This window comes from Durio zibethinus, chromosome 10 (assembly GCF_047325235.1).
Source record: "Durio zibethinus cultivar Kanyao isolate XHJ-2024 chromosome 10, ASM4732523v1, whole genome shotgun sequence".
In the NCBI taxonomy this organism is placed as follows: Eukaryota; Viridiplantae; Streptophyta; class Magnoliopsida; order Malvales; family Malvaceae; genus Durio; species Durio zibethinus.
In genome coordinates this window covers 22,428,649-22,572,827 of record NC_143171.1, presented here as the reverse complement: position 1 = coordinate 22,572,827, position 144,179 = coordinate 22,428,649, and the positions used below count along the sequence as shown (strand labels likewise).

Here is a 144,179-nt window from a genome sequence, read left to right as displayed (position 1 = left end):
GAGAAAGCTCATTTCACAATATATGGTCATTCTTAATTCAGAGTCCACTTTTTTCTATTATCATGCTGGCTTGAAAGAATTCTTTTCAAGACCAACTTTTTTTTTGAAAGCAATGAGGTCAAACCTTTTTATCATGAGCCATTACCATTCTTTTCTAATATAGTTGACCATGGCATAATGCTATCAATCTATTGTCTTTAATGAAATCTAAATACTTAAAGCATTCTTGAATCTATTCAATTTCTTCTAGTACAACTTCTTTTAAAACCCTCAAGGATAAGATTTTCACTTTCATTGGTAGTACCGCTTCCATCCCATAAACTAAAAAAAATTAGGTTGCCCCAGCAGAGGTATGCACTGATGTCCGATAAGCATGTAGCACAAATGGCAACTTCTCATGCCAATCTTTATAGGTTTCGATTATCTTTTTAAGAATTCTTTTTATATTCTTATTTGCTACCTCAATTACCCCATTCATTTTTAGATGGTAAGGTGCTGAATTATGATGCTTGATTTTATACTAAGCATATATTTTCTACATCATCTTATTATTCAGGTTCTTGGCATTATTTGAAATGATTCTTTTTGGAAGTCCATTTTTATAAATGATCTTTGTCTTTATGAACTTGCAGACTGTAAATCATGTCATACTTCCAAATGAAGTCACTTCTATCCATTTTGTGAAATAATCTATCATCATGAAAATGAACCTATGCCCATTAGAAGCCTTTAGGGTAATAGGACCTATGACATCCATGCCACACATAGAGAATGGTCAGGGTGGTGCCAAAACATATAAAGCAGACTATGGAGCATGGATCTTATCAGCATACATCTGGCATTTGTGACATTTTTGAGCATAGTCAATACAGTCACTCTTCATTATCAACTAATAGTACTCTACTTTCATGATCTGTCTTGCTATCATATGTCTATTTGTATGTGCTCCAAATATTTCATCATGCACCTTCTAAATAATTTTCTTTACCTCGACCTTATTTATGCATCTTAACAATACTTGATCATGGCTTCTTTTATACAAAACATTTATATCCATGAAAAAGCTCATAGCTAGTCTTCTGATGACCCTTTTATCATTTTCAGTTGCTTGGATGGGGTATTGTTGATTCTTAATATACTGTAAGATATCATAATACTAGAGTTTCTCATATTCTTCCTTTTTTACATTAGAATAATGAGTTGGCATATCTCTGACATCTAGCTTGATGAGTTAAATGTCAGTGTTATCACTAATTCAAATCATTGCTGCCAAAGTAGCCAAAGCATCAACAATCAAATTTTTCTTCCAAAGTAAATGATTAAACTAAATATCTTCAAACTACTTGATCAACTTTAAGTTATACTTGTGATATAGAATAAGTTTCAAATCTCTCATCTTCCATTCTTTTTTCAATTGATATATAACTAGAGCTGAGTCTCCAAACACTTTCATGCTCTAACTTTTCTATCTATAACAGCTTGTAAACCCATAAAACATGTCTCATGTTCAGCGATGCTATTTGTACAATTAAAATTCAACCTCGCTATTATAGGATAGTATTGTTCTTATGAAAATATTAAAATTACCCTAATTTCATGTCCCAAGGCATTAGCAACTCCATCAAAATACATTTTCCAACACTTTTCATCATGCTCTTCCTTCTCTAGTTGGGAAATAACCATTAAATTTTCATCCAAAAATTCCAATCTTATTGGCTCATAATCTTTAGCCGCATGTTCTATGAAAAACTTAGCTATAGCACTCCCTTTTATTGCCTTTTGGCTTACATATATGATATCATATTCTAAAAGTATTACTTGCCACAAGCAATTCTTCTTGACAAAGAGGGCTTTTCAAAGATGTATTTGATTGGATCTAGTTTTACTATAAGCCAAGTGGTATGATAGAGCATATATTGTCTGAGTCTTTTGGCAATCCAAGGTAATACACAACACATCTTCTCTAAAGAAGAATACTTTGACTTATATTCTATGAACTTTTTACTTAAATAGTAAATAGCTTTCTCTTTTTAGCTAGACTCATCTTGCTACCCCAACATGCATCCCATTGAATTCTTGCATATTGTTAGGTATAAGATCAATGGTATTCCTAGAACAAACGGTATCAGTGTTGAAGGATTTGACAAGTATTGCTTAATTTTATCAAAAATTGTTTGGCATTCTTTATTCCATTCTCCAGGGTTATTCTTATGGAGAAGCTTAAAAATAGGATCATACTTGTAGGTAAGCTGAGAAATGAATTGAAAAATGTAGTTCACTCTACCCAAAAGACCTCAGACTTCTCTTAGTGTGCTTAGGGGTGATAAATTCTAAATGGCTTAATTTTCTCTAGATCAACTTTAATCCCTCTTTCACTAACCACAAAGTCTAACAACTTTCCTAACTTTACCCTAAACGTACATTTTGTTGGGTTCAGCTTAAGTTGAAAATTTCTTAACCTCTCAAATAACTTTCTAAGGTTGGTGACATGATCTTTGCCTTCTTGAGATTTTGCTAACATATCGTCCACATACACTTTAATCTTTTTGTGTATCATGTCATGAAAAACCATCACCATGGCTTTTTGGTATGTTGCCCTAGCATTCTTTAAACCAAAGGGCATGACTTTATAGCAAAATTTCCCTCACATGGTCACGAAAGTAGTCTTTTCTATATCATCTTTAGCCATTTTTATTTGGTTATACTTGACCATGAAGGAGAACATCAAATGATTGGCCATGTTGTCCATCATTGTGTCAATATGAGGTAAAAAAAAGGTTATCCTTTAAGCTAGCCCTATTTAAATCACAATAATCTATGCATATTTGTACCTTCTCATCTTTCTTAGAAACTAGTACTATGTTGGCTATTCATTCTAGATACTTGGTGACTTGTAGAAAACCTACATCAAACTATTTTCTTGAAGCAAATCTTTCAACTTTTGCTTGTCAGTTGATGAAAGTGAGGTACTTATTTTGACTTTTTTTCTTATTCTCCTTATCTCTTAAGTTCACCATTTTAGTTAACTCTAGATAAGGCTAAACTGGCTTATTTTTTTGCTCAATTAATCTCATTGGGTCTTGAGACAATACATATTCCTCATAATCATCTTCACCATCAAGTTCATCAGTGTTAATTAAATTTTTAAAATTAACCCTTTAATCGTTATCATGATTATCTTATTCATTTAAAGTCCTGAAATTGAATGAAATGGATATGTTGGTGAAATGTGTTGGGAGAATGAAAAAATGAAAACAACAGAAGAAATGAATGAAAATACATCTTTTTTAATCTTTATTAAAATAATAAGGGATAAATGGCCTAAACAAGAAAGATCACCCTAATGCTTTTGGCATAAGCTATTAGGATGTACAATTACATTGAATTGGTTTCAAGGGTATAAGGCATTTTGATGATGCTGTAATTGTTCAACTCATAACTTGACGAACAAAGGTGGACCCACATTTCTTGTTCACACCCCTTTTTCATCTTTAATCACATGGATAGACAATTCAATGAATGTCTATTCCATACTTTGTTTTGAATCTTCTTCTATAGTTGGGTACATGAAACCTCTAGGCTAGAAAGTCTCATATAAGTGTGGGATGATTATTAGTCTTGCTGTCTTATTTGTTCGTCCTTTTTTGATATTTCATTCTCTTGCCTTATAGCTTGGTCATAGACTCTCGTTGTTGTTTATTATTGTTAAGGGCTCTTTTATCTTTTATAAATTTCTACCCAGCCTTACTCTAAGATACCAGCCCTTATTGATAGCCTGACTCACCACTATCTTTGAAAATTGTTGGCTTTTGAGTCCTTCACCCATAAAATTAACTAGGTCAAAAGACCAATAAGAGTATTCCACCATTTTTTTAGCAGCTTTCACATATAGGGCATTCAATGGTTGGGTTACTAGCATATCTTTCTCCCTAAATACCACCACCAATCAAGTTTTTACATTGAACTTGATCTTTTGGTGTAGGGTAGAGGGGACAACACCTACCATGTGAATCCATGGCCTTCTTAATAGACAACTATAAGATGGGAAGATATCCGTCACTTAAAATTTTACATTGAAAGTGCATGACCTAATTTATGAGGGCATATCTATATCTCTTAAACTTCTCACCTAGTTCCATCAAAAGCTTGAATTACCATTTAGCTATCCTTCATATATGAGCAATGGACAGGCAGCCTTGCCAAAGTAGACATAGGCATGACATTAATAACAAAACCATTGTCGATGAAGACCTTGGCTATAATGTTCCTCTTATACTTGACAGTGATATGTAGAGCCTTGGTGTTTTCTCTTTTTTTTGGAGGAATCTTATCATTATTAAATGTTATTTAATTTGACATGACTAGATTTTTAGCTAAGTGGTACACATACTCAATAGACACATTATGTGCCACAAATACTTGGTTTAGCACCTTCTGCATGACATTTTGGTGTGGTTTCACATTTAGTAGTAGTGATAATAATGAGATTTATGCTGACATTTTGTGCAACTATTCAACCATAAAGTATTTGCTATGTTTTACCAATTTTAAGAATTCATAAGCGTCTTTTTTTTACACTGACTTTTGACATTCTTTTTTAGATACCACTTCGCTTATTTTGTTCTTTTCCTACCTTAGCTTTTTCTCTTTTAGCCTTCTCTAGCATTTCTGGAATGTAGCATCTTCCACTTCGAGTGATGCCCCTTACACCAATTATATTGGTAGCTTCTAATTTAAAAGCATTCTCCTCTTACCCTTGGATTACTATATCGTAGCCGTATTTCTAAGGCATAGCTTTATCATCTTTATATGGGAATGGAGCCAAAACCTTAAAAGTTATTGGCCCGAGAATGAGCTTGTCTTTAATCGACTTTGACTTATTTCCAAAATGTATTGTTATTGGTTTTAAAAATAGTTTTCATGTCCTGTTGGTCATGGATACTTTAGCACTCTTTAAAACCTCATTTTTTCATGGAGTTCAATCTAGTATAAATCCATGAGCTTTTGTACCTCCTAATGAAACTGCTCACACGTCTCAATAGAATGGCCAAATGCCCTACTATGATATTTGCAATTACTATATGATTATATTTCTTATGATAACTGCATAGACTTACTGGCTATATCAGGTTAGCTTTCCATAAGGTATCGACTAGCTAACTGAGAGGTGTCTTGATTTTTGCCATCTTATTTTTCAGATGATGCTTTCGCTTTTCACTTGAAGTATTCACATTATGATTAGACAAAGGATTGCCACTAACATTAGGTGAGGTTACCCCTCATGTATCAAAGTTGATTATGCCATACTTGATCAATCATTGCACTTTATGCTTCAAGGTAGTGCAATTCTCAATGGAATAATTGACAATTCCATAGTGATAGTCACAATGAGCTGTAAAATCATACCACATGGGATAAGGTGGCTTGAGTGGCTCTAATTGGCTAAGAGCAATCAGGTGTTTGTTATAGAGCTCTCAATATAACTTCATATATGTTAAGGGATTATGTCAAAAACAAGTTTTTCATGAGTAATTCATTGCTCTCATGAGCAACTTATCGAGCTAGCAAGACGGGTCTGAAGTCTTGGGGGAGGTAGAGCAATAGGACTATATGTGGCAATTTGAGGTTTGAAAAAAGTTTGATAGGTTAGAAGGTAGGATGGCTATGGGATTGGTTGGCACTGATAAGGGGAAGCATTATTCATAGTATGATAATATGAAAAGTAACCTTATGATGGGTAGGGTTGGTAACCCCTGAACTATTGTCTATCAAAGTTCACAGCTTTAACTTCATTCTTGTTTTTCTTTGGGGCTCTCTTGGGAGGCTTCCCCTATTTCTGACTTACCATTCTTAATGGGATTCTCAATGATTTTGCTCAAGATTACCATATCGATAAAATTTTTTGTTATATTTCCTATCATTTTTTCATGATAAAGAGATTTCAAAATGTTGACAAACAACATTGTGGTTTCTTTTTTAGTTAGAGGAGATTGCATTTGAGAAGCTATATCCCTCCACCTCTGCGTGTATTCCTTGAATGATTCATTTACCTTTTTCTCCATATTCTACAAAGATAAATGATTAGAGGTTAAATTTATGATATGTTGGTATTGACTGATAAAGTCACAGGCATGTCACTCTAACAACGAATGCGAGTTCTATCCAGCTAGACATACCATCTAGTAGTAAAGCCAGTAAGGCTATCTTAAAATGTGTGCATTAGTAGCTTTTCATTATGGGCATGGGCTATCATATTCAGATAGTACATGGTAATATGGGTCTTTGGGCACTTCATACCATCATATTTCTCAAACTTTGATACTTTGAACTTAGGAAGAATAATAACATCTAGGACTAGATAGAGCCCAATAACGTCTACAAAATCATAAAAACAATTCCCTCCATTGCTCGTAACCTTTCTTCTAGTATACTAATCTTCTTGTCAGCTATCGAGTCTTCAAAAGATTCAACCACTTTTGCTTTCTCTTTTTCTTTTTTCATTAGATCATTTAGATCAAGGACTTGGATTGGTTCCACTACCTTTTCAATAAAGATAGAATTTATATAGCTTTGGTACTACCTTAGGTTCGAAGCTGATGGCATTCTGAGATATATAGGATACGTGAATTGCTGTGACAATATATCCTATGTGGACTGGGCTTGATGTGAACCAAACCTAAAAGGGTATAGAGGGTTTGCCACCTCTTGTGATGGATGGTCCTGTTGGCTAGTATTATCTTATATTTTTTTTCCCTTGTTTAACTTGTTTAGGGCATCCAAAATCTTACTCAACTCACTTTCAAGCTTTTCTTGAGCTTTTTCTATCTTTTCAAGACATTAGAGTTTTCTTGCTCTATTTGTCTAACTCAAGCTCTTATGTTGTATCGATGAATGGGGTTCCTACTAGGTGAAGCTATCTTTGAGCCTTGAGTACCATAATTATATGATTATTGGAAATTATAAGCCCTATGTTTGATATGTAAATGCATGAATGGAATGCACTAATGTTTGCCACATCACCATTATTGATAAAAAAATCTTAAAAAATAAAATATCAAAATTACATCCTAATAAAGCCAAAGCAATATTTTAAAGTCCTAAACATCATCGGTTATTCCAAAACATTACCTTACTACCTTTTTATAAATTTTTTAGCCTGCTGGTAATGATTTTGTGCCTTCTTTAGGAAGTTAAGCAATTGCCATCCATGAGCTCCCACTAATTGCACCAAAGCCTTCCGATCTTCCACTTCTTCTTCCATTTCTGATGCTTTGTCTAAACAATGCATAGCTAATTGAACAGATGCCTTAAATGTTTTTTTTTTGTGCACATGTCTTTCCATAGCTCACTTTGTTTAGCATGTCTCTTGCATTCAGTAGACAAGGCTTCTATTTGTGTTGTATGATGGTCCACTATCTCTTATAGCATCTGGCTATGTTTGTGTGCCCTAGTAGTGGCCTTTTGTCCTTCTTCCACCCTTACTTTTAATAGTTCATGTTTTTTAAAAGTCAGGCAAGCTCAAGTGTGATTGACAAATGTGTCATGTTTAGATCATTAAATAAGGCCTTCCACTGATCTTTTCGCTCCATGAGGCTTTAGATTTTCTATTTTTAGAGCCTTAAACTCTCCTCCATTTCTAACTTCAATTGCTTATTTTCTTGTTCCAACTTATCTTTCTTAGTTTGGAGTTTTCTTTAGTCATTTCTACTTTGAGTCAGGGATTTTGAGGAATTGGCTTTAGGGAATGGCCAATCAATTATTCTTAAGGAAGCATAATATCCTTACCCTTCATTATATGCCACATAATATATTATGGGCTGACATCATAAGTAAGCCTCCCTTAGTTAAACCTAATGGTTTGCTTCCATGCCTTTTTAATTTTTTCAATCATTCGATACGCCCCTTTTTCAGTGAAAGAAAATTCCCACTAGTTAAGTCCATAGGTTTCTAGAATAAGTTGCTTACATCCAAATTATCTTCTCACCAAAGTTGGGGCATAAGTAATAGCACCCCATAGGTCCAATAAGAATACCCAAGGTTGATTTTCACAACTATATAACACTGTGTCATGACGCATCTAAGGTGCTATCCAAATTATCCCTTTACTATCAAAGGCCTAAAAGTATGAAACTTATTCTTTTTTTGACCTTACTTTAGGCCATGTGCTACAATAAAGCTCTTTGATTTGAACACTAAAACACAGGTATGGTTTATGAAACTGGCTTTCTTCACACTCAATATGACTCTTATCCATACATAAAGTAGTTGTAAGCACCCATTAAATTGACCTTTACCATTTCTATGATAAAAATTCAAAGAACGAATAGTTTCTGCTAAAATGATTAGTGCTGCATTAACTTTGTATGCTAACTTATCAACAAAGTCTATCACTATAACATCAACATATCTAATGAACTTTAGAAGGATTACCAATCCATATAGAGCTATAGCCATTACCACTAACCCCTAATCATCATCTAAATGCCCTTAAATGAAGTTCGCAGAAAACTCCATGGGATAATTTTACATTCACCTTTCGTCTTGACACATGCATCAACTTGAGGCAAGCTAAGTCCAAGCATTTGCACTAGCTTTTTACGATAACCCATTTTATTTAACCAATAAATCTTGTTTGGGTTTGGCAAATCAAAACGGAGTAAGACCATGTACTCTTTAATTGTGAGCACCATATCTACTTCATTGAAAATGAAACACCTATAAAACTGAAGGATGGTTTTAATCAGATTATTGTCCCCATCTACTTGGAGTGGTGAAGCTATATCTTCAGATTTGTTCTCAAATGCTTTCTGCCTTGTTCTACTCATAATCCTCAAACATTGCTTAAGTCAACTAGGTCATTTTGTTAGAGATCCAGATGAACTTTCTCAAGCAATGATGAGATAAAACCCTCAAGCAAGCAATTTTTTTATTTTCTTTAACCTTCCTCTGACTTGATTTTCAATTGATGAACAGATTCATAATGAACTGATGTAGACTTTGATTACATTTGGCTTTCATGGATGTAAGTGTGAGATCTGGTTTATTAATGACTAATATGTGGCAAATATTTCCTATATGAGAATGATGCAAATGACAATGTTAAACATGACCATGAAAATGATTCATAGAATGCAAATGCACAAAGTCAAACAAACAAAATGATCAGATAATCAATATATCACATAAATTATTCTTTCTTGTGTCCCAATTTTAGGGTATATCTATCACTAGGTGAGAATGGTTCTTTCTTAAGATTGGCCTCTTAAATGTAAACTATATGCAGGGTTAGGTAACTTTGACCACTAAAGGCTCCTAAATTGTTCCTTACATCATGGTCCATCACAAACTAGTAAGGCATTCCAATCCTTACCTATTATAGGCTACCAACGAAAAAGATTTAATTTGAGCGGGAGTATTTCGCTAGTTATTGCGAAGATTATCATCTCATGAGAGTGTAAGTACTTTACTCCCTTCTAAGAGGGACAAAGTCTAGGTATAGAGCTCATGTAATGTAAATGCATATGATAGTGTGTGTGAAAGAATATATAATTTTCAACCCCATAAATAAAATACAAGACAAGAAAGAAAAATGTTAGTAAACAAACAAATAACATAATCATAACATTTTAAAACCATTAGACCTAAGGATAGGATAAATTCAAAATTGTTATGGGCTAACTCTCTATAGTGGTCCCCAACAAAGTAGCCAAACTGTGATAACATATAGATCTAAAAATCTATAGCTAGACTTAACCTAAAGAGTCACCACTAATCTTTTTTAACTAAGTGTGATTGGCCACCTAATGAATCTACCCTTTTAAGGAACTCCTAAGCTTAACTAAGGGTCCCGAAAAGAATAAGTTTAGGTTTACTAACTAGAAGAAGGTTCAGGAGTTCAATTATATATGAAGAAGGTTATAGAACCCCTACATGCCCAACCAAAAGATGATACCATTTTATTTTAAATTTATCCTAAGGTCTTGATTCTAATGATCTTAAATTTTTATGTTCAAATATTGAAAATAATTCTTAAGATTCGCCATCAATCTGATAGAATTCTTAAAAATATTTTCTTACCTCAAGAGCATTCAAAAATCTCATTTGTTTTCTTAAAAAGGAGCCGTCATCAGAAAGATTTAATTATTTTTATATTTTAGTTTGTTTATATTATTTTTTATTGAAATATATCTACTTCATCCACCATTTAGGCAAAAATTAGAAATATGTTCTCACCTAGAAATTTCTTAGATAATCAACCATTTGTAATTACTAAGAATTTCATCATTGGAATTTATTTTTCTTTTTTTATCTCTAACTTCTTTTCTAAATTTTTACCAGTTGGGTTAATTTAGAATTTTTTAAATTCCTAAATTTCTATCATTTGAGACAATTTAGAAATTTTTCTTTTTTTTTGTTTTTTACTTTAGAAAAAAATACAATTACTTTTATTGAAATTTCATCTAAACTATTCCACAATGTGGGATAAATTTAAAAAAATTTCTCACTTAGAGATTTCTTAGAGAATTTACTGTTTGAAATTTCTGAGAATCTCATCCTTGGATATTTAATATTTTAATTTCAAATTTTTTACTTTTTTAATTTTTTATTTATTTATTTTAATTTTTTGTCATTGAAAATAAATATTAATCATTGTTATTAAACTTTATCTAAATTATTCCACCATTTGGATCAAATTTAGAGAAAATTTCTCACCTAGGAATTTCTTAAAAATTTACCATTTGAAATTTCTCAAAATTCCATCAATGAATAATTAATATTTAATTCCAAAAAAATTATTTTGTTTTATATTTTTTATATTTTTCTAATTTCTTCTAAAATTTAATCATACAAAAATACATTAAAAAAATAAATAAACAAATCAAATCAAATAAACAAAAATAAAATAAAATACCAAAAAAGTGGATTGGCTCGGCGACTGGAACTCGGCTTAGTTGTAGGCAGGAAAAACAGTTGAAACAGCGCATCTCGTAGTTCAATTTCACTCGAGCCAAGGACAATGACACGGGTCACAAACAAGTCAACGCTACGGGTCGGGTCACTCAAATGCAAAATGCACGGATCCTAGCTAAATAAAACGATCAAAATGACATCATTTTGAGATGATATAAAGGCTAATTTTTTACTTTTTCTTCAGATTTCTCCTTTCTTTTTCTCTTTCCTCTTCTTTTTTCTCTCATTCTCTCTTTAGAAATCAAAAAATTCTTTTGAATTAGCTTGCCAAAAACTAAAAAGATCTATTAGAATTGGAAAATTTCATAGAAAAAAATGAATCTTGTCGAAAAACTTGTCGAAAACTTGAAATTTTCCATGAAATTTCTAGAAAAAAATTTTACAAAAAATTACCCTAAATATTTTCACACTTCCTGATTGTTTTTGCGTGCTTTTTTCCTCTGATCTCCTTGTATTCCCCTAATCTCTAATATGTATGTATGTATTTATAAGGGATAATCGGGAGAATTTTTAACCAACCATGACTCAACCTTGAACAAGATCATAGCACATAGAATTTATCTTTAACAAATCCAATCCATCTACAATTCTCCAAACACCAATCCACAGTAGAAGATTTTTTATTTTTTTATTTTTATTTTTTAACTCTTTTTTTTACTATTGTCTTTTTACCTTAGCACATAATTTAATAACAAAAGATAAATCAAATAAAAAATTGAAAAATTAAAGATAAACAACAATAAATAAATAAGTAATGAATAATAAAAAAGATAAAGCCCTAAATAACTAAATAAAATATAAAATATAAATAAATAAGTAATTAGGCTTAACAATTTGACTCTATTGAGCCAAGTCCAATAGATTCGGGCCTAGACCAATTAGGGTATCTATAAAAGCAAAAGCCAAGATATCTGGCCCATATTTTAAGAGTAGAAAAAGAGCTTATAGATTCACATGTTCAAGAAAAAAGAGGGCATAAAGGTATTCCATGGGAATTTTTTTGAGATTTTATTGTCAAACATCCTAATGATGACCAAAGAATGAATGTGTTTGAGTTAGCAATATATGGAATGGTGATCTTCCCCAAAGTCTTGGGCCATATTGAGATCAAAGTGGTAGTTTGTTTGAGTAGATTGAAAGAGGATGCAATCCTTCACCAGTAATTTTGGCAAAAATTATCAAATCATTGAATTATTATAGACAGAATGATAGAGCATGCTTTCTAGTTTGCATACCATTATTGTATCTGTTCATAAAGAGCCATTTCAAATACAAAAAGAGTGCTTTTTCCAAATTCTATCTTCGTAATTGAAATTCAATAAAGAGTTTTATGAAAGCAAATAGCCAGAAATGAAGTCCAATAAAGAATGGGTATTTGTTGCAAAAGCTCATGACTTGTCAAGTGAAATGGTTAGTCCCATAGATGGATCAAAAATCCATGTTGTATTAATGTGGAGATGAAACAAGGGTTCTTCATAATCAAAATTTAGTCAAAGAGTTTTGTGAAAGCAAATGGCCAGAAATTAAGTCCAAGAAAGAATGTGAGTATTTATTGTAGAAGCTCACGACTTGTTAGGTGAAATGGTTAGTCCCATGGATGAATCAAGAACCCATGCTGTATCAATGTGGAGATGAAACAAGGGTTCTATTTTTAGGCTTATGGGGGTCAACAAGCTATGCATTGTTAATGGTGAAAAAATAATATAAAGCTAAACAATTCATTCCCATGACACACAAGCTTAACCAATTTGACTGCTTATATGAGGAACTTAAAACATTTTAGGAGATTGATAGCATAATCAAGGCATGAAAGAAGCCTAAAAAAGTGAGTTCTAGGTCATTTACTAATAAAGTCACTCATGGAGATCTAGTGTGAAGAGCCAAGAGAAATAAAGAGGTCATTGTTTACTTTCAAACCAGGAGATGGATGAGATACCCTTAGAATTAGAATTTACAATAAAAGAATTTGATACTATGAAAAACAAGATAAAGTAATAGATTCAAAAGCTATAAGAAAAGAGAAACTAATTAAAAGATAAAGCAGATAAGATATAAGCTAGAGTCCATAAGATCTCTTAGGAACATGATACAATAGTTAATGATTTGGCTGAACTTCATTGACAATACAAGAAGTTGGAAGCTAAAAGAAAGGCCCAAAAGGTTGTTAGGAATGTGACAATGCCTTTTAGGAGTTGATGGAGTTACGTTAAGAACATAAGAGGCTATATGTCCAAGTGAAGGCCAAAAAAATAAATATTATTGATTTGACTTATGAGAATGAAAAGTTAAAGAGAGAATATTCCTAGATAAAGGATGAATGTGTTGAAAGCCAAAAGGAGAATGAAATGCTTAGAGGGTATATTCAGACATTGAAGCAAAAATTGAATAAATAAGGGGATCACATCATGGCATTCACAAAAAACCATAGGAAGCTATCCTACCAAGCATGGTTTGGCAAAAGAGAAAATATGGAAAGATAAAAGTACATAGAGCACCTTATGACTCAGATAAGCAAAATAATGATCAAGGTAAAAGAAATTATTGAAAAGGCTGAGGCATTGAAAATAATGGTCACACAAACAGAAGAATATGAATAGTATTTTTTAAACTTCATTAAAAAGGTCGAAGGTCAATATGAGTAGATTAAACATTTTTACAAGTAGAGAATAATGGACTCAGTGTAAAATAGACTTTTGTGGAATAAATGAAAGTTCACTTTTGTTGAAAATCTTTAAAAGGCAAATATATGCATTCATTCATTCATAATTAATTTTTAATCATGTTAGTTTATAATAAGACCACTAATTTAAGATTATGGTACACAAGGTTCAAGGATAGCTCAATATCAATATAACACCCAAGCCCACATTAAAAGAATGGAACAAGACAATGCAAACCATGTTGAGAAATTGGAAAAGGCTTAAGAGGAAATCAAGGGAAAGCTAAGCAAAATCCTTGAAGCATTAGGCAAGTTGAATAAAAGAAAGGTAGTAAAAGAAGATATTTCATATGATGTTATTGATCTTCTATATCTTCTGGGTTATAGCCCATATCAGGCCTAATCTACTCAAACTTCCTATCACAACAGCTCACATTGCTTGCACCCAGCTAAAGGAATATCCAAAGCTACATTAACCCTACCTTCACTGAAAAGGCAATTGAACCAATCCATGTTTTTAATTTGGATGACCAAAAAAAGTTGAAATTGAAAATGGTTGAGGCTTTGGAGGTCTCAAAAGTTGATCACAAGATAAACATACTTAAAGAGAGATTAAGAGCTATAAAAGGCATTGATTTTTACGATTTCATGAATGTCGCTAAGCTTTATCTAATTTCAGATGTGGTTATACCACCAAAATTTAAGGTATCAAAGTTTAAAAAAATAATGGTACAAAATGTCCTATCATGCATGTGATAATATACTATCGTAAGATGGTAGCTCACGCTAGTAATAAGAAATTGCTCATGCATGTATTTTAAGATAGTTTGACTGGTTCAGTTGTAAGGTGGCACATTTAATTAGACAAAACCCATACCCAATCATGGAAGGAGTTAGCTCACTGTTTTATTAACCAGTACCCCTATATCATAGATCTGGCTTTTAATCATTTTTCTTTATAGAGTATGAAAAAAAAGGCAATGGAATCTTTTAAAAGAAATGCTTAGAGATGGTGAAACATAGTTGAAAAGTGAAACTTAAGCTGTAAGTGTCGAAGGGTAACAATTCAAGAACTATACTCCTTATCCATAACCCATATACCCTAAATCTTACCCCACCATAAAAAATGCTTTAGCTTTCCTATATCAACTAGTTCCACAACCCTCTTATCCACCCACCAATCAACCAACATTCAGACTACCTACCAACACATATAACCCTAATGCCTCTCCTATTGTAAAACATTTTATGCATCTAGCTAACCTAATAAGTGGTCCACAGGAACCATTAAATAATTGAGAAAAACCCACCTTTGATCCCATTCTCATGACATATACAGACTTATACTAAAAAATCTACAAAAATCATTTAGTCACTCATGTCCCTATAAAACCACTTAAGCTCTCTTATCCCAAATGGTATGATTTTACTGCTCATTGCGATTATCATTTCAAAATCATTGGTAATTCTAGTAAAAATTGCATCGTTTTGAAATATAAAGTGTAATCAAAGAGGGGTTGATTAATTTTGATACTAGTGGAAGACAACACCAAATGTTAGTGGCAATCCATTACCTAATTATGCAATGAATGCTTTGAATGAAGATAAAGAGTCTTGTAGAAAAGAGATAGTAGAGAAAATTAAAACCTCATTCAATTAATTGTTTGATGCCTTTTATGAGTTTAGTATGGTACAACCAATAGACCTATGCACCTAACATGGGAACTGTATTTCGAACTAAAGGTGTATGTACCATAATGAGGCTCTAAGCCATTTTATTAAAACTTATAAGCAATTTCATAAAGAGGTATAAAAATTAATAGATTTTTATCAAATTGAGTTCTATGAGAAAATGAAAACTTCAAAGAAATTTGAGGTGTCTATGATTGATAAGTAATCAAAATGGATGCTAAAATTGGTAACCATTTACTACGATGAGAAACCAAAGTCAATCATAGATAAGCTCATCCTAAAGCTAGTAATTCTTAAAGTCTCAAGCCTATTCCCTTATAAGGATGAGAATGTTGTGCCATGAAAATATGGCTGTGAAGTGATAGTTCAAAGGTAGGAAGAGACCTTGCCTAAGCTAGACACTGCCAATATAGGTGGTATAGATGGCATAACTAGAGTGGAAGATACAATGCTTCAAAGATGCTAAAAAGGGTAAGAAAAGAGAAAGCAACAATGATGGAATACAAGTTGAGCCAAACTAATTCCAAAAAAAGATAGTCTAAAGCCTATATTTAAGAAATAAGCCTACAAGTTCTTGAAATTGATAAAGCATAGTAAGTATTATGTGGTTGAGCAATTAAACAAGATGTTAGCTAGTATCTTATTGTTATTGCTACTATTAAACTTGTAAACCACATCACAATGCCTTGTTAAAAGTGTTAAATTAGGCTTATGTGGCATATAATGTGTCATAGAGTATGTAAACCATTTGGCAAAAAATCAGGTGGTCCCACATTATATAGTTTTTAGTGATGATGAGATATCACTTGAAGGAAAATGAAGTACAAAAGCTATGTATATTACTATTAAATGTAATAATAGCTAAGATCCTTATTGATAATGGTCTAGCTATTAATGTTATGCCTATGTCCACCTTAGCTAGGCTGTCCATTAATATGTGCTACATAAAAAGCAACCATATGATCATTTGAGCCTTTAATGGGATTAAGCTTGAGGTATTGAAAGACATTGAGATACTTTTGCAAATTGGTTCGTGTACTTTCGATATAAAGTTTCAAGTAATAGATATCTCATCATCTTATAGGTAATTATTGGGCATGCCATGGACTCACATGATGAGTGTTGTTCCTTTCACCTTACACCAAAAAGTCAAGTTCAAAATGGAGGGTTAACTTATCATTGTGGCTGGAGAAAAAAATTTATTGGTGACTCAACCTATTAATGCTCATTATGTAGAAACTGTAAAGGAATCATTAAAGTATTCTTATCGATCCTTCAAGCTTATCGATATTATGGGTAAGGGATCTAAATTATACCAACCAGATTTCGCTAAAATTGTGGTCAATCAAATTATCAATAAAGGTTGGTATCCCAAAGTTAGTCTAGGTAAACATTTATAAGGAATAAAAAAGCCACCAATGATAATAAATAATAGTGAAAGATTATGCCTAGGGTATGAAGTTGAGGAATAGAAAATGAAAATGACATGAGATAATAGACAAAGAAGAAAGATGATAAGAAATATGCCAATGGTCATTCCATACTTGTATGAAACCTTTAGGCTAAAGGGTATATATGTCCAAGATCAAAAGAAGCTAATGAAAAGAAACTAAGCATGGAAGAAGCTTTTTCCAAACTGTCAATCTAGAATAAATAAAGAGAATGAAAGTGGCCAAAAGAAAGAAACATTGGTCCATCCATGTCCACCAGGCTTTGAGCTAAATAACTAGAATGTCATCAAGATACCTACTATCCTTGATACCCATCTAATGTAATTATAACTCCTAGTTGTTTATGCCAAAAAATATTGGGATAATCTTTCATGTATGGGCTACTTATCATTTATTATTTCAATAAAAGAGTATGAGTATGCATTTTCATTCATTTTTTTTATTACTTTTAATTTCCATTTTCCTTTTAGTCAAAGCATTTTGCCAACATTTCATATTTTATTTAATTTCAAATCCTTAAATGAATGTGAAGATAATCATGATAACAATTTAGGATTTAATTTTGAAAACTCAATTAATGTTGATGAACTTGACACTGAAGATGACTCTGAAAAATACGTTTTGCCTTCAAATCTAATAAGATTGATTGAATAGCAGAATAAATCTATTAAGTCTCATTAAGAAGTCCCTAAGATGATAAATTTAGGGGATGATGAGAACAAAAGTTAAGGTTGGCACATCACTTCCATTGGCTGATAGACAAAAGTTAGAAAATCTACTTTGAAAATTTGTAGATGTGTTTACTTGGTCCTAGTAGAATATGCTTGAGCTTAGCATTAAAATAGTAGAGCATAGGTTACCCATGAATTGAAATGTAGGCTTGTCCAACAAAAGTTAAGACGAATGAAACTTGAAATGTTGTTAAAGATTAAAGAAGAAATAAAAAAGAAATTTGATGTTGACTTTCTATAATAGCCAAATATCTAGAATGGATAGCTAACATAGTACTTAATCCTAAAAAAGATGAAAAGGTATGAATGTGCTGCGACTTGAATAGAGATAGCTCAAAGGATAATTTTTTTTACCTCACATCAATACATTGGTGGATGATACAACCAAATTCTTTGTATTTTCTTTTATGAATGGATTCTTAGGATATAATTAGATAAAGATGGCCTAAGATGACATGAAGAAAACTATCTTTATAGCCATGTAGGGCACTTTTTATTACAAGGTTATGCCATTTAGACAAAAAACTTTTAAGGCAACTTATTAAAGGGCTATGGTGACACTCTTTCATGACATGATATACAAAGAGATTAAGATGTATGTGGATGATATGTCACAAAGTCTCGTAAAAGAAAAAACCATGTAACTAACCTCAAAAAGTTGTTTGAAAGGTTAAAGAAGTTTTAACTCAAGTTAAATCCATCCAAATGTACATTTAGGGCTAATTAAAAAAGTTGCTAGGCTTTGTGGTTAGTGACAAAGAAATTGAATAGATCTAGACAAGATACATACCATCTAGAATCTATCTCCTCTAAGCATGTCGAAACAAGTTCTAGGTTTTTTGGGCAAATTGAATTACATCTCTTAGTTTATTTCCTAACTTACCTCCAAATGTGATCCCATCTTTAAGCTCATTTAAAAGAACAATCCTGATGAGTCAAACAAAAAATGTTAAGAGGCTTTTGATAAGATTAAACTCGATACAGTCTATTTCAAGGAGACCATTATTTCTATATTTAACCATACATGAAAAATTAATGAGATGTGTGCTAGGACAATAAAATGAGTCTGGAAGGAAGAAAGAGCTATTTATTACTTGAGCAAAAAAATTACAAAATATAAGTCAAAGTATTCGACATTGGAGAAAATGTTTTGTGCTTTGACTTGGACATTTAAAAAACTCAGGCAGTGTATGCTTTATCATACCACTTGACTTATAACAAAATTAGATCCAATCAAATACATCTTTGAGAAACCTTTACTATCTAAAAGAATTACGAGATGGTAAGTAATACTTTCAGAGTATGAAATTGTATATGTAAGCCAAAAAGTAATTAAAAGAAGTGTCATAGCTGAATTTCTTGCAAATCATGCTGCTGAAAGCTATAAGCCAATGGGACTTGACATTTCAAATCAAGATTTAATGGCCATCTTTAAATTAGAAGAAGAGAATGATAGTGAGAAGTCATGAAAAATGTACTTCGATGACACTGTTAATGCATTAGGGAATGAAATTTAAGCAATTTTGATATCTCTCGAAAGACATTAATATCCCATTATGGCAAGGTTGAATTTCAATTACACTAATAATATGACAAAATATAAGGCCTGTGTCATGGGTTTACAAATTGCTTTAAATAAAAAAAAAATTAGGGTATTAAAAGTGTTTTGAGATTCAGCTTTGGTCATTTATCAATTAAAAGGATAATGGGAGACAAGAGATTTGAAACTTATCCTACATCACAAGTATATCGTAGAGTTATGCAAACAATTTGAGGAAGGCCAATTTAAACATTTACCTAGTGAACAAAATTATATTGCTAATGCCCTAGCTACTTTAGCAGCAATGATTCGAGTTGATAACAATACTGAGATTCAGCTCACTAAGTTAGATGTCAAGCATATGTCTGTGCCTATATATTGCACCAATATGAAAAAAGAAAAAGATGAAAAACTCTAGTATTATGATATCTTACAATACTTAAAGAATTAGTAATGTCCAGATTAAGTAACAAATAATGATAAGAGAGTCTTGAGAAGATTGGCTATAAGTTTTTTCCTAGATGGTGATGTCCTCTATAAAAAAATTAAGATCAAGTATTATTATGATGTGTAAATACAGCAAAAGCAAATAAGATTGTTAAAGATATGAATGATGGGATATGTAGGGCACATGCCAATGGATATATGATGGCAAGATAGATTATGAGAACTGGGTACTACTCATTAACAATGAAGAGTGATTATGTTGATTATACTCAAAAGTGCCATAAGTGTCAAATTTATACTGATAAGATCGATGCTCAACCTAATGTTTTGCATATTTTGGTATCACCTTAGCCATTTTCTATGTGGGGCATAGATGTTATTTTCTTATTACTCTTAAGGCATCAAATGGAAGTATATTCATTTCGTGATAATTGATTACTTCACTAAATGGGTTGAAGCAGCTTCATATGCAAATGTGACATGATTAATGGTTTGTAAGTTCATAAAGAGAGAAATAATCTATAGATATAGACTTCTATCATCTCAAATAATGCCAAAAACTTAAACAACAAGATAATGAAGGAGATATATGCCTAATTTAAGATCAAGCGTGATAACTCTGCATCATACCACCCAAAAATGAATGGAATAGTAAAAACTACAAGTAAGAATATCAAAAGGATTCTTTAAAAAATGATTGAAACTTATACAAATTGGCATGAGAAATTACATTTTGCTTTACATGCTTATTGAACATTAGTAAACAACTCTATAGAGCCAACCCCATTTTCCTTGGTTTATGAGATGGAAACTATATCACTAGTACAAGCAGAAATCATGTCTTTGAGAGTTTTAAGAGAAATGGAATTGGAAAAAACGGAATGGATTCAAGAGCACTATAAGTAACTAAACTTCATTAAAGAGAAGAGGCTGGTAGCACTGTGTCATGACAAGAAAGTCTGACCTCATCAATTTTAAAAAAGAGAGTTGATGTTGAAAAGAATTCTCTCAAATCAGTATGATAACAGAGGAAAGTGGCCCTAAGCTAGGAAAGGCCATATGTTGTAAAAAGGGCATTTTCAAGTGGAGCATTAATTTTAATGGAAATGAATAAAGATGATCTTCCTAATCCTCTAAATTATGATGCTATGAAGAAGTAATTTGCTTTAAAAAAACAACAACAATGAAAAGAAGATTCAAATTGAAAACCCGAATGAACGATCTAAACCAAAATGGGGTTTATCCAAGTAAAAAGCCTATAAAGGTGACTTGGATAAAGAGAGTACAAATTCATTTGATAGATTCACCAACATGAAATTTGGCATATTCTAAAGAGCTTTAAAGTTCTAAAGGCATTGTACGATTGAGTTTTTAAGAAGAATTCGAGATATGTTGTCATGATTATCTGATTGTTTATTTTGGGGCATTGTTATCCCAAATAGCCATCTTTGTATACCTTTACCTTATTCCAAATGGCCTTCATTTGTAATCTGACTTCTTTTCCAAATAAAAAATACTCATTCCATTCTATTATATCTCATTTTCAATCCTTGCCTTTCCTTCTCTGTGCCTTGCAATGAATAGAAAAAATATATGATTTGCATCTTGAAATTGGGATAATAATTGATAAATGAATAATGTCATGAAAGATTGTACATTACTTTGAGAAAGTTGAAAGGGACAAAGGTAAAAGATGAAAACTTCAAGGCTTGGTAGGGATATCAATTTCAAAAGAATATTTCTTTAAAAAAGAAAATGGGCACTCATTTTGAATAAAGTTAATTTTGTTCTTATTACAAAAAACTTGAAGAGTTTAAGGATTTAAAAGAAAAAGTGTTAAGAACCTTATTACCGCATTGATTTAGTACCATCTACCTTACATGTTGTGTGTTTACATTGGCATAATTTGGTAAATGTTTAAATTCCTGTATTTGCATCTTGGTTAGGGCATGCATTTACACCCTACAACAAATATTTGAATAATCTGCATTATTGTTTAAGACTTGCATTTGCATCATTTAGTGAGAATATGGATTTGTTATATTTGCATCATTTAGAAGGCATTCGCATTATCATCTATCACATACATAATTTTGACTCTGGTGAAAAATTTTGAACTTGTGATTCCTTGGATGAGGAAAGCATGTTCCGAATTTTAAAGTTGTGAAGCCTCTATTTTAAAGGAGCTTCTTTTCAAAAACGTTCAAGGATGAGCTATAAGACCTTTGAGCATGATCTTTAAAACTTACGGTTGTTATTTTCAAGATTAATTGATCTTGTATTTTGATTTAGGCTTAAACCTAGTTTTTTTTTTACCTCGACTCAATCAAAATCATTTAATTTTCTAATTGGAGGTTCAATCTCAGTCACTTATTTTCAACTCGGCTCAATCCAGGTCATTTATTTTTTTAACTTGTAATTCCATTTATTTTTTTAACTTGCGGTTCAATCCCAATCACTCATTTTCGACCTTGGCTCAATCTAAGTCATTTATTTTTCTAATTTACGGTTCAATCCAGGTAATTCATTTTAAACCTTGGTTCAATCCAAGTTATTTAGTTTTTTGACTTACGATTCACCTCGATCACTTTCATTTTTTTATCTTGGCTCAATTTGAACACCTTTATTTTTTACTTTGGCTCAAGCCAGTCATTTTTACATCCGACTTCGGCTAAGACCAAGTCATGTCATTTTCTGGCTCTAGCTAATACCAATTCTTTCCATTTTTTGACTTCAGTTAAGACCAAGTCATTTCATTTTATGACCTTGGCTAAAACCTTGGGTAAGACCAAGTCATTTCATTTTTTGACTTTTGACCATATCCAAGTCATTTAACTTTGAACTTCAGCCGATCCAAGTAATTTTTTAAAACATGGACATAATGGCTATCTATGTATTTGCATCATGTTTATTTCACAAGAATGTGCAAAGAGTAGCAACCGTAAACACCTTATTTCATACGAGGCTTGTAATTGAATTTTTGGTTTCTAGACTATTAGACTTTCAGGGAGTTATTAGGAACAATTGGGTTTTGAATTGGTGTTTGGCCTTAAACCCAGTGGATAATTCCCGTTGCTTTTCTTTTCCATTTGTATTTTGGCTTGGGCCTAATGGATGGTTCATTTGGGTTTAATAGCTTTTCTTTGTTTTTATATTTTATTGCTTTAATAAATTAAATAAAAAAGAAAATAAAGGAAAGAAAATAAAAAAGTTTTTTAGGAGTACAATCCAAAAATCAGAGATGCTTAAAATTGGAAATTGAATAAGATGATTATTGACCACAATAAAAAAAGAAATTAAAGCACAGGAATTAAAGCACCAAGAATCAAGTTAATCAATTCAAGAATCTACCACATCATTATCTATATGGCTGTAACTTGTCACATTGCATTTGTATTTCATTTTACTTTTTTTCTTTTTTTTTTCTTTTTCTTGATTCCTTTTCTGTCTTTTTTATTAACTATTTATGCCGTCTTAAACCTAACATGATGAGATGAATTCTTTTAGGTTGTGGTTGAATTTTTAATTAAGTTTTTATTTTTAATTGAGATTTTATCCACATGCTTGAAAGCTACTTTTAGATATTATTAAGAAATTTTATATGTTTATTCTTAACAAAAAATAATAAATTTTACATTTTATAATTTTCTTTAAAATGTTGTTAAGATCTCGATTGGTGGTTAGTTGGCCAAGCCTTTTACACAAAATGATTTTTTTGGGGGCAAGAGTGGACAAAACATGAGACCTATTCTGAGTCTAATTTTAATCAATTTGTTTACTTCAAATTGACTTTGGATAGCAAAGATCGAGAGGACATCTTCCTATCAAAGCTGGAATCGCTCCAACTCATTCTAGAATAGATCCTAGTGCATTAATTAAAATGGCAATAATGAATGATATACATATTGATTCTGAACTTCGATGCAACATGGATAAAGGAATCATTCAATTGCATGAGGTTGCATTGTGTATGGATGACCATGAAATTAACTTCCTCAATTGCCTTTAATGCAGATACTTTTTGCAATACTATGTTAGGGCTTGTCCTTCCTAACATATATGTGCTCCGTATATTAAAAAAAAACTATGCTCTTTATAAAACCTATGTTCCTCAATAAAATGTATAGTTCAAAGTGTGAAGGTGATGCCAACTTAATGTCAATTTGAATGTGGTAATTATATGATGTCTTTGTATGTAGTTATGCAAGTAACTTGGTATTTTGCAGGTAAAAAACTTTTTAGTTTCTTCACATAAAGGCAGCCTTTTATTTGCTCTTTAGTTTTTTGGTGTAATAAATTATTAAATAGAATTTCAGGTTTGGAGATATGTTGGTGGCAATTATCTTTTGGCCTTAATTTCTTGCTTCCATTTTTCCATGTTTCTTTTTAATCTTCATAGAGATCATCAAATTGAAAATTGTTTTATTTTTCCCCTTATCCCTAGTTTGTTTGGTGACATGAACTTTTGGTTTACTAATGAATATATGAATATAGGATATTGATGGAGTTTACTTGATATTGCATAAAGATGGTAATGTCTATCCTTTTTAGATGGATTTTATGGCTCTTATAGAGGTCAATGCTTTCGGTTTTGTTGAGTTTATATAGATTGCAATTTTCGTGGTAAAACTTGAATTTCGTAGGTAGCTTTGCAACATTTATTAATTTTGATTTAGAGAATCAATATATTTCAGACATGCTTTTCACTTGGTAGCATTTTGTATCTTTTGTAAGACTATCATGGTAATATAATTACCGAGGTTATCTTAACACTTTTTTTTTTTTTGCTTAGCTAATAGTATTATTCATAAAACTGAGGGTACAAAGCAGAAAGCTTCCTCCTAACAAGAAGATAGAGCTTTCAGTCATTAGATCACCCAATCATTAATTCTCAATTCCAAACCATCGAATAACAATCATAACCAAGCATGGAACAAAACAGGGGAGTTCACTTCATTTTTTGCCAAGGAATCAGCAAAAAAATTAGCTTCCTTGTATACATGCACAAAATCCACCTAACCAATAATTTCTCTAGATCGATCAATCTTAGCGAATACATTCCACTAAGTCCAAGGGCAAGACTCCTTGTCTAGCACAGAGTTTATAGCCACCTTTGAGTCCGATTCTATTATTAATGTCTGTTGCTTGCACCATGGAGATGAGGAGGAGACCTCCAAAGCTATTTTGGTGGCCATTATTTCAGAAAAATAGAATCGTATTCTCTAATAGGACCATAAAACATCGCTCTTATATTCCTTGTCGAATCTCTCAGCACCCCACCGGGCTAGATTTGCCCCTTGCACATCCATCCACATTGAATTTTAGGACGTTAACGCTTGGGCATTACCATTATATTCCATATCTTATGTTGGCATTTCTTAAGCCTTGCGGATGCTCTCCAGGATTGGACCATCACTCTGTTTCATTAACCCTGGCTCCTCCTTCAACAGCTTTAATCCAAAATAATGACCTGACTTTGATTAGAAAAAGAATCTCCTCTCCATCCCATCTTTTATCCTGAAAACTGCCTCATTTCTTGACAACCAAACTGGCAAAATAGTAGCTCCACGCATAGATAACCACCTCTTTTTTATCAAACCACCAAAATTAACGCCCACACATTGACTTCGCAGATCTTCAACTTCACTAGGTATTACCTAGGTCAAACCTCACTAATTGAAGACATAGCACCAAATAGTCCAAGAGTAGTAGCAAGACACTAAAATATGGGCACAATCTTTTTCAAACGTTCCACACCAATGGCATAGACATTGACCATCCTCAAAGATAACACCTCTAGTTCTAAGAAAACACTTAGAGAGAATTGAGTTTAGTAGAGCAAGCCAAAGAAAATTTTGTACTTTTGGAGGAACTTTAAACTTTCAGGTAGCAGTGAACCAAACCTGCTAATGCGAGGAGAATTGTAGACTATCCAACAGTGGCCACAAACTGTTTAACTGAGAACTTCCCACTTCCGTCAAATTCCCACACCTGCTTATCACTCGTATTAGGTCTTAATGTTACTTCTTTTACCATCTCCAGCATATTCTTCAAGAGGTCTTCTTCCCATTCAAACAAAGGTCTCCTAAAATAGGACTTCCCATTCCCCTGTGACTGTGTCAGTAACATCTGCTATTTTACGCTCTTTAACCGCAGCTAACATTTGCTATCCCTTGTGATCTTAACACTCATGATTTGAAATCACTTTATTTAATTAACAATAATTAATTCTTAAGAATTAAAGATTACAATGTTTAATATTACTAAAAATAAATATTATTTTATTTAGAATTACAAAAATAATCATAATTACTATAATAGTTATACAAATTAATAATTTTAAGGTTGTTTAAAGATAATAATTTGTAAAATATTAGCAATATTTATTTATTTGTTTATTTTATAATAAAATATTATTAAATTATTAAATTAATAAATATATTCATTGATAGATAAATTGATTTTTATAGTATAAAATATGTAAAAATATACTTGAAATAGAAAATAAAACCAATTTATTAAATTCATAATAAAAGAAAAACAAAAGAATTATATGATATAAAATATTAAAATAAGTAAAAAAATACATAAATTATTTTGAACTTGTTACAATAAATATTAGTTTGAAAATATAAAAATTTATAATATATGTAGACACCAAATTTTGTCCAAATTAATTGGCTAAGCGATTTCCATTTCACTCAAATCCACCCGACTTAGGACAGTTCGAACATTACAATTAATTGTTGTCTTGATTAATCTATTGGGTTTATTAGGCCTTTGAAGAGGCCAAACAATAGTTAAATATGATTCTAAATGATTCGGGTTTGAAATCCTAGTGTTCAAAATATTTAAGCTTGAAAAGCCAATGAAACCTTTAACCTAAAAATATCTTTTCATTTTCTCAATTTCATTTTTATTTTTTTTATTTTTATTTCTTTTTTATTCCATTTTATTTTAATTTCTTTTTTTTTTAAAAAAGACAAAACAATTGTCAAAAAATCAAAACAATAGGTAGAAAATTTAAATAGGAAAAAAACTTTGATAAATGAATTCAAGCTATTCAGCCATTGAATTCATCTTGAATTCATGCTGTCGATTGCCTATACCCTATCATGCCAAATTTTGCAGCAGATTTAAAGGGTAAAAATCTTTTCCAAATCCCATGAAATCTAGGATTTCATCCCATATTGACTTTTAAATTGAGCTTGAAAAATCAATATCACAAAAATCGGACAACAATTTATTTACCAAGAAAACTGCCAAAAATTGGTTTTCCTACATCCGCTACCTAAACCACCACCCCCCTCCACTGTTGTCTCCACCTCAACCTTCAGCAAGTCTTAGGCTACACACATTTCCAAACCCCAAACAGCCCATTTGAAACACCTTTATTAGCATATCAAAATTTTAAAAAAAAAAATCCTAGTAGCCATTAACAAAAAGAAAACAAAAACCAAAATTTAAGCCACATCCTCAAAGGGAGACATGAAAAAAAATGGCAAAAACTTTCAACCTCAATCTAGGCCGTTTAAGGACATTTTTTGTAAACGAATGCCAAATCAGTGGTCAAGGAGTTGAAAAGAATTTGGGTGAATATTTGAAAATTTTCCCACTGGCATTCCTAGTTTGAAACCCTTAAGGAAGAATCCATTAAAAATGGCATGAGATCCAAATACACAAAGAAGGTATAGCCTCTTAGAAAAAAAAGATTTAAGCTGTTGAAGGTGGAGATAAATCTTAAAATGCAAAAGAATTCTATTTGGTTCCAGATGAGGTCATTCCACCTAACTTCAATGTTATGATATTTCAAAAATATTATGGAACTAAATGCCCTAAAACTCATTTAGTTCGATATTGTCACAAAATGGTTGGGTATACCCATGATGAAAATTTGCTCATTCATATCTTTCAAGAAAGTTTGACTAAGGCAACAACCAATTGGAATTATAGGTTGGAAAGCAATTAGATTTGCACTTAAAAGGATTTATCTTAGACAGTCTTAAAGCAATACCAACATATGCTAGAGATGGTAATAGACTAATTGACTCATCAAAGCATGAAAAAGAGCCTCAATGAAAGCTACAAAAAATATGTTACCAGATAGAAAAAGATGGCATTGCAAGTATGACCACCTTTTACTAATAGGGAACTAAATTCCCTATTTGTGGATACCTTTCTTTCTCTTTATTATGTTAGGTTGATCAGCTATACTTCTTCAGAGTTTACAGATTTACTATTTGTCATAGGTAAAATTGAGGATGGAATAAAAAGGGTAAGAATTATAGATGCTAGTAATGAAAGGATAGGAGATATTTCTAGTGAACATGCCCAAGAAACAATCGTTGAAGGGTGAACCGAGGGAAACCTTGAAGTAATACAATTGGACCTTGTTCATTTTCATTGGTCACCACATGCTAATAATTTGTCCCAACTTTTTTACAATTTGACTCCTCATGCTAAAAACTTTTCTCAACCATTTTATCTTTAAGCTTCAATGTCATTTTCTCAAACTCCCTCGCCATGGAAGTTCACAAAACAAAAGATCAACCTAGGCTATCCATAAAGCCGTAAAAGAAACAGGGTTAAAACAAACCACTCACTTTCAATGTCATATGCAGAGCTTTTCCATCTACTTGTCAATAGTCATATAATTTTCGCTATCCTTGCAAAGCCTAGAAAGCCTCTTTACCCAAAAGGGTATGATCCTAATGCTAAATGTAAATACCATAATGGAGTCAAAAGACATTCATAGAAAATTGCATTGCTATCAAGGATATAGTTCAGTTTTTTATCAATACAAATCCTATGAAATTTAAAAAGCTAGTTGGTGACTATAAAAATTGAAGGCAACGGAATGGAATTAAAGATTCTAAGAATAAATGCTAAGTAGGGGCTTTTTTTAAGTTTGTATATCATTTTGGAAGCACTATTGAGGATGTGAATTTTGAATTGGCTTAAATATTTGCTTTGAATGAATGGACATAGTACTTCATATTGTCTTATAACTTTGTGAATATTATCATTTGAGGTTTTAATTTTTTAAGTTTTAGACTCTTTAAGATTTTTCCCAAAAAAGAAATAGTAAAAAAAAAATTATTGGATTTGAATAAAGCACCACATATTAATTTCCAAAACCATACCAAAAAAAATGAAAATGCCTTAAAAAAGAGAAATAAAAAAGAAAATTTATTTTTGTAATAAAATGATAAGAGTCTTGAAGAAATTAGTAATTACTATAAAAAATGAACTCATCCATTACCCCCACCTTTTTCGAATACTCGTCGTTAGCTCAAATACTTGAAATAAACCAGGAGGGGGTGAATTAGTTATAATAAAATTTTCAAAATCAATACTTAATAATCACAAATTCTGCAAAACAATTTATCCAAGCAAATAAACACAATAAATGAAAGTAAACAAGAGATAGAGATAGAGAATAAGACACCAAGATTTATAGAGGTTCAATCCTTTCTTTAAGCACATACGTCCTCTTCCTTAGCCTCTCTTGCCAAGGAGTTTAATCCACTATATGTTGAAAGATACAACCTAGCTTCTCAAAGCTTTACACAATCAACACCACAAACTCTTAAGGGTTATCCTCCCCATTAAGCTCACAAACTCACAATACAAAGTTTCTAAAGTATTTTGCAAACTTTAAGAACCTCTCTAAGGTTGAGTGTTTGTTAACTTGAAATACACAAAAGTATTGACAAGGAAATTTAGAGAAAAACTTATATAAGTAGGATTTTCTGCACTTTTCTCTCTTTGAATAGCTTTGAATACTTGAACAAGATGGTTGGTGAATAGAAATAAGTTCTTTTAGCTCTTTTTTTTCTTGTTTTGTAGTGGAAGGCTTCATTTATAGGTAAGAAGAAGTTGAGAGTCGTTGCCTTGCATTTAATGCTTCAAACCTGTAAAATTTCAAACAAAAAAATAGTCGTTAGGGCTTTTTTGGGCATCAGGGAATCGATCCCCTCCTTTAGGGGATCAATTGGGTTAGTTAAGAGAAAGCCCAAATTTGTGCTTAAGAAGCCTTACCCGATCAATCAGGTAATGCACCTGATCGATCCATTCCTTAGGTGATCCATCCCTTATGTGGAGGGATCGATCCTTTTTGCTCATTTTCAAACCGAAAAAGCATTCTGTTTCAAAACAAATCAATCTCTTTAATAGAGGGATAGATCCCTTATGTAGGGGAATCGATACCTTTTCTGAAATTTTAGGCGAGGAGAACATTCTATGTAAAAAAGTAATCGATCCATTTAAAAGAGAGATCAATCAGGTAAGCTTGAAACCATAACCAACCGATCCCTACAGGGAAGAGATCGATTGATTCTTGCCAAAACTTTACAAATTGCTTTTGGAAAAAATATGGATCGATCCCTTTGCTAAGGGATCGATCACTTTCCTTAGGGGATTGATCCCTACTATCAAAGCATGCCTTAATCCGAGAAATTTGTCTTGTTTTAGTTTTAAAATGAATTTTGACAAGATAGAAGGCTAGAAAAATGTTCAATTTAAGATTAGAAGAGATTGATTCAAGTTAAGTGAATTTTTGTTTTATCAAATCAAAACTTTTAATCAATTCAAGGCCAACAATCTTCCCCTTTTTGATATGACAAAACCAAGTGAAAATTTTTCTTAAAAACATTTTTCCATTTGAAAAAAATAAGCTCCCCTTAAATTTATGAAAAACAAGCTCGCCCTGAATTTAAGCATAAATTTTAAAGCAACTAAGAGCAAAACCAATGTAAATATCATCAAATAGAATTTTGTTCATACAATCAAAATCATCAATACCATCAAAATCATCAATACCATTAAGATCATCAAAGCAATTTTTCATGCCATTATCTCTCCCCTTTTTTATCATAGCAAAAAGGTTGAAGTGAAGCAAAGTGAGATAATAATCAATTCAAGGCCATACCAACTCAATTGCAAGCAATATACCAATCATCAAACAAGACATCAATTTCAAAAGCCACAATGTCAAAAGCCATATCATAAGGAGGATGAAAGATAAATTTCATTAATATAAACATCAAGTATCAAAGTTTACAAACCATAATGTAAAGTGTTTTTAAAGATAGATTTATAACATAAAGAGATGTGAAAAAATATGAGAAATGGCACTAGAAAATATCATTGAAGAGGAGGTGGAGAATGAGGGAAGTGCTACCCCATGTACTATTGTGCAGCCTGCATTTGTTCAATGTCAGCTCTCACTTGACGAACTTAGGAAACTAACTCATTTTGAGTTTCTTCCATATTTTCCAATCGAGTGTTCATAGTCCTAACCACCAAATGCAGACTATTCATTTGAATCATAAGCATTTCTAAGGCTCTTTGAGTGTCAAATGGTAGGGTAAAGGTTCTCCTTGAGGTTCAAGAATATCTAAAGTTTCATACCCTTCCCCCTCTTCTTGTGCAGCCCTAATATCAGTTTTTCTAACCCATAATTCAGTTACATTTTGAACATATCCCATACTATGCAAAGTAGGAGCACCAAGAACATTAAATGGATCATTGAACACCATCTCCTTATCTCATCTAGTATTTATATCCAATTTCCTTAAAATATTACTAATGGCAAACCCATAGACCAAAGTGTAGTCTCTATTTTATACTACCCTCATCATATCATTGAAAATGAAATGCACTAAATTGAGTTTTTGTTGATGCTTGTTCTTATACATCCATCAGTAATCTTACTTCCTAATGGTTGAATATTGAGTGCCAAACGGTGCCAATATATGAGTGATAATAAGATGTAACAACCTATCATGCATTGACAATCTAGAAGCTTAAATAGGAGTAACTTGTAAATTGTTATTTCTATAAATATCTTGGGCTAGTTCCACCATGTCACACCTAGTATTAGTTTATCCCTCATCATCTAGCATGAATGCTTCAGCTAATAATTGCTTGGTAACCATAATTTCTTTTCCCATCATATATATTCTAAATCTATCAAGATAGTATCTACATGACCTTTCAATTTTAATACAACTAGCATTGCTATAAAATACCTTCACTAAATTCTCAAATAAAGCCCATTCATGCATAAGTAATTTATCCATCCAAAACTCTCAAAAGCATGTAAGTAAAGGAATTCTATAGATTGTAGGAATTCAAGTGAAACTACCCTTCCGTGCTTAATTTCTCTATGTGCAAAATATGTCTCATATCTTTCCTTTGCATCTGGATTGGCAAAATTTTGATTGAAAGAAGGCATCATTTATGAGCTAAAAGCCTCCCTTGAGGGATTCTTTATTTTTTCAGCACTTACTTTAGTCTTAGGAGCCATGAGAATGATGAGATAATAGAGATAGGTAGGTTTATGTGAAATTGATAAGAGAATTGATGATTATAGGTGATAAGGAGTAAAATATGTGTGAAAGAGGCAAGAAGGATGAATGAATGTGATAGTTTCAAAAGGGGATCAATTTTCTAAAATGAAAAGAGGAAGTGGAGATTTTTGAGTGATTTGATGAATTTTAAGAAAGATTTTTACAAGAAATCAAGTTGAAATAAAGGAATTTGTAAAAGATTTTGTTAAAAAGGATCAATTTTTGAGTGGAAATGGAGTGGGAATGCTTAGGGTTTGAAGAGAATAAGTTTGGGGAAGAAGAAGAATAGGTGAAAAGGCTAAAATGATTGGTCAAAAGAGAAGGGACCCCATTTTATCAAGCCAAAATGGTGTGCACCATGTCCATTATGCTTGACCTGATTGGTCAATTTTAAAGAGGGATCGATTGGTTATGTTTTTGCATTGGACTGATCGATCAGTTATAATGGAGTACCGATCAGTTCTTCATGTTTTCAACTAAGTTTAGCTACTAGATGGAGAGCCGATCGATCCGGTCTAAAAGGGATCGATCGGTTCCTCTATGTTTTCCTTTTAATTTGGCTAAAGGGAGAATAACCAATCGATCCAATCCAAAAGGGATCAATTGGTTTTTGTTGTAGCATTTTTCTTTTAAAAATTTAACAACCATGTAACATGATCATTGAAAGATGCATCATACAATCATTCACAAGCTTAAAAAAAATATAAGGATACATTTGATTACTTAAGATTGCAACATTCATCATAACATCAAGAAATTCATTTCAATGAGCATTCATCATACCAAGTTCACCTCTATTTGCATAAAAACTATCCTTGTCAAGAGATTTTGTGAAGATATCAGCTAATTGATGCAAGGTATCAACATATTCAAGCACAATATCACCTTTTTGAACATGATCTCTAATAAAATGATGCCTAATTTCAATATGCTTGGTTCTAGAATGTTGAATTGGATTTTTGGTGAGATTGATAGCACTAGTATTGTCATATTTAATGGGAATATAATCCATCATAATTCCAAAATCCTATAATTGTTGCTTAATCCACAAAACTTGAGCACAACAACTACTGGCCGTTACATATTTGGCTTCGGTTGTGGATTAAACAACACTATTTTGTTTCTTGAAAAATCATGATATGAGCATATTTTCAAACAATTGACAAGTATCGAAAATGCTATTTCTATCAATTTTGCACCCACCAAAATCTGCATTTGAATAGGCATGTAAAGCTAAATATGAACTTTTTGGATACCATAATCTTAAATTAGAGGTGTCCTTAAGGTATTTAAAAAATTTTTTGACAGCAGATAAATGTGATTCTCTAAGTAAAGATTGAAATCTAGCACATAAACATACACTAAACATTATATCCAATCTACTTGTAGTAAGATATAGCAATGAACCAATCATAGACCTATATAATTTAGAGTCAACATATTTACCTCCTTCATCTTTATCAAGTTTTGTTAAAGTGCTCATAGGTGTTGTGCAAGGCTTTGATTCTTCTAATGCAAACCTTATAAGAAAATCCTTGATATATTTGGCTTGATTGATGAAGGTGCCATCTTTTGTTTGCTTTACTTGTAATCCCAAAAAGAATGTGAGTTCTCCCATCATGTTTATTTCAAATGCATTTTGCATAATCTTAGCAAATTCTTGACAAAGAACTTCATTAGTAGCACGAAATATGATATCATCAACATAAACTTGCACTATGAGAATGTCCTTTCCTTTTCTTTTAATAAAAAGTATAGTATCAACCTTTCCTCTGTTAAAACCAATTTCAATTAAAAATTTTGACAATCTTTCATACCAAGCTTTAAGAGCTTGTTTTAAACCATATAAAGCTTTTATCAATTTATAAACATAATTTGAAAATTTTGGATTTTCAAAATCGGGAGGTTGGTCTACATACACTTTTTCATTTATAAAACCATTTAGAAATGCACTATTGACATTCATTGGAAAAAGCTTGAAAATTTTAAAACATGCAAATGCAAGCAACATTCCAATGGCTTCTAACCTTGCAATCAGGGCATAGGTTTCATTATAATCAATTCCTTCCTCTTGACTATACCCTTGAGCTGCCAATCTAGCTTTGTTTCTAACAACATTCTCATGCTTATCCATTTTATTCCTAAAAACCTATTTGGTGCCTATAGTGGGATGATCACTAGGCCTAGGTACAAGATTCCATACTTGGCTTCTTTCAAATTGGTTTAATTCTTTTTGCATGGCTAATATCCAATGATCATCTCCTAAGGCTTTATCTATATTCTTGGGTTCAATATAAGATAGAAAAGCAACATAATTACACATATTATAGAAAATCTAGTTCTTACCCCTTGAGTTGGATCACCAATAATTTTACTATCTTTGACATATCTCATTTCTTTATGGTGATTTGGCTCTTTCTTTATATGTTGTGGCTCCTCTAGAAACTCATCATCTTCTTTTTTATTGTTCTCCTCAATGTCAAGTGATGCATCATTGACATTTTCTTGAAGTATACCTATATCATTATCATCATGACGCACATTTCTCAGAGGTAGATTAGACTCATCAAAAATAACATGTATAGACTCTTCAACAATTAATGTTCTTTTATTAAAGACTCTATAGGCTTTTGAATTCAAAGAATATCCTAGGAAATTTCCTTTATCACTTTTTGCATCAAATTTTCCAAGATCATCTTTTCCATTGTTCCAAACAAAACATTTGCAACCAAAAGGATGAAAATAACTTATGTTAGGCCTTTTTCCTTTAAAAAGTGCATAAGGAGTTTTCTTTAAAATTGGCATAATCATAGCTCTATTTATAATATAACAAGACAAATTTATGGCTTCCACCTAAAAAATCTAGGTAAATTATTTTCACAAAGCATGGTTCTAGCCATTTCTTCTAAAGTTCTATTTCTTGTTTCTACTACCCCATTTTGTTGAGGAGTTCTAGGAGCAAAAAAATTATGGCTAATACCATTTTCACTACAAAACACATTAAAGCCAAGATTTTTAAATTCTTTTCCATGATCACTTCTAACCTCGAAATTGAATAACCTTTTTCATTTTGTATTTGCTTGCTAAAAATGATGAATTTTTCCAAAGCTTCATTCTTTGAATGCAAAAAGAGAACCCATGTGAATCTAGTAAAACCATCAATAATAACAAACCCATATTATTTTTCACCAAGACTTATTGTTCTATTAGGACCAAAAAGATCAATATGAAATAGTTAAAGAGGTCTAGTAATTGAAATGAAATTCTTAGGTTTGAAAGAGATTTTTTTATGTTTTTCTTGAGCACATACATCATAAACCTTGTCATTTTCATATTTCAATTTTGGCAAACCAACAACCAAATCATTTTGAGAAAGTTTTGAAATTACATGCATACTTGCATGTCTAAGTCTTCTCTTTCATTTTCTTTTTGAGCCATAAAACAAACAATTTTAGAGGAAAGATCATCTAGATGCACTACATAAATATTTTCTTAACAATGTCCAACAAAAATAAGTTTGTTAGTTTTGATATCAATCATTTGACAGCACATAGATTCAAACACAACTCTAAGTCTTTTATCACATAATTGACTAATACTAAGTAAGTTATGCTTGAGTCCTTTTACAAGTAAAACATTTTCAATAGTAGTAGAAGAATTGTTACCAATGGAGCCAATCCCTTCAATTTGGCCTTTAGAATTGTCACCAAATGTAACATCTATTCCATTCTTAGCTTTTAAGTCCTTAAAAATAGTTTTATCTCTGATCATGCGTTTTGAACATCCACTATCAAGGTACCATAGATTGTTCTTGCTTGAATTGGCTTTGTAGCAATGCTCATCCACCTACAAAAACACAATTAAATCTTTGTTTTAGGTACCCAAACTTTCTTGGGTCCTTGAGTGTTAGTACTAACAATTTTTGTGCCTTTTGGAATCTACTTTTATTTTAGTAATCTCATCTTAAGATGTGCTAACTCCTTTTGGAATCCACTTTATTTTAGTAATCTCATCTTAAAATGTGCTAACTCCTTTTAGAATCCACACTCTCTTAATGAGCTTACCTCTATAAGTGACTTTTTTTAAGGAACAATATTATATAGAATGACCCAATTTATGACAATATGCACATATGCTAGATGAATCATTTGGCTTAATAAGAAAATTCTTTAAATGAGTCTCTTTGTTGCCACCATTATAGCCTAATTCATCTTTATCAAAGAATGCTCTTTATGTTTCTAGCATGTCATTGAGCTTTTGATGTCCCATATAAAATCTAAAAAATGAATTATGCAAATTTTTATTTTTCTTAGTCAAATCATTGACATTCAACTTTAAGAGCTCAATTTCCTTTTCTAAATCATCATTTGCTTTAGTTAAGAGATCATTTTCTAGTTTTAACTTAGAGATCATTTTCTTATATTTCATGTTCTTATTCTCAAATTCTATGGCTAATTCATCATAGTCATCTTGTAGTTCATCAAATATGTATGAATTTAAATCATATAGACTATAAGTCACCTTAGGCTCATCAAGTGCCATGAGACATAGATTGGCTACTTCCTCCTCATTTGATTCATCTTCGGAGAAGTCACTACACTCTATGTTGCTACCATTGTTTTCTTCTTTGGCTTTGTCATGTTTTACCTTTTTCACAAAAGACAATCAAATTTAAAATGACCTAGTTTATTGTATTTATAGCAAATAATTTGATCTCTTTCTCTTCTACTTGATTCGTCTTTAGTCACTTCCCTTTGTGGTCTTCTTCTACTTGAGAACTTGTTCATCTTTATGAACTTCTTGAATCCTTTTGCAAACATAGCCATCTTTTTATCTTTATCATCCTCTTATTGTCCAAGATTTTCTTCATCTTTTTGAAAGGTAGATTTGAGAGCAATGCCACCTTTTTTGATTAGTTTTTATCCCTTTTTGAGCTTTATCTCATATGTAAGGAGAAAACCCATTAGTTCATCCAAAAATAGTGTGTGAAGATCTTTAGACTCTTCAATGGCTGTCACTTTAGCTTCCAAGCTCTTTAGTAGACTATTAAGAATTTTCTTCACCATTTCCATATTTGAGTAAGTCTTCCCAAGAGCCTTTACACCATTAATGATATAGATGAATCGGTTTGACATCTCACTAATGGTTTTATCTGGTTTCAACTTGAATACTTATAATCATGAGTGAGCATGCCAATTTTTATCCCTTTCACTTGATTTGTACCTCCATGAGTGACAGCTAACTTATCTTAAATTTTTTTTACGTTTTCACACAAAGAAATTTTATTGTACTCATTAGACCCCAATGCACAAAAAGTGTAAGCATGGCTTTGGCATTGAGCTGGGCCATCTTCATATCATTGACATCTCATTCACTCTCTTACTTGATCACCCCCTACCATCTACCATTTTTATTAGAATTTGAGGACCATTTACAATAACCCTCCAAACTTCATAGTCTTTAGCTTGAATGAACAACCTCATCCTAGTCTTCCAATATAAGTAGTTGTCACCAACAAAGAGAGGAGGTTTTACAATTGAATGGCCTTCACTTTCAAGAGATGTAGCAACTGTTTCTTTTGCCATGAAACACACTTCTTGTTGCTTACTATATTTGTTATAGCTTGAGGATGGTTGTTCCACATTGATCATCATATTTCTTTAAGCCATTTTCAAGATCACTCTTGGGTTGTTAAACCTACAGAAAAAAATACTAGCTCTGATACCAATTGTTAGCTTAAAGACTTGAAATAAACCAAAAGGGGGGTGAATTGGTTATAATAACCTTTTTAAAACTAATACTTAATAATCATAAATTCAGCAAAATAATTTATCCAAGCAAATAAACACAATAAATGAGAGTAAACAAGAGATAGAGATAGAGATTTGGATACTAAGATTTATGAGGTTTGGTCTTTTTTTTAGGTACATACATCATCTCCTTTAGCCTATCTTGCCAAAAAGTTCAATCCACTATGTGTTGAAAGATACAACCTAGCTTCTCAAAGCTTTACACAATTAACACCACAAACTCTTAAGCATTATCCTCCCCTTTAATCTCACAAACTCATAATACAAAGTTTTTGAAGTATTTTGCAAACTTTAAGAACCTCTCTAAGGTTGGATGTTTGCTAACTTGAAGTACACAAAAGTATTGACAAGGAAATTTAGAGAAAAACTTATATAAGTAGGATTTTCTGCACTTTTCTCTCTTTGAACAGCTTTGAATACTTGAACAAGATGGTTGGTTAATAGCAATAACTTTTCTTAGCTCTTTTTTTTCTTGTTCTACAGTCGAAGGCTTTATTTATAGGTAGGAAAAAGTTAAAAGCCATTGCTTTACATTTAATGCTTTAAACCAATAAAATTTTAGACAAAAAAAATAGTTGTCGGGGCTTTCTAGGCATCAGGGGATCGATCCCCTCCTTTAAGGGATCAATTAGGTTAATTAAGAGAAAGCGCAAATTCATCCTTAAGAAGCTTTACCCAATCGATCAAGTAATGCACCTGATCGATCCATTCTTTAGGTGATCGATCCCCTACATGGGGGGATCGATCCTTTTTTCTCATTTTCAAACGAGAAAAGTATTCTATTTCAAAACAGATCGATCACTTTAATGGAGGGATCGATCCCATGCCTAGGTGATCGATCTCCTATGTAGTGGATTGATTTTTTTTTCTGAAATTTTAGGTGAGAAAAGCATTCTATGTAAAAAAGTGATCAATCCCTTCAAATGAGGGATCGATCGGGTAAGCTTGAAACCATAACCAATCGATCCCTATAGGGAGGGGATCAATTGATTCTTGCCAAAACTTAACAAATTTTGCTACTGGAAAAAAAATGGATCAATCCCTTTGCTAGGGGATCGATTTGGTAAGGGAAAAGATTGATCCATTCCCTTAAGGGATCGATCCCTTCTATCAAAACATGCCTTAATCTAAGAAATTTGTCTTGTTTTAGTTTCAAAATGAATTTTGGCAAGATAGAAGGTTGGAAAAATGTTCAATTTAAGATTAGAGAAGATTGATTCAAGTTAGGTAAATTTTTGTTTTGTCAAATCAAAACTTTTAATCAATTTAAAGCCAACACTCTCATATCTCAAACCACTCAAATAATTCACTCACTAGCCATAACCCTTTAAAGGGCATGGAATTGAATTTGTGAACTATCTTCACATGATCATAATGTGATATAAAAGGGTGATAATCTTTTTCCAAGTAATGAATAATGAAATAGTTAATTTTAAAAAAAAGAATAGATTTTTAGAAGATCAAGCAAACATGACAAATTTTTTAAAGAATCCAAATATTGGTAATTTGATGTGTCAAGACTATACTATAGTCCCAATTTTTCCAAGACCAAAACCACTCAAATATTATCAAATGGCCTCAATCACACAAAGGCCCAATTCTCACCCTACTTTATTCCATGTCTTAGGGTTGATCGACCAAAAAAGCAAAATCACTCATAATATAACTTGATTTATGCCACAACCCTTTCTTTTGAAGAATGATATGAATAATTTGATACCTTAAACAAGTTCATCAATGATGGCATATTAAAATAGGCGCATTTTTCATTCAACACATCTTGGTAAAGTCGATCAATGTATGAGTTATAAAAAAAAACAAAAAAAGAGAAAAAAAAAGATTTAACATCATACACTTGAGGAATTTGAATAAATCCAAACAAAAACTTGGAAAATCAAAATGGGTCCAAAAGTTTTTAAAAGAAACAAAAAGCCCAAAATGAGAAAATGAAATAAAGAGTCAAGAAAAACACCATTTAAAAGAAAAAAATTTAATAAGCCTTTCTTTTAACCTATTTTCTTAAAAAAAATCACTCTTCAATATATATGATTGTGTTTGAGATGACAAGTGTGTAGACACCCTAATTGGTCAAGGCTTAAGCCTATTGGGCTTGGTTTAATAAGGTCGAGCCTAAACTCATCGGGCCTGGCTCAATGGGGTCCAAGCAGTTAGGCCCAACTGTTTTTTTTTTTTTTTGCTTTATTTTTTTATTTTATTTTTATTCTTATTTTTATTTTGATTTTTTATTTATTTTATTTTTAGTTGATAATAGGATAATAGCTAAATAAATAAATAAATAAATAACAAAAAATACAAATTTTACTGTGTATGGGGTACTGGCAGAATTGCAATTGGTTTTAATTTCCTTAGGTTTAAGGATAATGCGAATATCCAATTAAAGGTGGAACTTAGAGTTAATTAGAAACTCTTTTAATTAAGCCTAAAAATAACCACTTATCAAAAGCATGAAGACAAACAGAGAACACAGAAATAAAAACACAGAAAAGACAATAACACAATTAGTGACAGAGCAAAAGATAAATAGTCAGAAGATTCTGGAAATCTTTTGGGTTAAAAAAAAATTTTCTAGAAATTTTTTGAAAAGTTTCTAGTTTTCGATGAATTTTTTGGTGCCTGCTAAATTTTTTTATGAGCTTTCTGGCATCAATTGAATTTTTCGATAGGTTTCCTAGAATCCAGTTGAAGATTCTAGCATCGATTGAATTTTTTGGTAAACTTTCGGTAAACTAACCTAGATTTTGATGAGATTTTCAGAATCCGATAAAAGATTCAATTGGAGTTCATCCGGGTTAGAGAGAAAGAAAGAGAGAAAAAAAAAGGAACAGAGAAAAGGGGAAAATGAAATCTAAGGAAAAAAGGCTGGGTGTTACCATTTATATCGACCCCAAAATGACATCATTTTGGACCTTAATAAACCCCCAGGATCAGCGCATTTTGCAAGTCGGTGATTCGACCCGAGCGCTGACCAATTTTTCAACCCACGTCCTAGCTCTGAGTTTCAGTCGAGTCGAGCCACTTCGCAAGCCAGTCTAGCCACTGTTCCTCCTTGAAGCTAAGTCGCCTCCTGTTTTGGGTTTTTTTTCCTTTTTTTCTATTTATTTATTTTTTAAGTATTTTTGCATGATTAAATTTTAGAAAAAATAAAAATAGAAAAGGTAAAAAAATAAAATAAATTTTGGGAATAAATATTAATTATCCAACGATGGAATCTATAGAAATTTCAAATGGTAAATTTTATAAAATTCCTAAGTGAGAAATTTTATCTAAATTTGTCCCAAATAGTGGAATAATTTAGATAAAATTTTAATAACAATAATTAATATTTATTTTCAAAATAAAAAAATAAAAAAATAAAATTTTTTGATAAAAATTTTGAAATTAAATACAAGTTACCCAAAGATGAGATTCTTAGAAATTTTAAATGGTAAATTTCTAAGAAATTTCTAGGTGAGAAATTTTCTCTAAATTTGTCACAAATTGTGGAATAATTTAGATGGAATTTCAATAAAAGTATTTGTATTATTTTCCAAATGTGGTTGAAAATATTTGATAATTATCCAAGGATGAGATTCTTTGAAATTTCAAATGGCAAATTCCTAAGAAATCTCTAAGTGAAAATTTTTCTTTAAATTTGTTCCAAATGGTGGAAGAATTTAAATGAAATTTCAATAAAAAAAATTGTCATTATTTTCATTCAACAAAAAAAGAGAAATAAATAAAGAATTTATAGATAAGCCCAAATGGTGGAGATTTTAGAAAAATATTTTTGATTTGGCCCAAATTGTGAAATAATTAGATATATTTTCTATAAAAAAAACCAAAAATAAAAAAATAAAAAATAATTAAAAGTTTTTCCAATGACGAAGCCTCTTCAAGAAAACAAATGAGATTTTTGAATACTCTTGAGGTGAGGAAATTTTTTTTAAGAGTTCTACTAGATTGATGGAGAATCTTAAAAGTTATTTCCAATATTTATCCTAAAATTTGAAACCATTAGAATCAAAACCTTATGATAAATTTAAAATAATATGATACCATCCTATGAATGGGCATGTGAGGGTGCTATGACATTTCTCATATGTAACCAAACTCTCAAACCCTATTTTGGTTTGTAGACCTAAACCTATTCTTTTAGGGACCCTTAGCCAAGCTTAGAAATTCCTTAAAAGGATAGATTCCTTAGGTGGCCAATCATACCTAGATAAAAAAGATTGGTAATGACTCCTTACTTTGTGTCTCGCTGTAGATTTTTGGATCTATATGTTATGACAGTTTGGTGACTCCCCTGAAGATGCTGTAGAGAGTCAGGCCATAACATTTTGAATTTATCCTATCCTTTGATCTAATGGTTGTAAAGTCTAAAGCTTGTGTTATTTGATTACTAATTTTTTTTTTTTACTTTTATTTGATTTATTAAGGTTGACAATTTTATGTTCCTTCACACACACTATCACTTGCATTTGCACTACATGAGCTCTATACCTAAGCTACATCCCTCTTAGGAGGGAGAAAGTACCTACGCTTTTATGATATGATAATTTTCACAATGGCCAATGAAATACCCCCACTTAAATTGAATTTTTTTCATTGGTAACCTATGATGGGTAAGGATTGGACTACCTTACTAGTTTGTGATGGACGATGATGTAAGAAACAATTTAGGAACTGTTAGTGGTCAAAATCACCTAACCCTATATATAGTTCACCCTTAAGAGGCCAACCCTAAGATAAAGCCATTCTTACCCAGTTGATAGATGTAACCCGAAGGTAAGACACAAGAAGGAACAGTTTGTGATCTAACCATTTTGATTGTTTGACTTTGTGCATTTGTATTATCATATCATGCATCATTTTCATTATCATAAGTAACATTGTGTATCTGCATCATTTTCATATTAGATTTCATCCACGAAAATGTACATTTTATTCATGCATTAACGTATCATGCATAAAGCATGCATTTCTAATAATACATAATTATAACACTCAAGGTTCAAGAATAGCTTCACCAACAAAGAATCCCACACAACCAACTCACCAATACAATACAAGGGCTCAAGCCCTACAGATGGAACAAGAAAATTCCAACCATCTCGAGAAGATAGAGAAAGCTCAAGAAAAGCTTGAAAGCGAGCTGAGTAAAATCTCAGATGCCTTGAACAAGTTAAATAAAGGGAAAGAAATAGAAAGGAATACCAGCCAATAGGACCATCCATCACAAGAGGTGGATAACCTTTTGTACCTTTCTTATTTTAGGTTGCATCAAGCCTAATCCACTCAGGATGCACCACCCCAGCAGTTTACATACCCTATAGGGTATATATACCCTAGAATGCCATTAGCTTTAAATCTACCATAGTACCAGAGTTATGTAAATTCTATCTTTATTGAGACGGTGATAGAACCAATACCAATCCCTAATTTGGATGATCCTAAAGAGAAAGGGAAATTAAGGCCTAAGGAGAATGAGACTTTAAAAGCTTCAAAAGTTGAATAGAAGATGAACTTGTTAAAAGAAAGTTTGAGAACAGTAGAGGGAATTGGTTTTTATGGTTCAATGGATGCTACTGGACTCTGTCTGGTCCCCGATGTTGTTATTCCTCATAAGTTTAAAGTTCCAGAGTTTGAAAAGTATGATGGTATAAAATGTCCAAAGACTCATATTACTATGTACTATTGAAAGATGGCTGTCTATGTCGATAATGAAAAACTCTTAATGCATAAGTTCCAAGACAGCCTTACTGGCTCAGTTGCTAGGTGGTATGTCCAGCTGGACAGGACCTATATTCATTCTTAGAGTGATATAACCTATGACTTCATTAATCAATACCGGCATATCATAGATTTAGCTCCTAATCATTTTTCTTTACAGAATATTAAAAAGAAAGTAATTGAATCATTCAAGGAATACGCCCAGAAGTGAAAGGATGTAGCTTCTCAAGTACAACCCATTTTAACTGAAAAAAACTAAAACGTTGTTTATCAACACTTTGAAATCTCCCTATTATGAAAAAATGATAGGGAATCCCACAAAGAATTTCACCGACATGATGATCTCAGGGGAAATCATTAAGAATGCCATTAAAAATGACAAGTTGAAAGGAAGGAAAACCAAGAAGGAGCTAGAAAAGAAAGAAACTGAAGCTCAAGTTGTGAGCTTTGATAAATAATTCAGGGGATATCAACCTTATCCACTACAAGTTTATTCCACATACTATCCTATTGTGAATAATACTTCACCATACCCATATTAGCCAGCTCCATTGCCATCTTATCCATCAACATACCAACCCATTTTTAGTCTCCAAGCTCTCATATATAGCCTTGACATTCAACCTCATACAAAACTTCAGATTCATCCTACTAACCTAACAAGTGGTTTACAAGAGCAACAAACTACCTGTGAAAAACCTGTATTTGATCCAATCCCTATGAATTATATAAAATTATATCGAGAGCTCTACAATAACCACTTGATTACCTCCAGTCGTTTGGAACTGCTCAAGCTACCCTATCCCAAATGGTATGATCCTACAGCTTACTGTGACTACCACTATGGAATTATTGATCATTTCATAGAGAATTGCACTGTCCTAAAGCATAAAGTGTAATAATTGATCAAGGACGAAATGATAAACTTTGATCAAGGAGGGGCAACAACATCTAATGTTAGTGGCAATCCATTGCCCAATCACAATGTCAATACTTCAAGTGAAGATCAAGAATAAGTGTGATTTGAAAAGGCTTGGTTACTTTTGATAAATCATGAGGGTAAGATGTCAATAAAGATCTTTCACCTGATTACACAGGGGTATAATTTTGGAAAATGATGTTAAGGCTGATTGGAAATTCTTTGTTATTTTAGGATTTCTTTTAGAGTAATGTTAGGATTTTTTTTATGCAATAGGATTTTATTTGTTATAATTTTAAGAAAAACAAAGGATAATGCATTTCATTACATTTTGTCTTTCATTCAACCATTATTCTATGCTTTGTTACCTTTTATAGGTTTCCATTATCATTCTCAAATTTCAGATGATGAATATTAGACAATGATAATAATAATTGGGTTTAATTTTGAAAACTCATTCACATTTATCTGAGGAGACTATTTGAGCAAAAAAAAGTCAACTATTAACAGAGGTGGAATAGATATATCTTAAAGATATGCAATTTTTTATAAAGATCCATGAGCTTGTTTTTGTTCGATAGATGATCTTCAAAGAAATCATTCACATTTGAGATGAAAAATGGCCATCTTTCTTTTACCATTCAAAAAATCATTCATTGCTACCCCTTTGAACCTATTATGATTTCTTTTTCTAAAGAACCACGATCAATTATCACCTTCCATACTGAGGTGTAATTTTTGAAAAAAAAAAGAAGCAAAAGATCGTAATGGGTCTCAAATAGAAAAAAAAAAAAAGAAAAGCAAAACAAAGAAAGAGAGAAAAGAAAAATCAATGCCACACATGATTTAGGGAAAGTAATGAGAATCTTTTTGTGAGGAATAAGGTGAATGAAAAAGGAAAAAGTAGTGAAATGATGTGGAATGGGGTAAAATGCCAAGTTGTATCAAGTGATAGGAAATGATCATTTAGTTTTAAACCATTTAAACACATGTTTTAAGCCTATTTTATCCATTTTTTCATGACCCCTCACCATGGCCTACATTACAACCTTTAAAAGTCCATTTGGATCAAATTTGAGTGTTTAAATTAAATGATCATATGCTGGGCTAAAGCATACTCGTGATGGAATAATGGAAACAAGCTACGTTGATCTAGGGATTGATGTGTGAGAGATACCGCTAATGAATGAAAAACAAAAGAAAAACAAAAGAAAAAAAGGAAAAAGAGATGAAAAAGAGAAAAAAAGGACAAATAAAAAATAAAAAATGAAAAATGAAAGAAAAAAAAAATGAAGACTCAAATTGAAAATCTGAAAGGGTGATTTAGGTAGAAAAATCTCTAAGTTGAGAGTTAGGTGAATAGTTCACATGGATAGAAGGTCAAAGACATTTGAAGATCTCTCAAAGCTGGGGTAAAGTTCAATTAGCTCAAAATGACTTCAATAGTCAATGTAATGAGTTTTTGAAAAAAAATCCTGATTAATATTCAAAATTGTTTGAATATTCATTGTTTGGATATACCATTCATTCTAATTTTCTTTCCCCATTTATTTTATACCAAACATGTTCCTATTGATTACCTTTCTTCTAATTCACATTGTGCTCTCTTATTCTCACATCCCTAAAATGAATCAAGGAAATGTATGATTGTATTGTATTTGTCATGATTTGAAATGATAATGAATGAATGGTAAAATGTATAAAAGATTCTTGCATTCTTTTGAAAAAAAATCCAGGATGATAGAGGGTAAAAAAAATAAAGCACTGACACATGTATGGGGATGGATTGGTTGACATAATCTATGAGCTATGATTAAATGATATGGGGTAATGAAAAAATTTATTTTGGAATGGCTAGTGCTGAGAAGCCTTTGAATAGTGATCAAGTAATGAACATAATGTAGATCAAAAGATATAATTTATTCTGAAATAGCTAGTTCTAAGAAGCCTGTGAATTATGGTGAAAATAGTATAGATCAATGGATAAAATTTGTTCTGAATTTGCTAGTGCTAAAAAGCCTATAAATTGCGGTCAAGTATCAATTGACGGAACTTGTTCTAAATGGTCAGTGCTGAGAAGTTGGAAAAGAAAAAGGTGAGATGGTAGGGGTCTTGAGAACCAAGTTACCATGATTAATTAGAATTTCATGACATTAACATCCGTATTACATGTATTGCATTTGCAATGTTGTTTAAAGAATATTTAAAACTTTGGTTTGGCTATGCACTTGCATTATGCCGTAAACATTTGGATCATGGTTGAAAATATGGCATCTATGAAAATCTAGGGTGTTGCATTTACACTATTAAGAAAGCATTTACATCATTGATCATAACATTCATTACATACAAAATTTTGCTTTTGATAAAAGTTTGAAAGTCATTTGGAAAGGAAATTTTGGATACTTTTGTGAAGCCTCAAATGAGAATCTTTAAATTTCAAATAAGAATCTTTAAGTTTTCAAATAATAATCTTTAAGTTTCTTTGAGTTTTTCAAATGAGAATCTTTAAGAAGAAGAACTCAAATAAAAACCTTTGAGATTTTAGATGTGAAATTCTAAAATTTATCGAATGTGAATCTTTGAATTCAAATGAGAAGCTTTGAACTTTTGGATGTGAATCTCCAAAATTCGAATGAAAAAAGCTTAAACTTTTTTTATATGAATCCTGAATTTATTGAATGTGAGCCTTTGAATTCAAATGAGAAGCTTCAAACTTTTGGATGTGAATTTCCAAAATTTGAATGAGAATCTTTAGATGTTGGATGTGAGCCTTGCGATTTGCATGTGAATCCTTGGATTAAAACTTTGGATAAGAATCTCACAAATACGAATCTTAAAATCTTGCAAATTTGAATCCTTGCATATCTAAAATTTTACGAATCAAATTCTTGTGAAACTAAAATTTTGATAATCAAATTTCAGTGAATTCTTGTAAAGCTAAAAGGTTCTTGCAAATCTGAACCTTTGAATTTCAAACTTAATTTGTGAATCTTTGAGTTTCCATTAGACCTAATCTAACTCCTCTGGATACGATTGTCAATGAGCGTTTTATTTTTCAAAGTCGTTGTGCCTTTGTTTAGAGAAGCCTTTATTTTTCAAAGTCATTGTGCCTCTATTTAAAGGAGTCTTTTATTTTTCAACATTGTGCCCTTGTTTAGAGGAGCTTTTTATTTTTCAAAGTCATTATGCCTTTGTTTAGAGGAGCCGTATTTATTTTTCAAAAGTTGTGAGCATCTTTTTAGGGAAGTTTTGTATCATTTAGCCAATTTGAGTGTCTAATTTTAAAAACCAAAACAAAAAAAAGAAAAAAGACAAAAAAAAAGAAAAAAAGTGAAAAAAAAGAGAAGTGCCAAAGTGAGTCTTAATTGGGTATCTATGTTTTGCACAATTCCTGTTTCACAGAAAATGTGCAAAGATGGGTAGCTGTAAACACCCTAATTGGTCCAAGCCCAAGCCCATTGGACCTGGTTCAACAAGGTCTAGGCCTAAGCCCATCGAGCCTGGCTCAATGGTGTCCAAGCAGTTAGGCCCAACTATTTTTTTTATGGACTTTATTTTTTTTTTTTTATTCTTATTTTTATTTTGATTTTTTATTTATTTTATTTTTAGTTGATAATAAGATAATAGCTAAATAAATAAATAAATAATACAAATTCTACGGTGTATGGGGTGCTAGTAGAATTACAATTGGTTTTAATTTCCTTCGGTTCAAAGATAATGCAAAAATCCAGTTAAAGGTGAAACTTAGAATTGATCAGAAAATCTTTCGATTAAGCCTATAAATACCCACTGATCAAAAGCTTGAGGACACACAGAGAACACAGGAACAAAACATAAAAAGGCAGTAACACAATCAGTGACAAAGCAACAGAGAAATAGTTAGAAATTCTATAAATTTTTTAAGTTTAAAAAAAGATTTTTTGAAAATTTTTCGAAAAATTTCCAGTTTTTGTATGAAATTTTCAATGCTAGCTAAATTTTTTAACAAGTTTTCTGGAGTCGATTGATTTTTTCAACAAGTTTATCAAATTTTGGTTGAAGATTCTAGCACCGATTGAATTTTTTCGTAAACTTCCAATTAACCAACCCAGATTTTGATGAGATTTCCAGAATTCGATGAAGGATTCAATTGGAGTTTCATTCGGGTTAGAGAGAGAGAGAGAAAAGAAAAGGGAAGAGAGAAAGGGGGAAAGTGAAATCTGAGAAAAAAGGCTAAGTGCTGCCTTTTATATCGACCCCAAGACAACATCATTTTGGAGCTTAATAGACCTCCAAGATCTACGCGTTTTGTAAGTGGGTGATCCGACCTAAATGCTGACCCATTTTTCGACCCGCATCCCAGCTCTGAGTTTTAGCTAAGCCACTTCGTAAGCCGTTCTAGCTGCTATTCCTCCTTGAAGCTGAGTCCCATTGTAGCCATTGAAGCCCAGCAGCCTCTTATTTTAGGTTTTTTTTCCTTGTTTCTATTTATTTATTTATTTTTAAAGTATTTTTGTATGATTAAATTTTAGAAAACATAAAAATAAAAAAAGGTAAAAAAATAAAATAAATTTTGGGAATAAATATTAATTATCCAATGATGGAATTTATCGAAATTTCAAATGGTAAATTTTTATAAAATTTCTAAGTGAGAAATTTTATCTAAATTTGTCCCAAATAGTCAAATAATTTAGATAAAGTTTTAATAACAATAATTAATATTTATTTTCAAAACAAAACAAAATAAAAAAATATTGATAAAAATTTTGAAATTAAATACAAATTACCCAAGGATGAGATTCTTAGAAATTTTAAATGGTAAATTTCTAAGAAATTTTTAGGTGAGAAATTTTCTCTAAATTTGTCCCAAATTGTGGAATAATTTAGATGAAATTTCAATAAAAGTATTTATATTCTTTTTCAAATTTGGTTGAAAATATTTTATAATTATCCAAGGATAAGATTCTTAAAAATTTCAAATGGCAAATTCCTAAGAAATCTCTATATGAGAAATTTTCTTTAAATTTGTCCCAAATGGTGGAAGAATTTAAATGAAATTTTAATAAAAATAATTGTCATATTATTTTCATTCCAAAAAAAAAGAGAAATAAATAAAGAATTTCTAAATAGTCCCAAATGGTGAAAATTTTAAAAATTCAAAAAGAGAAAATATTTTTAATTTGGCCTAAATTATGGAATAATTAGATATATTTTCAATAAAAAACCAAAAAATAAAAAATAATTAAAACTTTTTCGATGACAGAGCCTATTCAAGAAAACAAATGGGATTCTTGAATACTCTTGAGGTGAGAAAATATTTTTAAGAGTTCTACCAGATTGATGGAGAATCTTAGAAGTTATTTTCAATATTTATCATAAAATTTGAAACCATTAGAATAAAGACCTTAGAATAAATTTAAAATAATATGGTACCATCTTGTGGATGGGCATGTGGGGGTGCTATAACCTTCTCCACATGTAACCGAAATCCTGAACCATATTCTGGTTTGTAAACCCAAACCATTATTTTAGGGACCCTTAGTCAAGCTTAGGAATTTCTCAAAAGGACAAATTCCTTAGATGGCCAATCACACCTAGATAAAAAAGATTGGTGGCAACTCCTTACTTTGTGTCTAGCTATAGATTTTTGGATCTATATGTTATAACAAAGCGTTTATCTTTCATTATTCTTTCACTAATATGAAAATTATTCACTTGTATCCCATTAAGCCTAATGAATTCTTTCTAAATGAACTTTGCCCAAGGATTACCCTTGACATTAGGGGCAAAAGAATGGCACTTTCAAGAATCATGTATGGTGAAGTCATATTTCAAGTATAAAGAAAAAATCCTATAAGTCGAAAGGTAAATATCCAATAAAAAAAGTTTTCCAAAAGTTTTGAACTCACACAATCAAAAAGGGATAAGTGAAAAAAAAAAAAAAAAAGCAAGCAAAACATAAAAAAAAGCCAAAAAAAGAAGAAAGAGAAAAATAGATGAATAATGCGATGGAATGGCAATATTTGAGAAAAGAAATGACAAATGTCCCCTAAAGAAACCTTGCACAGGAAATTATCGTTGGTTTAATTAAACACATACTTTGGGCCTATCTATAATTTTCTTTTAGAACCTTGAACCTTGGTGTATTTACAAGCTGTAAAAAATCTATTTTGATCAAGCATTAATATTTAAATTGAAGAGCATGTTCTTTGATAAGGCATCATAATTGACGAAGCTTTTGCCTTTTCCTCTTTGTGAAAATTATCTTTTTTTAGTCATCAATCTAGTTTGGATGAATTTTGAATTCTTAAGTGCATAATGAAATAATCAAGAAAAAGTAATAAAATGAAGAAAATTTGTGGCTTTAAGGTAAAAACCCCAAAAAAGGGTCAACCTAGAACAAATTTAAAAACTTTGAAAATAATCTTGATGACTAAAGAAGTAAGAAAAGCTACTATGCAAAAAATCTAACCTTTAAAAGATTCAGGAATATCAAGACCCTAAAAGTTAGAAATCCATTAAAAGGATTGATATTGAAATTTTGAACCTTTTTCCCATTCCTAAATGACTTTTCAAAGTTTTGAAACCATCACAACTGACCTTGGCATTTATCAAAATGACATATTTTAAGGCTAAAAAAAATGTCAAACATGTTTGGTTTTCAACGGATTCACACTTATAGAAAAATTTATGTTTCATTTGTGATTCTTAGGTGGAAAAATATACATATCTTTTGTTCTCATCAAGTAGTGAAGCCTTCTTAAATGAACTAAAACCTTACCATTCAATCCATTTGTAAAGAAAATTATTTTTTTTTTTTGTTTCTAATAAGGAATGCCAACTTTTAAAAAAAACTCCCAAAATTGCATTTGTTTAGATATTTCATTATTTTTTATCAAGAATTTTAATTATGTGGGACAATTTTGTTAATCATTTAAAAACTTTTGAATGATCAATCATGAATTTTATGAAAAATAACAAAACCATATTTGGTGTAAAAATAAATTATCGAATTGTGAAAACCCTTTAAATTGCTTTAGATTCAAAAATATATAATTAAAAAATTAATAAAAAAAAGAAAGAGAATTTTTTATGAGAAACATGGTTTTTGGTCTTTTTGGGTTTGCAAGCAACTCTGAAATGCATGTCACATACTATATGTTGAAAATGGAAATAAAAAGGAAAGCATGTTGAAAATGAAAATTAAATCAAGAGAGCCTATTTGAAAAGTAAATAAAGCAAAAATTGATAAAGAAACAAGATGGAAATAGGTGAAGGAATAAAAGAAGGGAAGTTGAAATCCTATTGAAAGAAGTCAAAGATTTAACTTGATAGGCAACAAGGAATAAGCAAAATTGACAAAAAAAAAATTTTTAAAAGATATTTTTAGCGTTTGCGTCTCTTGAAGCATATCTACATCACCATTTTAAATATTAGTGTTTGCATCCACAGTAGAACATATGCATCGTGAAAGTTTTTGCATTTGCATGGGCATCACCATTTTTTAAATGAAATTTTGTAGTTTTAGGGAGTATTTGCATTATTGAAAAAACAATTTGTAAATTTGCATTTATACCTTTGGGGCATCTATATCAAGTATGAAAATTGGCATTTACATTGGTAAAAGGCATTAGCATAATGAAAAGGAAATTTGCTATTAAAAAACATATTTTGTAGTTACATTTTTGTTTGGTACATTTATGTCATGAAAAAAGAAATTCGCATTTCTATCATTATAGGGTCATTTACATGGCAAAAACATTGGTATCTATATTATGAAAGTCACTTGCATTTACATTGAGTATTTACATCATGAAAAAGTTTTGCCATGACATTGATTTTTGCATTGGCATAAAGATATTTGCATTCGCATTATTTCTTAAGAATAGACATTTATGTTATAATTGCATCTATCAACTTTGTAAATATAAAAAAAAATAAAGAGAAAACACAAACACTTTAAGTTATAGAAAAGTAAATAATAAAGTTTTTGAGAAACAAGTTTGAAAAAGAAGAAAGAAATAGAGATAAAGGAGTCTATAATGAAAAAAAAAAAGAGGAAAATAAGAAAAAGAGAAAACAAATTGACGAGAGGCTAAAATGACAAAAAAGTTTGAAAAGTCAAAAAAGAATCTGTAAAAAAGAGAGGGGTTGTTAAAGAAATAAATGACAAAGATTAGATTTGATAACAAATTAAGCTTTTAAAAAGAATAAATGTCAAGAAATTTTGAACGAAATGAGATTTAAACTCATTTTAGTTAGCACTAAGGGTGTAAATAATACATTAGTACTCGCAAGCTACTTGGGTTCGATTTGAATAAAATTTGAATTTGGTTTCAATTATTATCGAGTCGAGCTAGAGCTCGAGTAGCTCGATTTATTGATCGAGTCGACTTCGAGTATTCTTATATCCGACTCGAGTAGCTCACGAGCCTAATCGAACTTTTATATTTAAATATATTTTTATTATTTTAATTAATAAAATATCTCAAATTCGAGTACTAGCTCGAGTATAAATAATCAAACAATTGTTGAGTATACAAATCGAGCTTATTTTTATATATTAATCGAGCTTAATCAAGTGAGCTCAAGTAGCTCGATTTCGATCACGAATCAAACTCAAGCTAAGAAAATAAAACTCAATCGAATTCGAGCTGAGCATCAAGCCGCGAGTTGAGAGTCGAGCTTGAGCTCGAGCTTTCACTATATCGGCTCGACTCGGTTCAATTACACCCCTAGTTAGCACTAATGAGATTTAAGTCCAATTTAATTGGCACCAATAAGATTTAAGTCTAATTTAGCTAGCACTAATAAGATTTAAGCCAATTTAGCTTATACCTATAAGTTTAAGTCCAATTTAACTGGCATCGATAAGGTTTAAGCCCAGTATAGTTGCTACTAATGAGATTTCAGCCCAATTTAGTTGGCACTAATGAGATTCAAGTTCAGTTTAGCTAGCAATGATGAGATTCAAACCTGATTTAGTTGGCACCGATAAGAATTAAATCCAATTTAGTGGGCACCAACAAGATTTAAGCGAGTTTAGTAGCACCAATAAGATTTAAGCCCAATCTAGCTGGCATAAAGTTTTAAGCACAATTATGTTGCCATAAAATGAGGCAAAATATGAGATTTTTAAGCTCTCAATGCCTTTTATTAAAAGAGCTATTTTCATATGATAATTTTAAAATTGTCAAGCCTCTATTTAAAAGAGTTTTGCAAATTTTTAAAGTTATCAACCTTTATTTAAAGGTGTTTTTTCAAATGAGAATTTTAGAATTATTAAGCCTCTATTTTGAGGAGTATTTTCAAAAATTGTCAAGTATTTATTTAAAGGAGCTTTTGAAATAAGAACTTTAAAGCTGTGGAGCCTCAATGAAAGGACCTTTCATTTTAATTTATTTTCAGAAGTTGTGTAATCTTTCAAAAGTAGTGATAAGTTTCTAATTTATTTATTAAAAAAAAAAAGAGGAATGGTGATGAATCCAATTGGACAAAATTATTGTATTTAGTTTTTGTTTTATTCCTAGTTCTTAGCAATATATAAAGAAGGGCAACTATAGAAACCAAATTTTATTCGAATTAATTGGCTAAGTGATTTCCATTTCACTCGAATTTACCTGGCTTAGGATAGTTAGAACATTACAATTAATTTTTGTCCTAATAAATCTATTGGGTCTATTAGGCCATCAAATGGGCCAAACTATAGTTAAATATGATTCTAAATGATTTGGGCTTGAAATCTTATTATCCAAGAGATTTAGGCTTAAGGGCCCAATGAAACTTTTGAGCCCAAAAATATTTTCTTATTTTCAATTTTTATTTTTTATTTTACTTTTGTCTCTTTTTTATTTCATTTGATTTTAATTTTATCTTAAAAATAAAGACAAAAAATTGTCAAAAAGTAAAAAATAAATAAATAAAGGTAGAAAACATGAATAAGCAAAAAACTTTCAATAGCCAAATTCAAGCTATTCGGTTGTTTAATTCAAGCCGTCTTTGCCCATATCCTGCCATGCCAAATTTTGCAATATATTTGAAGGGTATAAGATCTTCTCCAAATCCCAAAAAATTTGGATTTCATCCCAAATTGGCTTTTTAAATTGAGCCTAAAACTTAATATCACAAAATCCAAATAGCAATTTATAAACCAAGAACTCTGCCAAAAATTGATTTTCCTACACCCATTGCCTAAACCGCCATTCACCTCCAAATGTCTCCACCTCAACCCACAACAAGCCCTAGGCCACACACATCACCAAAGCCTAAAATAGCCCATTCGAAACACCCTCACTAGCATATAAAAACCACTAAAAAAAAGTGATTATTTTTTTATGGATTTTTATTAATGAAATTTTTTTGTTACTAATTATCAACAAATTACCAACGAAATACTGATGAAATTTTTAAAATACTTTTACCAATGGAATATCGAAGGATCACCAATGAATTTTACCAATGGAATAAAATCTGTAATCCATGGCTAAAAGTTTGGCACGAACTATCCAATTTTACCGATAAATTTACTGACAGAAAAATCCACCGCTAATAATTACCTATGGATTTACCAATGAAAATATCCATCACTAAAAAAAATGTTTTTGACATTATTGATGATTTTTTGGATGAAAAAATTCATCACTTAAAAAAATTCAAAAAAAGGTTCTTTTTTTTTACACATTACCAATTGAAATTTCGTCTGTAAAAGTCAACATTTGTTTATTACAAATGAAATTTTCTATCAATAAAACTGTGATTAAAATTAAAATTTTCAAAACCCTCTACCTTCAGCCCCTTTACCCTCAAATTCTCAAATCCTTAATTATCCCCTTCCTCTTCCCTTTCCCCTCCCATATCCCCCTCTCCCCCTCTTTTTCCCTACTACCACCTTGCCACTAACAATGCCACCTTGTCCCATAGCTAGCTCCGGTGAGTTTTTTTTTTAATGAGTTTGTTTTATGTTTGTTTTTGGTTGATTTAGGGATTAATTTTTGTTAAATATTTGTTGAAATTTGTTTAGGTTTTGGTTACCAATGTGTTGAGTTTTTGTTAGTTAATTATTTGATGAAATTTATTTGGATTTTGGTTTTATGTTTGATGAAATTTTTGTTGGTTTTATGATTGTTGAAATTTGTTTAGATTTTGGTTATATATTTGTTAAAAAAAAATTTAGATATATTTTTATTGGATTTTTTATTGAATATTAATGTTATGTATTATTAATTTTTGTTTAGATTTATTTTTAGTATTGTTTTTAAGGGTTTTTTTATTTGTTAAGTTTTTTATTTTTTAATTGTGAAAGTTTAGTTAATATTTGTTGGGTTTTGTTACATATTTATTTACTTTTAAATATGTAAGATTTAGGCTAATTTGGGTTTGATGTGTATTAATATTTATATATATTTGTATGTATGTTTTATATTTAATATTTTCTAGATTTTAATAATAATTATAGAAATTACAATTATTTATATTGGTTTGAAGTCATAATTTATATATTACTAATAGCTATCTCATTTTGAAGTGCTTTATATATTATTATGATTTATATTTGTTTTAAAATAGTTTATATATTTGAAAGTTTAGTGAAATTTATATATTACTAATTATTGAAATATTGTGGTTTGATGTACTGATCAAACCTAATATAAATATATTATATATTTATTAACTTTTAGATGTGTAAGATTTAGAGTTGGTTAATTTGAATTTGATATGTATTAATATTTATATATATTTGTATGGATGTTTTATATTTAAGATTTTCTAGATTTTAATACTAATTATAGAAATAAACATTATTTATCTTTATTTGAGGTTATAATTTATATATTACTAATAGCCAATGATCATTTTGAAGTAAGCTATATATTATTAAGATTTATATTTGTTTTGAAATAGTTTATATATTTAATAATTTAGTGAAATTTATTATTACTAATTATTGAAATATTGTGGTTTGATTGTATTGAGCAAACTTAATATAAATAAACTAAATTGTTCTATTTTATTCTTCTTTTCCATAACCTATCCGTGAATGTATGTTATAAAAGTGGGTTTAGGTGGATGTATAATATGTAATGAATATGATTTTTTATTCATTTTCATCATCCTAACTTCCTTTATTTTTTTCATTTCAACTACTTTGAAAGTAGAACAAGTTTCGTATATATATAAGTGTCTCGATCAGATAAATTATTCGCAAAACTAATGAAATTGTACTAAGAAAGCCAAGATCAAAGGTAAAATCCTATCATTAAAATCAATAATATTATTTCGTGACTGTGTTGTCTTGTAGTATGTTTGTTGAATTTTTGCAAGCTCATTTGTGCCATTGATGGATTATTTGTTAAAGTAGACCAATAATTACCTTATATTATCATTTAGATAATTTTGTTTAGTATAGCAATAATAGCTTATATGGTCAATCAATAAAAAGGTTCAACAATACAAAGGTTTAACACTTTATATGACTTTAATTTCTCATATTTCAATTCAACTAGGGTTCAATAATAGACAAAGATCACTCTTGGTTGTACTCTCGTTTAGAGGTTAATGGATACATGACTCAAAAATTTTGTGATGGTGCGGAAGAATTTATCAAATATATTTATTCTTAACCAAACTTTATTAGTAATGGGAAGATTTGGTGTCCTTGTGCCTAATGTGAGAATAAAAGGCTTTTAAAAATGGATGTTGTGCATAAAACACCTTTATTATAAGGTTTACAATAGGTTATATGAATTGGGTCTCACATGGGGAGTTAGAAGTAGGACAAGCTTCTACAATAAATAGAGATACTTTTGAACCGAAAGAGGAAATGAGAATAAAAAACTCCTATAGTAGAATAATTATAGATGCTATATACCCTAATTTTGGGGTGGACATGGTAAGAGAACTTGGTATGGATGCCAATGAGGCAAGAGAACCATAAAAAAAAAAGCCAAGTGTAGATGGGGCAAGCTTCTATTCTTTGTTGAATAATGCAGATGTACCGTTGCGATCAAGTTGAACGAAACACACAATCCTCTCTACTAGGTCCCAACTTTTAAATTGTAAATCAGAGTTGAACATTAATGAGTCATGTTTTGATTGTCTACTGAGCATGGTGAAAGATATGTTGCCAGAGGTTTATAAATTACTAAAAAACTTCTACAAAATGAAAAAAAAATGATGACAAAATTGGACTTGGTTATAAGAAATTTCATGTTTGTTAAAATAATTGTATGTTGTTTTCTAAGAAAACAGCAAAATTGACATATTTTTCAGTTTGTGATCATCCTCGCTGTATAAGGAATAAGTCTAGTGGTGAGACAAAATAAAAAATTTTTATAAAGTCTAGTGGTGGCACGATACCAAAACTTCAAAGACTTTATATGTCAACTAAAACTGTTGAATATATGACATGGTATGCCTATAACCAAAGCCATGATGGTGCGTTTTGACATCCTGTTAATGGTGATGCTTAGAAACATTTCAATTGCAGCCATGAATCATTTGCACTTGAAGTAAGAAATGTACAATTAGGATTATATTTTGATGGTTTTTATCCGTTTAGTCCAAGAGTTAAACCATACTTTTGTTGGCTAGTAATGATAGTGGTATACAATTTGCCACCATGGTCATGTATAAAGCGCGAATATATCTTCTTAAATATGATAATTTCAAAAAAGAGTAGTCCAAGTCAAATATAGATGTTTTTTTGAAACTTTTAATAGATGAGTTACAATTATTATAGTCGAACGATGTTGTGACAGATGATGCTTATGGAAAATAAAATTTTCATTTGAGGGCAGCTTTTTTATATAATATTAATGATTTTCCTACATATGGTATGTTATCTAGTTGGAACACTAATGGAAACTTATCATATCCTTATTGTTTGAGATAAGAAAAGTCATTTCAATTGGCTAATGGTAAGAAGCCTTGCTTTTTCGATTGTCATCGTCAATTTTTTCCTCTTGCTCATCCTTTTTGAAGGTAAAAAGATAAATTTTTAAAAAGAGTTAAGCATGACTCCCTTATTGTTCATTATTAGGTGAAAAAATTTTGGTTTGCTTAGATAACTTTCCTGATATCATATTTGGTACAAAATGTAGTGATCAAAAATTAAATGGTTTAAGGGAAAGTCATAATTGGGTGAAGAAAAGTATATTTTGAGAGTTACCCTATTGGTTAACCAATCTTGATGTTATGCCTATTAAATGTAATGTCTTTAACAATGTATTTAACACAATGATGGATGTTAAAGGTAAAACCAAAGTTAACATAAAGGTAAGACTAGATCTTAAAATGTATTACAAATGATCAGAGTTAGAATTGATTGAAATGAATGGGAAAGTTTACATGCCTAAAGCTTCATACACTTTAAGCAAAGAACAAAAAAGAAATGTTTTATGTATAGGTTAAAAAATTAAAAGTTTACATTGCATCTAACATTGCTCGGTGCGTAAATATGGCTGATTGCAAGTTTATGGGATGAAAAGTCATGATTACCATGTCTCATGCAACTACTGCTCCCATTTGCATTTTGTGATTTAGTGCTTATTTCTATTTAGGATGCAATTACAAAGCTATCTCATTTTTTCAAAGATTTGTGTTCCATGAAAATACATGTAAATCATATGAAAGTGTTAGAAACAAAGATTGTGGAAAAATCTACAAATTAGAAAAGGCTTTTCTTCCAGCTTTTTTTTATTCTATGGAGCATTTGCCTATTCACTTGCCTAAGAAGGCCAAAATTAGTAAGCATGTTCAATATTGTTGGATGTATCCATTTGAAAGATAATATATTTAAGTTGTTAGACATTAACATTGATTAATTTAATTTTCCTTCAATAACATATGTGTTATGATATCATGATGAGTCAGTTTCTTCATCATTTTAAGAAAAAATGCACCAATCGAGCATTTACTGAAGCATTTATATGTGAGGCATATGTTATCGAAAAGATTTTCATTTTTTACTCATTCTATTTTGATCCAAATATGTCAAAAAGATTGAGTCAAGTTCCACATAATGATGATGGAAGAGTCGTGGATTTTGATGGATGTTTTTTAGTTTTTAGTTATCTTGGTTAAGCATTTAGTCTATAAGATAACTCTCGATGGTTATGAGTAAATAAGTATTACAAGGCAGACTTATATGTTTTATTGAATTGTAGAAAGATAAATCCTTACATTAAGTCAGCAATATATAAAATCTATAATTTATGCTTCTAGTAAGTTCATAATTTTTTTAATTCGTAATTGACAATGATAGGATATTTAATGAATCGATAAGAAGAGACTTTGTGAATATAAGTTATGGAAAATTGGAAAAAAAAACATGATGCTAGATTCCTATAATAGTTTAGACAATTTGTAAGGGTTTAGCGCATATTAGCATATGTGAATATAAAATTTAATGCTATTGTATATTAATAATAATGATCAAATTTTTTATTTTATGATTGGATAGGTTAATGAGCAAAATGGCAATACTAATCATCATGTAGTTGAGATAGCTTATGGCCCTGCAAGCATGGTTAGGTGCTTCAAAAGTTACTTGTCAATGGTTAAAAGTTTCATACAATTAAATATAGCCAAACTCAAAAGATGATGAATTATGGGGTATATGTGAATGAAGTTGTTACAATGATTATGAATGTGACTTTTATGGTATCTTGAAAGATATCATTGAATTAAAGTACTTTGGAACAAGGAATAAGGTTATATTTTTTATAAATTATTGGTTTGACACAAAGAAGAAAATAAGGGTAGATCCTCGTTATGGTCTTATTGAAATTAAATATAATTCAATGCTTGCTAGCAATGAACCATTTGTCTTAGCTTCATAAGTACATCAAGTTTCCTATAAAAGCTGTCCTTCTAGAAGAAAAGATCAAAATGATTGGACATGTAAGCAATATTAATGGACATGAAGAACATAAAACTAACTTAAATGAAGACATGTTCCAATAAGTTGAAATTTTTATTCCACGAAATATTACTATCTTAGAAAAACTTGATAATCCTACACTTGTTGTGGCCGATGAATATAAAGAGATAGATTTAGCAGAATCAATCTAAGCTGAAGAAAAAAAAAAAAAAGAAAATGATGATGATGATGATGATAATAATGATGATGGTGATGAAACACATGAATTTGCTTATTCTAATAGTGGTTGATGTATATAGTGTGACTTTTAATGTTATATATAATGTTTATTTGATGATTACAATATATCTCAAGTAAATATAATCTTTATTACTTGTTTTATCTAAAATTAAATATATTTTGCTAATTTCATTTAATCTTGTATTACTAAAGTAATATTATATTTTTTTTATCTTGGTGTTATTGGAATACTAATGAAATGTTTTTGTTCTACATGGATCAAATGATGGGACATCGTGCAAAAGTACTATCCTCGAGGTGGTTCTAGGCAAAATCCAGTAAAAGTGATGTATATATCAGGTCATCATCAGAACGATACAGTATGATCCACCATATGGGTCAGCTAAATCATACACGTCAGATTCACCTCAGGTACAGTTTAATTGACCATATTGGTCACCTCCAACATCGATGATGGGTGATAAATCAATAGAGTAGTACATCAATCCAAAATTAGTCAATGACTCACCAATTAGAGAAGAAGAAAATAGGACAACTAGGCAGAGGACTAAAGGGATAAACAAAGGGTTACCAACTCCTTTAGATCTTGATAAACCGGTATGGATTACTCCGCTTGGAGATAGGTATTAATTGTTTTCTTATTGTTATTTATTTGTTAATGAATATGTTCAATTAAACTAATCTTACTAACAAATGGATGTTGGTAGTTGTTTTGAGCAATTATCGGTTAGCTCAATAATTTAAGGAATAATTCAAGTGAATTATACTAGTCCTTAGCCAACATGGGATAAAGTACCTACGTCAATTAAGTCTATGATGTTTGATAAATTTAAAATAATAAATGGATATTTATTTTTTCGTATATATTTTTATTCCATTTAAATTAAAAGTTCAAATTATTGTCAATGACTTATTGTATTCCTATTTATTATGTTAGGAAAAACGTCAGTGGGCTAAGTCTAATGATGATCTTGTTCAAAGAGCCTAGAACTATATTTCAAAGAATTAATTGAAAGACTTATTGTCTAACAAGAGAGATTTAGCAATGAAAGAGCATGAAGTTGATAACATCATATAGTGCAAAGGTAAGAAGCGAAGGTGGATAACAGCTCCGATTTGGGATGCTCTTATTGATAATGTCTGAAGCACTCCCTAACAGCAAAATATCTCCACCAAAGCCAAACAAAATCATTGGACACAAAAAAGAAAGTATTATGAAGCACATTGGCGGCTCGATTCTTTTTCTTGTTCATAAAAAAAGAATGGTACTATCTCATTTCACAAGTTATTTTTATCATCAAATGTCAATAAATTATATAAATTGTATTGTTACATGTTTCATTGAATGTCTCTAAACAAATAAAGTAATTTGAGTTATGATAAGAACCCACCTTTATAGAACTTTTCATTCATACTCACAAACATTTAGGAGGACATGGTGACTTCGTTAACAAGTCCAGAGTTATCAATATAAATGACTTTCAAATGATTGAATAATGGTGAAATTACTACCTTACTTTATTGAAATAAATGATATCTTATGTGTTTTGTGATGCAAAAACTTTGTGAAATCGTGAAAACTATTGTGTAATTTGCTTTATGCTTTTTGCTGTATATTGTGATTCCATTTTTGTATTGTGATTGTTGATCAAGTATTGCATTTTTTGCTATAATGATGGTTATGTGTGGTGATTATTGATTAACTATATATGTTAATAGTATATTACAATAACTATTTATTTGTGAAAGGTTTCTGTGTATTATCTAGATAATAACACATTTGTGAAAGGTGAAAATTATTGGGTATTTTCGTTTGTGATTCTTTTTGTATATTTTGATTGTTGATGAAATATATAGTGAAGTAATTAAAAGCAAAGACATTGTAGGAAATCATGTATTAAAGTATATAGTTTGGTGTATATTGAAATGCAATGAATTTATAAAATGTGAAAATTATGCTTAAAGTTGTAAATTGTTTGAAGTTGTGATATTTTAGTGAACTATACAAATCTATTTTAATCATATTATTGTTTTAAACTTTTTGTAGGAAAACTATGCTACTGCATTATCTCAAAAATATGGTGAAAACTGTTCCAGTCATCCAAAACTCAATCCACAAGCATGGACTGAAGTTGTTTGAAGAGTTGAAGCTACACGCACTCATGAGCATGGCTTTGGATCAGCAAATAAATCTAGGAGCCCCCTTCACTTAACTTAATCCATTGCTGCAGCAGGACCATCTAACTCTATTTATGGTCTGTCATTTGTGCCTCCTTAGGCTCATTAGCCTCAGATAAAAGAATGAATTGATGAGTGAAAGACTAAGCTGAAAGCTAATCTTAAGTCATTTACAGAGCAGATGATATAGTTGATGGGCTAAGCTGATAGCTAAGCTTAAGTCATGCATGGAGCAGATGATATAGTTGATGGGGTCTAGACAAACTCCACCATCAAAATATTCTAGGCTTGATGACAGCACCAAAAATTTTGGATTAGAAGGTGTACCTACAGCACATTTTTTGTTGGATTTGTATGAGGTAATGGATGGATGGATGCTATGGATGTTTTATGAATTGATATTTTATGATGTTATAGATATTTGATGTATGTTTAATGAATGTTGGATGGCATATTTGACGAATGTTACTTGGATTTGATATTTTAATTAATAATAATAGTATATTTAAATCATTACACATGTTTAAATTACAAATTGCAGGGTTTGAAAATAATTACAGGTTTTTTGAATAATTATAAATCTTTTTATTTAAATTATTTATGAATTTGTACTTTTCCCACATAATTCATCGATTGAAGTTTACTATTATAATGAAATTTTTGTTATTACCGATTGATTTACCGATGGATTTTTTTTATTACCAATAGAATTTTATTATTACTGATGGATTTATCGACGAAAAAAATTCATTTATGACCATTTTCATGGTTATTATCGATAACTTTACCGAAGGAATTTTACTATTATCAATATAATTTTAATTATTACCAATAGAATTTTATTATTGCCGAATGGATTAATCAGCAAAAAAAAAACCCCATTATTAATGGATTTACTGACAGTTTTACCAATGAAAAATTATGTAGCTAATTACCACGAAAATTTTTGTAAGTAAAATCATCGCTAATAAATTTGTTGGTAATTATCAATGGAAACTCTGTTGGTAATTACTCATGGATTTTAAGCATTATTACAGGAATAGCATTACCAACATAGTTAGTACCAACAAAATTTTTTCATCGGTAAAATTGTCGCTAAAAATACTACCGATGGACTTTCAACTTTTACTAATGGAAAATTTTGTTAATAAAGCCTATTTTTTCTGGTAGTGAACCAAAACAAAAAGGAATCCCAATAGCCATCAACAAAAAGAAAACAAAAAACCAAAATATCAATCACATTCCTGAATGGAGACTTAAAAAAATAGCCTACCTAGATCTAGGTCATTTAAGGACATTTTTTGTAAAACGGAGATCGAATCGGTGATAAGGGGTTGAAAAGAGTCTAGTGAGAAGATTTGGAATTTGTTCGACTACTGGCAATGACAACCGGTGATGGTGGATAACAGTGGCACGGCTTTGACCAATTGAATTCTAGGATCCTAGGTTTTCCAATGGCTTGGTATATTTTAGAGAAAGGTAAGGTAGAAAAAGATAAGTCTTAAGAAAATGACGTAAAAATTTTTTTTGACTTTTATAGCTGAAAAAGAAGAAAAAAAAAGCAAAACAACTTTGTTTTAGGGTGAGGATCTATGTGTCAACCCATGACCTGACTCAGGATCCGCACAACTTACCTAAAGACTAGGATTAGCTCATAACCAAAATTGGTTCAACTTAACCATCTTGAACCATTCCTAACCACACCAAATCAAGCTAAATCAATATTAAACTAGACTAGACCACCTATTAAATTGGATTGGACCACTGCCATTGATCGATAATGACACACATTGACCGATGTTGATTCTGGCATTGACTTATCGTTGATTGATGAAAAAATTGATTTTTTTATTATTAAATTTTTATTTAATTTTTGTTTTCGTTATTTCAGGTATAATATTTTTCATTATCATTCCTTTGATTTTCATTAATATTCCAATTTATAACTTAAGACATTTTTTAAAAAATAAAAATAAAAATAAAATAATAAACAAGAATAAATAAACAAAATAGTGAAATAAAAATAAAGTTACAAGTGGTGATTGTAGTGATGATCATAGTGATGATCTCGAATTAAGGAATTTTCTCAAAAATTTTACCGAAAGTATTAGGAATGTTTTTGAGAAATTTTTTGATAAAATGTTCATAAAATGTTTTTCCATAAAATGAAATTCTTTTCAGCTACAAAAATTAAAATAAAATCATAAGCGGTGATTTTGTTGAAAATATTTAGGTACGAAAATTTTTTAAAATATTCTAGCAGTGTTGAAATATTTTAAAATTTTTCAAACACAAAAAATAATAATAATATTTACTTTGAATAAATAGTAAATATTAAATAAATACATTAAGAAAAGGAAAAGAGATAATAATGATAATAATAATTTCATGAAATCTCCCAGTGATGAAACTAAAATAAAATCACAAGAGGTGATTTTAAGAATAATTATGGGAAAGGTGTTTTCCAAAATTTTGCTAAAAGTGTTGATAGGGTTTTTGAAAATCTTTTTCATTAAATTATTAAAAAGATAAATGATAAAAAATATTAAATGATAATAATATATATAATACTTAATAATAAATTGTCAAAATAAGTAAAATATTTTTATAACATGATTAAAATAAAATCACGATTGATGATGTTATCGAAACTGTTAGGTGGGAAATTTTTTCAAAAATGTTGAAAATATTTTGAAAATTCAACCAATAAAATCTTTATTAAACCACAATAATGAGCAATTAATAAATATTTTAAAGTAGATTAAAATTCTCATCAATAATAAAAAAAAGTCATAAGTGATCATTTTTTTTTCAAATTTTTATAATCATACCAAAAGTGCTAGTATAATTTTTAAAATGTTTAGACAAGAGAATTATAATCTATGTTGCTTCCAAAATTTTAAAATAAATTTGATGACATAACTGTTTCAAGGAAATTAACGATTTCTTTGAATACTCTTGAGGTAAGAAAAAAATATAAGATTGGTGGTCAATTGTACCTCAATAAAAAAGATTAATAGCGACTCTTAATTTTTTCATCTAATGATCGAATTTACAAACCAATATATTATGACAATATAAAATAATTATAATTTTAAGATGCAACAAGTTTTTAATTCATATATTAAATTAGTAAAATTGACTATTATTAATTTGACATATCAGTTTACGTTGATGATAAAAGTTTTGTACCTCTTTATATGAGAATTAAATCACCCTCTGAGGTAGTGATCTAATCACTCTTGATAATTCAAGATCGTCATTATATGAGATTGTCGAGTGCTTATCAAACATAAAAATCTAATCACTATATGTAAATTATTATAATTTTTAGAATGATTATCTCTATCAAATATTATCTTGATGTGATGAATTATTACTTAAAAAACAATAAAAAAAAAAAGTTGGATTTATTTGCCACACGCAAACAACAATGAAGATTGAATTAGAGTGATTGTCTTTCTATTTTTTTAGGAATCTAACATTTAAATATGCATAGAAAATACAAAAACAAATAAACAACTTAATAAAATATAAATTAAATTAAAAAATTACTCAAACGCTAATATGAAGATATTAATTAGCTAATACAATAATATACTATCATTTCTTTGGCCATTCACGCGTGTGCGCATGCATTTTTTTTGGTCGGTTTCTGCTTTGTTATGTCTTTTTTTTTTCCAAATTCGTTTCCAATGTTTTCATTTTTTCATCCAATAACTAAATGTAATGTAGTGAAAAGCCTAAAAGGTTGTGTTAATTTTTTAATGTAGTGAAAAGCCTAAAAGGTTGTGTTAATTTTTTTCCTCTTTCTTTTGATGAAAAATTACTTACTTTATTAATTGCAAACAAGGCCAGAGAGACGTGGGAAGCTTTTTCAACCCCCAAAAAAGAAGAAAAAGATTATGAAAATGGGTTATTCCTTTATAGCATTTTTGAAACATAGCTGATTTGATTATTATTCATTCAATCGTTCTGAAAAACATTGATAATTACACTACATATTGAATTTTAACGATTCAGGTTTTTCTTCTTTTTTTGGATTGGATAGGTTTGGTCATTTAGTACATACTAGTAGTAGTACTACTCCAATAGACTGTTTTTCAAAATATTAAAAATAAAATAAAATTTATCTGTCTCACTGGCTGCATACTATCACCATCACCAAACCTATTTATCTTTCAGCAATGTCTACCATCATTATCACAAATTTATGGCAGAAAGAGAAAAAAAAAAAAAAAAAAAAAGAAGAAAACAAAAGAAAAGGTGACCCTTCTTAATTTTTATGCCAGTTAAGACTTAAGAGATCTGATGAGGTTCTTAATTTTTTAGGGGGTGATGGGATTGGGATGTGGTTAATATTTTTGGGTTTTTTTTTTTTTTTGTGGGAGCTGTGTGTTTTATGATTAGTTGTTTTTGTTGTGTTTTAGGGATTGCTGCTTTGTTTTCTGTTGATATTCAGTAAGGTAATAATGTCTCTAGTCAGCAGCCATGAATAAGGATAGAAAGAACCCCTAGAAAAACAAAAATGAGGGGAAAAAAGGTGATGAAAGACCAGCAGCAGAAGAGCAATCAGAGAGGAGATAAATAAATGCATATATATATATATATATATTGAATAATGCCGAAAAGTAGTAGAGAAAGTGAACTGCAACATCCTCTCTGCCATGAGAGAAAACAACATTGCATCTGCCTCTCTATTTTTCTGTCTTCTTCTTTCTCATCACTCTACACTTTAATTTCATGCTTTGCTCTTTGCTCCCCCTTTTCACATACTACTAGGTAGCATTCTAAAGAAAGAAGAGCTTTTCTATGAAATGTTTCCTTTACAGTTTAGAGCCTTCGAGTTCCTTAGGAACATTGCATTGTTTGACTCTTTTGATTTAATATGTGATGTAGGTGTATAATTAAAGAAATAACTAGCTACATCTCTTCTTAAAATAAAAAAAATAAAAAAATTTAAGTTAGAATCTCTCTTACCTCATCTCTTTCTCTCATATATATGCATGCATGATACATATGCATATCCCATTAGGGCATATAAAAAAAATTAAAATCAATCAGATGTCAGTTAGGCAAGAATTTGTCTTATAATATATGCTGCTAATATTTATTTGGAGAAAGATATGTCAACAGCTTTCTTTCTATAAAAATCCAACTTTACATAGATTTTTAATTAAAAGCAACATCTTGTAAAAGCTCTTGCTATTTTATTTGTCTAATTTCTAAACAGCTCTATATGTTGGGAAGATCAATTAGAACAGCCAAACTGTTCTCTTATAACTTCCTAGAATAAGCCAGTATTTAATATGTGTCGAATTATTGTTTCAAAAAAAATGTGTCAAATTACAAAGATGGTGCAAAATTAATTAATTTCTATTTGAGATGTTGCTAAAATTAATCAAAATTTATAAAAGTATAGTTAAAATAAAGGAAAATTATTGTCAGAAAGACTTTCAAGCTTCAATAACACAGATTTTAAACACAATATATTAAGGTAGCTAATTGTTAAGCCCTTTTCTATAAAAGAAAAAGATATATCTATGAACTGAAGAACAAAAATGCTTTGAAATTTAAAAAAAAAAAAAAATTATCAGCTTATTTCAAGTGTTACATATCTTTATGCATGTAATTAAGCTTTTTTTTTTTTTTTTTTGTGAAAAAATATGCATGTAGGCTTTTATATTGTAATAACAAAGAGTTTCATTATGTCACTGTGAAAATGATAACACAGCACATGTTATTTTTTTTAAAGATCAAAAAAATTGTTACTAATATTTATAACAATCAAACAATATCAATGACATAATATATAAAAGTTATCCCAACTTAACATTCAAGCTCAATTTTTAACCAAATTAGATAAGACTTTAATTTTGACTTCAAAATTAATTGTGGAAGAATTTTTATGCTTGAGGTTAATAAGTCATTATATTATATTTTTATGATTAATAATTAGTGTTTAGTGTCCATTATACCTTCAATATCCTAAAAATTGTACTGTAAACAATACTCAATCTAACAAGCACAGACGCATTAAAACATCAATATTTGACACCTAGCATCACATATGAAAAAATATCATTTTATAAAACATAAATTAATTCAGCTATTTTAGTTTATTTTTTAATTGAGTTTTCTACAATTAATTTGATTTTATTTAATAAAGATAGAATAATAAAAATTATTAACTTATGTATTATGTTAATAATATTTTAATTATTTGGAATGAAATAAATGTTTGTAAAAAAATATTTATTTTCAATTGATAAAAAAAAATTATTATATTATGTATATTATTATCATATATATTATGTTAAGGGCATTTTACATTGCATGGTAAATAAATATGGAATACAAGACTTTATATGTTTATTTTTAATTCATTATAGGTCGTGCAGGGTCATTGACCTTTTAAATAACTGGTGGACAGGTATGATTTGTATTATATGAAGTATTAAGTTAGGATTCAGTTCTTTTATTTTTTTTGCTATGAATCAAAATCATTAGTGTTTTTTTAAATTATCTTTTAAATATATAATTTATATCTTAAATTTTAAACTTAATTAGCTCTCTATTTTTTTGACAGAAATTAGTTGTGGATATTTAAACTATTAATATTGCATTATATACTTATGTTAAGTTCTCTAACCATTTCTGTGGGATATATAGACAAAGTTGGATTTATTGTTATAAATTAATCGTAGGGTGCACAAGGATTTATTGGCTGGATTTTGGGGACCATTTTATTTGGCAATTATTGTACCTTTGCTTTGTGTAGTCAATCAGAACAGTCTGTGAAAATTTTCCCTGATCTGTCCATCTTGAGATGCCCACCACTGCTTGTTTAGAACTTTAAAAAAAAATGAGTGTTTTGAGAAAGAAATACCAAAACCCTAAAAAGTTTCCCCCCCATCCCTTTCTTCTCTGCAAATTAAGGACAAAAAATGAAAGAAAAAGAACTTTAAAAAAAGTACTCAGTTCTGATATGTACATAGATATAAACATTAATTTTTCATGGTGGCTCTTTCCTGCTTATTGTTGTTTACTTCAGAAACATCATGTATTTGCGGTTTGAGAGCTTAATTTCTCTTCTTTTCATGCATTTTTCCACTTTCAAAAGAGAGAAAAAAAAAAAAAAAAAGGTGTAATTGAAAAGAAAAATGAATCAAAAAGGCAAAACTGTTTCCCATATTCTCACAATCCAGTAGTTATCCAGTTTGTTTTTGTTTGCTTGAAAAAGGTACGTCATAACTCATGTTATCACAATTAACAATTAGTTGACTTTAAAACTTTTTGAGTAAAAAACAGGGTTCTTGATTTCTGTCTTTTCCATTTTCATTTCTTTCTTTGTTTGTATATATGTATATGTAATAATATTACATTTATTTACTGATCAATCTGACAGTTGAGTCATGAGTGCTGCATTTATTCACATATAACTCCCTTTTAGAAAAAGAAAGACCAGATTGGAAGAGGATAGCATTGTAAGGTAAAACTTTCCTGCATGTTGGTATATATGATCTCCCTTTTCTTTTTTTTTCAGTAGAACTACAAGAAGAAGAAGAACAAGGATTTACTACTCATTTTTATCTTCTCATTTCTTTTCAATCATTTGATATGAGAAGCAATTTGTACTGCAATGTATGCTTTTTCAAAGGAAAGTTTTTGTCTATTCAAGAAAGCGAAATTCAAGGCAAGATTAATTGTAAGGAAAAAAAAACTCCAAATTTTCTTCACTTTTCTAAGGAATTAGAAACAAAATCACCATCCAAAGATTGAAATTTTGTTTTGAAATTCATTCTTGATGTAGCCCTAGACCCTAGGGTTTCTATATTTTCTTGTATACATTATTCTTTATTCATATCAATACCACACCAAATATAGAAGAAACTTTTGCGTATAGAAAAACTAGCTAATGCGGAATCCTACAGCAAAGACCAGTACCTGTAAAGAAAATGCTAGGTTTATATATTTCAAACTGGGATCCACCTTCTCCACCCACATATGGCTTCTAAGACCTAAACATTTGAATGAGTGAAAGGCTGTTTTCTTTCTTTTTTTGATTTTTTTTTCTTTTTTCCAAGATGAGCAAACAAACTTGCCTACGGTACTTTCCTTTAAACTGGTCCAATGAATTGTGATAATGTAAGCACTGAAGAATTGAAATTCCATTGAGTTTTTTTTTTTTCTCAACTGTTAGGTTCAACACCTTAACTTACCCTCCATGCGTATATTTCTTTCTGCAGAAAAGTTGTGGTCCTCTTTTCAACTCTAGTGGGATGTTTTAAAGGAGATGCATATGTCGATTGGTCCCAACCCTGTGAGGTAGTTGTTAATATCTCAAGTAACCATCAAATACCATCAAATTGACAATTCCCCTTAAGACTATACACCACAAATTTTATCAAGCACCAATCAAAGGACTTATCTTGGTAGATTTCATTTTTGTTTTTTAATTTTCTCTCATAACATTGAGTGTTAATCAAGTACCCCCCATTTCAATATTTCCTATTTGATTTCAAGATATCTCAGATATCAGTTTTACTTGTATCTTGATCATTAACTATGTGATAGCGATGCGACGACATTAGATTTTTGTCAAGCATGGCCAATTGTCATTAATAGCCTAACAAAATCAGTTCATTCGCTTGTACTATTGACACATTTTACCCTGAATTGCAAGGATGGGAAGTGGGAACAAAGCAATAAAATTCAACAAAAGTTGCGTATAGAAAAATGGATTTTAATTAGAGCCTGCATCCAATTTTTTGCTCACATGAACATCTTCCTTAGTACTAGGCGTGCATTCATCAACCCCATGTGATAGTGATTCAGTCACAAGGCCTTTTGTAGTTGTCGATAAAGCATGCCTCGTCACTTTTTCAAATGTGCAGCATGGTCCCCCATAAAATTAAATCATACACTTTGTTTTTGTTAGTCTCAAAATCCATGTGTTTTTCTTCTTGTTCACAACTTGATGAATATACTTGCCATATTGTTGTTCTTAGCTGAGGAGAAATTATTATTATTATTATTAAGCCCCTAACCAGCTCATTGATGCAATGATTGCTTAATATGCTTCAAGGGAAGGAAATGATAAGATACAGACTAGCACATTTACTTGACAGATGGCAAAATGCGCCACGTGGCAGCCCTAGTGCCAGTGCTATTTTTTTTCTTCCATTCTTCCATGGACAATGGTCGGTTGAATTCCGGCATCTTTCTTTTCTCAAATGGGTGAACTTCATCAATAAGTTTTATTCTCTTACATCACAAGTAAAAGCAAAAAATTTGATCTCTCAATATACATGCAGGTTAGTTGAATCCAGCACCAAAGTTTTCAAGTTGCATTTATCACCCTGCATAATCAAATGTTTGATATTTTTGTAAGTGCACTTGATTTGCAAATTTTCTTTGGAATACCTAATTTTTTTTAACTTTTACCATTTCACTTTTCAAAGAATCTGGTCTTTCTTCTTCTGTATAAAACCAGATCTCTTTTAAGTGGTACTATGATACTATCCCTATAGATCTGCCTCACATCCTCTTAGTTTCTTCTTTTGTTGCTCTCTCTTCTCTAGTAAAGCAAACAAGTTTGAGCAGAATATATGAATTTTAGAGTTAAACATATATGAACTGATCTAAAAAATAACCTTTCAGAATTACCAGCCACTGAGTACTGAAGTCTAATTCTTCTTCTCAAGTCTCTCCTCTTTGTGCATACGTGGTTAGTTCAATACTTTTTTCATCATTTTTTTTCTTTTAACTTTTGGAATATATATTTTAGTGGGAGGTTTATTACTTTCCATTAATTGATCAACTTTCTGTCTTTGTTGTTCTTTCTTTTAATGTAATTTTAAAGCAGATAGTTGTCAGGAACTAGGAGAAGCATTTTGCAAGCGAGTTCTGACTGAGAAATATAAAAGAAGATTCAGGTGATCTGCAGCTGAATTAAAGCATTAATTCAACTAGTATTCAGCTGCTTATGCTTCAATAATGAGAGACATAAGATGATTGCAAGTTCAAAGGAAGAAGATTCTCCCACTAGAGTACAAGAAGGTAACACAAATGATATCAAGGTCAGTAAAGGTCCATCTACTTCTTCACCATCGTTGAGATTGAAGGATCCGCGAATTGTACGTGTTTCGCGTGCCTTTGGGGGAAAAGACAGGCATAGTAAAGTTTGCACCCTAAGAGGATTGAGAGACAGAAGGGTAAGGCTTTCGGTTCCTACTGCTATTCAATTGTATGATCTTCAAGACAGGCTTGGACTTAATCAGCCTAGCAAGGCTGTTGATTGGCTGCTTAATGCAGCTAAACATGAAATTGATGAACTCCCTCCACTCCCAGTGCCACCAGAGAACTTTGCCCTTAACCGTCAAATGGTTATAAGTAATTCTCAAGAAGTTGGTGTTTCCCAATCCAACAAAGAAGGGCTTAAAACCAGTAGTAGCGTTAATTGGGAAGATCCTGCAGGAGGGTTATCAAGATCAAGCTTTTGGAGCTCTGATGCTTTTTGGAGGGCTAAATCCAAAGACGTTGCAAGGGAACCAACCAATGAGAAAAACAACTGGAATAAAAGAAATGAAGAGGAAAAACAAGAAGGCAGTGAAAATCACAATGGGGCAGAAGTTTCATCTGATAATATCTTACAAAAAACCAATCATTCTCCCTTGCCAGCATTGTTAAACAATGCAGTGCCATATGGTTCTTACTATCATTTTGAACCTTCGAATTTTCCTTTATCACATTTAGGAAGCCATGGATTTGCATCCCACACAGAAGAACCACATAATTTCAATATAGTGCCGATGCCATCCACATTATCTCTATCATCTGGTTCTCAAATATTGATATGTCCACCAGGAGCAACACAGCCTTTGTTCCCTCCTCATGCTACACCTTCTCTAGAGATTGATCCTAGACAAGAAGCTAATCATCTTCAGATGCTGAGCTCAGGTGCACAAAACCTCTTTCCTAATTCTCTTTACCCTCCACCATACTCAATAAGCCAATCTATCAGACCCTATTTGAGTATGACTCCTAGGCTTCCCTATTCTCATAACAACAGTACTGGAAGTCAGGCAGATAAGGAACGGGGGTTTCCTTCTAAATGAAAAGAAAGCAATATTATAATGAGGAATTCCTTTGGAATAAGCATGACTTGCCCGAGGAGATGGAAAAAAGGTACTGTATAATTTGAACCTATTTACGTAATTTTAAGGCATTCTACTTCCTGGAAGTGAGAAGCAGGCAATTAAGTTATAGTTACGGGGATAACAATTAAGGTTTTGTGTTTGATTTCATAAGTTTGTTTCATTGGGTGATTGGAAGATCAGATCTTCATAGATTTGAATGCCACGCTGCTAAAATAATTGAACTATATAGTTTTGATGCTGTATGAATATATAGTTAGATACTAGTGAGATATCAAAACACCGGAAAGTGTTCGTACTTCTTAAAAAAATTCTCAGCTGAGTGATCATAGAGCAATACATATGAAATGCTATAAATTAATTATTTTGCATTGATTTTGAAATTTGGTTATGAGCCCAACATGTGACATACATAACAATCTGTCTAATAGAGATCAGAGAGAGTGATAGAGATATTCAGCTTAAATTCAATGGCAATTTGTTAAGTTTGCTATATAGCCAACTGCTCTCTTTACCTTCTCCTTACTCTTTTCTCCAAGCAAAAAACCAATGGAAGGATATATGAAAACTAAGTAGTTAGGTGAAGAACATACTCTTTCCGCTTGAAAATTATGCGGCAGAAAAGGATTATATATATTACAAAGCAAAGTAGATGAAGGATATTAGAGGCAGTAGTACTGCAGCTTTGCACAAGATCCAACAGGAAAATGTTATGATGAAAGAAATAGCAGGTTGAAAAAATAGGGTTAGAGGGACCCTTATTTGAAAATTCCATGAAATGAAAAGATAGTTTGTGGTCCTTAACACAGATATATGAGAAAATACATTAATGGAGAGAAAGAAGAAAAGTTAGATGTTAAGTGTTCTCAGAAGTTAATTTATTATCTTTGGTCCTTCGTCTTTGGAAGAGAAAAAAAAAAAAAAACAGCCCCACAAGCCTGTTTAGGGGCTGTTTGATTGCTATCTACCACAACCAGCTGCCCCACATCCAATTTAAGTCAAAGCAAAAGCTGTTTGATTGCTTTATACAAACACAAAACTGTTAGAATGGAAGATGATCAGCTTGGCCACGCCAGTACTACTGCTGTTTAGGGTTTTGTGCAGGTTTAATCCTAGGAAAGGCAGCACCAAGCTATATGCCTGAAGAAAACTTAATTTACCTATATAGATTAATATTGCTTTGCTATATGGTAATGTAATTAAGGCCATGGTAAGCATTTGGAATGTGGATAGTTTTTAAACAGAAATATATATATTGGTTTGATTGGTTCTTGAGAAAATTGCTATAAAGTGTTAGTATTTCCGATGAATTAAGAGTTAAAAGAACAATTAATGCATGTGTTATAGGTGTTATAGCAGAATTGAGACATTATTTTTGCAGTTCAAATCTGAATATTTGAGACTGTTATCATGCATGTAGTATCTTGGAATATAATCTCCTTCATTGTTAATTACTAAGCAGTGATTTTGTCTTTTGGGATAATCCTTTGCAGGACTTCTCTTTAAAAAGTTTTTATCCACGCTCAAGTATAAGTGCTCATATACTCTATCAACAAACCACGTGATTGTTATCATTTTATATATCCATATCATCATTTTTTCCTCTAATATTTTCCATTTAGATATGTTTGACATATAAAAATCTTCAATAAAAAGCCTGACAATCAAGGGAAGTCTTCTAATTAAGGCCTTTTACTCCTAGTCACAATTTTTATTAAAAAAATAATCTGATCATACTAATTTGTTTCTTAACATTATTATATACAACTTTGAGCTTTTTTCTTAATGAAAGAAAAAAAAATCAGTTTTACAGTTTTTAGATAATTTATGATATAAAATAAATTTAGCTAATTGCTGGCTTTGGACTGAAATAAAGTTTATGAGTGAAAGAAAGAATAGAATGTTTTATGACAGGTTTAATTCTTTTTTCATGCATAAAATATAATTAATATCTAAACAATTAAACCAAAAAATTGGCTTAAAAAAAGGATCAAAAAGAAATATCTAAAAAAATTATCAATAAATCTGGGAAAGAAATAGATAGCTTTAATTAATAAGTTGATTAAAAACTTGAAAGATCAGTTATTGTATATAAAATGATATATATACTTTTGAATTATGTTCATGTTGTGCAATTCTTTAATTTAAGTACTGATATTTGAATTCAAATTTTATAATAAAAATAAAAAGAAAATTTGAGATATTTTAAAATTAAATGGAAGTTATAGTAAAAAGTGCTTTATATATATAAATACAATAATATTTACATTTATACTATATACAAGTGATTTTGGACTACAAAAGGGAAGGACGCTCCTTTATTGGTAAATCCAATGTATATCTAGTCCAAGACCTCTAAGTTAAAATTTCAAGTTTTAATCAAAACCCTAAAATAAAATTCTACACTAATTCCATCCATTTTTCTGCTTGGACATATGAATCTTTGCAATCACATCTGTTTTTTTTTTTTTTAAGTAAATGCTGTACAATGATGAGTTTTATAAACTTTCATCACCTCGTATAAACATAATTAGTGTCTTATACTATGTTTGGATTGAGGGAAAGGGAAGGAAAATAAAGAAAAATAAAGAAAGTAATGAAAATAGAAAAAAACTTTCTTTTATTTGAATAAATTTTTAATTTAAAGGAAAAAAAAAGGTAGAAACTTAATAACTTTTGATTTTCCTTATAATCATCACTTTTTTAATATCTCAATTTAGGGAAAAAGCTAAGGAAAGAAAAGTTGCAAAAAAAAATTTTTATAAAAAGATTATTATATGCATATTTTTATTAATACTAAAAATCTAGTTAAAAAAACCTAATCACATCACGATCTTTCTATAATTTTTTCAAAGTCATATTTTTTTTCAAGTAAGTTTCATATGTCTCTTTCAATATAAAAACTATTAATATAGTAGCAATTGTAAGATCAGACAAGATAACAAATATATCATGGTTTAGAAGTACTTTAAAATCACAAGTAACAAAAAGTTATAATCGAAAACAAATTATTATAATAAATCATTTCTTTTTTTTCACTCTTTTATCCAAACAATTATTGTTAAAAAAAATTTTTTATTAATTTTAATTATCCAAACAAAGAGTATATATATCATTTTTTTTTCTTTTAAAAAACTTTCTTTTACTTTCTTTTTTTTTTCTTTTCTTTTATTAATATTTATCCAAATATTGCATTAAGAATACCCCAATTTCTTTTAATGATTTAAAGTTCATCATTGTGAATATTATCACATGTGCATCCTTACTAGCTCATGTCTAGGAAGGAGATAAAAGCTAGCTAGTGAAATAAATATTGGATTATTTGATTTTAAATTTCATTCCCAAGAATATGGTTTAAACAAGAGAAAAACAATGTAGTATATTTACAAACTACGTATTTAAACTTTAAATCAGTTTATTCCATAACATCGACCCCCAAAGTTTCCTTTCATGGCTTCAATCTTTCAAAAAAGAAAAAAAATTTTGATACTCGTTGCATGATTGATAAAGAGAGAGAGAGCATGAGCTAATTATCACTTCTTCATCAAAGTCATTTTTATCCACAAATCTCTAATAAGCTAGATCATTGCGATGGAAAAAGAAAAAAAAATTTTGATTTTTACATTTTTTAAATGAACTAAATATAAAAATAGCTCATGACTAAATATTTTTTGTCCGTTTAGTACTTAAAAAAATAAAATTAATCAATTTGATACTTGAACTTTTATTTCATCATCACTTTGGTATGTTGAGCTAATACCATTACTTTATTTGTTAACGTAGTATGAACATCTAATAAGATACAAACACTTATAAAAAAAAAAAAAGTTCAATAAGTGCTATGTTATCAATTGCCATTTCAGCATTAAATAAAAAAAATTTTCAAATATGTTTTAAAATATTCTAAAAATTTTATAAAAAAAATTCAAAATCTAAAATGTTTTAAAATTTTATAAAAATTTTAAAAAATGAAAACTTAAAAAAATTCAAAAAATCTCAAAATTTTAATAAAAATTTCAAAAAGTTCTTAAAATTCACAAAAAAAAACTTTAAAATTTTGAAAATAAAAAATCTAAAATTTTTTTAATTTAAAAATTTCTTTAAAAAATTTCTTAAAAATTTAGAAAAATTAAAAAATTCCCAAATTTTGAAATATTCTAAACAAAATTATTAAAAATTAAAAAATTAAAATTTTAGTAAAAAATCCAAAAAAATCTTAAAAATTCATAAAATATATAAAAAATTAAAATTGTAAGATTAAAAAAAAAAAAGAAAAATTTTCACAATTTTTAAAAATTGTTTACATTTGTTTTTTAAATTTTTAGACATTTTCAAAAATTTGTAGATTTTTTATTTTAATTTTTTTCTAGTTTTTTCAATTTTTTTAATTTAAAAAAATTTTATTTTTAATAAAATTTTCATTCTTTTGAATTTTTCATAATGTTTTTGTATTTTTTGAGATTTTTTATTAAAATTTTGAGATTTTTTTAGTTTTCATAATTTTTTATTTTTTTTAAATATCACAATTTTTTAATTTTTTATAATTTTTTAAAATATTCATATTTTTAAAACTTTTTAGAAATTTTCTTTTAATACAAATGTGGTAATTAATAATATACCATTGACTGAATTTTTTTAATATATGTTAGTATCTTATTAGATATTTGTGTCACATTAATAAGTTGATTAACAATGTTAGTCTTATGTATCAAAATGGTTGATGAAGTGAAATTTGAAATATCAAATTGATAATTTTATTTTTTTAAATACTAAACAGATAAAAAATATATTTTTTAAAGGGTCATTTTTATATTTAATTTTTTCATATAAAAATTTCATAACATTCATTTTTAATTTTTTTCTTTTATTTTTTCGTTGGATTAATAAAATGATTAGGGTTGGCAATTCTACATGTACCCATTGGGTTTCGATCCTACCCAATCCTGTAAAAAAATTTTTTAAATAAAATTTTTAGGTTAAATCGAGTCATGTATTCTTGAAAAAATGAGCCGAGGTCAGGTTGGGGTTTAGTTTTATGCAATCCTGTTTCAACCCAACGGGGCATATATTTTTTTATTATTATTTATTTAATTTTATATTTATATATTTTATATTTATTTAATTTTATATTTAAATTTTAAAAAATAATATTTTATATTAAAAATAATATTAAATAATATTTTATATTAACAATTAATACTTATTAATTTTGGATCGAACCGAATCGATTGCAATTTAAACATATGTGAGTCAGGTTAATTTGGATATAAAAATAATATTTAAATATCATATCAGATTCGAATATTAAATTTATAAAATTGAATCAAATTTAAAATAAATAAAAATCTTTCTCGACCCTGCACAATATCATATCTAAAATTAAAAAAATAACATTTTAATTAAAGTTTTTAATAGAATTATAATCTTTCTTTCGTGTAATTCGAAGAGAAAATAAAAATGAAAAATCACAAAAAAAAAGTCATTCAATTTACAATATCAAATAAAGGTGGGCTCCAGCAAAAATTGAACTCGAAACCTGTTTACAAAAAGCCGAAGACAGCATTACCATGCCGCTAGAACTTTGTTGTCCGTGTTCCCATGTAAAACCTGAATAATAGTTGTTAAGTCTGTTACACTTGAAATATTCCTTTCAATTGACATGTGGCAACCAAATAAAGAACATTCACAGCAATTGTAAGAATAGTAAGGCTCTTTATCATTTCTCCTCTTAAACAATCACCGCTTTCCGTCTATAAAACTAACGGCCAATGTTTCCATCTCCATCTAAAGATTTAATGAGAGTTTTAATCAAATCTAAAATCTCCAATTGTTAAAACCCTAAGATTTGAAATTTCCCACGATCTCAAACCCTGATTTCCCGAAATCCCCTCTTTCTACCCCAAATGCCCGCTTTCATGCATCAACCGTAATTAAAGGAAAGGTAAGCTTCCCGCCTTCATTTATCTTCTTCTTTAATATTTTTTGGTATTTATTTTTCTAATTTTTAATAATTTTGTTCTGTTTCTTTAGATATGTGAATACGAAATTGATATGAAGAATTATCGAACATGAACGATGGAGGTTTGCATAATAGAAAAGAACAGGAAAAATCACAAAAACAGTCAAAGCCTTCCAAATTCCGTAGCAAAAGTGACGATTTTGCCCTAGCCATCGCGAAGGTTGCAATAGCGCAAGTTTGCGAAAGCGTAGGGTTTCAGGGTTCCCAACACTCTGCTTTAGAAACATTATCTGATATAATTGTACGGTACATTTACAGCGTAGGAAAAACTGCGAATTTTAATGCTAATTTGGCGGGGAGAGCGGAAGCGAATGTGTTTGATGTTATTCAAGGGTTGGAAGAGTTAGGATCGGGTTTAGGCTTTGCTGGTGGATCTGATTTTGATCGCTGTGTTGCTAATTCAGTGATTGCTAGGGATATTATTCATTTTATTGGTGATGCGGATGATATCCCATTTGCATATGATGTTCCACGATTCCCTCTTGTTAAAGAGTGGAAGGAAATGGAAAGTTTATGGGGAAAAGGAGAACAGCCTCCTGGGGAGCATATACCTAGTTGGTTGCCGGCCTTTCCTGACCCTGATACTTATGCTGCTCGGTTGAGTGTAGGGAATGAAACAAACAGTATTTCCAGTGGAGAGAAGACTGAGTTAGCGAGGGTTGAAAGGAAGATGGAGTGGTCATTGTTGAATTTGCAGCAGCGGTTTGCTCGAAATGGGAATGAAGGAGGTTCTTCAAATTATGGTGGATATGCTGGTAGAGCTAGGGTAGCATCTGAGAGCAATCCTTATCTTGCTGCACCTCTGCATTTTGGGGAAAAGGAAGTGGAAGTTTCACCCGTTGTTCTTCCAGCGAAGCTTTCGAATGAAGTGGCTTTGAGAAATCCTGTTCCAGAAAATTGTGATATGGGAAACCGTGTTTCGGTGCTGGAGACATTTGCTCCTGCTATTGAAGGAATGACGAGTGGGTTATGTGATCTGGACAATGGACAGAAAAAAGTTGTTTACAACCAGAGCGTGCATTTTAAGATTGGAATTGGAAAGAAGTCTTTTGGCACGGCACCATATTTCAATTCACAGAACGAGGATCTTGAGAAGATAGCCTCATGGTTTAGAAATGATAATGAGAAGGATGACAAGAAAAGAAAAGCGGAAAATTTCTGAAAGAATCTATAGAAAGCTCTCAGAAACCGACTCAGTTGTAAGCTAGCTTTATTATCATCCCTTCTGTTTGGTCCAAAAAAAAAAAAAATCATCCTTTCTAGACTTTTCTACAATGGACCTAGAAATGTACGGTGAAAACTACCACAGAGAAGTCTACTGCTTTGACAGCTTTCTAGAGGTATGCACGTGACAGTTGCCATTATAGAAATTTGTCAGTGGATGATTCTTTTTAATTGAAATTCTTGTTTCTTCTTTCGTGTTCTTACACTGATCACGGATTTATCAGTTTCTGGCTGAATCTGATCTTCTTATGTACACTATGCGCACAATTGTTGAAGCTTTGTACAATATCGTATTAGCATTTGTCATTAATGAAGGCAGGTAAATTTCACGTTACATGCTTTCTGCATTTTTAAATTGAAACTAAAGTTTGAGAACTAGTATTATAAACTTTCTCTAACTTACATCATGTCATACACCATTATGAATAATATGGAATCTGAATATTAGTTGGTTGACAAGTTAGGTTTAATTGGGATGTACACTGCAGGATCAATCTGTATTCCATGTTAAATGGCCTTGTTGATTTTTTCTATTGACATCTTGACGGTAGTCTTTGCTGATTAATTAGGATGTTCTAGATAAAATACATAAAATAGAAAATGGTTGACAAACTGAAGCTGAATGGTGAAGTCTAGGGGTAAGCATAATGATCAGTTTCCTGTTACTGTCAGTGATGGTATATGGTGCACACACTCATTGACATATGTTCTGTATTGTGTATAAACAAAATTAACAGCTATAATGCTTCCACATGCATTTTAGATGTTGCTTTTAGACTAGCAAGTTGAGTTTCACGGTCTACATCAACTTGTGAGGTATTATCCATTTTGGCCCATTGGGTCTCATGATTTTGTCCCACAAAAGGCACCTCACAAATTGAAGATAGCGTAAACATTTATATTTCAAGACCAACTCTAGTATATAGCCAATGTGGGATTCATGGCTCTTCTCTAGAACCATGACATCCTCCCCACTCTAAAAGGGCCCACTGTCCTAGATGGTACATCACTAGTATCCCAAAGCTAGCTTCGATACCAAATGTCACGGTCCACACCAACTTGGACCTCACTAGGATATCCGCTTTGGCACATTGGACCTCACGGTTTTGTCGCCCCTCATAAGTTGAAGGTGATATGAACACTTATATCCTAATACCAACTCTAGTTCACAGCCAATGCGAGATCATGGCTCCTCTCCAAGACCATGACATTGGGTGATGTAGGGTGCTATAGTTTTAGATGTTCATGGTGTTGTGGGTAGACTCAAATCCATATTATCTTTATGAAAGGTTTCGTACATATCAAAATAGAATGGCTTGTATATGAGTCAAGATTAATGTAATCAGATGATTTTAGACAGCTGATATTGAATTTTCCAGCATTATCTAATAGTTCCCTTTACTGCAATCCTAAATGGGATGTCTTGAATTTTTGTAATCATGTGAATTTTTGGGTTACACATGTTATGACATTGAATGTTGTGTCCTGCATTGTTCTGCGTGAATAATGCATGTTGGATTTGTGCATAAATGTGCTATAAGACCTAGGATAGGGGCCTTGCTCTAGAAAAAGAATCACACTTGACCAGGAATCAACATCATATAATACCCAAAATGGCATTATGATGTAGAGATAATCAACTATCCTGGATTTCCTAATTGAAATCAAAAGTAACTATTGCATTTCAAGATCACTAATTGGGAGTAGGGTTGAAAGTAACTAATTGCATTGCATCACTACAATCCAAACTAATATGACCCATTATAACTTCTAGTCTTTTGAAGAAATTGATAGCAACCAACAGTATTTAAATATTACTTATTGCTATCATTTCTGGTTTCATCCTTTTATGTCAGACGCCCCCTCCCCCTCCTCCCTTTGCTTAGTGTGTAGAAAAATCTGTCAATGACATTTCCTTTATTATTACTGATTAAAGATGTGTTAGCATGGCAGTTTGCATCCCGAAAACTTCAAGTTCTCTTATCTAAGGAGCCTACCTATCTCTCTCCAATTTTTTTACCAAACAGCATGGGAGTTAGTTCACTAAGAGCCTTGAATCAAATTTGAAGGAGTAACTAGCTTTAGGTGACCATATATGTTCAAATTTCTTGTTAAAATACAACTGCTCATTTAAGTTAATTCCTAGAAGTATCTTGCAAGTAGATCATTGACAAAGGTTATACATATCAACTCTACACTGAAGGTGCTCCTTTTATTTAGGTTGAGGAGGTCCTGTTTAACAGTGAACACTTATATAACCACTCAAAATGGTGATGAATTGTCTGTTTGGTGCAAATGGTAAGCAGAGCAATATGTTTAATGAGCCATTGAAACAACAATATATTTATAACTCTGGACCAACTCTTACTATTTGAAGATTATTAAATTCTGTGATTTCTTCTTTGTTAGTAGTTGAAGAAAGAAAGTTATCTTATATTAATATGCTTGATCCAGATAGTATCGTGCTGCCAAAATGGTGACTTCGAAATGGAGAGAATACATATGTTAGTATATACATAAGGTTGCAATTTACAAGTATTTCACAGGCTTTTTAATTTACTTGGTGTCATCAAGGTAAGTTTCATGCAAAGTTTTATTTGGGACTATAGCCCCAAAGTATCCAAGAAAAATAAAAAGAAATTTGAAGTACACTACCACCCTCTATCCTGTTTACCCCTTTCATCCATCCCAAAAATATTAAAAACAGTATTAGAAATCCTACTTCGAAAACAGTCGCCTACAATGCCTGCCAGCCTGCCCTTGTGGATTTTCTGCTTCACCACTGATAACTTCACATATTAAGTCTTTGAAGATCAACCTCTCCACATCTAGCACTACCCATGGAATTTCACTCCGACACTCCGTCCAATCCGTCGATCCAAGCGTCAAATCTCCCCATAAAATGCTTTTCAGACTATCATCCTCATTATCCGAGCTTATATTTGATGCAGTTTGTATTTTATCTATTTCTGAACATAAGTCTCTTACCAGCTGCTGTCCTTTTGGTCTTCTATCCTCAGGCGTACTTGGTGAGAGCCACTGCTTGTAAGAGCCTTCCTTAACTAATTTTCTGACTACAATTTCATTAACTGCATCAAATATAAGCTGCCTGTGGTTCTTCTCAATGGGCTCTAACTGTTTGATTTTTCTGCCATTCTGTTTTCCATTTTCAAGCCTAATGCTTGCCTTGGTTTGCTCTAGGGCGGGGAACAAGGTAGGATTGACTAGATGATCTGACGGATAAAGGTGGTAGGGCAAGAAGCAGGAGTCCAGCTCGCTGAGGAGACCTGATGCCAACATGACTTCAACAATGTATTTATGGTCTGGATTTGGACTACTGAAAGCGGGAGAAATTTCATTGACAGTGGACCACTCATGGATAGAATCTAAGTTCATGAGTTTCCGGACCATGTGCTGGATGTTTTCTGCTTTCCTGCAATCTGTCTTGAACCTGAGACTGGTTTCTTTGTTGGTGGCTAAGTGATTTAGACCTCTAGGACTCCAGTCTGCTTCATTAGGGATAAGACCCTCATCATCTGTCATAAAAGAAAATGTGAAATGAATTCAATCTATGAACTGGCCAAGCCTTTTGTAACAAATAGCTAGTATCTTGGTTTCTATGCATACGCAATTCTTAGATGTACAAGTTCTGCTTTCTACATGTCTTGTGATAGTAAGTACGAACTAATTTATTAATTGGCATGGTGGATGTATAATTATTACAGGCATAATTTGCTTTTATGATGATGGAAATCATTATAATTGAAGTTTCAGTTTAGCACACTTGAGGCATAAAGGATATAGGAGTTTCACCTTCGAAGGCATTTGATTTTTTCTTCACAGGAGATGGTGATTCGTCTCCATAAAATGTGGCATCTAGAACAGAGACAGGACTAGGTTGTTCCAGGGCAGTTCTTGGAGGTTCTGCTGTTGAACCACCTACACTAAACCTTGTGACTGGATTCTGAAAGAAATGTAAGCAGTTTAGGGATGATCAAAATACTATATGAATGAAAAGAAGGAAGAAAACTCACGTTCTGCTTCTTTTCATGTTTTCGGGAGAATGTACCCCCTGCCTTGCAAGATCTGTCAGCACTTGTGACTTCAATGTCACTATAGGAGGCCACACTCATATTGCTCTCAGATTTCATTGAACTAGCATCTCCCTGCTGACTAAAATCTCTCATGTCACTACTGACATCGCTTAATTGGTCATCACTCCGCTGCAAATTGTGAGATTTATGCCTGGGGTTTCGATGTGCCAAGGTTGGTTCTGCTTGTAGCCTGCTTGATTGCCTTCTGCTCCTGCTCTGATTTGATGCTGGACTGGTGCAACGTGATTGGCTTCCCGATTCAAGCTTCTTCTGCTGCACTTTAAGGCGTGTGGTCTCTGAGCTCATTGCCAGCTTAGGGTTTTCTCGAGCAGTAGGTGACAGCTCTTTTGAAATTTGGTTGAATCTTAGAGTTCTGGCATTATTCCTATCTCTTGAATGGCTTGGACTTGAAGGATAGCTATGAGGATTAGGTTTTGGAGTTAAATCTTTATACGATCGCTTGTCAATCTTATGGTTCCTGGCATCTGCAGGGCTGCCAGTGCGAAGCCTGCTTAAAGTCCCAGTTGCAACAACAGATGAAGTAGAATTGCTGGCATTTTCCATAAATTTTACTGGTTTTGTAATCTGGATTGGGGATCTAAGGCATGTTGGAGAACTAGTTCCCTTAAATGTGGCTGAAACTGCATTTCTAATTTGTATCTTTCTCAAATTTGGTGCTACTGAGCTCTGACCAAGGATGCTGTTTGTGTGAGATACAAAATTTGAAGCTTGGTCTTCTTTTCTGGTCTCTAACATCTGTTTAGACTTCTGCTTTACTTCAAGTATTTGTTTAAGGGCTCTAAGACCCTTTCCTGACTCTTTGAACCCGAGTTCTGCGAACCTTTTTTCAATTTCACCATAAACAGTTAGGGAGGAGTTTGGGGCTTTCAGTGGAGTTTCTCGACAGTTCAAAGCTGACGTTTGATCCCTGTTTCCATCCAGCTGCTTCCATGGGGCTGGTTCAATTGGGCTTCTAGTTGTAACAGGTTTCTTTGAACTCGCATTTGTCAAATGGGGTGAGCTGGGTTCCTTTTTTGAATTTCTTGGTGAGCCAGAAATCCGATTCTTCTTCTCATCAAATCTCGATGAGCGTGAGAGGGGATCATCTTTCAAGTCCTGACAGGTTTTCAGCTGTCGTCTTTGATTCCCATTGGTTAGTATGGGGTCTGGCAATTCTTCCAACCCCATCAACTTCGCTACAACACTAGACGGTCCTTTGTAGCTTCCAGATTCTTGCTGTTGGTTTCTTATGTCATTGGAGTCTATGCTACTCCTGTTCAGCTCTTCTAGAAGAAAATTTGATTTCCTACTTTCCCTGCTATCTAGTGATAGCCTTGGGAGATCTTTGAGCTTAATCTTAAGTGCATCTTGTGACCCCCTTCCATCATAAGAGAACCGAGGAGCATCCCTTGGTGCAAAAGAAAGAGAACCATCATTGCGTTCATTGGACATTCTAGGCGCTTCTCGAAGCTTAGGAAGGACATGACTTGATTCATTGAGACTGGTGTTCCTGGTGTTTGCAGGTTTTGGTGACTGCAAAGGTCTTGGGGAATCTATGTACTTCAAGGTTTGGTGGCGCCCTGCTTCCACTTTTGTTGCAGTTCTAATTAATAATCCCCGGGCTTCTCTATAGATGGAGTCTTTAACCACATTTCGGAGGTCAAGGGAGTGTTGGTTTGATTGCAAAGAAGCATTTGATTGATAATTGGATATTTCCAGCCTTGGGGTTTCAGAGCAGGTGGTTTGGCACAATGAAGATCGGTCTACTTGAGATGCTTTGCTGCAGTCAGCAGATGAGAAACCAGATGAGCAAGAGGAAGTTGAAAACGAGGTTCTGGGTGATTCAAAGGACACTCTTTGTTTCTCCTTCACATATTTCTTCAGATTATTTTCCTGCATATGTAGGTTTCATTAGCTTTAATTATTTTTGTCAATTCCTCCAAAAATTCAAGTGTCAGGATTATTTCTTACTTTTATCTTTTGCGAAGCAATCTTGGGTTCTGTTCCTTGCCTGCCGTTTTGACCTAGAGAAACACTGAATGTCAGCCATAGAAGGTAGCAAAGTGGATGGTTTTAGACATTAGAAGGTTGCAAAATGGAAAATATATATTATTTAAAGGAAAAAATAACGATTAAAAACAGACTACTGAAACAACAGTAATTGATTAGTGCAATAAAAGTGTTAATAATGCACATGAACCACTTAATCTATCAGGGAACCCTTTAAACAAAATCAACTTTCCCAGACATTGAAGTAAGACTAAAAATTCCTGTAGATGCAAACAGAATTGGAAGAACTGAGAAAAATGTTGCAGACTTTAACTTCATCCACTATGTTGGTACTTTCAAGTTGGAGCTAAACATGTTGATGAAATTAGCAGAACTCGAAATCTCTCAAAACTCACAACCTCTCTGGCCTAAAACACTCATGATAGAAATTTATTGATGTTAACCTGATCTAATTTTTCTTAACACGGTCGGAACACCTTATAAAAACTGAGATAAAGTACCTGGTGGAAGCCCTTTGTGGTTTGGAGTGGCAATGCGTCTGCTACCAAGGAAATGGTGGCGGTCAAAGAGCTCGAACAGTCCATTCATGCACCCAATCTGCTTTTGCAGATCTGGGTTTTCATCTGATAAAGAATATAAAAACTTTGCAGACATGTTCACTTTCTCTCTACAACTTAACAAAAACAAACAGAACCTAAACTTTCTTAGCTTCCGCAAAACTTAGATGACAATGAATGAATCCATGTGTTTCGAAAGGTTAACATGCCATATGCATTGGGAGAAACCTTGTAAAAGGTTTATGTTGTTGAGGCTTCCAAGTATATTCTAGCTTGTTACATGTCAGGATTCTGAATGCTGAATGTTTTTCTTTTTTTCTTTTTCTGTAACTCAGATATTTCTTTCTTTTGGAGTGGTGTGTGTTTTTTTCTTTTGTGAGGTTTCAGAGAATTTTCTGAATACTAACAGAAAGGAGAATGTTTGGGACAAATTTAAAGATAAAAAGAGAGATTGATAGAACCCCACATTTCCATTCTTCCCATTTGCAATGAGATAAAACGTTTTCTTGGGCTTCACAGAACAAGGCAGACAATATCTTCTGTAAGAAAACCAAAAGAAACAAAATAAAAAAAAAAAAAAGGGAAGAGGGGACCAAAAAGAAAAAACTAAAAACAGCCCCCACCTTCAAAGGACTATTCTAATCTATGAAACACTTAAGGGGAGTTCCAGACCCCAATAAGAGATGTTTTTTGGGTTTCCTGACCAAAGAAAACAATACTTTGTTTTTTGGCTCTCTCTTCTCTAGGATAAAGGTCGCTAGAGGCTTAGAGTACATAACAGGGGGGATGTTGGTGTATTATGTGAAATCTAGTGGTGAGAAGAATGAGAAGTTGCACTGCCCACTTGTTTTCTGTATGTATTTAATCTGTATGTAAGAAAGAGGGACTTGGAATGTGTGGGTCTGATTTCTATGTAAAAGACTTTAAAAAGAATAAATAAATGAGGGAATTGAATAATTGGAAAAGGGAGAGAGATTGAAAGGCTTGGAGTTGGAGTTGGAGTTGGAGTTGGAGTTGGAGGGTCTGATTATGTGAACAGGTGGGTCAGATCAGCTTTGCTGATTTTCTCCCACTTCCATGTGGGTGGGTCTGCAGTCAGGACCTTTCCCACCATGAGCATGTGGAGTCTGTCACATAGTGGCAACAAACAACAACAAATAAGAAGAAAGTGAAGTTATGTACTGGAAAACCCTTCCTTTTTTAACCATTCTCTTCTTCAGGCCTCAGCTTTAACTTGCCAATAGTACCTTCTGCCCTCTGTCTCCTATTTAACCTAACAAGTTACAAGCCAACACTACATCGAGAAGAAATATTGCTAATGTTCAATGGTTTAGCTATCCGATCATTTAGAAAGAAATATGTATCTGTAAAATTATTATTTATTGACTCATTGTTTTCATTCGTACCATTTGCCAATTAATTACAGGAGATTTGATAATTTAAACACGATATGTGATAAGATATTAAAATTACATTAAAAAAAATATTATAATAATATAATTTAAAATTTTAATAAAAAATATATATAAATTTAATAAAAATCAAAAAAATAAATTTTATATTTGATTTGTCGATATAAATTATAATATAATAATTTTTATGTTTTATATATATTTGACATAAAACAACTACAGTACATATATGCAAATAACCAAATATAAATAAAATAACATCACTCATATCCTATTGCGATTTCAATTATGAAGTATTTTTGCAAGATTCATGAAATTTCCTAGCTAAGATGCAATAGTCACTAGCTGCTAAAAACGCTTCTCTAATTGTATTCTTATTTTCTTTATATGTACTAGTAACAGTAGTGCATATAGTTTGGCCATACGTGATTTCCTTTGGTACGTACGTTTGATCATAACTGTGCTTCAAAAACATTGATACAAGATTTTATTTGAAGAAACTCCCAATACTTAATCCTATCATGGTCGGGTTACATTGGCTTCGATCGTGTAGAATAGACAAATACATTCTCATCAGGGTTCAGATGAACTACTCGAAAACTTCAAACCTCATAATTTTTTTATTAGATAAGAGGGTTAATCTGTACTAGCTAGGATAGAATCTTATTGTACACTTCACTTTTCTTGAATAGCCTTTTTCGACACATAATTAACCAATGAGATCGTTTGCCTTTCTAATCCTCAAATTTTAGTAAAAACTTAAAAATAATTGAAGCATCATAGTTCCTCATAATGGTTAATTTTAGAGATAATATCACGAATAATTTTTTAAATATATATAGTAAAATATTTAATATGATACTTAAATTTTAAATTTTTTAATATAATATTTAAATTATAAATTTATTAATTAATATGATATTTGAAAGATTATTTATCAATTATATATCATCATTTGAAACTAATAATATTAAAGATGAGTACTATATTATTAATTGATTCATAATTTAAATATTATATTAAAAAATTTTAAAATTTAAATATTACATTAAATATTTCATTATAATTTAATATCATCGTTAACCTTAATTTTATTGTATACGGGCAAATCTATTATGTGATTCAAGATTATTAGGGAAAGAGTGACAGACAGACAGACAGACAAGCAGAGAGAGGACTACTGAATTATAACATATATCAGCATAAATGCTGGTAGCTAGACAATCATTTAATGTGATGTTGTCAAGTTGGAATGAATGTGATATGTCAAAACCTAGGAGTACCTTCACCATCATTTAACAAAATGGGCTCCCCAATCTCTATCTTGTACAATTTAATCATCTTCCTTTAGTTAATTAGCCGTTAATACTTCAGTTTATTATATGGAGAAAAACAACTACACATAATGTCTTCTGTCTACCACTCTCCACTTTGGTCAATTATGGCTAACGGCACTATTGCTTTCTTACTTTAGGATTAGAATTGGTAAATTAATTATTTATGCTGTTCATTTACTTTTTTTTCATAGAAGTATTAATGCTTTCATTTTGATAAAATTTGAAAAATATGAGAAATGTAGGATGGTCAAAAAAAAAAAAAAAAAAAGACATTTTCACTACATTTTTCTTTTAAGATAATCACCATTTCATATGAATAAGGCTGGTTTTTTTTTTTTTTTTTTCTGTTCTTTTTCTGTCAGATAAAATAGTTGGGCTAATCCCTCTACCCACGTTGATGTCAATGTCCCACTTTAACGAATAAGGAAATTTCTAAGCTCCAATCGTTGTCTTTAAAATAAAAGAAAATTAATTTCCTAATAGTTTCTCCCACTCATCCTCCACAAGATATTTCAATGACTTAACTTGAATCTTAAGATTTCAATTTTAAAGTTTCAAATTTAAATTTATGTCTTATTATGTAGTTTAACATCATATTTAAAAAGAAATGCAAAACTTTCATGAATCTAAATTTATTTTTTGTTATGATTTTTTTCGAGAACATGATTATAAATTTAATAAATGTCTAAAATTCTAAAGATTAATTCAATTCATAAAAAAGTTTAGATAAAATAGAAGGGCATCACGTGCTTTTGTCTACCAAATGAGTTGTACGACCAATTGTGCTTTTAGTTAATTATAGCCATTGGAATGTAAGCTGTCTACCAATTTTATATTTGCCCCCTTGATTTAGAGAAGTCTTATGATATGTCGAAAATTAGAAAAAAAAAAAAAAAAGGGAAAAAAACAAACAATTTGGAATAATTATAATTGTTTCTTTTACTAATTGTCAAGGTATTTTAAGTAGGTGAAATAAAAATTTTATAATTTATTTTGTTTCAAGAGACAGATTGAATGAGCTAAGATAAGAAATGCATTATTTTGAAAAATAATGCCTAGGAAAATATTATATTGGTCCTATGAATTTGGGATATTTTAGTTCTCCCCACAACTATTTTAATTTGCAAAATTCCTTTGTGCTAGAATTTTGGTTCAAAGATACGACTTCAACATTAAATTATACAAGTTACATATTATTTATGTTAAGTATTTAATTTAAAATTAATTAAAATTTTAATTTGAATATAAAATCATAAAAAATCAAGTTTTAACATCTCGGAAATAATAGTACTTAATAATTTGAATTTAAAATCTTTAAATTAAAATATTTCAAGTTCTACCCTTTTATGTGTTGGTGAATTCGCATTATTGGTACTCTTTTTTTCTAATCCCTTATTAGGAAATCAAGAATTGCAAGACTTTGCAAATCTAATAATGTTTGGATGAATTGGTATAAGGTTTTTGTTGACGTTTGGAGGTTAGAGGCAAAAATTTCATGTGCGTGATATTCTTTTCAGCCAAATAAATATAAAAGATAGTGGAGGTGTTTTAAAAAATTTTAAAAAGTATATAAGTAAATCTCATTATCCCTCTAAGATCATGCTAATAATATAGTTCCGAATTCATTAATTTTTTATGGAAGACTATCAAAATTAAATTTTAATCATTAAAATAAAAAATCTAATATTCTATAAAAAAATTTTAATGAAAGAGATTTTCAAAATTCAACTCATGATATAATATCATGAAAATATATAGACAAAACTTAAGTAAAATCTCATTCAAACCTTTTTTTTTTTAGATTTTTCAATGAAAGCAAGCCATGCTTAATTAAGATTACTAATTTAATTGCACGGAGCGTAAGTGCTTGTATCTTCCCTGTTGATTCGGATCTCCTATTAATTTCTGCAAATTCAGAATCAACTTTGATTTTATTAATGGATATAATAGCTCACGGTGGCAAGTGGTTTTGGTTGCAAAATCATAATATTTTATTCAATTCAGAAAAGCAATTATGGTATAGAGTTTGATGGTGATGGATGAAATGGAATTGATAGGGAAAAGGGGAAGCAAAACCACATGCATAAAGTGGGAGAATCACATGTAGGATGCCTACACTTGATCATGCAGGGAAGGGACCAAATACCAACTAAGCCATCTCCATCCCAAAATGACGTTCCTAAAGTGCTGGTTTGCCTCGTCAAGCCAACCTTGATTGGCACATGAATGTTCCCACTCAAACACCCTTAGCCCAAATAAACCATGTGAATCACCAATTTTTATTCTTTTTTTTTTTTTGGTGGGGTTTTTTAAGTCAACACCAAAATTGGGATACACCATCTCCCAAAGAGTTTGTGAAATCAGAATAAAGAATTTTATGGTCAGAGTTCGAAGAGGGAAATTTAAAATTGCAGCAACATTTGGTATTTCAAAACGTAAAAGGCATGTTCATGCTCACATTCTAAGGTGTTTGATAAAGGAGTCTGGGATAGTGTGAGCATTAAACAAGGGAGGGGGTAGGGTTTATTTTTCATTGTGGGGTTAAGTCAAGATTCCATCTTATCCCTTTTATCACATGTGAAAGATGAAGCATTGGAAATCTTTATAGATCTAATCTTGGAATGCAAGAATCCCAACAAATTGAAGTTATTGAAATTTGGTAAAATCATGTTTCTTCACAACTTCCTATATGCAGTTTAGTTTGTTTAGCTAAATCAAGGAAGCACATGTTCGTTAGTGAAAATGGCTTAGTACCCAAGAAAGCATTAACCTAAATGGAAGGTTAAGGTTAGGTCCTGCCAGATATGGATATATATATATATAGATGAACTTGCATATGCAAAACCTTTGATTAAAAATCTTAATATCTGTATCTTCAGACTGTAGCATTTTATGTACCAAAAAAATTAAAGATTAATACATGTCACGTATACTAAGAAGCATTTCAACCATTATGGATTATTGATTTTTAATGCAAATTGGCAGATTTTTTTTAATGGGATTTGCAAGTTGCAAGAGAGAAAGAAAATGACACAATCAAATTGACAGTTCATTATCAGCAGAGAGTTATCTATACTGCACATGGACTGCCTACTTGATTATCTTTGCCATATCTTGATCAATCAGATACAGTCAGGAAAGTCTAATCTTTCACAACTGAACAATCATAAGAGTCCCAAGAAACTTTCTTTCTTCGCTTCATTGAACCATTAATCAAGATTGTTACTTGATTGATTATGCTTACCATATCCTGATCGATCAGATATGGTTATGTTTCACAACTGAACAATTTGTAAATAGTCCGAATAAACTTTCTTTCCTCACTTCATTGAGTGAAGATTCTTATTAGTTTGGTTCATGGGGACCTCCCTGTCGGTGGTTTCAAATAAGTTGTATGACACTATTATAATTATATGCATCTATGACTGAGATATGCCATTGAAATATGGTATAATAACAGTACTGTAACCCTCTATGAGCTGTCTGTTAGTATTCTCTGCAGCCAATAAAGTGTGCAAGATTTTTAAAGTCGGTCCAGGGAATGGGCAATGGGCCTTAAAGTCTTGTAAAGTCTATACCAAACTTCTTTGGAGTGGAAAATGGGTGGAAGAGAAAATAATGGTATATGACACAAAGTCATGAAAATGCAGATAGCAGCATGCAGCTTTAATCAGTTCATAGGTTGTCATGGTTTGAAATGTGAAATGACTTCTTATTTCTTGTGGGGCACCACTTTGTTTATCAGAAAAAAAAATAACAAAACAAAAAAGCACTAAACTAAAGGGAAATCGTAATAGGCTTTTTGCTCCAACCATGAATTCAACAAAAAAACAAAAGCATGAATGAGTTGACATTTTTTTTTTTCGTTCATTGGATAAGTACATTTATTTGGTGATTTGATGTGTAACAAAAAATATTAAATTCAGCAGGCCATTTTAAGACTCATTAATCGTGCCATTGTCAGTAGATTCATCGGTACTTGAATCCTGAGAACAGAGCTACAACTGCTTCTCATTTGAAAGATATTGGAGGCCTGAAAGCTTATTCCCTCAGTTTAATTAACTGTGGTGAACATAGAATTTTTTGTACATTTTGTAAAATTTCTATCATTTTCCATTTTGTCTCTCAATTCAATGATTGCTGCCTGAAATTTTCTTCCCTCAGCCCAATGCGACAACATATGCAGCTGTAGTAGCCCAACCACCACAAGCCATGCGCCAACTGGACTTTTTTTGCGTTTTCAAATGATGAAACGATGAATCCTTGACAGACACCAAGGGCAAATCTTAATTGTAACAAAAGAAAAATGACAAGTATAACATCATCAAAGGATAGTTTTTTGGGTGACATGGTTTGACACCATTTGAGACAAGGTCCTAAGATAGTTTTGAATCACCAAAATTTGAAGCCGCTGCAACTTCATCGCAGGAATATCCGTCCATTTTAAAGTCTCAAATGCCCTCGCTTTGTTGCAGGAATATATGTGAAGTGGGATGCCCGGCTGTAGTTACCTTCTCAACAATGTCTACTAATCAACCAGCTTGTGAATCAACATGTCGTGCCAATCAGTAGTTAGTTCCATCCTATTCTGGAAGGGAACTTTGTTTCTTTGGAGCTGAATATACCAACATATTATTGGCTATAGGACTATCGCGAAGGATATTTCCAATAGACATTATCCAAGTGGAAGGTGCTGTTTGATTTGACTTGTGCAAATAAATGTTGTCAGAAGAAATTTTGGTCATTGACGAGATTAAGAACATTTTCTAGGAACCCATAAATCATCCTTCATAAAACAATCTCAGGCCCCATTGTGGTGAGATTTTAGCATTTATTTGATGCAATCGAGAAAAAAGCGCAGTGAGCATCTGCGCTGGATTTTTTTTTTTTTAACATAATGCCCCTTTTTTTTTTTTTATTTGTTTTTGTATTTATATTTAAATCAGTTTATTTTTGTATATTTTATATTTCATATTTTTAATATTATTTTGTTAAATAATATGTATAATTATTACAAGCATTATTTCTTTAAATATTAAATATTTTCTTTCCATCCTTTTTTTTTTTTCATTTGATAGGTGAAATATAAGGGAAAAAATAATAAATTTGCACTTTTTTTCCTTTCCTCCACATTCAGTCATTCTAAATTTGAAAAGAAAACACATTCAAATTAATAATTTTAATTACACATTTACTCTTAACCTCTTCTTACTCTCTATTTTTCATCCTTTATATTAAATATAATGAAAGAAAAATAACTTTCCTTCCTCTCATTTTTTTTTCTTTCCTCACTTTTTCCCTTCCCTTCATTTCCTTCCTATAAAACATAAATAATGTAAGCGTTTGTTGTCTATTGGCAAAACAACTAATTTTCTAACAGAAATCAAACTACATATTTCCGGAAGCATGATGCACCACAAAGATTGAAATATGGACTTCGTCGGATTGATACATTAATGTTAACCAACTTCATCCACATTAGCTTGCCTTAAAAATTACACACTTTATGATATATATATATATATATAAAGAAGGTACAATAGGTAACAATCTATATGTGATCCAACAAAAAATACAAAATTATAAAAGCATGACACAAAAACAAAGCAAAATATAGCAATTCTCAGAAACGAATCCTCCCTAGACCTTCACATTTTTGCTTGTTATCAAATTCTCTCTGCATGTAAGTTGCTTATACTAGACTTTATTTTCACCAACAGAATCCAAACTATGAGTTAAGCTGGGAGATCTTACATTATTTTGTACTTCAGAACGAACACATGTATCGATAACCTGGCTGTAGAAACCCCAATCACGGCTTCTTTCAGTGATAGCTTTCTGACCAAAGGGGTTTTGCTCTATAAAGTTCTGTACATCCTCAGCTGAAGCTAGTCTTTCCAAATAAACTCTAAGATCACCTCCATCACCTGAAATAAATAAAATCTAACTCTTTATCGAAAAACCAACATTCCACTGACCCAGAAGTCTAACAGGATAGTCAACTGAATATATTGTAACAGATTATTGCACAAAAATGAAAAAAAAAGAACTTTACATACAAACATTTTATTTCAGCAAAGCATAGTAGACAATAATTCTGCTTTTCTTTCTTTTTCCATTTAATTTAATTTTATTTTCCTTTGACCTCTTTGCCAAATGCATCAATGCCAATTGATGTTTACTTGCAATTAGTAAGCATTGAACAGAAAAGAGATGTACACAAGTTATTCAACGTTGTTTGAATTATTGAACTTAACAATAGTAAATATTTTTAGAAGTCATCTTACCTAACGAATTGTCATTCCTCTCGAACTTGAATGAATAAGGAAATATCGCAGTATGTGGCTACAAGATCAAAGATTAACAGAAAATCAAAAACAAAAATCTAGACCTATATTAAAAAGACAAAGCAAAATATTAGTGGCCCGAACAACAAAGAAAAGTAGTCCACAAACTTACGGGATTAAGCAGTGCTTTGTAAGGAGAATCATCTATCAACAACGTATTTGATTCATTGTAATATCCATTCTCCCATGGAAGATCAGGATCATGTTTTTCCCGGATCTTCCTCAAGTCTTTAAAAACCAAGGGCTTATATCTATGCCCAGGAGTATTGAATTGAGTCGTGGTGCAGTAAGATGAATCCTAACAAATCATTGTGCATAACACAAATGGATTAGAATTTGAACCCTTCCCGGTTTAATTGTATAAGAAAATTGTGTTTGATGCAAAAAGCATTGACAAATTGAGACCAGTACATTAGTAGACATACAAGGAAACTTTGAACATAACAGTAAAATGACATCTCAATTCATGATTTGTTCAAGTAAATATCAATACCATGTACTCAGTCAATAATCTTCTGATACTATCTTAAATTAGCTCTCATGTAATATGGTGTTACAAAAGGACTCCTAGCAAAGAACCCAATCCTCAAACTACGGAAACTGAATTTCTTTACTCAGTGAGGCACCAAAGCAGGGTCATTTTTTCTTTTTTTAAGAATATAAAGCAAAGGTGAAACAGCTAGATGATTCAAGCTGTACTCTTTCTGGTGGTCAACCATGAATCAGATAGAACATTTTCTTAGGCAGGGCACCAAGCAGGTCCTTTTTTTTCTTTACTTCTTCTGAGAATACAAAGCAAAGGTTAAACTCCTAGCAAAGAACCCAATCCTCGAACTAAGGAAACAGAATTTCTTTACTCGGTGGGGCACCAAAGCAGGGCCCTTTTTTTTTTTTTTTTAAGAATACAAGTCAAAGGTGAAATGGCTAGAAGATTCAATCTGCACTCTTTTTGGTCACCATCAATCAGATAGAACATTTTCTTAGGCAGGGGCACCAAGCAGGACCCTTTTTTTCCTGAGAATACAAAGCAAAGGTTCAATGGCTACAAAATTCAATCTGTACTCCTGCTAGTGATCAAGCATCAATCTTGCCTAAAGTCAGCTACAACATTTTCTTACACATGGACAACAACTAGGCAATGGTAACAAAGATGACTTAAAAATACAAAGTATATAATAAGCAAGTAAGCCTTCTGCAGAAAGTACAAGGAAACAGGCCATAATTACCCAACAAAACAGTAATTTATGCTTCATATCTCCCATCAGAAAATCAATGAATCTTTCCACATTTTTCCTGCAACAGTTAATAAATCTAGCGATTAACAGTAATATATCAATGCTCCATGGCAACAATTTAGCAATAGGAAAAGGCAATCAATTGTTTGTTTCAAACAAAAAATAAAATAGAATAAACCAAAACTTATTGAAAAATACCTGTTTCTTGAAGACCAAATACCAACCTCAAACCTCTCAAAAGAAAACCTTAAAAAATCATCGCAGAAAGGTCTCTTAAAAACTAAAGAAGAAAGAAAATTCCCAATTAGTTTTCAAATAGTTTGAACAGAAAATGCATTAACATGAGCAAATAAAGTTTTCAATCCCAAGTTCTCACTTGCCCGTCCTACAATGTATGCATCTGCTGTGTAATTCAATGGAGGAGGATAGACTATATCAGCAAGTAACCCATTCAAATCAAGAACAAGAAGTTTATTCCTCAATTGACTAACAGGAGGTCTAATAATACCAAGAGAATCATCATTTGTTTCATTTGCATTGAAGGAATCAATATTTTCTTCACTATTTCCTTCATCTGATAGAGTTAGAGTTGAAATAGTATTCATTTTATCAGTGTTACTAAGGCCAACTTCCTCAGGCAGCTTATCAGTTTGACTTTGAGCACTATTTTCTGAGGAATCAAGCTGCTGCTGCTCCTCCATCCTTTTCCTAAACTTGGTCTTCTTTTTTATGGCTGATCTTACTTCTGAAAAAATTTGAGCCACAGCCTTGCCTGTCTCTAAAGTTCCCACAATTGAAGTTTGTGACTTATTTACTTCTACAATATTATCTTGCATTTCGATATTGGCTATTGAAAAAGAAGCAGAATTGGTTGAAACCCCAGAATTTTCATGCAAAGATCGTTTTCTATCATTTGCCTTAACAGATTCAGCCTCCATGTTTTCTGCAACCTCCTTCATCATTCCCTTTTTTCATAGGGCCCTGTTACCAAAGACAACAAGTATCAAATGACATGATGAAGCAAACATATTACTTATTAGTTTATTTGAGCTCAGTGTTATTATTTAACCATTCCACTTAAAACTCGCTCTCTGTTATTGAGGACCAACCAAACAATTCAATGGAATGGACATCTCTTAAATGTCCAGAGTCTAACTCTGATTGCTAAATAAAAAGTTCTAACTCCAATAATCCAGTTACACTAAAACTTTACATTGCGGACAATCTACAGCAAGCATCTGGATTTTCATCCCTTAGTAATCCACAAGACCAAGTAAAAACATTATAGCCCCAGCACCAAATGCCATCTGCACTAGTTTTTATACTTGAGATTCAAGTATGGATAATTGTATTAACCACCGTTGGCAGAGTCCAAAAACTTCACAAGTGAATTTATACCTCTTCATTTGACCATTTATCTAACTATATTAACTTAATATGGTTCAACGTTGGATTCCTTATCTATAGTTAAACCGACATGGAGACATGTCAAGTGCATAAATCTGTTAACAAAGTTTTTACACTCCACTCCTCTGGTGTATATGATAATTGTCCTTAAACTTAAAGCTGTCACTACAATGGCAAATCGAAACAACCTTTCTTAGAACAAAGAATTAAAGCTTCCAAAAATTATAACAAAATTCAAAAAGGTTGCAAACACAAACAACAAACAATAGTAATAAAAACAGTAGGAAAATTCTCCAAAAGGCTATCAAGAAACAAACAAGAAATTAACGTATTAAGTATTTATATGTTTGACTATGATAACAATCTTAAACAAAGAACAAAAGAAAAGAACCTAAATATCTTTACAAAGGGTATGTAAGAAACCAATAAAATTAGAACTCAAACAAGGAGAAAGATGGAGAGATTTTAAGTTGTAATTAGAAGTAAATTAACAGCAACTTAAACACTAATCACCCAGAAGAAAAACACCCATAAAAAAGGAAGAGAAGGAGAAAAGACCTTTGGAAATTGGGATTTAATTGCTGACGTCAAAGATAGATTTCGACTTAGTCCAGAAGACAAGAACCTCAACCGACATTTTACAAATCTTGCCTGACTTTCCTTACAATAGATTTTTTTCAAGATTTGTGTTGTCTCGGCGAATGAGAATCTAAAAAAGAAAACGACGTCGTTTTAAAATTGGTCATAAACAATATATGATTTTGCTTTTTGTTTTTCTTGAAAAATGGGCTTGTTTTTTTGGATCTGATGATCCGGACTATATTGGACTCCAATTCAAATTCATGCGAGAGTTTGGACCACTTATCACATGGCTCAAAAGATCTAACTGATGAGTTGGTTAGGCACTACTGTTTTGGGTCCTTTTTAACTTAAATAAAATTTGTATTAAGGCTGATGAACCACATCATTTCCTGCTAAGGAAAACAAGTTTCATGTGGTAACATCTCAGCATGCCAAAATTCTATGCCAATTGCCAAGTGTTTGCTTTGCAGGGGAGTTACTGGGATCATGTGCACATCATGCGTGCCATGATTATTTATAGAAACTCATGCTCCTTTGATTTGATTCCGCAAATCTTACTTCTTTTCAATTGCTCTCACCATCACGTAAGAAGAGGAAATACCGCATGCTTCGTTATGATGCCTCATATTCACAATCTGCAGTTTGAAAGATGCCCGTCTTGGCATTTCAAGAAGTGGTCCCGAATAAATCTATATCATCATAAATAGTATGTTAACTAAAGGCACTCCACCAAAACTTGAAAACAAAAATGTAATCAATTATACCTTTATTCAGATATCCACCATTGAAGAGCTGCAAAAGGATCATAAAAAAATTGAATCCCTTTATTTATGTAGAAATAGGGACTAAGGCAGAAATTATGCTATGCATTATTGATATTTACTGTCATGGACTAGGCTCTGGGATTGCTTTTAATGATTGGTAAAATCACTAGCTATATGTTGGAGTTGTTCAGGGACTGTTTCAACTTTTCAGTGCTAAAATGACCAAGTCTATAGCATATTAGAAGTTTCATTCAAATTCTTTTCATCTCAGCAATGTGCCAGAACAGAATTTCATTAATGATTTGTATGCAAAATTGTTGTATGCACCAAATGTACCTTGAGCATCTGTTAATAAAAACTGGGAAAGAGGAGAGGGTAGGAATTAAATTAGAGGAGGGATTTATTTATATTAGTGTAAATATTATACTTTTTTTTTAATCATTTGAATTTGGATAAAATAAATATTTTAAATCTTAACTATTTTAATTCAAAAATAAAAAAATGTAACATTTATACTAATGTAATTGGATTTCTATTCATTAAATTATATATAAATTGAAATTCACTTACAATAATATAATTTTTATATTTTTTCAATTTTTATATCAAAATTACTATATTTAAAAATATTATTTTAATTTAAAAGAATTATAAATTTAACTTTGATTCGAGGATAAAAAAAAAAAGTAAAGAGTTAAACAGAGATTATCAAAACACGAGCTAGGAATGAGTGGGCATTAAATTTGGAATTGGCACATCCCCTACTTTCCAACACCACCACATGTATTGTTAAGGGACCCAAAACAGTCAAGCCATTAAAGAAAAGCTTAAAAAATCAGGAGCCTTCAGCCATCTTTTATATGATCTTCACAAGTCCGGAGAGAGTAGGGAATCCATCTACCTTTAGAAGCTAAAAGAATTTATGCATTTCCACTTTCCCTTTTATTTATTTATTTACTTTTTAGAAAGGAAGCAAGTTGAGATTTCACTCTTTGTCAAGTACATGAATGAGCAAAATCAATGATTAATTAAACTTTTGCAGGGCATAAATTATTCTTGCAGGTAATAGCAATGGATATGCCAAGGCAAAAACAACTTAAAAGTGGGAAACTATTGACAGCTTGAATATAGATATTGGGACACTCTGAAATATCACTAGAAATCCTTTCAAAAAGTATTACTTTTGTCCCATTTCTAAAAATTTGATTCCCAAAATTACAGGTCAAATATCTTGGTTGATTTGTAGTTGTTTTTTTTTTTTTTTAATTAAAAGAAAACAGAATGCTTAAGCCTCAGTTATGGAAAGCTGGTCAAGATTAGACCTGAAACTTTTATTCTACGCAAATAGCTCATTATTCAAGGCATTGAAAGAGAAAGCAAGTTCCTAGAAGATGCATATGGCGTCTAATTCATCTTATTTATACATTTTGGGTCAATCACTATATCAAAATAGCTGTTTCTATTGATACTTTGTCAAGGGTTTTGAAGGATTAACCAAAATTTTCATCATTTGGAAAGAAGTCTAAAAGTTCACAACCATTAATTCCACATTGTTTAGCCATTTGTTTTCCAATTAGAATTGTCTAATGATGCATGCTGTAAGGAACTTTCTTTGAAAAGTCCAACAAACATAGAATTCTAATCCAGGATTTAGACAAATCATTTGTTGAATTCTAGGCTTTGTTATTTGTAGTTTGACCATTTTTTTTTTGAAGGTTGTTAAGTGATTACCAAATTTTACGAAAAAAATTTATGCAATGGCAATGAGTATTATATTTTTGATTAATATATATATATATATATAATTGGGAAAATTTAAATCATGTAAAGACAAAATTCAAACAGTAAACTTTAATTATTTTAAAATCTTAAATTTAAATTTCATCGTATATAAATTTAAGTCAATTTTATATTAAATTTATTTATTGTATTTCATTACTTAAATTTTTTAATTTAATTGAAGTTTTATATACAAATAATATTTGATTATAATTGTACTTATAATCTCATTAAAAAAATTAACTTGGATTTATTTCCACATTTTTATGAGTTAAAATTTCAATTAAGACTGAATCTAAAACTTATTTTTACGCCCTCCAACCAAAACATGTCACGTCAAATTTTTATTCGTTTTAAAATAGACTATAATACACCGAATCATCCTCTGTTAATTAGATAAATCCTATATAAAGTCTATTTGTGCTTATAAATAAGATAAATTATCATGTGCTCATATTTTAATTTAATCATATTAAATTATAATAATATTATTGTAATTATAAAAATAAATTATAAATAAATTTTAATTTTTATAATTATTTATTATTTATCTCTATATTATATATTTTATTTTATTTTATTTTAAATAAAAAAGTAGGATTTGAATGGCGTCACTTTCTGTTTGGGGGGACGGAAAAGTGGTTCGCTGGACCAGCAAAAAGCGCCTCTAGATGATTTGGACACTTCGATTAATTGTGGAAAGAAACTTTGTTCTTTTCGATGTTAACATTAGCTGAAATTAGTAACGCCGAGTCTTTATCAAAATTTTGTAGTTATGAAAATGTGGATTTTTTTTTTTAAACAAGAAAATGTGATTGTTAAATCATGGCTTAAGAGAAATTAAGAAAGAAAAATCTGTAAAAGTTAAGAATCGAAAATCAACTTTGTTGAAATTTAATTCCTAAAAAATTAATTATTTAAGTTAAATTTCAAGTTCTAAAATTAAAGGTTCATGGAATGTCATAACCATGAAAAAAAAAAAAAGGTCACGTTATTAGAAAAACATGATATGCGTTTGTAGTTGTGGAGGAACAAAAATTCAGGATATATAACTTAAAAAAATGGAGATAATATTTGATAATTTTAAAATATAATATAATAATTTAATAAAAAAATATAAAATGATACTATTAAAATTTTAATAAAAATCATATAAGAGTTTAATAAAAATAAAAAATATTTTATATTTTTTGTGTACACTCAAATTATGATTTATAATTTTCATATAAAATATAACATAAATACATAAATTATCAATATTTTATATGATATAAATACATAAATTAACAAATTTAATTCATATATTTATTAAAATGAAAACTATTGATTTTTTTTATTGAACAATGACAGGTTCTTAATCCAATCAACTTTTTTATATCAAATCTAAGGAATTTATAAAAATTTATATGGTTAAATTTTTTTTACCCAAGTGTAAAAAAATGTGACACTTAGACCGGTGTAAATGGATATCTAATATATTTTAATAGTAGCAGGGATTTATCTACACTAATATAACTTTTATTTTTTAAAAAAATTTAAATCAAAATTATTAATTTTAAAAACATTATTTTGATTCAAATGAGTCATGAATTTAATTTTGATTTAAAAATTTTTTAAAAATAATTATATTAATATAAGTGAATACTTACTTATATATATATATATATATATATATAAGAATTGGTGGAACAAAGTTAGGTTTTTTTTTTTGTTGTTTTACTTATGCAAACAAAGGTAGGGTTAGGCAATTTAGTAGAATTAGCTCATGTAGGGTTAGGCTTGACAATATCTTCCCTTACATGAAATAGGACATAGAATAAAGTCAACAAAGTTCATTAATTCTCTATCACCATAAAGGGAATAAAACTTATATGAAGTTTATAGGTAAAATTTATGAAGTTTTTATATTAAAAATGAGTAAATAAAAATTTTAATAAAAAATTTAAATTGATAAATTGATAAAATTTAATATAAAAATTAATAATATATAAAAAAATTATTAAAAATATTTTTTATAATTTAACTTTAATCGATACTTCTTTAATAATAAAAATTTTATCAATATTTTTGTTAAAAATATTTATTTATTAAATATATCATAATTTATTATATTTTAAAAATTTACATATTTGATTTATATAATAAAATTTATTGATTTATCAATTTTGATTTTTGATTTTAATTTTGATTTATTCATTTTTAATAAAAATTTTTTATAAATTTCACCTAAAATTTTTTTCCCTGTAAAGGTGTGCTCCTTAATAAATTTTCAAATCCTTAGAATGCAAAACTATGCTCGACCAAACAAATTTAATACTTGTAGAACTCTCATGGAATAAAAATTAATTTAATTAATTTAATAAATAAATAAAGGAACTTGTAGAATTCTATAATTTATTTTTTTGCCCTTATAATTTCATGCAATCCTTTGCTGGGAATTATTTGGAAAATGAATGAAGAAATGTTGTCAATTCAATTTATTTAATTATTTTTAAAAAATAATATTTAATAAATTTAAATTTTAAATTTTTTTATTATTTTCATATTACGATATTTTCTTATAAAAAAATTAAAGTAATGTTGCTTTTTTTTAATATCACTTACCCTCCCCTTTTGGTTACAAATAATTTGCAATTCAAACAAGAGAAATATATAGTTTTGAATTACACCAATTATTGCTCAAATAAATATCAGTTAACCATCCACAAATTATACATTTATGATTTGTAGGAAAAATATATCTTTAATAAAAATAATAAAATAAGCATTACACAAACTACCCTTAAATTCTTATTAAAAAAAAAAAAGACCCATAAAATTCTTTATCATGTAATTATGCATCGTAAATTATCAATAACTTATCATCTTCTTCCTGTTACTAATCATTAATGAATTTATTTTTAAAAAAAATCATTGAATGAATTATTATTTTATACACTTTTTTTTGAAATTTTAAATTAAAATTTAAAAATTTGACTGTTTATTATATAAAAAAATTCTCATTTAATATATGAATTAGTAATTTAAAGGCGAGAATAAGTAAGAGAGAAAAAAAAAAAAAAAGGCCAATCAAACGGATAGATTTGATTTTTTTTTTAAAAAAAAATTTTAATAAAAAGGCTGTGAACGTGCTTTTTGATTAATATATTTTTGTCAAACACTCTTATAAAACCTCCGTCCCCTCGACTCCAATCATCAAACAGCCGTCGGTGACCCGCTCTCTGCCTCCCTTTGCCCTCCTCTGCCCTTTCCTTAAATCTCTACGTAAATGAAAACTGTATTTTATACGTGTAAAATACGTACATAGAAACTTATAAAAACTCTCTCTTTTCCTTTATTTCTTTCTATTTTTTTTCCCTCTTCATGCAGTGAACGAAATGGGCAACTGCTTTGCACGTAAAACGGTGAAGAAACGACCCGTCACAAAACGGTTGCAGAACCAACAAAACGGACCCAACTCCAGCAACCGGTGGGCCAGGGTCCGATCGTCCAGGAAAGACAAGCTTGATGATGCTCTGCTTCAAGAGCAGGCTTTAGCAGCTGCGATCCTGTTCAGGCAACACCAACAGCAAAACGGGGGGGTTTCATTGCCGTTTGACAGGTCGACTTCGTTGAGGTACCCGAATTCTTGTTCTGGGTCTAAGAAAGCGGGTCAGTTGCCTCGGAGTTCCAGTTCCAGAGCTAGGTCCCTTACTGACCCGCTTTTGCAACCTCATCAGCTTGTTAATCAGGTTTGTGTAAATCTTTTCTTTTTTTTTTCTTTTGAATGGTGATTTTGGTGGCTTTCTTTAGCTAATTTATTGGGTAGAAGTTCTTTTTGGTGGGTAGGGGTTCATCATTGGTAAAGTAGGTTACTTTTTACTTGGGTTCAGGGTTTAAATTTTCAGTTTTTTTATAAATTTATAACTGTTAAATATGGGAAGTATGATTAATTATGGACTTTATTTTTTTATTGGTTAAAGTATTAAAATTTTTGTGAAATTTGTTTATTTTATTCTCTTGGTTACACCTGGCCATTTGTGTATTCATTGTATCTATTTCTTGTTAAACATATGTACAACACAAAAATTGCAATATCAAATACATGTACACATGCTAAACACAAATAAATTTTTTAGTTTTTCCAAACCCATATATAGATTTTATTAAAATTTTAATCCTTGTTGCTTTTTTATGTTTTTATTCGTATCGTTTTTGTGTCATGTGTCATGTTTATAATTGTGGGTGGCTGTTAATTTTGGTAATATAAATTTTTTTGTATTTTTTTTATCTTGTCTTTGGTTATTCGAGGAAAATGGAGTTTTTATATCATGATAGTTTTGTTAAAATGAGTTAGCAATTTGAGAACTTAATTTAATTATGGAAGTTTTATAAATTTAATTATGGAAGTTTATATTAGTAGACTCCCCTGTTAAACCTTGCATGTTTAAAAGATTTTTCTTTTCTGAGGTTTGCTATTGGTTCTTTATTTATTTTGTAATTCTCTTGTTCATATATGCCTTCAGAACCCTTTTTGTGCACAAGTGTATGAAATTCTAAATCTTGTGTAAAAACCATGGAAACTCCACCTAATTTCATGGTGGCTAGTGATGGCAAGGAATGTATTTAGCAAAAGATTGTCAATTTGCAGATGTCTTTTTAGGAGATTCTTTGTTCAATTTTTTGTCTCACATTTTGATGGACATTGAAGGTTTTTTTGCATCACGGCAATAAGCTTCAGTTGCACGATATGCGGTGGAATTTTTTTGTGCCATATATTGAATTATCTCAGCAGTGACAAACTGAATATAATAGTCTTGAGATTCTGTTTATTAAGGATGTTTCTGGTCTACTTAGATGAACACTGCTCATTTATTTATTTATTTATTTTTGGTTATTAATGATAAGAATGGAATCTCAATGACACAACTACTATTGATGCTCTTTTTTCCAGTTTGTATTGCTGCTAGAGTGAGTTAAGAATAAAAATTAATGATTCTTTTGTTGATTGTAAGAATGCTAATACTGTGTAGTTATAATGGTGCTAAGTCCCTGAACTGACCGTTTAAGGGAAAATTTGTTAAATTCCGAATCAGGTGGATAAGATAGAATTATATCAAGAAAATTTCTGGACAAAATTATTTGACCATCTTATAGTGTTATTTTTGCACTATAGTCTATTAGTTAGCACTACAACCAATTTCTTTTGTTGTAATTATATTTGTGGTTCTAAATTCTACCAATCTGTCAATAGTTTGCCTAGAAGACAGCATAGTTACAGGTTCTATTTAATTGGGTGTTCTTGGTTGCCATTTCAAGTGAATTTGTAAATTCTATTGTAGTAACTTTGCTTGGTTAGGTGTACTCTAATCCTTTTGAATGTCCCTTATGGTTTTGCTCATTTTTTATCTTTGACAGGACGTAAAGCTCAATAACTTGGAAACAAATCATTTTGTTCTTGTCCATGGGGGAGGCTTTGGTGCTTGGTGTTGGTATAAAACAATTGCACTCCTAGAGGAAGGTGGTTTCAAAGCTACTGCGGTTGATCTAACAGGTTCTGGCATTCATTCATTCGACACAAATGGCATTACCAGTCTCTCACAATATGTGAAGCCACTAACTGATTTTCTTGAAAAACTTCCCGAAGGCGAGAAGGTTCTTTTCTATTTCATTCTTTCTTTCATTGTATTAATTTATGTACTTATGCTTCCTGCTCCCTTTTCAGCTTGATTGTTGGTCAGAATAGACTTTCTGTAATGGAAATTAAATTTCAAGCTTGTTAATTAATTCAATATGTGTCCTTATCAATACCTAGCTTTAGACATTGGGAGGTTCTAAAATAGTTAATATAATCCTTTATGGATTGGGGTGTATTAAATTTTATTTTATATCAGTTGCTAAAGTATTATATTGGTGCTTGCATTTTTCTGCTACCAAGCTTTGTGACACATTCTTTACAAATTTGTGTTCACACTGTCATTGGAAACTTTCAAGATATTTAAGAGATCAATAACGAAGCCACATTGCTCATAGCCTTGAAACTATGCAGGTGATCTTGGTGGGACATGATTTTGGTGGTGCATGTGTATCATATGTGATGGAGTTGTTTCCTTTGAAAGTCACAAAGGCTGTTTTTGTGGCCGCTGCAATGTTGACAAATGGACAAAGTACACTTGACATTTTTGCCCAGCAGGTTTGCATTGGTTGAATCATTATTTGATTTCCAAAAATTGTTATCTGCAGAAGCCTGTTAATTATGTTGAACTCAAAAAATGAACTTTTAGAGATTCTCTGTGTCAAGCGTCTGTAGTTCGGAAGTCAAATTGCTCGTTAGCATTTTTACTGTACTTAACTGATTTGCATGCACCTTTTGCATTAACATCTTGTTTCACCATATGCATCTGCCTAGTATCTCTAATTGTGAAGGAAGCGTGGCTTACTTTGCTTGCTTATCTAACTTCCTATAAGATTTATTTGGATTGCAGAAACCTTTTCTTGTGTATGTCGAATAATTATTAACCAACTTATTGTGGAAAAAGATCTGAACTTGCTTTGAAGTTCAACTTTGACTCTAAATTCCATTTTTCTTTATTCAAGAGAAAGGATTTTACTTGAGCACCAAGTTGCATTTAGTTCTAGGCATTGCTTCCTGGATAGAACCTGTTAATGCATTACCCGAATCCTGGATGGTACTTGTTAATGCTTTCTATAAACATTTAATCTAATTATTTGAACTTTATGGCTTTATGTAACTAATGCTAAAAAACTGTTGCAGGCAGGTTCTAATGATCTTATGCGACAGGCTCAGATATTTTTGTATGCTAATGGAAATGACCAACCTCCAACTGCTATTGATCTAGACAAGTCTTTATTGCGGGATTTGTTATTCAATCAAAGTCCTTCCAAGGTACATTTGAACTCGTGATTAATGGCTTTTTTTTCTTAATTAATTGAGTTATATGTCATATAACAAGATCTTTCGGCATACTTGTTAGATATTTTTGCATGTTGGCAGGCAACAACAGGCAACAATGTGCATGCATTTGCATTACCACATGCCTCCCTGTGTGAATGCACATAAGATTTCATATTTAAATAGCTGTGTAAGCATTATGTAATTAGTAGCTTGTCATCTCCAGAGAATATGGAATGACTAGTTAAGCTGGTTATCTGCTTTCACTTTAAAGATTCATTGAAGATTCGTTGCAAAGCAACTTTTATTATAAAAATATTAGTGATAAGATGTAAATTGCTGATATTTTTAAATGAATTTAGATTCTCTGTAGGGCATCGGGGATGCTGTTTAATTCTTTTTTGGCACATCAATCCACAACCATTTATTTTGACATAGCATTTTAATGTAATAGACTAGACCCTCCAGTGGATTGGAGAAGAGTAAATCCATTTGAAATAACAGATTAAGAGTTAAGAAGGTCATCTGTTGGTGCCACTTAAAAAGTAAATGATTCATCAAGTGGATTTTATTTAAGTATTACTTGTAATAACTGCTAATGTTGCTACTTCTTGCTTGTCAAAGTAGCCACCCCAAGATGTTCTACAAGCCCATTTTATGGTGCAGAACTAAAACATGGATCTGTAGTAGGGTTTGTGTATCTGGATGCTACCAGCTATACTTTGTAGCCTTCGTAGTTAACCTTTCCAACTTCATTGTCTAAAAAGCTTTCTGATAAATTAACTTAGTCTTTTGATTCTTTATTGTACAAATTAGACTTACTCTCTTTCGTATGTGTCTGTAATGCATCTCTGGTCATGTGCAACATATTGTTCTTTTTCTTATTCTCACTATCACTGATTTTATTTCACTTTCCCTGATCCAGGATGTTGCGTTAGCATCTGTTTCAATGAGGCCAATTCCTTTTGCACCAGTTTTGGAGAAGCTTTCCCTCTCTGACATGAAATACAGATCTGTGAGGCGTTTTTACATAGAAACTCCTGAAGATAATGCCATACCTATGGTGCTTCAGGAAAGCATGATTAACTCAAGCCCACCAGAAAAAGTATTCCATCTAAAAGGTGCTGACCACTCACCGTTTTTCTCTAAGCCTCAAGCCTTACACAAAATATTGGTAGAGATCTCTGAAATCCCTTCACCATGAGAGAATCTAATTGCTAGATTGTTTATGAAAGTCCCATTTGGGGCTTCATTTGATGTGGTATAGGGAAGTTATTCCTTGGAATTTGCATGAACGTGCACATGCACATACGAGCGAAAGTGGTTTACAATGCTCAACTGCTAGATAGCTTAGACATTTTCTATTAGATTACAGGATATTTTGATATTTTTTTCCTCGGTCCTTTTTTGTTTCTGGTTTTCCTTTCAAGAGATGTTCATATTTATGCTAGTGATAGATTCACACTTCAGGGTTGCACAAAAAGCAATAAGAGGCTGTTTTTCCCAAGGCTTGGTGCATACAAGGATGCTTGTTTTGTTAATGTGGTTGTTGAATCAATTTCTCTTGTAACATGATGCATCTGAGTTATGAGCTTGTTGAATTGCTGAACTAAAGGGTTGAGGATTTATGATGGCTTGTAGTCACTGATGTTCTGCTTCTGACAAGCCTCCCTTCGGAGAAACCGACCGGACAAAACATGTGTGGATGATATGCATCCTCTAAGGCATGATTCTACGAGGCCCCGTTTGGTAGCATGGATGCCAGCATGAATGGGTTGGCACGATGTGGTGGGAATAGCAACTCACTGTACCAGAGCCTCATTCGGTGGTCAAAAGTTGCTGGACGCTCTCCAACTGCACGGTGCTATGATACCAAACGGGGCCTTGGTATATTTAGTGTTAGCACAATGATTTTAGGAGTAACTATGATCTTACACAGGCAGGTAGTCAAATTTGGCCACAAATCTTTCCCCACAATGAGAGAACAGAACTTTCATTTGATGAAGAGAAAGGGCAAGAAAATGGTTGAAAATTCCACTAGTTTTCATCCACAACCACAATTGCACATCACTTTTGTATTTTTTGTTTGGTTACCTTGTGAGCCTCTTAAACACTTGTTTACAATCCCCTTTGCAAAAACAGCCAGACACAAATGTTAAAAGCCAGAAGATTGGTGTCTGCCATAACAGTATGGTTGGTAGCAATGTTACATCTTCATCATGCCAACTGTTTGCAAACACAAACCACAAAGTTCATCTCTCACAACCCACCCACCCCCCCCCCCCCCCCCCCCCCCCAAAAGCCTCATTAGTCAGACAGTCGTTCCTTGTTTTTATGGGGAAACAAATCCTCCTCATATTGTAGGGACTAGGAATTAAGTCTTTTGCTTATAATTTTTTATCAAGATATATTTTATGGGGAAACAAATCCTCCCTATATTGTAGGGACTAGGAATTAAGTCGTTCCTTGTTTTCAAGGCATATTTTATTATTATTGCAATTTATTTTTTTTTATTTATAAATTTTTAAAGATATATTTTATTGTTATTAAAGTTTAAAAATAATAGTTTTTTAAATTTAATTTTTCTTTTTTTTAATAGTTTTTAATATTTTTCATATTTTATATAATAATTTAGTCAAATTTATTAAAGTAAAAATATATTAATACTTTTTTTATTATTTAATTTATCATTCAATAATATATTTTTATTCTTTTAAAAAAGATATAATTTATTTCTATTTTGATATAATTTTAAAAGTGTATAAATATTATTGTAAACAGAACTATGCAAAGGAAATATATAATTTTTTTATTTACAGAAATTTTATTTTTTAATGATAAGTTAATATATATAAATTATATATATGTTATGGATTTTAAAAATTTAAATATAATTTTAAGAAAACTAATTTATATATATTTATATTAAATAAATAAAATTATTTTATATATCGTATGAGTTATAATTTAATTTTTAAAAATAAATAAATAAATCAATTGTGTTAAATTCCTAATTAAGATAAGAATTAAATTTGAATTAACTAAGGATGTCGGTTGGTGATTCTTACAAGCACTTGTGGAAACTTAAACTTGAAAAGTGGTTTGATGAATTAATGTAAGGCCAAACGCAGCTGTCGGTGGAGTCATTTAACAGCAGGAACTATTAAAATGGCTGAAATACGTTTAAAAAAAAACTTTTAAATTATTTGACTTTTTAAAATAAACCTTTTATATTCTCATTGTATTTAAATAAATTTTTATTTTTTAGTTATATTTAAATAACTTTTTTTTAATGAAAATTAATTTGTATTAAAATTTTATTTATATGCAAATAAAAAATAATAATTTATTTAAATACAAATTAAAATCTAAGAATTTATTTGCATTTAAATTAAAAATTAATGATTTATTTTAATATAATAAAAATATAAAAATTTATTTAAATAAAATAATTAATTGAAAATTTTTTTATTATTTAAACTTATTAAATTTCTATTAATTTCATGTATATACACGTACATATGTCACGAGTCGAGATTTATCTTACAAAAAATATTTCACAAGAAAAGATGGTGTGAATCTTTTTATATCCCAATAATCTTTTTTTTATATTCGATATGAGATTCATAATTCTTTCTTAAGTTCATGACACATGAATTTATAACCATGAACTTTTTTACATTTAAAATGATAATGCTTTTTTTATTCTTTGCTCTTGCCTCAAGCAAGTAAATTTTTTTTTTATTTAAAAATTTTGATATCCAATAATTATTTTAAATTTTGATTAATATAAAATTAAAACGAATTGAATCTTATAAAAAAGATAAATTTTTTTAAAATTTATTTTTTTATTTATAAAACTCAAAATAAAAATTTTATTTAAAAAATATTAAATTTTTTATGATTCATATCAACAAACATCGATCAAGCTAAACAAATTTTTAACTTATTGAATGTTACCAAAATTACTTCTGACAAAAAAATTCAATATTTCTTGCTGTCTAAATTCAACTAACCTTACAATCATTTAAATAAGTTTTTTTAAAATAAAATCGTAATTTAAGAATAAAAAATACATTTTGGATGAAAAATTTTGAATTTTAAACTAATAAAATATTATTTTTAAAAATAATTATATAAAATAATTAAATTAAAATTTGAATTGAAGTAAAAAATTCATTTTGTTTCTCTTATTTTCTCCCACTCCATTCATTCATGCACCTGCCACAATTGTGGTTATAATAATGACGTTGACAGACGGATGCAGACGGACCACTTAACAAAATGAAAAACAAAGCAACAACAAAAGCCAGCTCACACGGCAACATTAACATCGTCAAAGTCAAATTTTAAATTTCAAAAACATTGAGATTATTACTATTAAAAAATTAAATAAAAATGTCTTTAATTTTAAAAACTTTTCTCCTATAAGTCTTGTTAGCATCTTGAAGCTTTTGCTTCAAAAAAGGAAAGAGGTAAGTTCATTAACAAAACAAGTCATTTAAGATCCTTGTTTTGTTAGAGTTTTATTATTCGTTCTTGCATGTTTTAACAGATCTGAGATTGTTTTATTTTGGTTTGTTGATTTGGACTAGGGATTTCTTGGAATTGTACTGTTGTTTTGATTTGTTGGGTTTTGAAAGGGGAGATGAGGAATGTACAATGTTTGGAATTTGATAGGAATAATGTAGCCTTTTACATGGGTTTGATTGATGAATGATGCTTATGTTTTGGCTTGAGTTGAAATGGGTTTAAGAGTTTGTTGCATTAGGCAATGAGAAGCTGAAGAACAGAATTGTGGATTTGTAAAAATTTAGACTTCGTGAGCATGTATGCATCTGCATTGCTTGGAAATTGGCAAAAGATAGAATGGATTTAAGTTCTCTGCAGGAGATAGAATGGATTTGAGTTCTCTGCAGCTAAATTTAGTGGCATTTTTAGATGTTTCCTATTGGAATTTAGTGGAATCCGAGGGTTTTTGCTCTTTTTTTTCTTTTCTTGAGAAAGAAAATCTTCAGCTTCAGCAATTGGTTGAATGCCATGGTAGCAAAAGTAGCATGTAAATAATTGGAAATGCATAAAACTTGTGTCTTCATGGTACTAATTTGAGATTGTAGGCCGAAGTAGTAAACTCGAAGAGAAGTTGAGGTAATGAAATTAATGAAGCAAAGAGGTTGCTTATTTGATATTGGTAGTTGATACTGCTTCCCTGTTACAGAATTTTGAATTTGGATCTTTATGCTTGTGTGTGGTTCTTTTGCGAGTTTGACCATGCAAGTGCCGTTGTGTCTAGTTTTTCCTTGAGTAGCTTTTCCATCTTTAATTCTTGTACAACCACTGCATGTTGAAGGTTAATTGTGGTTATACTTGCAGTTCTGTGCGGGTTGTAGATTTGCTTACTAAAAGAAAGAACTATGGGAAAAATGGGTCGTGGAGTCAGTGCAGGTGGTGGACAGAGTTCTTTAGGCTACTTATTTGGAAATGGAGAGAGTGGCAATGGTACCCAAGGTACTCCAAACCAGGAGCAAGCCACGCACAATCAGCCTTCTCAGAAGCCTGCATCATCTTCTCCGGCAGTTGATAAGCAGATTCCAGCAGGCATTCATGGAAATCTTACTAACAATTACTTCAGAGCAGATGGGCAAAACTGTGGTAACTTCATCACGGTATGATCTTGGTCATGTTGCTTGTAGGTAATTTTGTCAGTAAATATAATATAACCACATTGGATGAAGCCTGACGCCTGTTAGATTGGTTAAAGAACAGGGATCAGATGAGAAACCCTCTCTCAGGTTTTATCTTTAGTAGCTGAGCAACACACTCAAAAGGCACCAAGGGTTGTATTCCAAGTGAATTGATATAGGAACTCAATTTGGGGGACTAACAAAAATACTTTCACCTTTGTTTCATTTTTTGTTTACTGCACTTCACTTAACAGCTTTGATCATCACAATGACACTAGTGCTTGTTTCAAAAATTTTGATATGTTTCTATTGGAAATCTTTCTGCCATTTTGTGGATGGTGTGGCTTTAATCCTGCAGCTTGACTCAAATTTCTTTCCTCAAACTCAGAAGCATTCTTGTCTGGTGCCTTAGGCTCAAAATTGAAGCAATGCTTATTGATCATTCATGCTTCTCAATTCCCCTTGGTAGCATTTATCTATAGACCGAACTGTTGTGACCAATGCTTGTCATCAATTTCATCCTTTTCACTATCTAATGAATGGCAAATGCACCCATTTCCATGGTTGGCAACCTTGCTAAAGTACTACCGTAGCATCAATAAGGTAGAATCCCTTCAAATCTTGGGGCGTTTATCCCTCTTTTTCCCTCCCAAACCTGTAATTAAAGTTGTCTTGGGTATCTCAGTAGGGTGACTATAATGGCAAGTTAAACTGTCTTTGTTTTGTTTTTCTTTATTATTTTTTTTATTTTTAATGCATTCTATTCATGGTTCAGGACCGACCATCTACTAAGGTCCATGCTGCCCCTGGTGGCGGATCTTCTCTGGGTTACCTCTTTGGTGGCGGTGGCAGTGGCGGAAACTAATTCCTAACTGCACGGAGATGGATAAGCTGTCGAGTGCAATTTGATTTAATTTCATAACTCAGAAAAATTAGTATTCAAACATCCTGAAATGGACTTGATCTTGAGTGCAATTTGATTTAATTTAGAAGTATTGCCTTGGTGGGAGTTGTTGTTGTTGGATAATAGTTATGAATCTTTTTCATCAAAAGCAGTTGCTTGATGAATTGATTTATTCTATATTTTGTATGATTTACATGTTGATTGCTACTGTCATTTTGTATGATAAATTTTAATAAATTTTAGCATCAAAATGTGTCTTTGAAAGCTCAAAGATAAATTGAAAGATGATGACACTTAAACCAAGATAAGAAGATTGATGATAGAGGTGTGAGCATATTTTACATATTTACAAAATTAATCATCACATTAAATTTTTTTTTTTCATCTTAATTTATAAAAAGTTATAATGGTAAAATCATGTAAATTTTACTTTCTTTCCTTTTATTTTTCAATTCTACTAAATAATAAACTTTTCTTTCTAACCAAGCACACCAATGAAAAATTTTATATTTTCCATCTTTCTACTTTTCTTCTCTTCCATTTTTTTTTTTTCATATTTTCACCCTACCAAACAAACTCTTAGTGTCTTTGATCAAATAATGTTATTTTTTGTGGTTATGAAGAATTTTAGAAGCTTGGATTAAAAATTAAGCAAGAGAAATTATTAGGTCAATGAATCAATAATTCAATTTAAGACTTGGCTCCGTTTGGTAATAAGGAAAATTGAATTTGGAATCATATTTAGTATTTTTCAATGTCTGAAAAGGCAAAAAAAAATGGTCAACAGAAATTATTTTTGGATCAACAAAAAATTAAACCACAAGACACAAAAATTATCTTTTTTTTTTTAAAAAAAAATACAATTTCCATCACTCACTATCTCTAAATTTTACCAATAATCTCTCTCAAACCCTAACCTAACCCATTCTCCATCTCCCGCTACCTTCAAAACTCATCAATCTCCCTTGATTTTTCATTTTTTATTTTTTTATTTTTTCTTTCCTCTTCTTTTGTTGTTGCACATATCTTCTATTTGTTTTGTGGGTAAAGCACTTTTGTTCTAGCACCAGGTTCTGCCTTAACTACGAATCACCTTTTTGCTTTTCAATTTCATGGGTCAATTTCATCTTCAGCATCAATTATCATCTCTCTTTGAAAGGTTTGATTTTTTGATCCTTCAATTTTTATAATTTTTTTTTCCTAATTTTGAATCTTTGAACTTTGTTGCAATACTTATTATTTTAAAATCTGTTTATAATTGTTTTTTTTTTTTTTTTTTTTGAGTTTGTCTTTGTTCATCCATGAAATTGATTATTTTTCCATTCATTTGAGTATCAGGTTTCTTATCAGATTCTTTGTCATTGATGGCTTATAACATATGAGATCCATTTAGCGTAAAATACGCAATAAAATGGGTGAGTTTTTATTATATGTATATCTAAGTATTTATTATATATGATGAGCTTTGCTTGTTCTTGTGTTACACAAAAATGGTGTTGCATGAAAATCCTTGAGCTTTGCTTATTTTTGTCTTGCATGCCTTTGTTTTATTTGTCTGTAATTATGTATTGTATTTTATCTTTTGAGCTCAATTTTGTTATAAAATTGGAACTCTTGTATTTTCTTTAAATTTACCAAAATTAGTTCTCATAATATAATAGAAATTGAATATTATTATAATTATTTCTTTGTAGATGGACAAAATTTAGTGCAGTAGTTATGGGTGCAGATGTTTCAGTGTTAGCTTTTGATTTTTTTTTTTCATTGAAAAATATTGATCTAATATCTGTATACCAATTTAGCTTAATGTCAATCGAGATGAAGAAAGGGAAATGTCTATTGAAAGTATTTTACATAGAGGTGATAACTATTGTTTGACCAAATAAGGATGAGATTGATTGCATTTTTTAGATTTTATGACATTCTTGTAGAAATAATTTAGTATAATCAAGTAGACATGTGTCATTGAGGAACAAGTGATTATATTGTTATATCTAATTGGTCATAATGTAAGGTTGCTGATAATTGGATCGAGATATTTTAGATCAATTAAGACAATTCCTAGATACTTTAAAATTGTTGATTTTGATCTATTTTAGTATGACGAAGATAAAGTTTAGTATGATAAAGCTAAAGTTCAATTTGACAAAGATAAAGATAAATATGATATTGATTATGATCAATTTCAGTTTGACAAAGATAAATATGATATTGATTCTGATCCATTTTCAGTATGATGAAAATAAAGTTCAGTATGACGAAGATAAAGTTAGTTTGATGAAGATAAAGATGGTACAATTTTGAAATTATATAAAAATATGATTAGGATATCTGATAATTTGACTCCATTTGAAATAAGGAATAACAACAGATTTTATCCATATTGTGAGATATTGATCAATTTTAGTAGTAAAATTTTTTTCATATATACTTTAGATAAAGTTTACAAATTTTATTTTTTAAAATCCATTCTACATTAATAATAGGATTGTGTGGGATCATTAGAGGGCACTCATATTAATGCATCTATGCCAATTGAGATTCAAGTAAGATTTTGTGATTGAAAAGGATGAATGATGCAAAATGTTTTAATTGTAATCACTTTTAACTTGAAATTTACCTATATACTTTCGAGGCCAAGAGGATTTAGAATTCCAAAAAATTAGTGAGATCTAAAAGATTAGTAATTTACATTATTTTGATAATTAGTCTATTTAGTAATAATATACTTTTTATAAATTTGTAAGCAAATATTATCTTGCTGATGTTGGATATGACATCCGAAATGAAATTATTGATCCATATTGTGGTGTTCGATATCACTTAAAAAAGTTTAGTGATCATTAAAAAATCAAGTAATGATCAAATTGTTATTGTTGATCTTTATGAGCAAGTGATGAAGGTGGAAGGGTTTGAAGAGGTAGCTCTTTCCTTTGCCTTTAATTATTTAGTTGAGAATGAGAGGCAAGCAAAAGCATTCATGGTAAAAAATGTTGTAAGGATAACAATTAAAACTTGTTTACGTAATGTCGTAAAATTTATTTATGTAATTACTTTTATTTGACAAGTAAAATATCCTTAAATATTAACAAACATGATTCTAACTTGACAGAGGAGGATGTTTTTGTATAGGAACAATGGACACAATTGTAGGATGTTTTGTTTAGAAAAAATGGATGTGGTTGTAGGATTTTTTTGTTTAATTACAATGGACATGGCTCTAACTTAATTGAGAACATATAATAGTTTTATTTAGGAATAATATTATTATATTGATGATTTGTACGCGATATTTTCTTGGATGGATATGATTTTAATTTTTTTTTATAATTTTACATATAGGATATAAGATCTTATATTATATAAAATTAGATATAAATATTTTTTAATGTTGAAAAATGAAACTTTAACTATTAGTAATAATAGTTATAAAAATTTTGATGTGTCATGGTGAAAAATATTTTTCATAAAGTGATCTAAATATAATTTTTTTTTTTAGTTTCATCCAAACAATAGATAATATTTGATTTTCTTGAAAAACGTTTTTCATGGAAAATATCTTCTTTCATATAATCAATTTCTAGTTACCAAACAAAACATTCTTAAATTGTAAGATAGAATAGCAAAACCAACATTTTTATAGCAAACCAAAGTGAACCAAAGTGAATAAGTTTTCTCATGGCATAGGAAAGCCACCATATTTTCATTGTGTCACAACATAAATCAAAAGAAAATTCTATAGATTTAACTAAAAGATCTAAAAAAGTTGTTTTAATGATTTCATTATTTGTGTTTGTCCAAATTTTTTTTTTTTGAAAAAAATTTTTAAGTGAAGCCTAAGATAATAACTATGCAAATTCAAATGAGTTTATATTCAATCTAATTGCTTAATAGTTTTATTTGATTTCGTTTTAATTTGATATTAAATTATTATTTTTTTATATTTAAGTTTCACTCGTGGCATATATGTATAATCTGCATTTTATTTGATTCAATTTAAAATTAATTTAAATAATTTTTATTTAATATTATTTTTAATATAAATTAAGATATTAAATAATAATAATAAAAAAATATATTTATATATATCAAAATGGGTCAAGCAAAACACCCTTAAATAATTTTTACAGAAAAACTCAGCATCGTTTCAATTAAAGACTAATTTAAAACATTATTACGAGTTAAAATTCATCGAATATAAATTATTTTATAATTTTTAATGAATAAAAATTATTTTATTTTAGGGTTAGAGTATAATACAAGTTTTAAAAAATTTATTTTAAATTTATAAATTATTTATGAAAAAAACTACTAATATCGAAGTCAATCCTGTACTTTTATAAATCTTTTATTTTTTGGTTTAGTGAAAAAAAAAATTAAAAAAAATATTAGAGTTTGAATTTGAGCTAAGTCGTTTCCTTTCTTTTTTCAACGTTGCTCTACTTTAAAGAAAAAAAAAAAAATCCTGTACTTTTATGAATGAAGTAGCGTAATCTAAATATCTCAACTAACTTTGCCTTGCCTTGCGCTTAGCCAAAACTGTTTCATACTATTTTTTTAAAAAATATTTTAGTGTATCCTTAACTTAAAAAAAAAAAGCGTCAATGTTAGCTTTATTCTTTGTTTTCACTTGAAAAAAAAAAAAAAAACTTGTCAAAAAAACATTATTTTTTATTTTTTATTTCCCTTTTTTCTTAAGGCAAAAAAAAAAAAAAAAACCGAAATAAGTTAATCAATTATAGAAAAGATAAAACTACAAATATCCAAAAAACTAGGGTTTGTCACCTTCTTTTTCAGTCTTTTTCTCTCCGCTCGGCAGCCGCAACCAAAGAGAGCTTCAGAGCGACAATGACAACCGTCGTTCCAACCTCCGAAGAAGATCCTGCGCTCGCCGTCGTCCGATTCACGGCCGACCTCGCTTGGGCGGATGCTGGTCCCGATGTAACCTCAATTTATTTTCCAAAAATCTAATCTGAAACAGAAAATTTCAATTTTTACTAATTTTTTGTTTAATTATGGTGAAAAGGTTGCGGAGCCGCAAGTGACGAGGCTTTGTATGGAAGCGCAAGAGTGTATGGTGATGGGAAGATGGCTGGATTTGGCTTCTTTAATGCTTACTTCTGCCGATTTAGTCTTTTCCAAGGTCTCCGATAAAGGTACAAGTTTTTTCTTTCTTTTCATTTACATTTGAATAATTTGGGAGATTTATGAATTGAGATAAATATAATTTTCTTAATTCATCCGCGCTTTGATGGAGTTAGTGTTAATTGATTAGCAGCCGATTTAGCTACTGCTTTGTTGTCGCATTCGCGAAATACGTGTTTGGATATAAAAGCAAACAATGTTTGGAAGAATTAAAGATTGAGCTTTTTGGAGAATAAATGGTTGATTTTTAGGAAAAATTATTTTATTGGTTTATCGTTTTTGTCATTTGTTCACGTTTTAATCAATTAGGATTTGGCTTTTGATTTTTCTTGAACTTTTTAGGATGCGAGAAGCAAGTAGCAAAAGCAACAAGCCAAAATGGTGCCTTATTACATTATGATATTTAGTGGCAAGTTCTTAGATGCTTTTGAAATTATGAATCTATAACAAATAGCATTTATCTGCAACTCTTTTTTTGTGACAAAATAATTGAACTATTGCTGTTTAAACCAGAATTTTTTTCCTTGTGAATAAATTGTGTAATTAGTGTAGATAGGACAGATTGAGTTGTCATTTTGACTTCTTTTATTTATTTATTTATTTTTGTTTGAGTTACAATGGAAAATTGAAAATGAATTGAGCTGATACAATTAACATTCAGTTTTCTGATGAAACCCTGGACTTAGTTATATGGTTTCTACAATTCTGCTTGTGAAGTAATAAATTTGCATTGAAGTTCTAGTTTTACAAGTAACTATTTGCTTTGATTATCTTTCTTCAGATCTTGAGTGTATCTTCACTGTTATATGCAATCTTGTCTCAAAGCTTGAAAATCCAGCTGAAGAACTTGAGGTGGCAAAACTCATATCCACAAAAATCACTCAACAACCAAATGACAAGCCTGCAATGCGTTTAAAGATGTAATGTCCAATGATGATCCAGAATTCTAGCTTATGGAATTTTAAAGGCTCTCTCTCATTTTTTTTTTTTTATTTTCTCTTTCCAGTTTGTTTAATCTCTATAATTTGTTGGAGGGACCAGATAGCCGGTTCTTTGTATACATGCGATCTTTAAATTTGGCATTGAATGGGAAAGTTACTGAACATATTATACCATCTTTCAAAAAGATTGATAGTTTCTTGAAAGAGTGGAATATTGGGGTCAAGGATCAAAGGGACCTCTTCCATAACATTGCAAATGTACTGAAAGAAAACAAAAGGTATACAGCAATGCCAAAGCATAAATTCAGTTTCCCTTAGCTTTATGTGATTATACCGTTTTTAATATTAGTTGCACTCTTACATATATTTCAACTTTGTGGCTTTCTGCAAATCCAGTTCAGCAAAGGATTCTTTCAAATTCTTGACCAAGTATTTGGCAACTTTCTCTGGTGAGGATTCATATAGCATGAGTGAAGCCAAGGAGGAAGCTGTGCTCACAATTATAGAATTTGTGAAGGCACCAGACATGTTTCAGGTATCTTTGTATCTTACTAATGTTGCAGATCTAGCTGATTTGAATTTATACGTTTCTTCATTTTAAGCTTGTTATATTCTACCCATTTCCATGCTCCTTCGAACTTCTTTTTTCCTAGTTTCCCTGTTCTCCTTTCTTTCCTTCTCCTTTCTTTCCTTTTTCAAATGCCTCCCCCTTTTCTGTCTTTTAAACTTTTTTGTTTTACAGTTTCCCACTAGAGCTCTTTAAATATTTGGCTTGTCTTGTTTCTTATATTCTAACAGACTATGTTCATGATTGTTTAGTTTTCTGCATTCTTCTTGTTTAGCTGCTCAGAGATTAACTTTTGTTGTCATTTTTCAGTGTGATCTATTAGATATGCCTGCTGTTGGGCAATTGGAGAAGGATGCTAAATATGCATTGGTCTATCAGCTTCTGAAGATCTTTCTGACTCAGCGGTTGGATGCCTATCTGGAATTTCAGGCTGCAAATTCTACTTTAATGAAAAGTTATGGTAATGCTTTGTCTTTCATTTACCTATTACAATGGGTTATCGCATGAGCTAAAGTCCCTCTAAATTTTCATATATTTCAATATTATTACTCTCCATTGTTCAGGTCTTGTTCATGAAGATTGTATAACAAAGATGAGGTTGATGTCATTGGTTGATCTTGGCTCTAAGGAATCTGGACAAATTCCATATGCCCTCATGAAGGATACTCTACGGGTAAACTTGCTTAGCTACCTGTTTATGACATTTTCTGCATAATTTCGGTTTTTTATTGATGTATTCTCCATTGCAGATCAATGATGATGAGGTAGAATTGTGGGTTGTTAAGGCAATAACTGCTAAGTTAATTGACTGTAAAATGGATCAGATGAATCAGGTTGTGATTGTGAGGTAAGCTGTTGTTTCTCTCTGTGTGATGCATGTGTGATTCAAGTTTGTCTGATTTCATTGCTTTTTTGTCCATCAGATTAATCTAGAAGATACCTATTTTTATTTTTATTTTTTATAATTCAACTCTTCATTTTACATGCAGCCGCTGCACTGAGCGCATTTTTGGACAGCATCAATGGCAGTCTCTTCGATCAAAACTAGCAACATGGAGGGTAAAGAATTTCACACAATTGATGCTTTATTTGTTTACTCCAGTTTCTTTTCTTTTTGGGATATGTACCATATCTATAGCAGTTGGCAAGGATATATATATATATATATATATTTACTTAGCCTTTGATCTGTTTGAAAGTTCACCTTTTTGTTGGCCTTGGTTGAAAATATTTGCAAGTTTTTTTGGCCTATCATATTTGCACAAAATTAACTACTATTCCTTTCACCAGATATATAGATCTGATTAAAGTTTGTTTTAGTAAAATATTATGGTGTCAAAAGTATGCATCTTTCATTTGGTTTTACTCATGTTTGTATTTCCTAGTGACCCGGTCTATCTCATTTACCAGGGTAATGTTGCCAGTCTAATCAACACCATTCAAGCAAACAAGGTTGTTGAAGAAGGCTTACAGGCGACACAAGGGATGGCAATTCGTTAGAGTTATTCTTTTATAGCTATTTTTGTTAGCCATTTTGTTTGTAAGACTTTGTTTATCCAGAATACATCAGATTGAGAGTGTGCACTACTTTGTACTCAAGGATTCCCATGGTTTTCGTTGGATCATGATCCAAATGAATCGAAAATTTTACAGTGCAATTCTTGATTCTATTTTGTTCGCAAGCCTACCCATGCCAAATTTTGTCAGGATGGATCTTTATTTTTTTCATTATTATTATATTTTTAAGTGGGGGTGCCCTTCTGGATGGGTAAGGTGCACACACACGCACACAATATGTATGTCTATGTATATAGATCAATGTTCGTGCATTGGAAGAAGGGGCAAGACATTATGTATCATAATTCAAGATACTACATATATTCATGCATTGGAAATTATTGATACAAAACATGCTGGTGTTTTATAATTGAACATTAACAAAAAGGTACAAAGTTAACAAGAATGTTAAAAGAATCCTTTGAAACGTAATACAAAAACCAAACAAGGTCATTTATATATGTTAGCATAAATATGTAAGAGAACAAGAAGACAAACTTCCTAGGACAAAAGGGGGACTCTTTAACTGCCTGAATGAGAGATGGAGCTTGAGGTCCAAATCCAATCCAAGTTCTGTTTCCTCCCATGGGAAGTTGAAATTGTTTAGTCATTTTTTAGAGACTTCATGTTCATTGGTTCATAAACAAAGAATTGGGCCAATTTGTAAATAAACCAAATTTGAGAGGTAACCATTAGTATTTTATTTTAGTGCATTATTGGTTTGTGGCATGTTTCATGAGGCTTCTTTATCAACAATGTAAAAGAAAAAAAATATATATAAACAATTCATTTTACTCTTCTAGTTAAAAAATAGAAATTGAATATGCAATAGTTTTTTTTTTTTTTTTTTAATTTTTTACAAAAGAAATTACACTTTGAGGATAAAAGAAGAAGTTACATACATTGAGATTTGAATTTCAGATTTGTTGAATGTCACTTTTTAAAAGTGATTATATAAATCAATTGAGATAAATTCTGATTTCAACCATGCAATAGGTTAGTTTAAGCATAAAATAAACAAGCATATAAAAGGACTTTTGTATTTTTAAATATTAAACACAGAAAAGAAGGATATCTAATCATGTTTAATGCTTCTTTAGATGAAAAGCAAGGTCAAATGGGAGTGAGCATGAATCATATTTTCTAGGTTGCTAAGGTGTTGTGGTCCGGTGTTTATCTTGTGTAGCTAGTTCAAATAAAATTCAAGTAACGGTAGCCACATGGAAAGCTCAATTCTTAGCCCTACGCCCCAGTTTTTTTCCTGGAAGTAATAATTTTAGGTGATGAACTTGTTTCAGATTATATAGTAATTCAAAAATCAAATTTTCATCGGAATCCAGTGATGCAATAATTTGTTTCAACGAATCCAGGATGGCCACATTAAACTAGTCTTTGTTTTACATGTATTCTGCAGAATGTGGACATTTTTCTCCCTTCATCTCAGATTATATGCCCAAATCCTCTGAAATATAAATGTGATATTTCATTTACTGCCGTAACATTTGAGAAGTAGTAATATCAAACCAATTCTATTGAAGAATAAATGTGACGACTTTTGACCATTTGAAACTAGTTTTTGGTGTTTGATCCTTGTAGTTGCCTCCTAACAAGTGCTGTGTAGATACCATCCTCGCTGAGAAGCTCTTCATGGGTGCCACTCTCGGCTATCTGTCCATCGGATATGACGGCTACACTATCTGCACTTTGGACTGTTGAAAGCCTGTGTGCTATGACCAGAACAGTCCTACCCATCATCAACGAATCCATAGCATCCTATCCAGCGCATGAAAATTAGTTAGGATGTTATTTTGAAGGATGGCCATTACTGATAAAATCAACTAAGTACATCTCTTGTTTGAAAGAATTCTGAAAATGTTAAGGAGCCAATGGATTTAAGAGTACCTCACTTTGTTGGAGACATATCTACAAGACAAAAAACAATAATATTGCGAGCAAAAGAAGAAAGAATAGCTAGGAGAGATAGGGTTCACTTTTTTCTTTTGATACTTCCTTTGTTCTTAAAAAAGAAAGAGTTGAGAGTCAGATTGTATGAAAACCAATTGTCTTGAATGCTAATAAGCAACTTCAGTCTCACCTGGACAAGGTATTCACTCTCAGCATCCAGAGCACTTGTAGCCTCATCCAACAGCAAAACTTTTGGATTCATTAGTAGTGCTCTTGCAATTGCTAGTCTTTGTTTCTGTCCTCCCGAGAGCCTCAAACCACGTTCTCCAACAATTGTTTGATACTTTTCAGAAAAACTTTCTATGAATTCATGAGCATTAGCCATTTTCTGCAGCATTTTTTACTTTATTTATCAGCATACATGCATAGAAAAACTGAAATCTCTCAAGATGGCTTATAGATATTGGTAAAGGAGAAGGAATATGATCATAACTCACAGCTACTGATTTGATTTCAGCACTGCTGGCTTTTCCATTGAAACCGTAGGCAATGTTCTCCTCTATAGAACAATTGAAAAGAACAGGTTCCTGGCTGACTATACTTACCTGTATTCCAGAAAGACGAGTAAGGGTGTTTAAGAAATCTAAGGACATTGAAATGATCAAATTTTATTGAAAACCATAACTAATGTGATTGAGCAACAAAAAGGAGAAAAACATTTAAAGCATTCATATTAAGAATTCAGAGGATTATAGTATCTACAACATGAATCTGAAAGGATGAAATGATACACTTTAAATAATCGTTTACACAATTCCTTTCCATCTAGAAAAGTTGATAGAAAGCTTAGGCTATGTCATGCTTTTATTCATTTCATTCTAGTTCACGACCACAAAAGTTGCAGGGTTGATGATAAACAAATGCATTGCTTTCATATTAGGGGGGGGGGGGGGGGGGGGGGAGAGGCTGAAATCAGCAAAGTGCCTTGGTGACTGGTCCAGGGGTCAATTATGATGGAAATTGCAAAGGACTAGCTCTCATGGATTAAAATAGGTAAGTTTGTTCCAATATTGTTTTATGGTGATGATAAGCTATGAAAATGATTTCCTTTTCTTTTATTAGATACTGCAGATTTTGAAATGGCATTATGGTAGTTTGTTCTCTGTTATGAACTTGACTAGAGTTTTTATGAAGGCCATGCAGATACTTGAGAGATACCAGAAAAAAAAAGGACTACCTTTCTGTGAAGATATTCATATGATATTTCCAGTAGAGGAACCCCATTTAACAAAATCTTTCCCTTCAGAGGATCATAGAACCTCTCAATTAAGTTTGCTATTGTCGTCTGCAACAGATTGGAAATTTAGATTCATTTACTAGTACAGGTTGGAGAAAATGACATCAACTGCTGAAATAATCTTAACAGAGAAAATGGAAAAAGTAAAGAGGGAAAGGGATGATAATGTTACTTTTCCACCACCACTTGGTCCGACAAGGGCAACTTTTGAACCAGGCTTCAATTTTAATGTTATTCCCTGCAATTCAAATGGTGTCATCAGATTAGATCATGAAGTTAGAAAATTGTGAAATCATGACTTACCTTCGTGATTTTGATGCAAAAATTAAACTCACAAAAAGCAAAATTCTTACTATAGTCAATTCTTCGAAGGTAGGGTTAAACAAAATATCATTCTTTAGGTCGAGCAATGCCACTTAATGTACTGGTAAGATCTCAAATTCTTAATAATTGAAGGCAGATAAAATAGGAGAACTTAAATATAAAAGATTCTTTTTTCTACGTTACCCTTTGTTTAAAAGTTAATCTTCTTCAGTTTTATCACACAACAAATCCTAAAAGGAAGGACCTACTAAACCAAACCCATAACCATGGTATAAATGTACATTCTTAGTTGAAGCACAAGAGGGATTAGTTTAGCAGAGGAGAATTAGTTTTAGTTTGAAATGGTGACATGTTCAAACTCTGTGTAACAGAGAAACAATTACCTTGAGAACCATACGACTTGGTCGGGAAGGATAAGCAAACCAGACATCATTCAATTCTACTTCTCCATCTGGATTTCTGCCATAGACAATATAGCATCACAGTTAGAAGCAATCAATGTCTTGACAAAAATCAAAATTATATGCTTGATTTCAACACTGTTACACAACTTTGTCATTCTCGTGGCATAAGACTAATGGACTTTTCAAAGATATTGTGATATAACTAACCCCTCTGGGCACTTGTCTCCCGATTTTGGCATGCTTGAGACATGATCTAAGAGCTGAAAAATCCTCCTACTTGCCCCTGCAGCTTTCATGGCAGTTGTATATAATCCTGATAAGGAGGAAACTGAGGATCCAACTGCAAGCAGAGAGATATGCAGCTATGTGAAAATTTTAGTGACAAGATTCAGTCATGAAATCAGTCCATTTATAAAATATGGAATAGGTTAAGCTCAGAATATTATTTATCACAAACCAACAATCTTCAGTTGAAATGATTTAACCATCAGAGGTAGAACGAGAAGCCATGGAAAATAAAAATCATTGAACAAAAATAGCCTCTTAGCAAGGTTTGTTGTACCAGACTTTTTTTTTTATGATCTATAACTATGGATATAGATCTGTCACATTTAAAGGTTATTGCTTCTTTAACATACTTTAACAGAGAGGTAAGAAATCTTTGTCAAATTGCTACTAAGTTTCAGGTATTTGAAGTGTCTTCATTGAGACCAAAGATTGAACAGAAACTAAGCAAAACTTTAAAATAGGGGAAGCTGCAAACATTAAGGAGGTACCTGTGAGACTATAAAGGATGAAGGACGTAAGAGAACCCCCAGTCATAAATCCCATTATTGTCAAGTAGGCACCATAAATCACCACTATTATAACAGACAACATGAATGCAGCATTTAGTCCTCCAAAGAATAGACCAACTACTTTCTGTAGAAGAAAACAGTAGAAAGTATGCAAGTTTAGTTTCTGAATGGCGGTGCACGCACGTGTGTGTGCATGTGAGGGAGAGAGAGAAAGAGTATGAGGTTATCAGTGTGAAACTTACAGCTTGTTTTAGGCCAAGCTTCAGTGTCTCATCAACTTTTTCAGAGTAATTTGATATTGCATAACCTTCTTGAGCAAATGATCTAACTGTTCGAATGGCTCCAAAAGATTCCTAAACAGTAAAGTAGCTCATGAAGAATAGAATGTCAAATAATGGATAATGACCTTACCATTGTTTTCTTCCTTTTTTGGTACTTAAAAATTCTCAACAAATAACAAAATCATATACATATAAATTTAACACAAACCTCAGCAATTGAGGCAGATACTGCAGCTGCAGCTTGGATTGTGTTTGAAAGTTCTTTGAGATAGTGCCCAACTTTTTGTGCACCGACATAAATAACTGGCACTACAGCCAAGGCTAGCACTAAAGAAGAATAAAAGCTACCATGAGTGCTACACTTGTTTGATAGATGGTATTAATAAAAATTACTTGAACAAGAAAAATCATATACATGTCAATTTCCATGATGATGAAAACATGAAGCCAACACCAATAAAAGCAGTTGCTAGATCCCGAAGTGCCTCTGAAAGATTGGTTGTTGCTGCGTTTTTAATGATCTGCGTGTCCTCTGATAGCCTGCTGAGGAGTTCCCCTGTTCGAGTAACATCAAAGAAGGCTATTTCCTGTTGAACTATTTTAGTATCAATATTACTGAAAATTTAGTTTTCAGTGAAGACTGATAAGAAAGACGAGCATGATAACCGCAAATCATTGCTTTTAGACCGTGCCGCATGCGGACACTTAAGCCAATCAAACATTGAACCATGAATTTTAAACTCATCTGTACTAATCATTAACTTGGCATATCTTACAACTAGTTTCTGATTTAACTGGCCTGACCTGCTGAATAAGGTGACTGAATAAATCTTTCCTTAGGCGAGCTACGACCTTTTCACTGGCAGAAGAAAACAACCATGATTCAAGTGCTGTGCACAGGGACCTAAAAGGATGAGAGAGAAAAGAACTATGGGATCAATCCCTTAAATCATAAAAATCAAGCAATATAGTTTTTAACTTTGATACATGAATATGGATACTATAGATTAAGGAAATAGAGATATGGAAATTCCAGAAAAAAGTAATACTTTAATTTCGCATTTTAATACTAATCTTCAACCAAATCATATACTTCGAGGTTTCATGTATAAAAGTTTATTATAGATTAGTTTCATAAATATTTCTTTCCATGAAAATGCTGTAACTTACATGGAATTCTCTTTCTGCACTTTGGTTCACAAACTCATTCTTAACCTAGCATGATTATCTTGAGGTTCAACATGTGTTTGACATTCACCAAAAGTACCTAAAAGTCTTTTGCGCATCTTAAAAACGAAAATTTTAATTTTGAAATTATGGATAAATTGGTGTAGGGCCTGTGCATGGAAGCATCATTAGAAATTAGAGGTTGACAGCCCTCTAGAAGTGTTTGCTATCTAAATTCTTACTAGTTGTCCAAACTCCAAAGTCCAAACATTCAAGAAGTACGAAAAATAACTGAGATTCTGGTGGGAACTTGTTATAAGATCAACATCTGAAATATAGTAAGCATAAAAGAAAAATGAAGAGGTCAAGATAAAGTGATGCTGTTCTTAAGATAAACTATGACTGGGCCTTGACTTGTGTTTCTTCAAGCATTTTAACATACAAGTACATCATTGGAAATCTCAAAATAATGTAAAGATAACAGAATACTCTTGCTATGTTTCTGTTGACACATGAAGAAGTATATTCAAAAGCTACTGGGTCTAAATGTCTCACAAATTGATGATTTCATATAGTTAAACAAGAGGCAACTAGAAATAGGACAATAACTGCCAACAGCCGTGTGGAATACCCTAGCAGCTCAAAGTACTAAAAAAAAAATATAGAACCATATCTAGTAGAACATGAAAACTGAAAAAGGAAAAGGAATACCCTACTACAACGATTAGCACAATGTATATTACAGTGTTCTTGACAGCTTCCAAAGCATCTGATTGCTGTTTAGGAGTCTTTATATCTCTTGACACAATGTCTATAATCATTCCACCATATTTAGGCTGCAATATAAGAATTTTAACGTTATGCAAAAAAAAAAAAGAAAAAAGGCAGGATTGAAATTTATTTCTAAGTTAAAATCCAGTCTTGATTTCTGAAACGGTCTCACATGAGCATTTTCATTTGAGCTAACTACAAATGGAATCTGAAGTGAAAGAATTCCCTTCTAGGTTCAATTCATTCTTGCACATTATTGCACAGTGCAGAAAAAACAGAGAATGCCTGAAGGAACTACTCATAATCTTATACAATATTACAATTCCTTCACTTTTCTAAAGGCAATAGGTCTAAAAGTAACCTCGGAACAGAAGGAAGGCAAAATATTCGTGCAGTATATTATTCTATGTAAAGAAAGATACTGCTATGGAGACAGCTGACCCAAAAGAAGTAATAATTTCAGTAAATGCTGGCTACCATTAAAGAAATTGCCTTTTCTGTGGGATTTGATGGTGTAGAAGCTCTGCGAAATACGGGCTTCTAAGGGGAAAAAACAATTGAGTTTACATGGAGTAATGATGAATTTCAGACTCCGTAGTTTCTTTCTAATTTGGGTTTATTAAAAGAGCATAGTTAGAGATATGATGGATGAGAAAGTACAAATGAAGAGCCATGGATACGGAACATTTACCTTGAAACAAAAGGAATACGAGTCGTAAGAGAAGCTATGGCCTTGATACAGTAGAAGAGCATAGAAAGGCCAACGAAAGAACAATTTTCTATCATAAACAGTCAATAATGAGCCAATCCTACTCCTAAAAGTTACTTTGCTATTCACAGCAATGACTTCTCACCCATTTTTCTTCTCAAAGAGTCATAAATTATGATCAAAGGAGAAGGTAAAAGAGAAGGAGAAATTTAAAGATAAAAAATATATATTGGGGGCATAATGAGAGTAAAGTTCATTATAAGAAACAGCATACAATCAAGAGGCTTGATGTGGATGCTATCAATAATGCAATGGTGCCAACAATTATCTTCCCAGCATCTGGCTTTGCCTGAAAATTTAAAAAAAAAAATGTATTTCATTACAAATCGATGTCACAGTTCCATGCTCGGAGAGATAATGGGAAACAAGTTCATCACTAACCAGTGAAAATACTCTGCAAAATCCTACATTAGCTGCCTGAAATTTTCAAAAAAAATCAAGAGTGCTTTCCAACAAAATTGTTAATTAGGAAAATAAAAATGTAGGACAAGTAGCATGAACAGTAACCACCTCCACTGCACTGCCTTGCTCAAGGTCTGACACAGGATCATTGTTTAACTGGTGGCCATTTGTTTGCTTACTTGTCTGCACAGCATAAAGCAAGTTGTTCTGATATTTCTTTTCAACTAAACAAAATGACTTCCAAAAGCAGTGAATTTCTTCTATTAAATTACTATATGGAAACGTATTTTTAAAAGTCTTCTTCCATTGTATTTCTTCTGCAATCCTTCAGGGTACATATCATAATTGATTTTATGTTTGAGACAATCTTTCATCTTACTTGAGAACAAACTCAATGGCCCATTTTTCTTGTTTCCTCTGACACTTTTTCTTATTATTTCCTGTTTGAAACAAAATCAAGGGGCAGTTGAGTTACAGTCTACCAAGTTCTGCTAAATTTTCTGTTTTAAAGAATTTAGTTGAAAATTTTATTATTTTTTGTATGAAAGAAAGATAAACTTAAGGGGGGAAGAAACGAAAAAAAGTTTGTTAAAATAAAAAGAATATGATTCTTTTTTCTTTTATTCTGACTTTTTCTCTTATTTCATGTATTTACTTCTATTTTTCTTTATTTATAAGTTTTTTTTTAATTTAGATAAATATCATAATTTTATCAAGTAATGTATAGTTTTAAAAGTTTTAAAAATAAAAAAATAAAACTTAGCTGCGAAGCGTCAGAAAATAAATTAGTTATATAAATTCCTTAACAAAGCACTGTAGCTTTAGAGGGATTTTCGTATAACACGTGGCTAATAGATAAAATCAATATCTTTTTAATTATAAATGTTGATGTTGTGGGAAAAAAAAATCACTACTACCGACATCAATGCTATTTCTTTAAAACAATATCTTAAGGGTTATTTGTTTCACATTTGTTAGATAAGAAAGTAATTGTTCAAAATAGTTAAGAGGAGGGATAAAAAGAGTATGAATCTTAATGATGGAAGATATATTAAAGATAATGACTAAAGAGTTTTAATGAAGGATAAAGAGATTAAAAAATAATAAAAAGGTTATTTTGATAATCTCTTTAATGATAATTTTAAGTATAATATAGGTGAATTTGATATTTTTTTTAAGAATATAAATCATGTGTTTAAACATAATATTAAAATGTATAAGGTTAAAAAGGCTTTGAGAATGATGAAAGCAAAAAAAGCTATAAAACTAAATAGAATCCTGATTAAGGTTTGAAAATATTTGGGTGAAATATGAATAGAATGATTTATGGATCTTTTTAACAAAATTTAGCACACTCAATATATGTCAAAAAAAAAAAAGGAAGAAGAACACTCTAGTACTTTTATACAAGACTGAAGGTGATATAAAAAATTATTCAAACTATCGATGAATAAAGTTTATAAATTATACTATGAAACTTTAAGATAAAACTTTGAGAGAAAACTTTGAGAGAGAGTAACTAAATGTAGGTTGCAGATAAGGTCATTATTTTCGAAAACTAATTTGGGTTTATGATAGGACATTCTACAACAAAGGTTATCACCTATTGATTTTTTTTGTTGAAGAGTTTTAGAATGAGAAAGAAAGATCTACATATGATATCTATTAACTTAGAGAAAGTAGATGATATAGTTCCCAAAAGGTGTTTTGGTGGGCTTTAATGAAGAAATGAGTTTATTTAAAGTACATGAACATAGGTAAAATTATGTATGAAGGAGTTCTAATGAATTTGAAGATGCATGAGGGGCTTGATTGATAGCTTTTCCATTACCTTAAGATTGCATTAAGGCTCAACATTAAGTCCATTTCTTTTTACATTAGTTATGGACAAGCTCACTATACATATCCAAGATAAGAAGCCATACTGTATGTTTTTTGTCGATAATATAGTCTTAATAACTCCAATTAGTGATGATCTTAATGTGAAATTAAAATTATGAAGGCATATGCTAGAGTTTTGAGGCTTTAAATTGAGTAGATCTAAAACTAAATATATAAAATATAAGAATAGTAATTATAGGGAAATGAGTGTTAGTGTGATTAAGTTGGAGGTAAAGTAATATAAAAAAGTAGTCATTTTCGATATTTGGAATCATTTATTCAAAACGATATTGATATAGAAATGGATGTTAATTGTAAGATTCAAACAAGATTGGTGAGATGATGAAATATGTATAATGTATTGTGTGATTGCAACATGCCTTTAAAGTTAAAGGCAAAGTTGTATAAAGTAACTGTAAGGCCTACATTGTTATATGAGATTGAGTGTTGAGCCATTAAGAAACAACATAAGAAGAAAATGGGTATAGCTGATACAAGGATGCTTAGATGAATGTATGTGTGGGAAGACTAGAAGAGACAAAATAAAAGATGAAGAGATTTGAAAAAAATTAAGGTTAGTCTGATTTGAGAAAAAGATGAGAGAAGACTGTTTGAGATTGTTTGGATATGTGAAGTATAAGCTTATTTGTGCACCAGTTAAGAGAAATAAACTTCTAAATTTAAGAGAAATCAAAACTTCCAGAGGTAAACCATGAAAGACATTGGTGCAAATAATAAAAATGATATGAAAGTTAAAACAGTAGATGAAATATTGTTTTTTATATAAATAAGTGGTGTAAGAAAATTCAAAATAACAATCGAACATGATATCTTGTTTGGCTTTTCATACAATCAATCCCAAAATTATGAGATATGAGATACGAGATTTAGATTGTTATTATTATTGTATAATTAATTATAGGTTTGATTTTTAACTAGCATATGAACTTTATTTATTTGTCTTAGTAGAGAATAATATGGGTTAAGTAAGCATATAGTCTTATTTTTTGTATTAGATGAAAAGACTTAGTATATTATGCCTGAAAAAAAAACCAACAAAATCGATAACCATTCAAAATCGTAATGATTGAATAAGTTTGAATTTTTTTATTTGGTTTAGTTTAAGTTTAGATATTATATATTTTAATTCAGTTCCTTTTCGAATTAAAAAGTGAAAAATATTCGAACTGAATTGAATTATATATTTTTATTAATTTATATATATTTAAAAATTTATAAAATAAAAATAATTATTTTAATATAAATATATTTAAATATATTTAAAATAATATAAAAATAATAACAAAAAATTAAAATTAATTAATTTAAAAAACCAATTAACCTAACCGGTAAAATTCAATTCGGATAGATTTGGTTTTTTAAAGAGGTCAATTCGAACTCGAATCAAGTTTTGAAAATTGATAATATTATACATTAACTAAAATAACTAAACAAAATTTGATCTGATCCATTATCACTTATATAGTATATGTTGTGATAATTTTATTAAATTTATTATTTATATGTAATATAATAATATTCAAATTAGAATTACCTTATCTATTGCAATGAAAATTTTATATTCCAAAAGATTTAAATTTAATAATTTATTTTATTTTATTTTATTTTAATATGACAGTTTGTTAATAAATAATAAAATTATCTTAATTTTAATAAAATATTACATGTTGTTAATAAATAATAAGTTTTTAAAAAATTAAAAAATGAGTTGGCCTAATATCATTTGTTAATAATAGAAATTTATAAAATGGGCTAATTACAATTTAACGAGACTTTGAATTGAAGTTAAGAGAATTAAGTTAAAAATATTTTAAAAAATAAACACTAAATGAATTTTAATTTGATTTTGTTGACTTCAAAAAGGCTCTTTCTTTCATTCATGATTTTAATAATCATTATAACCTGGGTTTTAGTCATAATTTTTTTATGAATTTTTTATTATAAAATGCATTTTTACATGTAATCATATTTCATTTCTAAAATCCTCCTTATCTTTCTACTCCTCAAAATTTTTTTTGCTTTCATTTTTTTATGTTGCAATTGAATTTGTGGTTTTTTTTTTTCAGGTCCCAAATTTTATAGTTTACTTTTGTCATCCATATATAGAATTAAACAAATACACATATACTACATCATATTTTATTATTTACAAAATACAAAATATCATAGTGCAATATTTATTTTAATTTCATGTGGTGAGAAAAAATGAATGATAAATTGTTAAATAGGACATATACTAACTAAGTGATTAAAAGCTACACCAATTCTTTCCTTTTATTAAATTTTGACAACTTACTATGAAACTAACTAAACATATTCACATAGATCATATTTGATTACAGCATATGAGCTCTTGATTATACCTATAGAATCTGATAACATTTGTTTTTAATTTCAAAATCCATTATATATATTTAATAATTTTAATCAAATTAATGATATCTATCAAGTTTAATTTCTATGAAACATATCATTTATATATATATTAATAAAAATCATATCATTCGATGTAAAATACAGGATAAACACAAGTTGATCAATAAAAGAATTCAAAAAATTAAACAAAAAAAAAAAAAAGATAAAGAAGAAAACGAACCTCTTTGTTCAAAAGAGGGACTCTTTCATTGCCAGAATTAGAAATGGAGTTTGAAGTGGAATCCAAGTTTTGTTTCTTCCCCATGAAAACATGCCCAAGAAAAACTGATAAAACCCAAAACAGGAAATAGGAGATTGGAGATTTTTTTTTGTTGCTTAAATATTAGTTGTTTTTAAGACTTTAACACACACAGAAAACACAGACAATCTTCATTGGTTTCTCAGTTTTCTTCCAACACCAACAACTGTTGTTTGTTATCGTCAACGTCAACTCTCCAACGTGCTGCTTTCTTACGTACGAATATTTCTTTTTTTTTTTTTTTTAAATGCTACATAATTTAAACGTCATGTTCATTACTTTCGATTGAAATTAGGCTTCATTTTGTTTGTTTATCTTTATCATTTTTGTTTTTTTTTTTGAATTGGTTTTATTTTTAGTTTTATATCAAATATGTTATATTAAAATAAGTGATCTTTCTAATTATTTAATAATTTTAACGTAATTTTTTTAACTTCGTAATCAGTTTTTAGGAGATGAAAGAAACAATCAAACAAACCTTTATGTCTTAACAATGAATTATTTTAATATTTTTAAATTTATGTATTAGTTTAATTATTTTATATAATCATTTTTAAAAAAATAATATTTAAGAAATTTTAGATTTAAATTCAATACTCTTAACCTTTTTTCTGAATTTCATATTATGACGTTTTTTATATAAAAATAATTTTTTTTTCAAATATATAAATTAATATATGTTTATTTTTTAATATTTTATTTATATGCATGATATTTATACTATACACAATAACACATTAGAACATCCACACGCATATTTATAATAATTAATCCATTTGTGTCATAAAATCAATGTATTAAATAGACATTAAAAAATTGAGCCCATTTGATTATCATATATTATTCTAATTAATCTCTAATTTATTATTTTATCAAGGCATCCATTGGGATGGTGAAAAGAGGAACGGAGTCGACTTCAAAAAATTAAAAGTTTCAAGTTGGAATTTTAATCGTTATAAAAATTAAAATTTCAAACTCTATTTATTACTATTATTTTAGTGTGATTTTTGTGGTTTGTTTGGCTTACTTCATGAGATTTTTTATTTAAATTAACTATAATCAACAACATCAATAAATGATTGATTCAATTGATTAAAGTTCATTTTTTTTTAACGAAAAAATCTTGTTAATGATCACTTATTGGAGTCATAGTAAATGAATGATCTGTAATCACTGTGATCACTAGTCTTAAACTATCAAATACAACATATTTTATCTTGACTTAAGAAACTAAACAACTTATTCACTTTGAATTTTTTTTTTTTTTTAAAAACTATAATCGACATTAATAAATGAAAAAGAATTGCAAGCAATTACTCTTACCCTTTTAGTGGCCAGCAGGTTAGGTAAACATTTAAATATAAATATTTATTTTTAATTTTTTAATGAATATTTTAAATATGACACGTAGAAAAATGGAGTCATTGTTAATAATAATTTTATAGTCAATGTTCAATACATTATTTAAAAATCAAAATGGAAGAAAAATTTTTAGAAGCAAAGTCAAATGAACAAGTACTTTCTATGGATTGGAAGTCTTAGTAATTTTGAGTTTTTTAATTAACCAAAATTAAATATCACAACTTATTCACTCCGAATTTTCAAAAAAAAAAAAAAAAAACAACTATAATCGACAATAATAAATGAAAAAGAATTGCAAGCAATTCCTCTCACCCTTCTTAGTGGCCAGCAGGTTAGGTAAACTTATAAATATAAATATTTATTTTTAATTTTTTATTGAATATTTTAAATATGACACGTAGAAAAATGGAGTCATTGTTAATAATAACTTCATAGTCAATGTTCAATACATTGTTTAAAAATCAAAGTAGAAGAAAAATTCTTACAAGCAAAGTCGAATGAACAAGTACTTTCTATGGATTGGAAGTCTTAGTGATTTTGAGTATTTTAATTAACCTTATCCCACCAAATAAAATATCCCAACTCGTAGCCCAATGCAGAGAGTTATGCGGAACTAGTTTTGGGGTTGAAGAGAAGAATATCATACGAGAGGCAGCAAAATCAGATTTACTTTTATATATCATTAATTTCATTTTCTAGATTTTTTTATTTTCTTTAAAATTTTACATTTTTAATTTTGTAAGGAAAGAAAATATTAAAAAGAAAAGTGTGATCAATTAATTTAATTTTATATATCAAATTTAATTAATTTATTAAAAATTAATTATTAATTTTAAATAAAAATAATTTAAAGATAGAATGATAATATTAGATTTATTCATTTGAATTATTAAATATAATAATCTTCAATTACAGTCTTGTAAGTTCTGCCAAAATTTCTGTTTTATAGATAACATAACTAAAATCTAAGAGGATTGTCAGACTGAGACTAAAAGAAAACTCGATAGTCACTTGTTTAAGTGTAAACTACCTACATAATTTGATGTCATATTAATCAATTAGACACCAAAACATCAGAAAAAATTATTATAATTAGAACAAAGACCCTAATGATTAAAAAAAAAAAACCCCTACTTCATAGAGAAAACAGGAAGAATAAAAAAATAAAAATATAAAAATTTCAAGAACAACTAACATATTAATACACAAAATTGAGGCGGTTTAACAGATACCCAGAAACAAAAAACAAAAACATTTCTCAACAAAATCAACTAATAAAAAAAATATACAAAGAGAACAAGGATATTAACCAATCAAAGAATCCCAGAAAATTAATAAAAAAAATTCAGACAATGAAGAAAACAAACCTCCTTGTTCCTAAGAGGGACTCTTTCACTGTCAGATCTAGAAATGGAGGTTGAAGTGGAACCCAAATGCTGTTTCTTCCCCATGAAAACAAGCTCATGAAAAAAATGAAAAACCCAAAGCTGGAAATCAGAAATTGGAGAACTTTTTTTTTTTGTTTTTGCTTAATTGTTAGTTCTTTTAAAGACTTTAACACATACAGAAAAGAGATACAATCTTCATTGGTTTTATGGTACTTGGGAGTAATCTTAAACATCTAAACACATTATATATCAAATTACCAAACAAATAAATGTACATAATTTTTTAAAAAAAATTTATTGAATATTTTAAATGTGGAAAGTAGAAAAAGTGGAGTCATTGTTAAGAATAACCTTATTGTCATTGTTTGATACTCAATTCCATTTAAATGAATCAAACTAGAACAAAATATTCCAACCTTAAATATTATCCTAATTTTTTCATGCAAAGTCAAATGAACAAGTTCTTTTTTTTTGGATTAGTGAAGTCTTGCCGAGTGATTTTGAGTTTTTTAATGAACTATGTTGGAATAAAATTATCCTGTTCCACCAACTAATGACCAATAAATAAATTTTTATCAAAGAAATATTAAAAAAATACATAAGTTGTTTTCTTAAAGTTAATTTTTATGAAAGGAGTCTTACTTCTCTCATTTTCTCAAAAAAAAAAAAAAAAAAAAGAGAAAAACAAGAGAAAGCAGGAGAAAATTCATCGGGACACGCAGTGCTTATACTTTGAATTTTGTTTGTGTTAGAATGGTTTCAAACTTCAAAATCTGATTGCTGTTGTGTTGAAACTTGAGTTATTGGTTTCATTTTTAGGTAAAATATTGCACAAGTAAACACTCAATTTTAGGGTTCATTTTAAAATGATCATTTAAATATTATTTTTTAATTTAATCATTAAATTTAAATAATTATTTTTTATCACTCAGCTGTTAGTGTTTAGGTGCTGTGTGGTATATCACGTCATCTAACAAGTCATGTTGCATTGTTAACATGACATTATAAATTTTTAAAAAATATAATAAATTTTGATCACTTAACATTTAAAAAATTTTTGTTCTAATTATTAAAATTTAAAAATTTACAATTTGATTACTATCAAATTAGTCCTCAAATTTTATAAAAAAATAGAAATAAGTATTTGATAGTTTTATTGTATAGAATTAAATTGTAAATTTTTTATTTTATTGTAATTGTACCATTTAAATTTGAAACTAGATGAATATTATCTACTAGCAAAAATTATTAAAATAATGTTACTTCAAATCTTTGTCATTAACTCATTTAAATAAACTCAAGTAAGTATTTCATATTTCATAATGTCAAGATTTCATTTTAATTTCATATAATAAAATATTAAAGGAAATATAGAGAACAAAATAAAATAAAATAAAATAAAATAAAATAAAATAATTTATTATACTAAATTTAAAAAACCATTGGTGATTAAATCGTTTTAAAATTACGTTGGGAGTAATATTCAAATATTAATAATTTCACAAATATTGATGACCATAATGCAAAATTTTAAAATAGTTACCTGAATTTATTTTGGCAATTGATTAATATTTTAGTAATTTTGGCAATTGATTAATATTTATCTATTTTTCAAATTTAAATGGTATAATTATAATAAAATAAAAACTCTTAGTTTAATTCATGCAATAAAAATGTTAAATGTTTATATTTATTTTTTTTTTATAAAATTAAGTGACTTATTGGAGTATTATCCCAATATATTTTAATAGGTAACATAAATAATAAAATAATTTAGCATATTAACTTTCATAAATGTTGGTGATCAACCTATTATAAATTCATGGTGACAATGAACTTTTGACAATGGAGACCAAAATATTAATAAATTTTATATTTAATCATGTTAAGGTTCTAATTGCAATAAATTTATGTTATTTATTTTTATTTTAATATTTTATTCCATGAAATTAAAATTATGAATGTTTATTGTAATTATAATCTTAACATTATGAAATATAAAATACTTACTTGAAATTTTTTGGATGGATAGAATCGTAAAAGTTAAAGTTATGTTATTTTAGTAATTTTGAGAATTGGATAATATTTATGAAATTTTCAAATTTAAAATATATAATAAAAATAAAAATAATTTAATTTCATGTAATAAAACATCACATGCTTATTTCTAGTTTTTAATAAAATTTGAGGACTTGTTTGTTAGTGACCAAATTGTAAATTTTAAAAGTTGAGTAGCCAAAATAGAAATTCTTAAAAAGTTAAGTGTAAACACCCATTCATTTTTTTTTCTTTTTCATTTTTTCTCTTCTTTTTTTTTTTCTTTCTTTCTTTTTTGGCACCTTTTTTGCTAGCCGTCGATAGCCACACTACCAGTAGCTCTGACAGCTGCCAGTTGCCACTTTGACAGCTACCGACAACCACCCTAATAGCCACCCTAACCCTAGGCATTCAAAATTAAGCAAAATCTTAGAAAATTTAAGATTTTGATTCTGATCTGGCTCTATAAATAGAGCCACAAAGGAAGAGGAAAAATGGGAGGAAGTCATCGAAAAAAACCCTGAAAAAAAATCAAATAAAAAAATCCTGCCAGATCCAAGAACATCTCCGTAAAAGAAAAACCTAAGAATACTAAATAAAAAAATAAAAAAACACAAACACGAAGAAACTTAACCCCTGGTAGTGGGGCTCTTAACACTTTTAAAAAAACATAAAAAAATTTTGGTTGTAACTTTGGGCCTCGATTTATGTAATTCAAGGCCATTTCTCACAAAACTAAGCTCGAATCTGTGTTTAGGGAATTGAGGAGAAAGTTTTTAAAGTTTTTGGGTTTTTAGGCAATTGACTTTCGACAGATGACACGGCATGCCGATGTTGGATTCTAGGAACAGTGATGGCTTGTTGGATTTAGAAAGAAAGAGTCTGGGAGAGAGAGAGAGAGAAAGAGAGAGAAGGAAGAAAGAAAATAAATTAAAACAAATTTAGGCTTTTATAGTTGCTATCAAGACTAAAACGACGTCATTTAAGACTTAAAAAATCCGCGCATTGACCCGAGACTACCTAGAGTTTTCGCACCTAAACTGGTGACTAGGCACCCCTCAATCGTTATTTGGCCTAGTTGAACCACTGACTGGTCCAGACCATTGTTGGCTGGCCCATCTAAACTGATGTTGATCCGTCTGATTCAAGTAAATATTTTTTTTATTTTTAAATTATTTTTATTATTTTAAATTTTGTTATTGGTATTTATGCATGTTAAAATGTTTAAATTTGCTATAATAAATTTTTGTTGTTTTAATAATAATTAATAAAAACAAAATAAAACTAATGGAATACATAGTTAAAATTTTTGATAATTTTGTTAAAATTGGGAATAAACTTTATAAAGTAATGAAAAAAATTAATAATTAATGAGTATGATGCCTAACCTTTGATGATTTTTTTAAAATTAAAAATAAAAAATAGTAAAAATAAAAAAATTTGTAAAAATGTAAAAAAAAAAATTTTATCCAAAGATAAGATTCAAAGGTATTTCGAGTAGTGATATCTACGAAATCTCTAGGTGAGAAGTTTTTTTTTTTTAAATACTACCAATGTATTGGAGTATTTATAAAAAGTTTTCAATGCAATAAAAATTTTCTTTCTTTTTTGGCTAAAAAATAGTAAGTAAAAATTAAATAAAGTGATAAAAAATGAGAAAAAATAAAATTTTATCTGATGATGGGATTCTTAAAGTTCTCTGAGAAGTAATGTTTTGCGAAATCTCTAGGTGAGAAGATTTTTTTAAATATTACTAGTGTATTGGAATATTTATAGAAAACCTTCAATATAATAAAAAATTTTCTTTTCTCCAAAATAATAACAATAAATAAAAATAATAATAAAATTTCTAAAAGTAAAATAAAATATGTGCATCAACATATTATTATTTGCATTGCATGTACAATATAGTTTTTTTACGAAAAGTAAATCCAAGCCTTTAAGGATGGGATTCTAAGATATTTCAAGAAGCGATACCTAAGAAATCTCTAGATGAGAGAAAGTTCTTCTAATGTTACAAAATGTACTGGAACATTTTAAGAATTATTTCAATAAAATGGTTCTAATTTATTTTTCTCGAATAAAATGGAATAAAAATAACTAATAAAATTTTGAAAAGAAAACCAAAATCAATGGATAACACGTAGTTAATTGATATTGTTTTAAATGGGTGTTATGGGATGCTAATCCTTCCCTATGCGTAACTAACTCTTGGACCTAGAATATTTTGCAAACCTTAAAATTATCTTTTTAATAAATTTTAATTAATTTTAAAATTTTATTAAAAGGATATGTTTTAATAGGTGACCAATTGCACCTAGGCAAAAAAAAAAAAAAGATTGGTGGTGACTCTATTTTTTTCATTATGTTTCCAAATTATCGGGCGGCCACAAAACCATTACGATAATTTGGTAACTCTACTGGGAAAACATTTTGAGAGTCAGGCCAAAAATAACTACGTGTTATCCTTAATTTTACTTTAAATAGTCTTAATTG

The 144,179-nt window shown here is 30.4% G+C and overlaps 7 protein-coding genes and 1 pseudogene across 18 annotated transcripts; 5 read left to right on the top strand and 3 right to left on the bottom strand.

Annotated features, from left to right (window-relative positions):
• Positions 1-70,057: 70,057 nt before the first annotated feature.
• On the top strand, positions 70,058-74,247 carry LOC111293169 (transcription factor TCP13-like). Of its 5 annotated transcripts, none has more exons than XM_089766937.1 (4): positions 70,058-70,078; positions 70,836-71,975; positions 72,250-72,316; positions 72,455-74,247. In XM_089766937.1, the coding sequence occupies exon 4, from the start codon at positions 72,600-72,602 to the stop codon at positions 73,704-73,706; it is 1,107 nt and encodes a 368-aa protein (XP_089623063.1). In that variant the 5' UTR covers positions 70,058-70,078; positions 70,836-71,975; positions 72,250-72,316; positions 72,455-72,599; the 3' UTR covers positions 73,707-74,247. The 5 variants fall into 5 exon arrangements, with proteins under 5 accessions (XP_089623063.1, XP_022741673.2, XP_022741674.2 ...); XM_022885938.2 differs by lacking the exon at positions 70,058-70,078 and having other exon boundaries at positions 71,537-71,789; positions 71,904-71,975; XM_022885939.2 differs by lacking the exon at positions 70,058-70,078 and having other exon boundaries at positions 71,537-71,903.
• Positions 74,248-79,527: 5,280 nt separating this feature from the next.
• Positions 79,528-84,612, top strand: LOC111293145 (transcription initiation factor TFIID subunit 8-like; annotated as a pseudogene). The gene is made up of 4 exons (XR_016345827.1): positions 79,528-79,686; positions 79,776-81,307; positions 83,209-83,286; positions 83,443-84,612. The product of XR_016345827.1 is annotated as a transcription initiation factor TFIID subunit 8-like (transcript).
• Positions 83,454-88,056, bottom strand: LOC111293144 (protein LONGIFOLIA 1-like). The gene is made up of 5 exons (XM_022885910.2): positions 87,593-88,056; positions 87,054-87,106; positions 85,023-86,975; positions 84,802-84,952; positions 83,454-84,524 (listed from the first exon to the last, which is right to left on the bottom strand). The coding sequence occupies exons 1-5, from the start codon at positions 87,744-87,746 to the stop codon at positions 83,707-83,709; spliced, it is 3,129 nt and encodes a 1,042-aa protein (XP_022741645.2). The 5' UTR covers positions 87,747-88,056; the 3' UTR covers positions 83,454-83,706.
• A 7,825-nt stretch (positions 88,057-95,881) lies between these two features.
• On the bottom strand, positions 95,882-100,102 carry LOC111292675 (putative FCP1 homology domain-containing protein C1271.03c). Its single transcript, XM_022885169.2, has 7 exons — positions 99,946-100,102; positions 98,357-98,961; positions 98,179-98,260; positions 97,972-98,038; positions 96,858-97,043; positions 96,686-96,743; positions 95,882-96,325 (listed from the first exon to the last, which is right to left on the bottom strand). The coding sequence occupies exons 2-7, from the start codon at positions 98,940-98,942 to the stop codon at positions 96,096-96,098; spliced, it is 1,209 nt and encodes a 402-aa protein (XP_022740904.2). The 5' UTR covers positions 98,943-98,961; positions 99,946-100,102; the 3' UTR covers positions 95,882-96,095.
• Positions 100,103-105,688: 5,586 nt separating this feature from the next.
• Positions 105,689-111,005, top strand: LOC111291698 (putative methylesterase 11, chloroplastic). The gene is made up of 5 exons (XM_022883593.2): positions 105,689-106,243; positions 107,910-108,146; positions 108,541-108,684; positions 109,267-109,398; positions 110,330-111,005. Exons 1-5 carry the CDS (start codon positions 105,890-105,892, stop codon positions 110,606-110,608), a joined length of 1,146 nt encoding a protein of 381 aa, XP_022739328.2. The 5' UTR covers positions 105,689-105,889; the 3' UTR covers positions 110,609-111,005.
• Positions 111,006-113,739: 2,734 nt separating this feature from the next.
• Positions 113,740-116,193, top strand: LOC111291700 (protein SPIRAL1-like 2). 2 transcript variants are annotated; one of them, XM_022883597.2, is made up of 3 exons: positions 113,740-113,879; positions 114,778-115,070; positions 115,864-116,193. In XM_022883597.2, the coding sequence occupies exons 2-3, from the start codon at positions 114,819-114,821 to the stop codon at positions 115,951-115,953; spliced, it is 342 nt and encodes a 113-aa protein (XP_022739332.1). In that variant the 5' UTR covers positions 113,740-113,879; positions 114,778-114,818; the 3' UTR covers positions 115,954-116,193. The 2 variants fall into 2 exon arrangements, with proteins under 2 accessions (XP_022739332.1, XP_089623062.1); XM_089766936.1 differs by lacking the exon at positions 113,740-113,879 and adding an exon at positions 114,069-114,552.
• Positions 116,194-120,717: 4,524 nt separating this feature from the next.
• LOC111292880 (uncharacterized) lies at positions 120,718-124,304 on the top strand. The gene is made up of 10 exons (XM_022885499.2): positions 120,718-120,933; positions 121,019-121,148; positions 121,919-122,057; positions 122,144-122,356; positions 122,475-122,613; positions 122,956-123,106; positions 123,210-123,319; positions 123,396-123,493; positions 123,636-123,705; positions 124,057-124,304. Exons 1-10 carry the CDS (start codon positions 120,841-120,843, stop codon positions 124,144-124,146), a joined length of 1,233 nt encoding a protein of 410 aa, XP_022741234.2. The 5' UTR covers positions 120,718-120,840; the 3' UTR covers positions 124,147-124,304.
• A 1,250-nt stretch (positions 124,305-125,554) lies between these two features.
• Positions 125,555-136,977, bottom strand: LOC111293139 (ABC transporter B family member 27-like). 6 transcript variants are annotated; one of them, XM_022885896.2, is made up of 17 exons: positions 136,819-136,977; positions 132,429-132,503; positions 132,300-132,335; positions 132,133-132,207; positions 131,090-131,214; positions 130,016-130,115; positions 129,627-129,798; positions 129,420-129,538; positions 129,173-129,283; positions 128,910-129,054; positions 128,341-128,473; positions 128,113-128,188; positions 127,578-127,643; positions 127,346-127,453; positions 126,606-126,713; positions 126,299-126,496; positions 125,555-125,976 (listed from the first exon to the last, which is right to left on the bottom strand). In XM_022885896.2, exons 1-17 carry the CDS (start codon positions 136,900-136,902, stop codon positions 125,773-125,775), a joined length of 1,935 nt encoding a protein of 644 aa, XP_022741631.1. In that variant the 5' UTR covers positions 136,903-136,977; the 3' UTR covers positions 125,555-125,772. The 6 variants fall into 6 exon arrangements, with proteins under 6 accessions (XP_022741631.1, XP_022741634.1, XP_089623060.1 ...); XM_022885899.2 differs by lacking the exon at positions 136,819-136,977 and having other exon boundaries at positions 131,122-131,214; positions 132,429-132,485; XM_089766934.1 differs by lacking the exons at positions 132,133-132,207; positions 132,300-132,335; positions 132,429-132,503; positions 136,819-136,977 and adding an exon at positions 131,841-132,130.
• Positions 136,978-144,179: the final 7,202 nt, after the last annotated feature.

What these genes read in the sequence shown, in the direction of transcription:
- LOC111293169 (XM_089766937.1), top strand. Translation starts at nt 72,600, where the DNA reads ATGATTGCAAGTTCAAAGGAAGAAGATTCTCCCACTAGAGTACAAGAA.
- LOC111293144 (XM_022885910.2), bottom strand. Translation starts at nt 87,746, where the DNA reads ATGTCTGCAAAGTTTTTATATTCTTTATCAGATGAAAACCCAGATCTG. An exon ending in CCACAAAGGGCTTCCACCAG is followed by an intron (nt 87,107 to 87,592) that starts GTACTTTATCTC and finishes GTGTTTCTCTAG; the next exon opens with GTCAAAACGGCAGGCAAGGA. An exon ending in AAAATCAAATGCCTTCGAAG is followed by an intron (nt 84,525 to 84,801) that starts GTGAAACTCCTA and finishes CTTTTATGACAG; the next exon opens with ATGATGAGGGTCTTATCCCT.
- LOC111292675 (XM_022885169.2), bottom strand. Translation starts at nt 98,942, where the DNA reads ATGATGAAGGAGGTTGCAGAAAACATGGAGGCTGAATCTGTTAAGGCA. An exon ending in ATACATTGTAGGACGGGCAA is followed by an intron (nt 98,261 to 98,356) that starts GTGAGAACTTGG and finishes TTTCTTCTTTAG; the next exon opens with TTTTTAAGAGACCTTTCTGC. An exon ending in ATTTGGTCTTCAAGAAACAG is followed by an intron (nt 98,039 to 98,178) that starts GTATTTTTCAAT and finishes TAACTGTTGCAG; the next exon opens with GAAAAATGTGGAAAGATTCA.
- LOC111291698 (XM_022883593.2), top strand. Translation starts at nt 105,890, where the DNA reads ATGGGCAACTGCTTTGCACGTAAAACGGTGAAGAAACGACCCGTCACA. An exon ending in CTCATCAGCTTGTTAATCAG is followed by an intron (nt 106,244 to 107,909) that starts GTTTGTGTAAAT and finishes TATCTTTGACAG; the next exon opens with GACGTAAAGCTCAATAACTT. An exon ending in AACTTCCCGAAGGCGAGAAG is followed by an intron (nt 108,147 to 108,540) that starts GTTCTTTTCTAT and finishes GAAACTATGCAG; the next exon opens with GTGATCTTGGTGGGACATGA.
- LOC111291700 (XM_022883597.2), top strand. Translation starts at nt 114,819, where the DNA reads ATGGGAAAAATGGGTCGTGGAGTCAGTGCAGGTGGTGGACAGAGTTCT. An exon ending in ACTGTGGTAACTTCATCACG is followed by an intron (nt 115,071 to 115,863) that starts GTATGATCTTGG and finishes TTCATGGTTCAG; the next exon opens with GACCGACCATCTACTAAGGT.
- LOC111292880 (XM_022885499.2), top strand. Translation starts at nt 120,841, where the DNA reads ATGACAACCGTCGTTCCAACCTCCGAAGAAGATCCTGCGCTCGCCGTC. An exon ending in TTCCAAGGTCTCCGATAAAG is followed by an intron (nt 121,149 to 121,918) that starts GTACAAGTTTTT and finishes ATCTTTCTTCAG; the next exon opens with ATCTTGAGTGTATCTTCACT. An exon ending in CAAAACTAGCAACATGGAGG is followed by an intron (nt 123,706 to 124,056) that starts GTAAAGAATTTC and finishes CTCATTTACCAG; the next exon opens with GGTAATGTTGCCAGTCTAAT.
- LOC111293139 (XM_022885896.2), bottom strand. Translation starts at nt 136,902, where the DNA reads ATGGGGAAGAAACAAAACTTGGATTCCACTTCAAACTCCATTTCTAAT. An exon ending in TTTGCAGAGTATTTTCACTG is followed by an intron (nt 132,208 to 132,299) that starts GTTAGTGATGAA and finishes TTAAATTTTCAG; the next exon opens with GCAAAGCCAGATGCTGGGAA. An exon ending in CTGAAATCAAATCAGTAGCT is followed by an intron (nt 126,497 to 126,605) that starts GTGAGTTATGAT and finishes AAAATGCTGCAG; the next exon opens with AAAATGGCTAATGCTCATGA.